Source organism: Passer montanus, unplaced genomic scaffold, assembly GCF_014805655.1.
Source record: "Passer montanus isolate IOZ18808 unplaced genomic scaffold, ASM1480565v1 scaffold5, whole genome shotgun sequence".
Lineage (NCBI taxonomy): Eukaryota > Metazoa > Chordata > Aves > Passeriformes > Passeridae > Passer > Passer montanus.
In genome coordinates this window covers 17,088,389-17,225,988 of record NW_024369929.1, presented here as the reverse complement: position 1 = coordinate 17,225,988, position 137,600 = coordinate 17,088,389, and the positions used below count along the sequence as shown (strand labels likewise).

At 53.3% G+C, this 137,600-nt stretch overlaps 7 protein-coding genes and 1 long non-coding RNA gene across 10 annotated transcripts in view; 2 read left to right on the top strand and 6 right to left on the bottom strand.

Annotated features, from left to right (window-relative positions):
* Positions 1–18,710: 18,710 nt before the first annotated feature.
* Positions 18,711–37,565, bottom strand: KIF23 (kinesin family member 23). Its single transcript, XM_039723032.1, has 22 exons — positions 37,254–37,565; positions 35,583–35,711; positions 34,517–34,622; positions 33,345–33,481; positions 32,488–32,597; positions 31,279–31,449; positions 30,040–30,081; positions 29,290–29,402; positions 28,914–29,035; positions 28,415–28,517; positions 28,044–28,123; positions 27,839–27,958; positions 27,038–27,197; positions 26,097–26,264; positions 25,709–25,866; positions 25,288–25,461; positions 24,462–24,638; positions 21,826–22,056; positions 20,899–20,981; positions 20,487–20,568; positions 20,172–20,242; positions 18,711–19,366 (listed from the first exon to the last, which is right to left on the bottom strand). The coding sequence occupies exons 1-22, from the start codon at positions 37,563–37,565 to the stop codon at positions 19,351–19,353; spliced, it is 2,865 nt and encodes a 954-aa protein (XP_039578966.1). The 3' UTR covers positions 18,711–19,350.
* A 1,382-nt stretch (positions 37,566–38,947) lies between these two features.
* On the bottom strand, positions 38,948–48,729 carry PAQR5 (progestin and adipoQ receptor family member 5). The gene is made up of 10 exons (XM_039723031.1): positions 48,472–48,729; positions 46,306–46,362; positions 45,968–45,999; positions 45,522–45,681; positions 44,528–44,655; positions 44,093–44,139; positions 42,686–43,043; positions 42,030–42,126; positions 41,021–41,162; positions 38,948–40,374 (listed from the first exon to the last, which is right to left on the bottom strand). The coding sequence occupies exons 4-10, from the start codon at positions 45,567–45,569 to the stop codon at positions 40,151–40,153; spliced, it is 1,044 nt and encodes a 347-aa protein (XP_039578965.1). The 5' UTR covers positions 45,570–45,681; positions 45,968–45,999; positions 46,306–46,362; positions 48,472–48,729; the 3' UTR covers positions 38,948–40,150.
* Positions 48,730–49,880: 1,151 nt separating this feature from the next.
* GLCE (glucuronic acid epimerase) lies at positions 49,881–58,734 on the bottom strand. The gene is made up of 6 exons (XM_039723030.1): positions 58,676–58,734; positions 58,071–58,184; positions 56,231–56,374; positions 54,470–54,794; positions 51,214–53,791; positions 49,881–51,035 (listed from the first exon to the last, which is right to left on the bottom strand). The coding sequence occupies exons 3-5, from the start codon at positions 56,360–56,362 to the stop codon at positions 52,767–52,769; spliced, it is 1,482 nt and encodes a 493-aa protein (XP_039578964.1). The 5' UTR covers positions 56,363–56,374; positions 58,071–58,184; positions 58,676–58,734; the 3' UTR covers positions 49,881–51,035; positions 51,214–52,766.
* A 269-nt stretch (positions 58,735–59,003) lies between these two features.
* On the bottom strand, positions 59,004–69,165 carry NOX5 (NADPH oxidase 5). The gene is made up of 17 exons (XM_039723025.1): positions 69,046–69,165; positions 68,506–68,656; positions 67,371–67,581; positions 67,063–67,088; positions 66,855–67,003; positions 66,111–66,264; positions 65,307–65,452; positions 64,678–64,860; positions 64,083–64,215; positions 63,527–63,669; positions 63,064–63,159; positions 62,703–62,882; positions 62,403–62,659; positions 61,685–61,769; positions 61,383–61,482; positions 61,139–61,305; positions 59,004–59,915 (listed from the first exon to the last, which is right to left on the bottom strand). Exons 1-17 carry the CDS (start codon positions 69,163–69,165, stop codon positions 59,784–59,786), a joined length of 2,433 nt encoding a protein of 810 aa, XP_039578959.1. The 3' UTR covers positions 59,004–59,783.
* A 1,674-nt stretch (positions 69,166–70,839) lies between these two features.
* LOC120509030 lies at positions 70,840–74,047 on the bottom strand. Its single transcript, XR_005629136.1, has 4 exons — positions 73,890–74,047; positions 72,915–73,004; positions 72,647–72,759; positions 70,840–72,450 (listed from the first exon to the last, which is right to left on the bottom strand). It is a non-coding gene; the product is annotated as an uncharacterized LOC120509030 (long non-coding RNA).
* Positions 74,048–74,226: 179 nt separating this feature from the next.
* Positions 74,227–87,333, top strand: ANP32A (acidic nuclear phosphoprotein 32 family member A). Of its 2 annotated transcripts, none has more exons than XM_039723233.1 (8): positions 74,227–74,435; positions 81,413–81,562; positions 81,677–81,799; positions 83,194–83,392; positions 84,150–84,236; positions 85,084–85,181; positions 85,860–85,920; positions 86,039–87,333. In XM_039723233.1, the coding sequence occupies exons 1-8, from the start codon at positions 74,382–74,384 to the stop codon at positions 86,098–86,100; spliced, it is 834 nt and encodes a 277-aa protein (XP_039579167.1). In that variant the 5' UTR covers positions 74,227–74,381; the 3' UTR covers positions 86,101–87,333. The 2 variants fall into 2 exon arrangements, with proteins under 2 accessions (XP_039579167.1, XP_039579166.1); XM_039723232.1 differs by having other exon boundaries at positions 84,138–84,236.
* Positions 87,334–87,854: 521 nt separating this feature from the next.
* On the bottom strand, positions 87,855–110,964 carry CORO2B (coronin 2B). 2 transcript variants are annotated; one of them, XM_039723550.1, is made up of 14 exons: positions 110,903–110,964; positions 105,196–105,283; positions 102,790–102,843; positions 100,021–100,221; positions 93,945–94,061; positions 93,095–93,244; positions 92,167–92,331; positions 91,544–91,660; positions 91,189–91,293; positions 90,708–90,804; positions 90,262–90,374; positions 89,712–89,802; positions 89,488–89,627; positions 87,855–89,060 (listed from the first exon to the last, which is right to left on the bottom strand). In XM_039723550.1, the coding sequence occupies exons 3-14, from the start codon at positions 102,835–102,837 to the stop codon at positions 88,929–88,931; spliced, it is 1,476 nt and encodes a 491-aa protein (XP_039579484.1). In that variant the 5' UTR covers positions 102,838–102,843; positions 105,196–105,283; positions 110,903–110,964; the 3' UTR covers positions 87,855–88,928. The 2 variants fall into 2 exon arrangements, with proteins under 2 accessions (XP_039579484.1, XP_039579486.1); XM_039723552.1 differs by lacking the exon at positions 102,790–102,843.
* Positions 110,965–119,002: 8,038 nt separating this feature from the next.
* The window catches only part of ITGA11 (integrin subunit alpha 11), a 36,966-nt gene continuing 18,368 nt past the window's right edge, over positions 119,003–137,600 (top strand). The window contains exons 1-11 of the mRNA XM_039723578.1: positions 119,003–119,190; positions 122,779–122,890; positions 129,027–129,136; positions 129,960–130,051; positions 130,336–130,450; positions 131,718–131,845; positions 132,576–132,724; positions 133,691–133,835; positions 135,202–135,367; positions 136,312–136,382; positions 136,833–136,977. Coding sequence (XP_039579512.1) covers positions 119,139–119,190; positions 122,779–122,890; positions 129,027–129,136; positions 129,960–130,051; positions 130,336–130,450; positions 131,718–131,845; positions 132,576–132,724; positions 133,691–133,835; positions 135,202–135,367; positions 136,312–136,382; positions 136,833–136,977 — 1,285 coding nt within the window. The 5' untranslated portion in view covers positions 119,003–119,138. The remainder of the gene's footprint in view (positions 119,191–122,778; positions 122,891–129,026; positions 129,137–129,959; positions 130,052–130,335; positions 130,451–131,717; positions 131,846–132,575; positions 132,725–133,690; positions 133,836–135,201; positions 135,368–136,311; positions 136,383–136,832; positions 136,978–137,600) is intronic.

Genomic DNA, 137,600 nt, shown 5'->3' with positions numbered 1-137,600 from the left:
TCCTGGATTTGTTGGCTTACCCCGGGATAATGTTAAGGGAATGTTCTTGGGAAGGTGCAGCCATGGAAAACTCAACCTCTGGCTCTGCCAGGTGCCCCAGGAGGGGAATGTGAGAGCCATCCATCCTGGGACATTCCAGGGATCCAGGACAGCCACAGATTCTCTGGGAATTCCATCCCAGCCCCTCCCCACCCTCCCAGCCAGGAATTCCTTCCCAAAATCCCACCCAAATCCCCCTTTTTCCAATGTGAACCATTCCCTGTGTCCTGTCCCTCCATCCCTCATCCCAAGTTCCTCCTCCAGCTCTCCTGGAGCCTCTTGGAAGCTGCTCCAAGGTCTCCCTGGATCCTTCCCTTCTCCAGGATGAACAATCCCAATTTTCACCAGAAATGCCCCCATTATCCCGTGTTTAATGAATCCTTGGGATTCTGGGCTACCCTGAGGGATCCTCACAGATCCAAAGGAAATCCAGGATATTCTGCAGCTCTGGAAGGGACATTTTAAAATACGGGATCAAGCAGGGGAGGGAAAATGAGGTTCCTTCCCAGGACTGACAAATTCCAGAGGGACCAAGTGCTCCCTGCCCAGGTGGGAATGGCTCCATTCCTGCCTGGAATCCTCCTGGAGCCTGCCTGTGAGCTCCTCGGTGTTTCCAGGCACGGAAAAAATTCCAGCCCCGAGCCCACCCTGCACTCGAATCTAATTATCCATCCAAGAGCGGAAAATCACAGATGGCCCTGCTGGATTCTCTGAAGGAGCGCTGCTCCAAAGGCATTATCCACGGAACTGCAACCAACACGGGCACTCCAAATGGCAGCAGCTGGAAAAACGGGAGCAAAGCGCCCTTCTGGGCTGAAAATCCTGGAGATGAGAGCTCCCGGAATCCCTCCTTGCGTGGGAAAGGGAGGGAGCAGAGGAGCTCAGGGAATCAGCCTCATCCAGTACATCCCGCTGCTGCCGAGAGCCCGATGAAAACCCCGAGGAGAAATCCAGGGGAAAATCCGGAGGAAAAATCCTGAGGAAGAAATCCGGAGGAAAAATCCTGAGGAAAAATCCCAAAGAAGAAATCCTGAGGAAGAATCCCGAGGAAGAAATCCCGAGGAAGAAATCCTCAGGAAGAAATCTGGAGGAAGAAATCCCAAGGAAAAATCCTGAGGAAAAATCCAGAGGGAAAAGTCCTCCAGCCTTGCACCAATTCCATGACTGGGATGCTGGAGGAGAATTTGGGAACACCTGGAGAAGAAGGAATGCTGGAGGATGCGGGATGGATGGAGGTAGATCTAAACTTATTCCTGTCCTAATATCCCTGGGATAGGAGGAGGAAAATCCTGGAATGGTTTAGGTTGGAAAAGCCCTTTGTGGTCATCATCTCAACCATTCCCCCAGCAGCAATTCCTGCTTCTATTTCCATGCCACATCCTGGTTTTTCCTAAAGCAATGAATTCCCAGAGGGTCTCACCTGGAAATCCACAGCAAGGGCCGGATCCAAACCCATTCCTGTGTTAATATCTCTGGGAAAAGCAGGGATCTCTGCCACTGAGCAGGAAGAGCTGATCCCATAAATACCAGATCCCTTTCCAAGGGAAAGGCTGCCCGGGGGTGCTCCCATCCCATTCCCACCACTCCTGTTCCCGTTATCCCGCTCCTCATGCCTGGAATAAGAGGAGTTTTGGCAGCTGGCTCCGGATCCGGGGCTGGCAGGGAATTTTGGAATTTTGGAGCTCTTTGCTTCCCAGGGTTCCTTCCCTGCTCGGGCAGCTGCCAGCCCGCCCGGGAATGGAGGAGAGGTGCTAATCCCGCTCCAGATTCCCACAGAAATCCACAAAATCCCATCGCTTCACACTGAGGTCATCTGTCCCCTTCCCAAGTTTCCTGGAGAAGGAAAACACCAACTCTTATTCCTGCTATAAATAACCCCCAGGCTGCTGGGGAAACTCGGAATTCCAGCTTTTGGGACAGCCACGGGATTGGGTGTTTATAAAGGGAATTCCTGGCACGTCCCAGGCTGGATTGGTGGATTGTCACGTGTTGCCATCCCTAAAAAATGGCTTTTTTCCCCTTTTTTCCCAGTCCAGCAGCTGGCAGAGGTCGATCTGTGGATCCCACACGTTGGAAGTGGCAGCTCCAGGGGCCTCAGGGTGCTAATCCTGCGGGAAAGTTTTTTCCAGCCGATCTTTCTGGTGCTGGAAAAGGAAGGCTCTTCGCTCTCCTCGTGCCTGTCACTGCTCCCGAGTGTCACCGGGACAAATTTAGCCCCGGCTCAAATCCCAGGCACAAATCCAACCCCGGAGCTGCTGCTCAGCCGTGGCCCCGCGGGATCAGTGCGGCTCCTCCAGCAGGGAGGGATTGGGATCCACTGGGATTGCGTGGGTTTGGGAGGTGAAGGTTTGGGTTTTGTGTCTCTTTTCACACTGCAGGGAGGCACAAGTTCCTTCCACTGAGGGTGGGGAGGCCCTGGCACAGCTTTTCCTGGGAAATCATGGATGTGCCATTTCTGGAAGGGTCCCAAGGGGAAAAATCGGGGGAAGGAAAAGGGGGGAAGGGAAGGGGAAGGGGAAGGGGAAGGAAACCATCCTGAGCCAGAAACCACTCAAAAAATGCCAAACCCCACCTGAGTGTGACCATCCCATCCTGAGAGGGATGTTTATCCCACAACCCATCCCCTTTCCCTACCTCCTCCCCAATCCAGGCCGTTCCCATCCTGTTTTACCCCACAATCCATCCCCTTTCCCTACCTCCTCCCCAATCCAGGCCATTCCCATTCTGTTTTACCCCACAACCCATCCCCTTTCCCTACCCGCTCCCCAATCCAATTTACCCCACAACCCATCCCCTTTCCCTACCTGCTCCCCAATCCAGGCCATTCCCATCATGTTTTACCCCACAGTCCATCCCCTTTCCCTACCTGCTCCCCAATCCAATTTACCCCACAATCCATCCCCTTTCCCTACGTGCTCCCCAGCCCAGGCCGTTCCCTCCGAGCGCCGCTCCGCGTTCCCGCTGCTCCATAAATTACCCGCTGACAGCTTTAATTTGTGCAAACGAGGCCTGGGCGCTGCTGGCAGCCGCTGCTCTAATAAGGTCAATATATATTCAGGGATGTGCCAGGGAACAGGGAAAAGCGGGAATGCGGCTCCAGAGCGGGAATGAGGGAAAGCTGCGGCTCCTCGGGGCTCTTGGCTCATCAGCGATGCATGGCAGCAGCGGGGCTGGGATTTCACTCGGCAGCAGCGCCCCGCAGCCCGGCGCTGGCAGGGAGCAGGGAATGCTTTCATTCCCTGCCAAGCCCGGGGAGCTGATGTTCCCGGGGCGCTGGAGGGGTTGGTTGGTTGCTTCCTGGTTTTTTATGGATTTTTTCGGGGTTTGCGGTTGACCATTGGGAGGTGAATTCCTGCTGAGAGATGCTCCAGGGAGGTCAGAGCCACTTCCAGAACATTCCAGGAGAGCTGGAAAGGGGCTTGGGATAAGGGGTGGAGGGACAGGACACAGGGAATGGCTTCCCTCTGCCAGAGGGCAGGGAGAGATGGATATTGGGAAATAACTCCTGGCTGGGAGGGCGGGGAGGGGCTGGGATGGAATTCCCAGAGCAGCTGAGGCTGCCCCTGGATCCCTGGAATGCCCAAGGCCGGGTGGAGCAGGAGGAGCAGCTTTTCCTTTGGAATCTGAGTGGCCAATCCATGGGATGCAGGACAGGGCTGGAGCTGCATCCTGAGATCCCAGGCAGCAGGAAGAGCAGGGGGAGCCACCCACGGGAACCAGGAGCTTTTCCAGTCTTGGGATCCCACAGGAATTCTGGGCTCCTGCCAACCCCTTCCCACCTTGGCAGCTGGCCCCGGGATTTTGGGAGCCTGAGCTTCCTTCTGGAGCCACGTGGATCTGCAGGGACATCCCACGGGCTTGTCCAGCATCCCTGATCCCTTCCCGAAAACCCTTTGGTTTTCCAGGAGCCGCTGAAGAGCCCGTGCCTCGCTCGGGATGCTCCCTGGAGCGCCAGCGCCGTGTCCCCTCCACGGTGACATCCCTGAGCAGGGCCACACCTCCATCCCGGCCTCCTTGGCTCGGGATCATCCCGAATTCCCTTGTGCCACCGCATTCCCAGCTCCCCGTCGCTGTTCCTGGGAGCGGATCTTTGGGAAAGGCCACGGGAGGAATGGGGGATGTTTGGTCAGGCCCGTGTTGACTTTGGGAGCCGCTGAGCAAACACCGAGCGTGGGGAAATCCAACAAACACCGCTCCAAAGTCGCCATAATCAGCTTAAAATCCAAGGATAATTACCCGAGCCCAAAGCTCCCTCATCCCAAAGATCCAGCACCTGCCAGGCATTGGAATTAGCAGGGGAAGACAACCTTGGGATCCACCCCCAGCTCCTGAAAATGGGAATGGAAACAGCCCGAGGAAAGGGAACCGAGCTCTGGTGCTGCCCCAATCCCGACCCAGATTCACTGAGGAAAAGCTCTTGGAGAGGCGAGATGGGATCGAATCCTGGGTCAGCCACAAGGAATGGATGCCCAATAATCCCTGGATTCCTGCAGGCGGTGGGAAAAGCCCTGGAATGATTTTCTCTTCCTACCAATGGTTCTGGGTCAAATCCGCGGCGTTCTCCTGGGAGCGCGGCCACTCCCAGGCACATCCCTGATTAACATAACGAGGGCAGGTGGATCCAGCCACATTCCCAGGTTTTTGGGATCGGATCGTGAGCCAGGGAAGGTGTCAGGAGCTGCCGGAATGTTCGCAAATTCAAAGTAATGAAACAGCTCCAGGCTGGTGAATTATTAAGGATTTTTCCAGGTTTCTGATCTTTTATTCCCTTTATTAAATGTGGAAGTCAGGGATCAGGGAGCTGCTTCCCTTCTTCCTGCTTTCCCAAAAGAGGCGGAGAGGAGGGAAAGGCAAATCCCGGGATGGGATGGGATGGGATGGGATGGGATGGGATGGGATGAGCCTGAGCATTCCCATGGAGCATTTCCCAGGATTTGGAGGTGCTGGAGTGACACTCAGCTGGATTTTCCTACTGAATTTATTTCTCCAAAGGAGGACAAATATTTTAATAATGAAATTATTTTGGGAAAGAACCTTAAAGCTCATCCCATTCCACCCTCTGAGGGACACCTTCATGGGAAAGGACCTCAAAGCTCATCCCATTCCACCCTCTGAGGGACACCTTCCACTAATCCAGGTTGCTCCAACCTGGCTTAGATCACTTCCAGGGGTTGGTAATATAATTCCAAGCTTAATTATCCTTTAAATAAAACAGGAATATGACATTCCCACCCTCTGAGCGGTGCCAATCTAGCACCACATTCCCAAAGCAAATCTTTCCCAACTTTAAAATCTTGGTGGAAAGCTGGATCCAATTGGAAGTTAAATTAATGGCAAATCCTTGGAACCACATGAAGAGTTCCTTGGAAAGCGGTTCAACATGGAAACAATTGGAAAAGCCTGGAATATAAACATTTGTCCTTCCTGGTGCCAGAGCAGCAGGAAAAATGAGAAGAGGTTGGCACGGGAGCTTTCCATAAACACCCGCTCCAAAGGCCGGCCTTGGATGCATGGAATTGTTGGTCAATTTTTCCATTTCCTTCATCCAAAGAGAATTAAACATGCAGGAGATGCCAGGAGCTGATGGGTTCTGAGGGAACATTGCACAACGGGATGGGTGGGAAGCGGGAAGTTGTAGGAATACGGCTGGGAAAGGGCAGAGCTCCAGCCTCTGCAGGGTTAAAAATCCAGCCTTGGGAATCCGGAATCAGCATCCCAGGAACAGGGGATGCTCCCAGGCTGGAGGCCTGGAGCAGGCAGGGGTTGGGATCACAATCCTGCTGCTCCCACAGCATTTCCCAGGCACCTTCCAAGGAAATTCCAGCATTTCCTTTAATTTCATCCATTTTTTCCTTCAGTTTGATCCCTTTTTTCCTGTCAGTTGAACTCTTTTCCTTCCCTTTCCTCCCTGAAATAATAGGAAAACAAGCAGGCAAATCCCTTCTCCTCAAGGCCTCCTTGTATTCCATTTTTTCTTTTCCTGTTTTTTTTTTCCCTGGATTTCTATTTTCCTCTTCCTGCTTTTTAAACTGAAGGGGAATGTCAGGACAAAAGAAGGAAAGATCCATCTTGGAATATTTATGGAAATTTATGGTTAAAAGTGGATTTTAATTTGGGATTTCTGCCCCAGTTTGGCAGCTGCTCACGGCATTCCAGGGGGGAATGGTGCCAGGGAATGCAAATGGAATCCAATGGGAATGCCACCCACGGCAGAAGAGCTTCCTCGGACATGGAGAATCCTGGAATGGCTTGGGTGGGAAGGGACCTTAAATCTCATCCCGTTCCATGGGCAGGGGCACCTCCTGCTATCCCAGGCTGCTCCAAGCCTTATCCAACTGGACTTTCCAGGGATCCATCACAGGAAGAAAAACACTCCGGAGCAACTCTGGCAATGCCAGGAGACTCTGGCTCCTCCAGAAGCTGCTTTCCATGGATAACTCCATGCCACCTCCTGCTTCAGCACTTGGCTCTGATGGATTCCCATTTTTTTTAATGGATTCAAGGTCAGGAACCCCACAGTGCAGCCGCCTCCCATTCCAACCCCGAGCGGAGCAACCGGGAACTTCCCTCGGAGCCGCCCGCTGTCCCCTCCATAAAAACCACTCCGTACCTTGGAAAACCCCCGGATTCCTCGGATTATTCTGATTTCCAAGTGGCAGCCGAGCCTCCGAATCCCGCGGCTCTGCAAACAGCGGCTCTTTCCCGGCGCTGTTTGCTCAGCCAATATTGACTCTGCTCCCAACACGGCTCCCATGGAGCCGGGCGTTCCCAGCGGGATCTGAGGAGCATCGGGACAACACGGAGATAACGGCGTGGGCAGCCCCCATCCCACCCATTCCCTGTGGGATAACGCTGGTGGGAAAATCCCGTGTGAGAGGGGGATGCAGTGCTGCTCCAGGCTCCTCCAAACATCCCAAGGTTATGGAATTGTGCGCTCCATAAATACTTCAGAACGGCGCCGCTGCTGCCTGTCACCTTGGGTGGCATTCCAAGGATTTTGTGTGGGATGGGGCCCCATTCCAAGGTTTCTGGTGCTTCCTAGCCATGGCCTCCACCTGGGTTTTCCCTGGACACAATTCCCCCGCATGGATCCCCTTTTCCAGGGAATGGTTCCAGCTCAGCCCTTTATGTCCCCACATTGGTGGGGTCCAGCCCTGACCTCCAGCATTCCCAGCCAATGGATTCTGGAGCATTTCCCCTTTCCAAGCTCAGTCCCTCACAGAGGAGCTCCTGTCGTTAACTTCCAGGGGTTTTCCAACATTGGCTGCCCTTGGCCAGGCAAGAGCTGATCCCTGTGGCAAAGCCCTGGGATGTCTGGAACACTGCAGCCTAAATAAACAGCAGATCTGCTTCCAGGGGCATGGAAAGGCTTGGAAATCTCACAGATTCCTGGGAAGTCTTGCAATCTAAGGACACAGCACCATGGACACACGTCACACCTCAGGTTCTGCTTCCTGCTCCTCCCTGGAATTCCAGAGTCAGCCAGGATCCACACAGAGCATCTCCTGAGCTTCCAAAGCATTCCCTGCATCCTCCACCCTCATGGATCCAGCCCAGCATTCCCACGGAGCCAATCCTGCACAAGGATGGCCACAGGATGGGCTCAGCCTCTGTGGAAGCGATTCCCATCTCCCAGCCGGAATTCTGACACCGTCACACGCAAACCCTTCCAGGTGACATTGAACAAAAAGCAGGGAGTTCATCTCAGGTCCCCAAATCCCAAATCTTCCAAGATTCCCCGGATTGAATTTGTTCCTCAGCTGCCAGGGTCGGCAGGGCACAGAGCCACCGCCATCTGCTACGGCTACGGCTGCTCCGGAGCCTCGGATCCGCCAAATTTTGGGAATGGTGTGTCCCTCCGTGGCCCTTCTGCTGGGCATGGCACCCGTGGCTGCTCCCCAGGGATGAGCTACTCCTGCCATCCAGCTCCCTCGGGATGTGCCCAGGGCTGTGACTGTGGGATCGGGAATGTTCAGGGCTCACGGGTGGCCATGGATGTGGCACAGGTGGAATCAAGGGATCCGCCTGAATCCATGGGATTTCTGCAGGGATGGGGTCAAAAATGGGGCTGGAGCAAGGCCACGGCAGCAGGGATGAGCTGGGGTGTGGTGCTGGAATTGTCACAGCTCCGCCGATGGGAATGGCATGGATCCACTTCAAAAGAAGTTTGGGAAGGTTTTCATGGAATCTTGGAGTGGTTTGGGTGGGAAAGGACCTTAAGGATCATCCCATCCCACCTCTGCCATGGGAGGGGCACCTCCCACTGTTCCAGGGTGCTCCAGCCTGGCCTTGGACACCGCCAGGGATCCAGGGGCAGCCCCAGCTGCTCTGGGAGTTCCAGCCCAGCCTCTCCCCACCCTCACAGCCAGGAATTCCTTCCCATCCCTGCCCTCTGGCAGTGGGGAGCCATTCCCTGTGTCCCATCGGGGAGGGACACCTCCCACTGTTCCAGGGTGCTCCAGCCTGGCCTTGGACACCGCCAGGGATCCAGGGGCAGCCCCAGCTGCTCTGGGAGTTCCAGCCCAGCCTCTCCCCACCCTCACAGCCAGGAATTCCTTCCCATCCCTGCCCTCTGGCAGTGGGGAGCCATTCCCTGTGTCCCATCCCTTCATCCCTTGTCCCACTCCCTCTCCAGCCTTCTCCAGCTTAGAAGGAAGCTGGAATTTTCCCATTTGCTCTCTGCCATTCCAGATCCCGCCAAAAGTTGCTGCCTGCAGGAGCCTCTCCTTTATTCTCCCTCTGTTTTCTCTCCCAAATTGTTCCCTAAGTGCCCTTATCCAATATTTATCCCCTCTGCCAGGAACAAAGCGTTGGAGACGGATAACGCGCCTCATCCATTGTTGCTCCTGAATTCCAAATGCTGTTATTCAGGGAAAACATCGCTCCCTGCATCTTTGAGGTGCTCTTTGCTCTTGATCAGAGCCCAGTTAAGCTCCTTTTCCTGGGAAAACGGCGGAGCTGGGGCGTCTCACCTGGAAAAAGGCTTCTGGAATGAGGATTGACGCTTGTCACGGGGATATGTTTGGGTATCCAAAGGAAAAATTGTGTGGATCATTCTCTGTCCCACTTTTCTCCTTCCATACACCAGGAATTAAAGACGAATGCTCTTCCTCCTTTTTTAATCTCCCAGTGCCTAGAAGGGAATTGCAAAAAAGAGGGAGAGTGAATCCTGACATGGACGGTGATAGGAAAAGGGGGAAGGGTTTGAAATGGAAAAAGGAGAGATTTAGATGGGATAGTGGGAGGGAATTCCTGTCCGGGAGGGTGGGGAGGGGCTGGGATGGAATTCCCAGAGAAGGTGTGGCTGCTCCTGGATTCCTGGAAGTGTCCAAGGCCAGGCTGGACAAGGCTTGAAGCAGCCTAGGATAGGGAAAGGCATCCCTGCCATTCCAACCCCAACCATGCTGTGATTCCATGGCTTTGGGAAGACATTTCCATCCCTTTTCCTCCTGGGCTCCCACCCATGGGCTGCATCCAGGCCCTGCCCGTGTTTGGGTGTCATTCCTGGCATCTCCTGCTCCTTTGGGCTGCAGATGAAAAACATCTCCCATTTTCACGATAGCTCCTTGGGCCAATTCCCAGCCGGCCATTCCCGCCTGGCAGTGTCTCCCGAAAAACATTTGGCATCTCCTGTTCCTCTTTGTTTCCAGCCCCAATCCAGCTCTGCCTGGAGTCCTCCCAGGAATTTTTTTCCCCTGTTTTTCTGTCTGGACTCAGGTGTTTTCCACGCCGATAACACCCCCAAGTCACCTGCCCAAACACGCTCCCATCCCGAGGGCCAAAGTCCGGGAATTGCACCCTGCCCTTGAGCGAGGCTCAGCCAAAGCCCTCTTAGGCCCCGCCTAATTAACCCCGGCCTTATTAGCAGATAATCGCTGGACATTTAAGCAAATTATCCGCAATAAAAGTGGGACAATAATTCCAGTGTTTAGTTTTGCTGTGCTCCTTGCTGGAATCGGCTCTGTTTGCCCGGAGTTACACATTATCCAGGACCTTTCGGCACCAACGGCTGCTCCGTGGCTTTGGATTGTTTAAAACCAGCCCGAGTCAGTAAAAGTTTGGATAAATATTGGATTTGGCCGAGTTTGCTGTTTGGATCAGGAACCCGATTGCTGCTATTGATTGACAGATGTGCCCAAATGTTTGGAAAGCCTGGCCTCGATTGGATTCGGGAAGGTGTTTGGGCAAACAGCCCTAATCCAAGGCAAACAGAATCCTTGGAAGCAGTTCCAGGCTGTGTTAGCAGAGCAAACGGAGGCTCTGCAAACAGCTTAGAAGAATCCGGCCACCTTCACGTAACCTTTGGAGGAGGGATTGATCCGGGGGGAGGCGGCCCGGCGTTTGCACAGGGAGCAGATTGAGTGGGATCAGCGGGATATCGACCCCGGCGCAGTGTAAATGTTAGCGCTGAGCCCCGCCGGCCGCTCCGGCACCGAGCGCTCCGTGGAATTTATCTTCTGCCGGAGCTCCAGAGCCGCGGCACCGCAATAAAAAGGGATAACGGCTCGGGATGGACCCGCTCCTCCCGGGAAGGCTCAGCCTCCCGCGGCCACGGCAGGGGCTGGAGGAGAGCGGGAGATGGAGGCTTGGGAATGCTGAGCCACGGGTGGGATGGCACAGGGATACATGGATGGGATGGAACATGGATAAAAGGATGGGATGGCACAGGAATAAAATAATGGGATGGAACATGGATAAAAGGATGGGATGGCACAGGAATAAAATAATGGGATGGAACATGGATAAAAGGGTGGGATGGAACAGGAATAAAATATTGGGATGGCACATGGATAAAAGGATGGGATGGAACATGGATGGGGTGGCAGAGGGATAAAGTAATGGGATGGAACACAGATGCATGATGGGATGGAACATGGATACATGGATGGGATGACACATGGATAAAAGGTTGGGATGGCACAGGGATAAAAGGATGGGATGGAATATGGATGGGATGGTACAGGGATAAAATAATGGGATGGAACGTGGATGCATGATGGGATGGAACATGGATACATAGATGGGATGACACATGGATAAAAGTTTGGGATGGCACAGGGATAAAAGGATGGGGTGGCATGTGGATAAAATAATAGGATGGAACATGGATGGGGTGGCACAGGGATAAAATAATGGGATGGAACATGGATGCATGATGGGATGGAACATGGATGGGATAACACATGGATAAAAGGTTGGGATGGCACGGGGATAAAATAATAGGAGGGAACATGCATGGGGTGGCACTGGGATAAAATAATGGGATGGAACATGGATGCATGATGGGATGGAACATGGATGGGATAACACATGGATAAAAGGTTGGGATGGCACGGGGATAAAATAATAGGAGGGAACATGCATGGGGTGGCACTGGGATAAAATAATGGGATGGAACATGGATGCATGATGGGATGGAACATGGATGGGATAACACATGGATAAAAGGTTGGGATGGCACGGGGATAAAATAATGGGATGACACGTGGATAAAAGGATGGGATGGCACATGGATACACCTCTGGAATGGCACTGGATTCGCTACAGGACAGAAAAGGCGTTTGAAGGCGGATTTATCCTGTGGGAATCACAGCTGGCAGCACCGCTCCAACACCCTCCTGCTTCCAGCTGCCCTTGGCATCCCCCAGATGGATTCGCTACAGGACAGCCTCAGAAAAGGCGTTTGAAGGCGGATTTATCCTGTGGGAATCACAGCTGGCAGCACCGCTCCAACACCCTCCTGCTTCCAGCTGCCCATGGCATCCCCCAGCTCACAGCCGGATCCTGATTACTTACGGATGCCCTCCAGGCTCCTGCCTCTCTCCAGGGCACTTCCCAAAATTCTCGGGGCTGTACTTGGATGATCCTTGTGGGTCCCATCCAACCGAGGATGTTCCATGTCCTGTGGAAATGCCTCAAACACCCACCCTGACCATGGCACTTCCTGCTCCAGGGAGATACACGGGATACACACAATATCCGGGACCCAAGGGATACATGGAATAGCTGGGATCCATGGAATACACGGAATATTCAGGATCCACCCTGGATTTGCACGTGCAATTCCCGTGGCGTGGCTCTCCGTGCACAAGTGGCCATCCATGCATCCCGACACCATCTGGGGCGCCAATTACCGGGAGCGCACACGGAATCGAGGTAATTACTCCCGCAAATTGGCCGTGTGATTGCATGGGCATCCCTGGGATATTCCAGGCTTTTTCCAAGCCAGGCTTCCAGAAACTCCAATAGATTCCAAGTTATGTTGGAAATTATCTGCCCATCTGGCTGGGCCTGCGAAGAACGGCTGTTTATGGGGAGAGAGATTAAACAGCCGCTCTTGATCGATGGTTTAATCATTGGAAGGGAGGGAAAGGCGTTGGATTTTCCCAAGGATTGACCCAGGATCCGGAGACTAATGACAGGCCTAATTAAACAGGGAATAACCAGCTTTTGCTCCTGAAGTATCCACTAAAAATGACCCTGGATACACGAGGAGAACATATCTGATGGATCATTGCTGCACGGAGCGGAGCCGTGGGTTTAAATAAGCCTGGATTAATTATTAAGCCTGACTTGCCTCCATTTCCAGTGGCACAAAACCTGGGAAAGGCTGGAAGAGTTCATGGCCTCACCTTTCCAGGGGGTTTCCATGCCCAGAGCGTCATCTCCTCCTCACTCCTGTGGGTCACATCCAGCTCCATAGAAGCACCAGGGGAATTCCAGTGATCCCAGAGGAATCCTTGGAGTCGGAAAATCTGTGGCATCTGTCAGCTCAGGTGAGGCCCCACCTGCAGAGCTGCTCCAGCCCTGGACCCAACATCAGCAGGACCTCGAGCTGCTGGAGCAATTCCAGAGGATGCCACATAGCTGCTCCAGGTCTGGGAGAGCTGGGAATGTTCCCCTGGAGAAGGGAAGGCTCCAGAGAGAGCTCAGGGCCTGGAGGGGCTCCAGAAGAGCTGGAGACTGGGATGGGAAGGGATGGGAAGGGATGGGAAGGGATGGGAAGGGATGGGATGGGATGGGATGGGATGGGATGGGATGGGATGGGGATCCCTGACATCAGCACCCCGATGATTCCATTCCCCAATGCTCATCCAGCTCCTGGATGGATCCATCCTAGCTCCAGAAGAGCTGGAGACTCTGATGGGATGGGATGGGGATCCCTGACATCAGCACCCCGATGATTCCATTCCCCAATGCTCATCCAGCTCCTGGATGGATCCATCCTGCACCTGGAGCAGAGCAGGATCCATCCCCTTCAGTACTGGGAGCAGCCAGGAGGAGCCTTTGGACCCAAAGGCTTTTGTTCCTTTTTTGTTTGATTCCATGTCAAAAATTCCAGCATTTATCGCACTTTTTGTGCTCCTTAACAGGAGCCTGGGTTTTTTCGGGGATTATATAAAAATCCATATTTATGAGACGAGCAAGGATCAAGAACATGGAGATTTAAAAGATCCAATTATCTTCCCAAAGTTTGCCTTTATGGTTCATCCTAATGAATCCAATGTTTTCCAGGCAGATAATTGCCTTTCCCAGCTCTTCAGAATTCCAGCATTCCCTGATTTTCAATTTAAAAGGAGCCTGTGCTTCCTGCTTGAACTCCTGGGTCTCCAAGGAATTCCTGAGGAGAACATTTTTGTCCTGTAAAATAAAAATAAAACTTTCTAAACATTCCTGGCATCCTCACTGGATGGAACATCCTTTTGTTGGGATGGAAAATCCAGAATGTGGGATTCAGAGGGAAAAGGGGGAAAGCAGGGGAAGGTTTGATAGGAGCTGCTGCCATGGGAGATATCAGGGAACAAGTCTAAATAAAGTTGGGAATTCAGCCAGGAACTGACAATTCCAAGGATAAATCCCACAGTTCTTGGAGCAGCAGCTCTGTGCCCTGGCTGGGCACCCCAAACCCCAAAGATCATTTTGGAATTGTTATCCTTTGGGATTCCCATCAGGATAAAGAACCCAAAGTCTCCCACACACTGAGGGGGTTTCCAAGCCCTTCCACACCCCTGATCCCACCAGAGCAGATGGGATTCTTGGGATGTGCCCCAAACCAAGATAAAAGGGACAAAAAGCAAAAAAGCACAGGAGATTTGTACATGGAAAGGCTGAGCTGCCCCATTCCCAAGGAAAACCAGGATTTCCCAAGGAAGCAGCTATTTTCCCCATATTTTTAAATCCAGGCTCTTCCATGGACATCCCACCCCGCTGACATTCCAACCTCTCCACCCGACCTATGGATCAGCATTCCTGGCAAAACAGTGCTTCCAAAAAACCCCAAAGCAAAACCCTTAAATTGCACTTTAATTGGATTTTCCAGAGGGTTATTAGGAAATGTTTCCAATCAAGGAGTAAATTGGGATTGTAATAAAATATTCCATAAATATTTACATTGGCCCTGGCTCCACTTGAAAAGCAGGGATATTTTTCCTCTTGAACACGCTGCCAAAGGAGCCAGTTGGAAAACCAAGGTCTCGGAGTCACTTTGTTCCCATCCAGGAATGATCAGAGGGGGTTTTCCCCCCAAATTCCACCTGAAAAGATTCCAGGTTCATTCCAGGTAAGTCTTGGGATCCAGACGGGATGAGCAGAGGGAGCAGAGGGAGCAGAGGAGGGAAGGATCTCCAAAGCTGCGGCACATCCCGAGGAATTTACGAGCTGTGTGGGGTGGGCAGGGCTCCAGCTCCGTCTAATCTGGATCCAGATCCCAAGGAACCGTCTGGTTCCACGGGATGAGGCTTTAATCAGGTGTGGATCAAGGAATTTCCCAGCAGTAATTCAGCCCAGGCTCTGTTTACTGCTCCCCCCGTGACCCCGGGCCCTCGTGCCATATTGAACCCGTTACCTGCTGATATTCCAGGACTCAGGAGGGATTAGGGGAAATTTCCCTGCGTTTCCAGATAAGCTGCTCAGGCTGTTGGAGCACAGAGGAAGGGGAAGTTCTTTCCAGCATGGAAAAAATGCGGCTGGATGAACGAGAAAGGTTAGGAAAACACTCCTAGGGCAGGGATGAGCAATCCATGAAATATTCCATGGATTAAATAGATCCCAGGGAAGCAGAACTGGAGACGGATGGGGATGCTCAGGGGTCAGGCAGGAGGATCCTCACCCAGGATATCCTTTGGAGGGGAACCTTGGAAAAATCAGGACAGGCTTCCCAGAGAAGCTGTGGATGAATCCTTGGAAGTGTCCAAGGTCAGGCTGGATGGGAATTGGAACAACCTGGGATGGGGGAAGGTGTTCCTGCCAATGGCAGGGGTGGAATTGGATGGGATTGAAGGTTTAGGAGCAAAAATCAGGAGCCCAGGATTTGGGAACAAAAATCTGGATCCCAGATTTAGGAAGAAAAATGAGAAAGTTCAAGGATTAGGAAGAAAAACTAGGAGCCCAGGGTGTAGGATAAAATATTAGGATTCTGGATCTAGGAACAAAATATAGGAGCCAAAGGTTTAGGAATAAAAGTCAGGAACAAAAATTAGGAGACCAAGCTCTGGGAGGAAAAATTTGGAGCCCAGATTTGGGAGGAAAAATTCCAAGCCCAAGATTTAGGAACAACACTTAGGAGAAAAAATCAGGAGCCAAAAGTTTAGGAGTTAAAATTGGGATTCCAGAGCAAAAGGCTGGAAAACCCAATGGAAGTGGCTGGGAAAACAAGGAGCAGGAAGGAATCCCGGGTGGAAAATTCGGAATTCCAGCGAGCCCTGGGAGCTGCCAGTGGCACCAGGAGTTTCTCGGCTCCAGCCGCATCCCGGCCTCCGTTCCCATGGAGCAGCCACATGGCAGCTCCCAACAGCTGAGGATTTTCCCATTTTCTCCGTCCTTTCCATAATTCCAAAGGACGGAGCCAATTGCCTCTGCCAGGGCTGACGGATGGGAGCCGACAGCGTCGCTTCCCATTAGGATTATTTCTGGGAATTCACACCGGGATGGCTCCGGCAGGCGCTCCCAGCTCCCGACTCCTTGGAACAACCCGAGAGCTCGGGGAATGCGGGAAAAGCCGGGATGGTGACATTGATTGGCACCCAGGAGGAATCCTACCGGGAATGAAGGCTTGGGATGGGATTTTAATGAAATCCCACTGGGAATGAAGGCTTGGGATGGGATTTTAATGAAATCCCACTGGGAATGAAGGCTTGGGATGGGATTTTAAAGAAATCCTACTGGGAATGAAGGATTGGGATGGGATTTTAGGAAAAGCGTGAAATTCCAGACAAGGGCAGCTTGGGAATGTGAAAATCATTCCCAGTGGCTCTGGGACATTTAGAGGTATTTTAAGGACATTGGGGAGAAGTCCATGGATGGGAATGTCATGGAATGCTGTGGGTGGGAAGAGATTAAATCCCATCCCATTCCATGGGCAGGAAAGCTCCCACTATCCCAGGGTGCTCCAATCCCCATCCAACCTGTCTGGAACATTCCAGGCATCCAGAGGCAGCCACATCTTCTCTGGGAATTCCAGCCCAGCCCCTCCCAGGGGACAATCCCTTCCCAGTATCCCCTTTCCCATCCCTGTGTCCTGTCCCTCCATCCCTTGTCCCAAGCCCCTTTCCAGGGAGCTCCTTTTTCCTGCTTGTTTTTCCCAGGATGAGGGAAAGAGCATTCCCAGGAATGCTGGGAGTGAGCAGAGCCCGGAGGAGTCGGTGGGGTGGGAATTTGGGACAAGGTGGGAAGAGCCAGACCGGGATTCACTCGGAGAGGAGCGATCCCTTCCCATGGAATGGGATCAAACCCTCGCTCCATCCATGGAATGCCGTGAGCTGGGAACGAGCTGGGATTCGCTGCTGATCCAAGGAGGCTTTTCCACGGTTTGCTGGAAAATAGGGATGGGAATCCCGGTGCCACACTGACACCTCATGGAAAAAGCGCTCGTTGCAATTCCAGCGCTCCAGGGCTGGATTTTTGGGATAAACGCTTGGATTTTGCTGCCTACTTTGTCCTGATAAATGTGATTGGGATAAAGGGATATTTCCCTGGAATCAAAGGGATTGGGACCAGGATCTGACGGGGAAAACCTGGAGATCTTGGAGCTGCAAATCCAACATTTCCCCTTCAACCTCCGCCCTTTGCTGAGGCTTTGGAGGAAAAGAAAATAAAAATAGAAATAAAATCAAAATTAAAAGTAAAATCATTAAAATAACAAGAAAAATTAAGAATGAAAATTAATTAAAAATAAGAAAATAAATAAATAAAATGACAAAAATAAAATTCTCAAATGCAAGGGAGCGGATTCAGAATTCCCAGTGCTTTTCAACCCTTTCCTGCATCCAAACCGTCTCCAATGAGCACCAGCTCCTCGTGTATCCCAGTTTTCCACAGGAATATCCCCGATGGGATTTATCTTGTCACGGGATAATGGAATCCAAATCCAAGAGATGGCTCCTCATTAACGATTAATGAACTCATTAAATCCCACAAATAAGAGCCCTTCCCAGACTTTTCCATCATTCCCAGTGGTTATCCCTATCCCAATCCCAATCCCCCCACGGGGGCAGGAAGAAGTTTGGGAGCGGGAAGCTGCCCAGGCTGGGATTTTCCAAGGAGTCATTCCCTGTCCCAGGGCAGAGCCTGACTCCCACTGGGAAAGGCTTGGGAAGCAGTGCTGGATAGATCCCTATCCCAGAGCAGGGATATTCCCAGGAGCCATTCCCTATCCCAGGGCAGGGAAGGCTCGGGAAGAGGCACCATTCCCGGTGGTTATCCCTATCCCAACCCTCCCGCAGCAGGAGGCAGGAGCAGGGATGGGAGCAGGGACATTCCCAGGGCAGGGAAGGCTCGGGAAGCAGCACCATTCCAGTGGTTATCCCTGTCCCAACCCCAATCCCAACCCTCCCGCAGCAAGAGGCAGGAGCGGCGATGGGAGCAGGGATGTTCCCAGGGCAGGGCAGGCTCGGGAAGCGCCGCCATTCCCATGGTTTTCCTGCCCCATCTAGCGGCGCTCCGGGAGAGCTGCTTCCCACGGATCCAGCCGGGAGCTCCCTCTGGAGCTCAGGGAATTCTGGAGGGGCTGGAAAAACTCTCCCTTTGTCCCCCCATGAGCAGAAGGACCTGGAGCTCCTGGAGAAATTCCAGAGGAGGCCACGGAGCTGCTCTGCTCTGGAGCCGGGCTGGCAGAGCTGGGAATGCTCCCCTGGAGAAGGGAAGGATCCAGGGAGAGCTCAGAGCCCCTGGAGGGCTCCAGGAGAGCTGGAGAGGGACTGGGACAAGGGATGGAGGGACAGGACACAGGGAATGGCTCCCACTGCCAGAGGGCAGGGACGGATGGGAGATTGGGAATTGGGAATTCCTGGCTGGGATGGAATTCCCAGAGCAGCTGGGGCTGCCCCTGCATCCCTGGAATATCCAAGGCCAGCTTGGGATAGTGAGAAGTGTCCCTGGCCTTGGGATGAGCTTTAAAATCCCTCTCAATCCCAATCCAAGCCATTCTGGGATTTGAGGATTCCAGACCTTGGGAAGAGAAACTTTTCCATGGGCTGGAACCCCTTGGATCAAGGCAATCCCTCAGAATGGCCCCAAATTCCCTTGGCAGACCCAAGGGTAAAACTGTCCCAACCCCACCCCAGGATCCAAGCAGATCCCAGGATTTACCATCCCAAAAACCACCTCAGATCCCGGCTTTCTGCAAAGCCAGGGAAGCTGCTCCCCTTGGAATTCCCTAAAAACCAGGAAGAGGGTTTGGAATAAAAGGATTTATTGAAATTATTTATTGCTGAAAGCCAATTCCCACCCTGTGAGGAAATCCCCCTTTCCCCCCATTCCCATACGGAAAACATTCCAGAATTCCCTCACACCCCAAAGCAGCCGGGATGTGAATTCCCACTGCTCCCAGGATTTTGGGTGACTCTGGAATGTTCTGACAGCTCAATGGCACACTTAAATATTCCAAACTTATCCTTGCCAGAAGAAATCCGTATTCCCAAGGTTTTCCTGCTTCCAGTAAAATCGGGAATGGCCAGAAACACCCTTAAAGTGCTGGACTGCAGCTCGGAATAGCAGCGGTTGGGTCTCCCAAAAGAGAAAGAATGGCTGGAAAAGCTGGATTTGGGATAAAAAAACTGGAAAAACACTGGAAAAATCTCCCGGGGAGAAGCCTGTAACGATCCAGCTCCATTTGGAATTCCAGAGGGACCTTTTGTATTTCCCTAAATCTACGGAAAAGGACAGATCCATCCAGAAGCTCTTTGGGATCACCAATGGAACCATCTCCCAGCTTCCCTAAAAACCTCCTGGAATGGGCATAAAGCACTTCCTGAGGAGCAGTGGCAGCAGAGCATTCCTCAGGCTGGGAAAATCCAGGATTCCAGCAGGAAAAATTCAGGGCTTCCTGCGCCTGCAACGGGAAAGATCCACAGAGAACTTTCAGGATTCATGCAGAGGAATTTTGGGAGCAGCCAACCCCCCATTCCCAGGTTTTGGCACTCCCAGTTCCCACACACCTCCTAAAAAATCCAACATATAATCCAAGGAAACTCCAAAAAATCTGGTGTTTTCCTTGGATTTTTAGGCAGCAGGAGCTGCAAACAAAGTTGGATTCCAATTCCTCAATTCCCTCTTCCCACGGGGAATTGGAATTTCCCAATGGATAATGTGAGCAAGAGGTTAAAGGGGCAGGAGAGGGAATCCAGGGCATTCCCGCTGCCATTCCCAGCCCTATTCCAGCCAGGAATGAAAACCCACAGTGGGAAGGGCAGCAAAGCTGGGGGGAAAACATTCCTGAATTTTGGAAGTTGTCAGGAAAGAATTCCAGGAGCACTTCCTTGGACTGGTCATGGAGCTGGAATTCCCAGGGATGCCTTATGAACAATTTGGGAAAGAGGGAATTTTCCAGGCTTCCTTATTGGTTCCATAATTATGCAGTAGGAATTTTAGCAGGAATTCCACTGCAATTCCCTCTTCCCACAGGGAATTGGAGTCCTGAGAAACTGGAACTTCCCAGTCCCAAGAAACTGGAATTTCCCAATGGATAACGTGAGCGAGAGGTTAAAGGGGCAGGAGAGGGAATCCAGGGCATTCCCGCTGCCATTCCTGATATTCCACTGGGGAATGCAAACCCGGTGTGGGGATGGCAGCAAAGCCAGGGGGGAAAGCATTCCCAAAGTTTGGAGCTGTGAGGACAGAATTCCAGGAGCACTCACTTGGGCTGGGCGTGGTGCTGGAATCCCGGTCCCAGCGCCGATCCCGCCCTCATCTCCACGGCCACGGAACACTGGGAACACACCAAAGTCAGGATCTGCTGCTTCCCACCACTCCCAGCTCCCAGCATTCCCAAATCCTCATCCAGAGGGGTTTGGGTCCCCAGCCCTGGGATGTCCAAGGCTGGGCTGGACGGAGCAGCCCGGGATAGCGGGAAGTGCCCATGGAATGGCTGCATTGGGATGAGCCGAGTTCCCTCCCAGCCCAACCCAGCCCAGGCCAGAATTCCAGGATCCAGGGTGACATTCCCGGCTCACCCTGGTTTCCACATCCGTCCATTCCGAGTCCACGGCGTCCCCAGCGGGGTCGGGATTGGGAGGTGACGAGCGGCGCTTCCGCCTGGAACGGGAAGTTGTGGAATTACAGCACAAACCTCACGGAATTAGCCACATTCCAACACTGGAAAACCCCTTTATTCTTCCTTAATAAATCTTGGATCCAGCAGCTCCAGCATCCATACATTTCTCCAAGTTTATGGGATTTTTTTATGGATGTTCCCATTGGATCACCCGGCCTGGAAGAAGTTCAATGCACGCACCTGGAATTCCACAATTCCAGAAGCTCAAATGAAAGGTTCCACCATTGGAACCTTGGGAATTCCAGGACTCCAGAAGCTCAAATGAAAGGTTCCACGATTGGAATTTTGGGGATTCCAGAGGCTCGACTCACCCGGTGGGAGATTCCTGCTTGAGGGTCTCGATGTCCGTGAACTGCACGGCCTGGCCCCCACCCCTGGTCTTGAACACGTCCCCCTGGAATGGGAAAAGGACAAGGAAAAGCAGGATTGAGACAGGAACAACACCGGGATTCATCCCAGAATTCCAGCCTAATGAGATATGGACACAAATAAGCTCCTCCCATTTCACTGCCAATGGATTGTTGCTTTTGTCCACAGGAAAATGCATAAATCACGGGATCCATGGATCAAGGGATTCCAAAAATCATGGGATCCACACAAATCATGGAATTCATGGACCACAGGATCCACAAATCATGGGGTCCATGAATCATGGGATCCCACAAATCACGGAACCCAACCGTGAAAACGCCAAACTAAATTTCAGCGATTCCAAAGCAGCATTCCCAAGATTCCCAAGATTCCCAAGGTCTTCAGTATGAGCCCACTCTGGATCTCAACCTTGCCCCCAACCTGGAGCTCCGAGTGCCACATCTAGGAATTCCTTGGGTAATTTTAACAGAATTTCAGTGATTCCAATGCAACATTCCCAAGGTCACTTTGATGAGCTCTGTGTGGATCTCAACCTTTCCCGGAGCACCGAGTGCCACATCCAGGAAATCACTGGGTAATTTTAACAAAATTTCAGCAATTCCAACGCAACATTCCCAAGGTCACTTTGATGAGCTCGGTCTGGATCTCAGCCTTGCCTGGAGCACTGAGTGCCATATCCAGGAATCCTTGGGTAATTTTAACGAAATTTCAGCAATTACAATAACATTCCCCAGGGCACCTTGATGAGCCCTGTGTGGATCTCAGCCTTGCCCGGAGCACCGAGTGCCACACCCAGAAATTCCTTGGGTAATTTTAACGAAATTTCGGCGATTCCAACGCAACATTCCCAAGGTTTCCGGGGTCACCTTGATGAGCTTGGTCTGGATCTCCCCGTCGGAGGCGAGCTCCTGGTGGGTCAGCAGGTAGCGGTCGCACCGGGCCAGGGCGCGCTCGCTGGGCGCGTCCACCGTGATGGCCCTGGGCACGCGCGGCTGCAGCAGCGTCTCCGTGGGCACGTGCGACGGCGGCCGGTGATCCACCCAGCGCTCGCCGGCACTGCGGGAGCGCCGCGGCCGCAGCGGCACCGCCGGGGCGCTCTGGGATGGGAACAGGGAGTGAGAACAGGGAATGGGCACGGGGAATGGGCACGGGGAATGGGCACGGGGAATGGGCACGGGGAATGCGGAATGAGAATGCGGAATGAGAATGCGGAATGAGAATGCGGAATGAGAATGCGGAATGGGAACGCGGAATGGGAACGCGGAATGGGAACAGGGATCCACCCAGCGCTCGCCGGCACTGCGGGAGCGCCGCAGCGGCACCGCCGGGGCGCTCTGGGATGGGAACAGGGAGTGAGAACAGGGAATGGGCACTGGGAATGGGAACGGGGAATGAAAATGGGAAATGAGAACAGGGAATGGGAACGGGGATCCACCCAGCACTCCCCAGTACTGCAGGAACGCCGCGGCCTCAGCAGCACCGCTGGAGCGCTCTGGGATGAGAACAGGGAATGGGCACTGGGAATGAATGGGATGGGTGTGTGGGAAAGACAAATGTTTGGTCCTTGGGTTGGATCCTGAGGGCACCACCAAGAGCTTGGCATCGAATTAGCGGTGGGACGTTCCAGCCAATTCCTGTTTAATGGAAATTTTATCCCAGTGTTGTCCAATCTGCCACATTCCATTAAGTTTCCTCACGTTTGAGAATGCTCCTCCCAAATTTCAAAATCCACAGGCAAGGGATTGTTCTGCTCTGTTTTCCTACAGTGCTCTTGGACTGAATCCTCAAGGAGCCAAATAATTCATGGAACCAGTGCTCCCAGTTTAATGGGAATTAGGGAAGGGAATTAAAGCTGAGGCACACAAAAGGTTTATCCAAGGAATGCTTCCAGGCAGGAAAAGCTCCCAGAAGCACCTTGGAAGCTGGAAATTGCAGGAGGGATTGGAGGAGACACGAGGGAGAGGGAAAAGGAGACACGGGGAAAGGAAAAGGGAAACACCAGGGAAAACACGAGGACACCTACAGCTAGAGCAGAGTGTGGCCACCTCAGAGCTCCCTAAAAGTGGGAATTCTCAACTTCCAAGGAAGCTCCAAACACCAAGAGGGCGGCGAGAGCAGCCAGGCTCCGTCTGGGACCAGCAGGACACATTAGGGACAGCTCTAGTCTACGTCAGGCGGGCTCAAGGACAGAGAACCTCTAAGCCGGGCTCAGGGTCAGAGAACCTTTAAGCCGGGCTCAGCCCCACTAGGCCAGGACTAACCCTGCAGCACGGATCCTCTTCCTGCTCTAGCTCCTCTCTATCCCTGGGCACCTCCAGCACTCGGCTCCAGCACATCCCTCTCCTCCTGGCAGGGCTGGGCCAGGCTGAGCCCGGCTCCGCTCCCGCTTTATTCCTGGCCTTGGGAATGCTGGCTGGCTCGCAGGAAGGGCCCCTCTGCTCCCACTCCAGCACGCAGGAGGCCACAGAGATGCTGCTGCAAGAGTTGGAGCGCCTGTGCAGCTGCGGGGCCCCGCGGCCGTCCCCGAGCTCAGCGGGGTCACCACAGCTCTGGGGAGAAGGGAGAGAGCAGTGAGACACAGGAGACGCCAAGCAAACAGGGACAGACAGATCCAGGGATTTCCCGTTCCTGTGGACATCAGGGGGTGGGAAATGGATGAAGAACAACAGGACACAGGGAATTCAAGGTGCTCCAACTCAGGGCTCAAACTTCAGCAGGGACATCACAGCTCTGGGAAGAAGGGAGAGAGCAGGGAGGCACAGGAAGCATCCAACAGGGACAGAAAAATCCAGGGATTTCCAATTCCTATGGATATAAGAGTGTGGGAGAACAGATGAAGAACAAACAGGACACAGGGAATTCAAGGTGCTCCAACTCTGTCCCCAAGCTCAGCGGGGTCACCACAGCTCTGGAGAGAAGGGAAACATCAGTGAGACACAGGAGGCGTCGTGCAGTCAAACAGGGATGCCATGCAGGGACAGACAGATCCAGGGATTTCCTGTTCCTGTGGACATCAGGAGGTGGGAGAATGGATAAACAATGAACAGAGACAAGACAAGGAATTCAAGGTGCTCCAACTCAGGGCTCAAACTTCAGCAGGGACACCACAGCTCTGGGAAGAAGGGAAAAGTCAGTGAGACACAGGGAGAGACAGATCCAGGGATTTCCCGTTCCTATGGATATCAGGAGGTGGGAAATGGGATGAAGAACAAACAGAGGAAAAGGAATTCAAGCTGCTCCAGCTCGGGGCTCAAACCTCAGCTCTGGGGAGAAGAGAGAGAGCAGTGAGACACAGGAGACTCCAAGCATACAGGGACAGAAAAATCCAGGGATTTCCCATTCCTAAGGATATCAGGACGTGGGACAATGGATGAAGAACAAACAGCAGACAAGGAACTCAAAGCAAGCTGCTCCAGCTCTGTGCTTGGAGGCTACTAAAATCCCTGCACTTCATCCCTAAAAACGCTGTTTCCTAAATCCAGCAGGTTTGGGAGTGACTCACGGGAGCAGGGGAAGGAGACACGGATCTCGGGAGCTTCTCCCGCTCCCTTTCCCGGGATGGCCTCTCTGGCCTCTCGGCCCTGGGCTCGGTGACGATGGCCTTGAGCTGCTTCAGCTTCTCGTCCTTCACCCACAGCTTGTTCTGCATCTCCAGCTGCTTGGCTGCCACCCGCCGCTCCTGCGGGCACAGGGAAAGCAGTGGAAAACAGGGAATTGCTGAGGCTGGAGAAGCTGGAAAACCCGCCAGGATCAGCGAGGCCAAGCTGGGACTGAGCCCAGCCTGGAGCCCTGAGTGCCACGAGTTCCTTGCAGGTATCCAGGTTCCTGCAGGTATCCAGGAGTTCCTTGGATACCTGCAGGGATGGGGATTCCAAACCTCCCCAGGCAGTTCCAATGTTTACAGCCCTTTCCATGAGGGAATTTTCCCAGTATCCAACCTGAGCCTGCCCTGGCCCAGCCTGAGGCCGTTCCCTCTCCTCCTGCCCTTGTTCCCTGGGAGCAGAGCCCAACCCCCTCCCCTTTCCTTTCCTTCCTTTCCATTCCCTTCAATTCCTTTCCTTTCCATTCCCTTCCATTTCCTTTACACTCCTTTCCTTCCTTTCCATTCCCTTCAATTCCTTTCCATTCCCTTCCCTTTCCCCTTTTCCCTTCCCCATCCACAGCAGAGCTACCCAAGAACCTCCACAAGGCCAAAGAGGAACTTCCAACCGGGAATTCCTACAAACACCAACCAGACCAACAAACCCCCTCCTTAAGAGCGCCCCACACCCCAAATCCCCACATCCCTGATAACCTGATCCTGCTTTTCCCGCCATTCCTGCACTCACACATTCCTTCTCCCACTTGAGGGAGGTCTCGGCCACCATTCCCTGCAGCCTGGCCTCCAGCCTCCTCTTGTCCGACGCCTGCCGCTGCAGCTTCTGGCTCTTGCTCTCCAGCTCCTGCTGCAGGTTCCTCTTGTCCTCCTCGTAAATCGTGGCTGTCTTCTCCAAAATCTCGATCTGCAGGAAGAGAGGAAAGACTTGGGTGGGAACACAACCTTTGAATCCAGGAATTCCTGCTTGTATTTCCCAGGAAATCTCAATTTTCAATTCTAAATTGCTCAGTTTTAAAAGCCTCACCTCGTAACAAAGCCAACAAATTTTCAGTAAAAATTTCCCCCACAATTTTTATTCCTGATGGCAAGGAATTTGCCAAATGATCCATTTAAAAAAAATGAGATTTGTGCTGCAAAATGACCCAACTGACCTTGTACTCCAAGGTTTTAATCTTCTTCTCCAGCCGTTCCAGCTCCGTCCTCTGCCCCGTTATGGTTTTCTCCTTGTCAGCCAGTTTTCCTTGGATATAATTTTCCTTGGATGCAACACTGGAGTCAAATTCTTGCAGCATTGTTTTAAAGGCAAGAACTGGAAGAGAATTCAGATATTTTATATTTTATCTTTAATCTTCTCCCTTATTCCCAGAATATCCAAACCTCTGTTTTCCCCAACAAATTTAAAGCCTAAAATTCCTCAAAAAAAAGGTGGAAACAATCAATCTAAACAAGAAAACTGAAGCAAGGAGGATCCTTTGAGGAATAATGAGGGCACCAAATCTGAGTTTTGCCCTGATGTTCCAATTTGGGGCAAATTCCTACCGTTTTTGGCAAATTCCTCTGCCAGCATCTGCCTCATTTTGTGGCGCTGCTCCAGGGCCTCGATCAGTTTTGGGAGCGTTTGGTCGTCGTTGATGTCCAAGAGCTCGCAGGAAGGCAGGGGAGGGAAGCTCTGGAAGAACAGCTCAGCAGCAGATGGCTCCTCTGGTCCTGCAGGATGGAAAATCCGTCAGAAGGATGGGAAAATTCCCATGGACAAAGGGCAGGATCGTGGAAAACTGGGAATGATTGATGGGAGCTAAGGGTTTCCAAAGAGGTGATGGATGGGAAAGGATTAAATGTGACATCCTTGATTCCTTGTTTTACTAAAAGCAGGTCCTGAACATCCAGGAACATCCCACAATTTCCTTGGCACAATTTCCTGTCAGGCCTTGCAATACTGGGACCATGGATTCATCCCAATCCCGTGGAATTCCTTGGAAATCTCCTCAGGGACACTGCAGAGGGAGGAGCAGCAGCTCCCCGGGCACTGAGGTTCAGCTTGCCACAGGCTCAGTGCAATTGGTTTAAAATTTAATTCCCAGCCTTTAATTCCTAACAGAAAACTCTGCTGGAATCATGGAATGCTTTGGGTTGGAAAGGACCTTGAAGCGATCCTGTTCCACGGGCAGGGACACCTCCCACTGTCCCACATTCCAACCTGGCCTTAGACGCATCCAGGGATCCAGGGGCAGCCACAGCTGCTCTGGGAATTCCAGCCCAGCCCCTCCCCACCCTCCCAGCCAGGAATTCCTTCCCAATACCCCACCCAAATTTCCCATTTTCCAATTTGAAGCCATTCCCTGTGTGCTGTTCCTCCATCCCTTATCCCAACCCCTTCCCCAGTCCTCCTGGAGCCCCTTAAGGCCCTCTAAATTCCCCCTGAATCCTTCCCTTTCCCAGGTGACCATTCCCAGAGCGGAATTCCCCACTGCAGCCCTCACCTGCTCCCACGGGGCCGCCCCTGAGCTCCAGCTTGCGGGACAGCTCCTCCCGGAATGCCTGGTTCCGGAGGCGCCGCCCCGGCGTCAGCCCGCACAGGGGCCTGTCCAGGGGCCTGGCCACCTCCACCTCCTGCGTCATCTCTGCAAAACGCATCACTTGCTGCAAGAAAACAGGGAAAATCCACCAGGAGCACCCGCAGCCGGGACTGGGAGCGGGGTGGGGTCACTGGAGGGGAAAGGAGGAATTATCCGGCTGGAGATGCCAGCCACGGTTTGGGGTCTTCCAGAAAGCTCCCCACAAGGTGCCACCAAAGCTGGGGCAGAGACAGCTGGAATTCTTGGAATAGGAGGGATTAAACACCCAAATATGGCTCCGTGGAATTCTGTGAGGAAGGAAAACCTTTCCCACTTTCCATGCAAGGAGCAAGTGCAATACGAGCAGGAAAAACAAGAGGAAAGCGCGAGGAGCTGCCAGCTACGGTTTGGGGTCTTCCAGAAAGCTCCCCACAAGGTGCCACCAAAGCTGGGGCAGAGACAGCTGGAATTCTTGGAATAGGAGGGATTAAACACCCAAATATGGCTCCGTGGAATTCTGTGAGGAAGGAAAACCTTTCCCACTTTCCATGCAAGGAGCAAGTGCAATACGAGCAGGAAAAACAAGACTTGGAGAGCAGATTTATCCCACAAAGTTATAACTGAAGGGCTCAAACAACAATTATAATTTGTTATATCTCTTGGAGTGCAAGAATCCAGGGAAAACAGGAAAAGAAGAGCAGGAGAGAATGGAAAAAGGGAATTTACCAGGCTTTCCTCATAGTCCTCAGCCTTGGGATTCACACACACAATCATCCGAACTTTCCCTTCTCCATCAAAATAGTTCTTGAAGAGATGAGTCAGTTTGGAATCTCTGTATGGAACCATCTGGGAATAAAGGCCAGGGAAAACCCCGTGAGTTTTCCTTATCCAGGTGATGAAATCCAAGGATAATCGGGGAAGGGCTGCCCACCTTGTTTGTTCCGTACAATTGGTTTTCCCGCAGAACCTCGATGCACGTCCTCAATGTCATCAGTGACTGGTTGATATTCCCTAAAAAAAGCAAACACAAGGCAAAATAACTCCATGAGCAGCCCTTGGATCACATTCCCAGATCAGTCAGAAGAATACATTGCCTAATTAATGATATTTGTTAATAATTGCTCTAATTAACTGAAGTGGCAGAAGTGCTGCTGCAAACTTGTGGGAGGATTTGAGGTCATCAAATCCTGACTGATCCTAACAGAGCACTTCAAGAATTCCTGGGATTCCTCCCTAGGAGCCAGGATTAGCAGGAGCTTAATTAGCAGGGTTAATTAGCAGGGTGCTGCCGGGGGTTCCTACCTGCCTCCCGCAGCCTGTTCCCCTCGGCTTTGGTCCTGTTGGTTCTCTCACTTCCTGCCAGATCCACCAGGGACAGCTGGCTCAGGGTGATCTGCTCCTTTTCCTGGGATACAGAAGAAATCCTGGATCCCTCCAGATTCCCCCTAAAGGGCTGGGGGATACCCCATGCCAAAACCCACTTCCAAAGAATGTGTTGGATGCGAGTTCAGAGGGTTTGGCACAGCCCAGACAGAAGCACAGCTTTTTTTGGGAAGTTTGGCAGATCCCTTCTGCCTTGGGTCATGGATTGAAAGCTGTTGGATTGTTCCACTTCCCAAAATTTTAGATTCCCAAACACAGAAAAAGGTGAAAAGCAAAGGAATCAGCAGCTTCACCCTCTGTTTTAACACCAAACTTTATGATTAACTCTGTCACCGCCAAACGTGAGGCACGGGAGCTGTTTCCAAGGTAAATTCCATAAAATCCTCCCGAAATTCTCCTGAAGTTCTGCAGAACTCACCTGGAGCACGTTGTCCCCATCAGCATCCAGAGGAGCCTGTGCCAGTTTGATGATGAACACGGAGTGGGAGCGGCTGGATTCCCGGTTCAGCTGCGTGTTGGCGATGCGCCGCTTCTTCTGCCCTGCTCAGACACCCCAAATTCCCAAAAATCCTGCTGCTCTCCCACAAATCCCACCCCCTCCAGCACCAGGGTGTGAGGGGTTTCGCAGCTGTGGGATATTGGGAAGGGCTGGGAATGGGGAGGCCCTAAATGCCCACAGAAGTTGTGGGTGCTCCATCCCAAGGACGGGGCTGATCCAGAGGGATTTTCCAGCCCATGGGTAATGTTTAAGGTGCTGGGATGTGGGATCAGCCCTGAATTCCAAGATTTTTTACCTCTCCAAAAGACTTCAAAAGCTTCCTCTGTGGATTTGACCTCCACTTCAGTGCAGCCTGTCACGTACATGTTGTGGTTCTGGTCTTCCCGAAGGATTTTGGACTGGGGAGGTCTTTGGGATAGTGGGAGAGAGGGAAAAATGCAAAAAAAAATCCCATTAGAGGGGAATTCTCTGTGCAGATTTGCACATTCTCTGTGCAGAACTGCCATGCAGATTTTCTTGGAAGGCAAAATTCAGCAGGAAACTGACAAAATTCAGCGAGAAAAAAATCAGAATTTGGAGGGAAAATGTCACAAAGCTCAGAGGAAAAGGTCAAAATTCAGGGGGAAAAGGCCAAAAATGCTGAGGGGAAATGGACAAAATTCAGAAGGAAAACTCAGAATTTGGAGAGAAAAATGTCACAAGTCTGAGGAGAAAAGGTCAAAACCCAGGGGGAAAAGGTCAAAATTTTGAGGGGAAAAGGTCAAAAATCTGGAGGGAAAAGGTCAAAAATCCACCAAAAAGATGGAAGAGGGAATACAGGACACGGACACACAGCCAGGATTAGTGACACTCCAGCTACTGCTCTAATTAGCAGCTATTTAATTGCAATTAATTGCTCTGGTGGAAGCTATTGCTTTTCTACAAGCACACAGAAGCAAGGAGAGATCCTAGATTTCCTAGGAAAGCAAAGAGAGGCAGGGGATTTTCTGCTTCTACTCAAGGAAAACAGCACTGGAATATTGGGAATAAGACATTGGACACATACACAAAGTCTCCATTTCTCACAGGAGTGTTGCAATTGTTCCACCTACCAAAAAAATGGGGAAAAATATTAAATCCTTGATTTCTGCCTCAAATCTTTCCAACGCTGCAGCTTCCAGAGGGAGAAATAATCCCAGATATATTTTTTAAGGAGGAGTTTTGGGAATAAACACCTTTAATTTTTTTTTTTAATTTTATTTTAATGCTTAAAATTTTAATTAAAATTTTAATGTTTAAAAAAACCATTTTATTTTAAAATGCTTTAAAACCATTCAGTGTTTAAACACTGAATGGTTTTAAAGCATTTTAAAATAAAATGGTTTTTTTAAACATTAAAATTTTAATTAAAATTTTAATGTTTAAAAAAACCATTTTATTTTAAAATGCTTTAAAACCATTCAGTGTTTAAACACTGAATGGTTTAAAAGCATTCCCAGAGATTCAAAACCTTCTGGAATGAAGACCCTGGAGACAGCTCCCCGTTTGCTTTGCCCTCATCAGTCTTTGTTAATCAACCAGTCCTTAATTAATACAGGACTGAGGGGCTCCTTTAATGGAGTTGGAATTTCAATCCATGGATTCCAAATGGAATTTGCAGACATTTCCTACTGATTTTAGACATCACAAACCCACACCTTTGGAAAAAACATCCCTAAAAAATATCCCTAATTTCTGATTTTATGGGAACTACCGATGTCAAAGTGGAATAATATGGAAATATGGAGCACCAAACCAGTGCTTTCCACTGTTTCCAGGGAAAAAAGCTATGGAATGGCTTGTTCCAAGTTGAAATCACCTGTTAGAATAGACTGGGAATTTAAGTGGGATACAATTGCCTAATTAATTAAATATTTGCTTGCTAATCACCCAGCCTAACGAGGAAGGGAGCACCTTGGCCATTAGTACTGAAGAAGGGAGCACCATCAGTACTGAAACATTCCTGGCTGGACCCCTTTCCATGTGTGTTTAACAGTGACTCCCAGGAATTCTGAGCCAAGCTCCCGAAGGTCAGAACCGACAAACCAGGGTGGAGATCCTACAAAAGCCCCCCAGGACTGGGAACACGGGAATTCCCAAACTGCCCTGGGTTTGGTGGGCTCACAGCACACGGCGGGTGTCGGAACAGGACACAGAGACCCTGCAGCCACTGCCCTCACCCCATTCCTCCCACCCCAAACCTCCTCCAGCGGCTTGGCGCTCATTCCAAGCCCAGCCTGGGCAAATCCCGGATTTCCCGACTCACTTGGGCTTGATGGAGTCGCAGGGAGCCTCCTCCAGCAGGTCGTAGATGTAGTTGTTGTAGATCTCGATGTAGGACACGAAGACGCCGTAGACGTTGTCCTCGTCCACCTCCTCCGCCCGGCACTGGTCCTGCACGCCGATCATGTCGGCAAACTCGGGATCCAGCTGCCTCCTGCGGGAAACTGGGATTTGGGATGGAACTCCTGGCAGCCGGAGCGCGCCGGGGCAGCTCAGAAGGGCTGGGTGGGGAAACGGGCAATATTCAGCAAAATTCCCGTTCCCGGGGGGGCTGTGCAGGGCCGGGAGTGGGAATTCCATGATCCAGCTGGGGGAATTCCATGATCCAACTGAGGGGAATTCCATGGCTGGAATTCCATGATCCATCTGAGGAATTGCCATGGCTGGAATTTCACGATCCAACTGAGGAACATCCATGGTGGAAATTCCACAATCCAGCTGAGGGAATGCCATGGGGGGAATTCCATGATCCAACTGAGGGAATTCCATGGTGGAAATTTCATTATACAACCAAGGAAATTCCATGGCTGGAATTTCATGATCCAGCTGAGGAATTGCCCTGGCTGGAATTCTATGATCCAACTGAGGGAATTCCATGTTGGAAATTCCACAATCCAACTGAGGGAATTCCATGGTTCAACGGAAATATCTCCAAACTGAACGTCACCGGATTTGGCTGGCGAGGCTTCATCCATGGTTCAATGGAAATATCTCCAAACTGAACGTCACCGGATTTGGCTGGCGAGGCTTCACAGAGCTGGATTCTTACTCGGCACCAGGGGTTTTAATCCTGGCTTAACAGGTACAAAAATAGGCTGGGTCTAAGTCTTCTCACCTACAGGGCTCTCAAACCACATGGAACACACTAATTTCCCATTAATATGTTACTAATTATTATTAATAATAACCCTGCACGTGGGACAATATTGACTTGAAGATCTCTTTGAAATTCTGGGGGGAAAAGGCCAAACACTCGGAAAAAAAGTATGGAATCACTTCCTCCAAGCTGAAATCTCTTGTTAGAACTGCAGGAATAGATTGGGAATTTCAGTGGGATACAATTACCTCATTAATTAAATATTTGCCTTTTTTTTCCCCATTTTTTGCCTTCATTTCTTCAAGGGAAGAGCCCAAGAGAAGTTAAACCCCATTTCTAGGGAATAAATTCCCTCTGCTATTCCCAGTCACTCACTTCCCAGCTGGAGTTTTTGGGGTGGGCAGGGCCTCCCTCCTCTGGCGTTCCAGCAGAGCCTCCACCTCAGTCTGCACATCCACCCCGTTCTTGTCATCCAGCTTGAAAACCTGAGGGAAAAACCAGGAATTTCAGCCAATTCCAACACCCAGGTAGTGGCCAACAAAGCATTATTTGATTAATTAATTAGTCTGACTAGGCTGGTATTAATATATTAATACCATGCCTCTCATTGGCACTTAACCCAGCAAGATCTAACAGAAATAATTTGCAAAATAATGATTTAGAAAAGCTCCCAAGGATGAGAATTCCAGGATTATTTCAGTATATTTTAGGCACCACCAGTGCATGCCTCTGGAAAAATATCCCTAGTTTCACGAGGAGACAATTTTTGGCTTTATGGGAATTAATGAAGTGAAATAATATGGACATATGGAGCACCAAACCAGTGTCTTCCACTGTTTCCAGGGAAAAAAAAAAGCCATGGAATGGCTTCCTCCATGATGAAATCACCTGTTAGAACAGCAGGAATACTTTGGGAATTTCAGTGGGATACAACCACCTAATTAATTAAAGATATGCTTATTAATTACCCATCCTAATGAGCAAGGGAACACCTTGGCCATCAGTACTGAAATATTCCTGTCTGGATTCCTTCCCATGTGTTTTTAACAGATTTTCCTAGGATGGGCTCGGGCAAGAAGCACCAAACCACGGAATGCTTTAAAAGCATTCCCAGAAATTCAAACCCTTTTGGAACGAGGACCCTGGCGTGGGGTTTTTCCCCTCTTCCAAGCCCTCCAGTGGCAGGTTTGGAGCAGAAATCCCTGGATCTGGGGCTGTGGGGAGGCACTCACGAATCTCTTGGCCTGGAAGGGGCCGATGCTGTTGAAGATCATGGCCAGGCAGCGGGGCAGGAGCCCCCCATCCCCAGGAGATCCTGTCATGGTGTGGGTCTTCCCGCTGCCCGTCACTCCATAGGTGAACAGCAGACCTGGGAATGCAGGGAGAAATCAATGGGATTGGGAATAAAAACCAACCCACCTCAAACATTGCACACCATCCAAGGTGCTGGGAGCTCTGGCTGATGGTCCCAGCTGGGAATATCCTTCATCCTCTCCAGAGCCACAGACCAGCCCTGGGATATTCCAGGCTGGAAGGGGCTTGGAGCACCCTGGGACACAGGAAGGTTTCCCTGCCCATGGAATGGGATGAGCTTTAATGCCCTTCCCATAGATTTGATGGTTTAGGAAGTGATGCTTTTTGCCATTTGTTGCTTTTTTGGGAGTTGAAAATGCGCTTTGCTGAAAGCCCAAAATGCTGATTTCACAACTTGCAGCTCCCACAAACCATGGGAAAACTTGGGAGAGCAGGGAGAAGGATCTGGATGCATCATTCATGGAATTCCAGAACGCTTTGGGTGGGAAGGGACCTTAAAGCCAATCCCTTTGCCAAAGACAGGGACACCCTGCTAAGCCAGGCTGCTCCAATGTCATTTCCATGGCATGGGATCACCCATTCCCACCCAAACCGCCCCAGGATTCCTACTCCAGAAAGAGCTGCCAGGGGTATGGTGTGAGGAGCCACAATTCCAAACAAACCTTGGGAGCACTGGATCACCCATTCCCACCCAAACCACCCCAGGATTCCTACTCCAGAAAGGGCTTCCAAGGGATTTCCAAACTGAAATCTCTTGTTAGAACAGCAGGAACAACTGGGGATTTCAGTGGGATACAATTACCTAATTAATTAAATATTTGCCTTTTTTTTTTCCCAATTTTTCCTTCATTTCTTCAAGGGAAGAGCCCAAGAGAATCCCATGAAGTCCCATTTAGTGTGAGGAGCTGAGCCACCATTCCAACCAAACCTCAGAGGCACGGGATCACCCATTCCCACCCAAACCACCCCAGGATTCCCATTCCAGAAAGAGCTTCCAGGGGTGTGGTGTGAGGAGCTGAGCCACCGTTCCAAGCAGACCTCAGGAGCACAAAATCCTGGGAATGGGGGCACAGAGAGGAGCTCTGCTCACCGTTCTTGCCCCGGATCAGATCCTCCACCAGAGGCTTGGCCACCACGTCAAAGAGCTGCTTCTGCACCACCAGCGTGCCAAAGACCTCCTTGAAGGAATACTGGGTCTGCCAAGAGAGGGAAAACCAGCCTGGAATTCCAGCCCCGCGGCCTGGAGTGGCCAGAGGGACCCCACGGAGCAGAGAATTCCCAAAGGACAGCAAAAAGCTGGAATTTCCTTTCAGCTCCCCCCAGAATCCAAGCAAAGGAACATCCTCCGTGGCCAAAGTGGAGCTGTTCCCTCATGGAATTTTGTTTATTTTGGGTCTTTTACCAGTCCAGCCTCAGTTTTCAGGTTTGAATTTCAAGCTGGTTTTAATTTTTTAATGAATTATTTTAATGAATTTTGAAATGAATTTTAATAGTCCTAAATTTCAAACTGGTTTTATTTTTTAATGATTTATTTTAATAAATTTTAAAAGAAATTTTAATTTTTGATGGTCATTTTTCCACCAAAACTCTTCCTTAGGGAAATACCTAAATTCCAAATTTCTGAACAAAACCTCATTGAATTAAATTAAAATTCCATTAATTAAGCTTTGCCTGTTTTATTTAAAGCTTTGAAAAACCCTTAATTCCCTTCCCATAGGAATCTTCCAGCTGAAACTGGAAATGAAATATTCCATATCCAAGCTACGATCCCCATACAGAGAAGCTGTGGAATGTCCAAGGCCAGGTTGGACCAGTCAGGGATGGTGGATTCCCTGATTCCCCATGGAATGGGATGAGCTTTGAGGTCCTTCCCATCTATTTGATGGATCAGGAAGTGATTTTTTGTGTCCTAGATGGGTTTTTGGGTGGCAAACCTTCAGATTTTGCACTCTGCAAGTGCCACATGCCATGGGAAAGCTTGGGGAGCAGGAGCTGGATGGAATTCATGGAATTCCAGAGCTTTGGGTGGGATGGGACCTTGAAGCCAACCCCACTGCCAAGGGCAGGGACAGCTCCTGCTGAGCCAGGCTGCTCCAGGGCCACTTCCCGGGATGGGGCAGGAATTCCAGGCGCATTCCAGGCGGGAATGGCGTTACCTCGCGGTACTCGCCGTTCCGGAACACGCGGTAGCCCTCGGGAGGGTGGATCTGCACCGTGGTGCCGTTGATGACCTCGATGCAGCATTCCTGGTCTGCCCGGCTGAGCGGCCGCACGCGGCAGTACACCTGGGAGAGGGGGAAATACCGGGAATGGAGCGGGAATAAACCGGGAACGGACCGGGAATGGAGCGGGAACGGGCCGGGAATGGAGCGGGAAGGGAGCGGGCAGTACACCTGGGAGAGGGGGAAATACCGGGAATGGACCGGGAATGGAGCGGGAATGGGCCGGGAACGGAGCGGGCAGTGCACCTGGGAGAGGGGGAAACCGGGAATTGACCGGGAATAAACCGGGAACGGACCGGGAATGGAGCGGGAACGGACCGGGCAGTACACCTGGGAGAGGGGGAAACCGGGAATGGACCGGGAACGGACCGGGCAGTACACCTGGGAGAGGGGGAAATACCGGGAATGGACCGGGAATGGAGCGGGAATGGGCCGGGAACGGAGCGGGCAGTGCACCTGGGAGAGGGGGAAATGGGAATGGACCGGGAATAAACCGGGAATGGAGCAGGAATGAACCGGGAAGGGAGCGGGCGGTACACCTGGGAGAGGGGGAAAACCGGGAATTGACGGGGAATAAACCGGGAATGGAGCGGGAACGGACCGGGCAGTACACCTGGGAGAGGGGGAAATGGGAATGGAGCGGGAATGGACCGGGAATAGACTGGGAATGGACCGGGCAGTACACCTGGGAGAGGGGGAAATGGGAATGGACCGGGAATAAACCAGGAACGGACCGGGAATTGAGCGGGCAGTACACCTGGGAGAGGGGGAAAACCGGGAATTGACGGGGAATAAACCGGGAATGGAGCGGGAACGGACCGGGCAGTACACCTACAAAAGGGGGAAAAACCGGGAATGGACCGGGAATGGACCGGGAATTGACCGGGAATAAACCGGGAATGGACCGGGAATAAACCAGGAACGGACCGGGAATTGAGCGGGCAGTACACCTGGGAAACCGGGAAAACCGGGAATGAATCTGGGAATGACGGAAACAGGGATAAACCGGGAATAAACCTGGGAATGAAGCCAGCAGTACAGCAGGAATGAGGGAAACAGGGATAAACCCGGGAATGAACCTGGGAGTGCGAAGAAAAGGGGGGAAAAACCGGGAATGAACGGGAATAAACCGGGAATGGAACGGGAAAGGACCGGGCAGTACACCTGGGAGAGAGGGAAAACCGGGAATTGACCGGGAATGGACCGGGAACGGACCGGGAACGGACCAGGAATTAATCGGTCAGTACACGCGGGATAGGGGAAAAACCGGGGAATGAACATGGAATGAGGGAAACGGGGATAAACCCGGGAATAAACCCGGGAATGAACCTGGGAGTGCGAAACCGGGATAAAGCAGGAATAAACCCGGAACGAGAGGTGGGAATGAACGGGAACCGGGATAAACCCGGGAATAAACCTGGGAATGAAACCGGCAACAAAACCGGGAATGCCGCGGGGCGGGATGCGGGGGGCTCGGGATGATCCCGGCCGTAACACCGGGAATGCCGCGGGGCGGGAATCGCGGGGCTCGGGCCGAGCCCGGCCGTAACACCGGGAATTCCGCGGGGTGGGAATCGCGGGGCTCGGGATGATCCCGGCACTCACCCCCACCGGGTCCTTCTGCGCGGGGTTCGTGCCTTTCCTCGGCCTGCGCGGCGTCCTGGCCCTGCCGGGGGGAGAGGGCGTGAGCGGAACCGGCACCGGCGGCACCGGGAACGGCACCGGGACCGGCACCGGGACCGGGAACGGCACCGGGAACGGCACCGAGAACGGCACCGGGAACGGCCGGGGGACCGCGAGAGGGGGGCAGACAGCCGGGGGGGGCGGGAGGAGCGGGCAGCGCCCGCCGCGATTCAAATCCGACCAATCGGCGCGCGCCGCCCCCGCCTGACGTCGCCGCGCACGGCGCGTCACCATGGCGACGCCGAAAGGGGCGCGGCCCCGCGGCGCGGGCGCCCCCTGCTGGTGGCGGCGGTGGTGGGTGGCGCGGGTTCGAATCCCGGCTCCGGCAGATCCCGGTTTTTCCCCCCCTTTTTATCCACCTAATTCCAATCTTTCAGGAAAACCATTGGAATGCAGACCGTTTGCAGGGCCAGGACCTCCCTGTGTGCCTGCCTGGAAGTGAATCAGTCACCCAGTTAATTCCCAACCCAATGGAAACAAGTGAATTCCCAACCTGTGGAAAATGAGCAAATTCCCAACGTGTGGAAAACGAGTGAATTCCCAACCTGCTGGAAATAATTCCCAAACTGCGGAAACAGGTTAATTCCCAACGTGTGGAAAATGAGTTAATTCCCAACCCGGTGGAAGTGAGTGAATTCCCAACCTGTTGGAAATGAGTTAATTCCCAACCCAGCGGAAACAGGTTAATTCCCAACGTGTGGAAAATGAGTTAATTCCCAACCCGGTGGAAGTGAGTGAATTCCCAACCTGTTGGAAATGAGTTAATTCCCAACCTGCTGGAAATAATTCCCAACCTGTAGGAAACGAGTTAATTCCCAACCCGATGGAAATGAGTTAATTCCCAACCTGTGGGAAATGATCCGTGGTGGAAAACAACAGTGGAAATGTGGTGTTGGGACACGTGGGAAAAATCCGGCAGAACAAGTCCAGGGAAAAGCAAACTTCCTTCCCAGGGAACGGATCCCAATGGGGAACTGGGGAGAGGGATTCAATTCCTTTCAAATCCTGGGAATTTCCATTTTTAGTCCAAATTCCTGAATGCTTCCACAAGGCGCTTCAAGGATATTTTTTTTAAAATGGATAAAATCACCTGGAGGAGCCTGAAATTTCTGCTTTTTTCCAGCTTTTCCAAATCCATGTGGCTTAGGAGGGATGAGAGAGGTTTGCTGGAATTTCATCCCAAATTCCTTTGGGATTTGGCATGGATCAACATTCCACAAATAAATATCCCAGTTTATATCCTTGGAACAACTGGACACAGAGTTTTCATTTCTCCTGGGAAGGGAATTGAGGAAAATCCAGAGATTTTTGGTAAAAAGGTGGAAAAATCCTCTCCCTGTGCCGCTCCAAGATCCAGCATCACCCATTCCACGGGTTCAGCCAGAGGATCCCGTGGAATCCTGGCATTCCATCCCCTTTGGAATGCAGTTTTCCTGAAATTCCGGCACTGGAGAGGACGGGAGGATTTCAGTTCCAAAGCTGATGGACCTGGAATAATTCTGGGATGACTCCCGATGTTTTTCCAGGCTCTCCAATCCCAGCCGGATTCCTCCCCGGTCACGGCAGCTCCCAAAGTAAATAAACTCTGGAATTATCAGCAATGATCTCCAAAAGAATTCATTTTCCCAGGAATATTTTTATTATTAAGCAGAATAAAATCAGTGATTTATATTAACTTAATAAAACCGTTGGAAAACCAATTCCAATGCTTATAAATATCCTGAAAATCCCGCTCAGCATTCCCAAGCATTGATTTATCCCGTATTTAACCCGTTCATCCCAGATTTTATTGGGATATCCCAAATTCCAGCAGCTCCCAAAGTGCAGCAGTCAGACCTCAGCAAAGGCAATTAAAGGAAATTAATGGAAGACCCGTGGGATTATCCAGGCAAATATTCCCAAAGAAAAAATGTCTGCTGTGTTCCCACAGGGAAATCCAAGAGGAATTCCTGGATCCTGGAAAAGCCTGGAGCTCCAGGCTCTTCCTGCAAAATCCAGGAGCAGCAGGGAAGGAAAACAAGGAACAGCAGAGGGAAAATTCTGGGAATTCTTTAAAATTCCAGGGCGCTTTTAACCCTTGAGCTGTCCCAAATCCTGCTTTTCTCCTGGCGTCTCCCCGCGGATCCCAATCCCAAAACATTCAAAACCTTTTCCTAAAGGATCCCAAATCCCACGAGGCTGGGGTGTGCTCTTCCTCCCCCACCCCCAGTCCCAGGATCCAGGATGCAATTCCTTAATTCCATCCCCCCCATGGAAACTCGGAATTCCCACAGCACTGAACTTCTCCGGATTTCCCGGAGTGAGGCCCTGGCAGAGCTTTCCTGCAGGAACATCCCACTGGGGCTCTCCTGGAATCCCTTTTCCCAGATAAAGAGTAAAACCAGTGGGAATTAAACTGGGAGGGAAACTCCAGTCGCTCCATCCCACCTCTCCAGGCACTTGGGCTGAGTGCAAGGCTCGGAATTCCAAAGGAATATCCAAGGGGAAAACGAGAATCAGGGAGTGCCTGGCTTCACCAGGAATCTCCCAGCTGGAGATGCAAACATTCCCTGGATTTCTCCCAAAGGCAGACCCAAGGGATCCCGGATCCTTTGGGAAGCAGGAGCCCTTCCCTCCCTTTTCAGGGATCAAATCCTGATTATTCGGCATTTTCCCTGTGGATAACAACAGGATGGGAAGCGTTTCCCAGCCATCCATGGATAAAACCGCTGCAGTTTTCCCTTGGAAAATTCCCAAAGAAATATTTCCAGGCGACCCAATTCCCCCATGGACACCTCTGGAACGGGACTGCTCCCGGCAAGCCAAGGCGATCCCTGATTCTAGTGGGATTTTTCCCGGGAAGGAGGCTCCGGGCGGAGGCTGCGGAAGCAGACCCCGAGGATGGCCAGGCTGGCGGCCGCCCCCATTCCCAGGGATCCGAAGGTTTCCAGGGAAGAGGGCAGCGGGAGGCGGCCCCGCCGCTCCGCCATGTCCATGGAGATGGCTTCCAGCTGGAAGAGCGTTCCCAGGATCCCGCAGATGTGGAAAACCTGGTGGCTGTGCCCTGTGACAGAAAATTCCGAGAATTCCATGGAAATTCCATGGAAATTCCAGGGGTGTTCAGCTGGGCCAGGTGGGTTCCACGTTCCCAGAATGCTCTGGGGGCTTGGAGCGCTCTGGGATAGTGGGAGGTGTCCCGGCCCATCCAAACATCCCAGAATTCCAGGATTCCAGGACTGAATTACACTCAGCCCGCTTCACCTGGCATCCATGGAATATTTATCCCACAAATTCCTGATCCCTCAGGTTTTATCCTCTTTGTAATTCCTATTCTCAATGTCTGCGGCTCCAAGGAATTTATTCCCGGGATTCTATGGGGTTTATTCCCAGCATTCCCTGGGTTCATTCCTGGGATCCCATGGGGTTATTCCTAGAATTCCCCTGGGGTCATTCCCTGGATTCCCTGGGGTTCACTCCCAGCATTCCTGGGGTTTATTCCCTGGATTCCCGGGGTTCGTTCCCCGGGTTTATTCCCTGGATTCCTGGCGTTTATTCCCAGCATTCCTAGGGTTCATTCCCAGCATTCCCAGTGTTCATTCCCAGCATTCCCGGGGTTTATTCCCAGCATTCCTGGGGTTTATTCCCAGCATTCCCAGTGTTCATTCCCAGCATTCCCGGGGTTTACTCCCAGCATTCCCGGCAACGCTCACCGATGAAGTCGAAGCTCCCCGGCGCCAGGCGCTCGGGCAGGTGGGAGGTGAAGCTCAGGAAGGTCAGGAGGGCGCAGAGGCTGTGCCGGGAATGCAGCGGGAGCGAGCCTTCGGAGCAGCTCCCGGCCGCGCTCCGGGACAGCTGCCGGCAGAAACGGGAGTGATCCATCCCTCCATCCATCCACGCATCCATGAATCCATCCATGGTTCCATCCATCCATCCATCCATCCATCCCTCCATTCATCCATGAATCCTTCAATCCATCCATCTATCTGTGAATCCATCCATCCATCCATCCATCCATCATCCATCCATCCATCCATGCATCCATCCCTCTTCTGGGGCATCCCTCCACCATATGTCATCCATCCAGTGGGGAATCACTCCAAATCATGGAGCATCACCCATCCATGGATCCATCCATCGGTCCATCCGTGGTTCCATCCTTCCCTCCCTCCATCCATCCATCCATGGTTCCATCCGTGAATCCATCCATCCATCCATCCATCCATCCATCATCCATCCATCCATCCATCCATGGTTCCATCCATTCATGATTCCATCCATGGGTCCATCTCTCATCCATCCATCATCCATCCATCCATCCATCCATCCATCCATCATCCATCCCAAAGGAGCCATTCCCAGTTCCCCACTCCCCTCAGCCCCACTCCAACCCTGCTTCCCAGGAAAAAAGCAGGATTGATCCATCAGTCCCAAGGAGCCATTCCCAGCTCCCCACACCCATCACCTCCACTCCTGCCGGCCCAAATTCCCACCCTGCTCCACTTTAATCCCTGGAAAAGGCCCCTCCCAGCTTCCCAAGGCAGGAATTTTCCATCCCTTTGAAGTGAGAGGAATCCGCCAGCAGTCGGAGCAGGAAAAAATATCCCAAGGCCTTTTCCTGCCGGAGTTTGTTTGCCTTTCAAACCCCAAGCTGGGCCCGTTTTCCCAAAGAATTCCAGGCTGAGGCAGCTGAAATTTCCCAGGATTCTGTGGGATACGCACCCTGTAGAAAACTGGGATGCTGTCGAAAATGTAGGGATACACGAAGGCCAAAGTTCGGAAGGCTTTGCTCAGGCGGGGCCGCTCCGCCTCCAGAAACCTGGGAAACACCGGGAATTCCACAGGGGATACACAGGGAAACACCGGGAATTCCACATGGGATATGCAGGGAAACACCGGGAATTCCACATGGGATACGTGGAGCAACACCGGGAATTCCACATGGGATACACAGGGAAACACCGGGAATTCCACATGGGAAACACCGGGAATTCCACAGGGGATACGCAGGGAATTCCACAGGGGATACACAGGGAAACACCGGGAATTCCACATGGGATATGCAGGGAATTCCACAGGGGATACACCGGGAATTCCACAGGGGATACACAGGGAATTCCACAGCTTCTCTGGGAACCTGGGATAGCAGACCTGAACCATCTCCAAGTTCCCTCCCAATCCAAACCATTCCAGGATTCCATAAATCCCCTTTGGAACTTCCCAAAAATCCAAGCTCCTCCCATTACTCCACATTTTCATCATCGAATTCTCCTCATTTCCCAACGGAAAAATTCCCTCTTTCCCCTTCCCCAGCTCCCGGCTGGGCCAGCCTGTGAGCAAAGCCCTGATCCCGAATTCCCGGTGCCGCTGGATCCCACCTGGAATAGCAGGACAGGCCAGTGCTGAGCACGGAGTTGAGCACGGCCACGGGGACGTAGAAATCATGGAATGTGCTCCCAACCCATTCCAGCGGGAAGACGTAGGCGGAATACGCCAGCGCCGAGCCTGGAAGCACAGCGGGGCCCTCAGCTCCCAATCCCGGAATTCCCTGGAATTCCCCTGGAATTCCTCCTCCTCCTGGGCTCAGCTCTGAGCTCCGGGTTGGGACATCGGGAAGGGCCGGGAATCTCTGGAGCAGGCAGCATTCCAGAGGGACTGGAGGGCTGTGGGAATATCCTGGAATTGCCGTGTGCTCCCAGTGAGGCTCCTCCGCTTGGGTAAAATCCGGGATTTTTCCTCATTCCCGCTATCCCAAATCCCACCCAGCCACATCTGTCCCGAATTATTTGTGGCCAGAGCTGCTCCAGGCCATTCCCGAGCTCTGGAGTGCAGGGATGAGGAAAAGGTAGAACAGGAATTCCCCCCAAACTTCCCCTCTGGATGTGGCATCCCACAAATCCAGGCTAAATTCCCAAAATCCTGTAAATCTGACCTAACCCAGCTTCTCCCGACCTACCAAATTCCTGAAATCTCATAAATCTGGGCTAAGTTCCTGAATTCCTGAAATCTGGGCTATCCCAGCTCCTACTGTGCTCCCAAATTTCCAAAATCCCATAAATCTTGGCTAAATGCCCAAAATTCCATAAAGCCAGGCTCATCCTGTGCCCAGATCCAGTCTAAATTCCGGAAATCCCATAAACCCAGGTTCTCCCACCTCCTCCTGAGCACCCAAATTCCCAAAATCCCATCAATTCCCCAAATCCCATAAACCCCCTGGAATTCCCAAATCCCAACCATTCCCCCAGTAATCCTCAAATCCCATCAATGTCCCCGGAACTCCCAAATCCCATCAATCCCCCCAGCATCCCTCAAATCCCACAAACCCCACAGCATTCCCCAAATCCCATAAACCCCCCTGCAACTCACAAATCCCACAAACCCCACAGCATTCCCCAAATCCCATAAACCCCCCGGAATTCCCCAAATCCAATCCATTCCCCAGTAATCCTCAAATCCCATCAATCCCCTTGGAACCCCCAAACCCCCAGGCATTCCCCAAATCCCATCAATCCCCCAGCACTCCCCAAATCCTGCAACCCCCCTGGCATTCCCCAAATACCATAAACCCCCCTGGAACTCCCAAATCCCACAAACCCCCTGGCATTCCCCAAGTCCCATAAACCCCCAGGCATTCCCGAAATCCCATCCCCCAGGTGTGCCCAGCTATGTCTTGAGGGCATCCCCAGGTGTGCCCGGGTGTGCCCAGGGGTGTCCAGGGGTGTCCAGGTGTGCCCAGGGGCTGAGGGTTACCCACCCGATGTGCCCCGATGTTGAGGGACACCCACCAGGTGTGTCCAGGTGTTGAGGGGACCCCCCCAGGCGTTCCCAAGGGCTGAGGACAACCCCAGGTGTGCCCAGGTGTGCCCAGATGTTAAGGGGAGCCCCCAGGTGTGCCCAGGTGCGCCCAGGCGTTAAGGGTTACCCACCAGGTGTGCCCAGGGGCTGAGGGGACCCCCCCAGGTGTGCCCAGATGTGCCTTGAGGGCATCCCCAGGTGTTCCCAAGGGCTGAACGCACCCCCAGGCGTGCCCAGGTGTTAAGGGGACACCCACCAGATGTGCCCAGATGTTGAGGGACACCCACAGGCATGCCCAGGTGTTAAGGGGTATCTCCAGCTGTGCCCAGCTGTGCCCAGGTGTGTCTTGAGGGTAACCCCAGATGTGCCCAGCTGTGCCCAGGTGTTAGGGGCCCCCCCAGGTGTGGCAGGGCCGTGGCGCTCACCCGGCGGGCACCAGGTGTGTCCAGATGTTGAGGGTCTCGTTGTTCATCCCGAAGAGGCTGAGCAGGCACTCGCAGGCCGAGCTGCGGGGCGGGCGGTACCCGGAGAGAATTCCCGGCTCCCGGTAACTCTGGGAACGGGGACGGGGATGGGAATAACGGGGATAACGGGAATAATGGGGATAATGGGAATGATGGGGAAAATGGGGATAATGGGGAAAGTGGGGATAATGGGGATGATGGGAATGATGGGAATAATGGGAAGAATGGGAATAATGGGAATGGTGATAATGGGAATAATGGGAATGATGGGAAGAATGGGAAGGATGGGAGTGATGGGAATAATGGGAAGAATGGGAAGAATGGGAATGGGGATAATGGGAATAATGGGAATGAAGATGGGGATGGGAATAATGAGAATGGGAATGGGAATAATGGGAAGAATGGGAATGGGGATAATGGAGATAATGGGAATAATGGGAATGGGAATAATGGGAATGGGGAAGGGAATGGGAATGGGAATGGGAATAGGGAATGGGAATGAGGATGAGAATAATGGAAATGGGGATGGGAATAATGGGAATGAGGATGGGAACAGGCACAGGGTCAGGAATGGGAGTAATGGGAATTGGAATTAGGGATGGGAATGGGGATGGGGATAGGGATGGGGATGGGAACAGGAACGGGAATGGGGAATGGGAAATGGGAATGGGAAACAGGAAATGGGAAAGGATAGGGGAATGGGAATGGGAACGGGAATGGGAACAGGAATGGGAACAGGAAATGGGAAATGGGAAAGGATAGGGGAATGGGAATGGGAACGGGAATGGGAACAGGAATGGGAACAGGAAATGGGAAATGGGAAAGGATAGGGGAGCACCCCCAATTCCGGAGCTGGGACACAGCTGTGCCCCCTTGGGGTGACCCTGCCGCTGTTCCCGTGTGTCACATCCCAAACCCTGCTGATTCCCGGATCAGGGATGGAATTCCCACTGACCTCGGGCACCTGGTGGGCGCGGAGCAGCCGGGCCGTGGGGCTCGGCATGGCCAGCTCCGGATCCCGGGATTTCCCAGCTCAGCTTCCACAGGACAGCTCCTCAAAGCCGCATCCCGCGGGAACGGCGCTGCTCCCGCGAGGATCCCGGGATCAGGACGGCCTGGAGGGAATGGGAATCCCTGGGATGAGGCACAGGGCCCAGTCCCAAATCCCAAATCCCACAGGGAATTGGATCCCAGCGGGATGGGGAGCATCCGTGCCCTGAGGGGTGCTGGGATCCCAAGGGAGCAGCGGGAGAAGGCTGATCCCGCTTCCCAGAGGGATGTGGGACCACCTCGGGATCACACCGAGATCCCGGGATGCAGGACGGTCCCTCGGGAAGCAGAGGGACACGGGATCCCAGCTGGATCCCCTCTCCCATGGAACATCCCGGCTCCGGCTCTTACCCGATCCTGGCGTCGGCAGCGCCGCCTCCGCTCTGGGAAACCAAGGGAGAAATCCATGATCCTTCCTTCCCTCCTTCCCGGAGCAGGAAAAGCGGGAAGGGAGCTCCTGCTCCGGGTGCTGCCTCAGCTCGATCCCAGCAGGATCCAGAGGGATCCAAGGTTCTGGGTTCCCAGAATCCCAGAGCTCCCGGAGCCTCTGCAGCATCCTGGGCTGCCATTCCAGCTGCTCCAGCCACCCCAACTTCCCAGCGGGACCCAGCCCTTGGCTGTGCCACGCAGCCATTCCCAAAAAACCCCTTTGCCAGCCCTGGAGTCCCTGGATTCCATCCCAGCCCTACCTCTGCCAGCTCCGGTGGGAGGCAGCTCCAGGAAAAGCCCTGGAACGCCAGGAACGGCTGGAGAGGGAGGGAAAAATTAATGAGGCAGGAGAGCAATGAACCAACAAAACCCCGCTGGGAACGCCCCCGGTTAACGATTAGACGGGAATGGGGGAATGGGGGAATGGGAATGGGAATCTGGGGCTTCCCAGGGCTCTGGAAGCACCGAGGTGCTGCCTCAAAGCTCCACAGAGTCTGCAGTCCCGGCTCCCACAGAATTCCTGCGGTTTTCCACGGTGGAAACAGCACCTGAATCCAGAGAAGGCTCCAGGGAAAGCTCAGACCCTTCCAGGGCCTGCAGGGGCTCCAGGAGAGCTGGAGAGGGACAGGATGCAGGGAATGGCTCCCACTGCCAGAGGGCAGGGATGGATGGGAGATTGGGATTAGGAATTCCTGCCTGGGAGGGTGGGAGGGGCAGGGATGGAATTCCCAGAGAAGCCATGGCTGCCCCTGGATCCCTGGAATGCCCAAGGCCAGGCTGGAATCTATTCATGGCCGGGGCTGGAATGAGATGAGTTTTGAGGGCCCTTCCAACCTGTAATTCTGGGATTCTGGGATTCTCGGAGGGCAAAGGAACGAGCCCTTCCAGAGGCACGAGCCATTCCAAAGGCTTGGGCTTTTCCAGAGGCTCCTCCCAGGTGCAGGATCCCGCTGTGCCCAGAGCCCCTGGATGGGATCCCCGAGCTGGGAGCACCTGGATCCATCCCAGCCCAGCCATTCCTGCGCAGGGATCCCTTCCCTGTTCCCTGTTCCCTGTTTCCAGTTCCCTGCCCCTATTCCCTGTCCTTGTTCCCCATTCCCTGTTCCCTGCCCCTATTCCCTGTTCCTATTCCCTGTTCCCTATTCCCATTCCCAATTCCTTGTTCCCTGTTCCTATTCCCGTTCCCTGTTCCCTATTCCCTGTTCCCGTTCCCTGTGGGAAGCAGGAGGAGGCTCCAGGCCCGGCCTCAGGCAGGAATTTGCGGTTTGGGAGGCAGTGCGGGCAGGGAGGGCAGTGAGTCACCGGGGCCGGGCCGGGCCGGGCCGGGGCTGCTTCCTCCTGCTCCTCCTCCTCCTCCCCCTGCTCCTGCTCGGGCTCTTCCCAGCCGGGAATGGGAATGGGAATGGGAATGGGAATGGGAATGGGAATGGGAATGGGATGGGATGGGGGCTGTGACCCCTGTGAGTCACCTCTGCCAGCGCTGCGGCTCCGCTCAGGCGGCTGCAACAGCTCCTCTTCCTCCTCCTCCTCCTCCTTCTCTTCTTCCTCTTTCTCCTTAATTTCCTCCTCCTCCTCCTTCTCTTCTTCCTCCTTCTCTTCTTCCTCCTCCTCCTTAATTTCCTCCTCCTCCTCCTTCTCTTCTTCCTCCTCCTCCTCCTCCTCTCCCTCCCCAGGCTGCCCTGGGGAATGTCCCCACCTGGCACCGATGTCCCCACCTGGCAGCACTGCCACCCGCCCGGCCGTGTCACCTTGTCACCGTCCTCTGCCCACGGCACAACCCCCATGGCTCCTTTCCTTTCCTTTCCTTTCCTTTCCTTTCCTTTCCTTTCCTTTCCTTCTCATCCCTCCCCACGGCACATCCTTCCCTATGGAATATCCTTCCCCATGGCACATCCCACCCCCTGGCACGGCTCTCCCTGGCACACCCTGGCTCATCCCGCGTTCCAGCGGCTTTTCCACGGGCCGGGAATATTCGGGAATTCCCGAGCAGCCCCGGCCGCGCTTCCCCGGGCGCTGGAAAACTCCGGGAGCGGCGCGGGCCGTGCCAGGACCGCTCCCGGCGGGACAACGCCGGCTTTGTGGCAGTTGTTGTTGTTGTTGTTGTTGTTGCCGCTGGAATTCGCCGGGATCCGCCGGGACCCGCAGCTTTCCCATCCCAAAAAGCCGCCGCTGCCCCCGTCCTTCCCGCGGGACCGGGGATCCCAGACCCCATCCCGCTCCCGAGAGAAACTTCCCGGGAATTCCGCGATCGCCGCGCCGGGAGGGCCGGGCATGCTCCCGCTGCCCCGGCACTTTCCCCATTCCCATCCCCATTCCCATCCCCATCCCATTCCCATTCCCATTCCCATCCCATTCCCTCGCTCCCCGGGAGCCGAGCCCCGGGATCAGCGGGATCAGCGGGAATGCCGGGGTTCCCAGGGACTCACGGCGCCGCTCGCAGCCCCGCTGGACGCGGCGTTTCCCAGCGCTGCCTCCAAATCCCGGGATTACTCAGCCGGGAGCAAACACTGCCCGCATGGAATTCCCGGCCGGGCGGGCGCGGCTCTTCCAGAGGCACGATCCGGCCGGGAACAGCCCCGGGGATGATCCCAGAGGCGGCAATTCCCGGGATCTGGGAGCGAATGAACCCCGGCTCGCCCAAGGGAAAAAGGTTCCCAGATAAACCCGGAAATCAGCGCGGCCAAACGCGGCCGGGATCGGATCCAGCGGCGAGGAAGTGGAAAAAAAGCAGGAAAAAAATAATTCCCAGGCCTGGCGAGCATCTCCCGCTCGCAGAGCAGCCTGGCCATCCCAGGCCGCCCGCGGCTGCTCATTCCCGGCTTATTCCCACCTGGATGGGGGTGAATCCCAGCCCGGCGGCTTTCCCGTTCTGCTTCCCAAAAATTCCCTGCTTTTCCTGCAGTGTTCCGCTGGGAATGGCTTTCCCAAAGTTCGGAGAGCGGGAGATTCCAGCGGGGTGGAGAGGGATGAGCGGTTCGTTAAGTGTTATTATTAATTATTATTAATTGTTATCCCTTAGTTACTCAGGAATTGGGAGAAGCGATCCTGGTGGATTCCCAGCTCCATCCCGAACTTCAATCCCACGGGAAAGTCCTGGGAACTCCTGGGATTAACCCCGACATGGCTTTTCCCTGGATTCCCGGGGCTCTGGAATTCCCTTCCCACCTTCAGGGATGCTCCAAGGCTCTTTCAATCCCAACGTGCCAAGGAATGGGAATCTCTCGGGAGAATCCCGGAATATTTTGGGTGGGATGGGCAGGGACACCTCCCACTATCCCAGGGTGCTCCTTGGACATTCCCAGGATTCAGGGGCAGCTGCAGCTTCTCTGGGAATTCCATCCCAGACAGGAATTCCTTCCCAAGATCCATCTAAATTTCCAATTTTTCCAGCCACTCCCTGTGAGCTGCCCCTCTGATCCCAATCCCTCTCTCCAGCTCTCCCTGGATTCCTGGAAGGGGCTCTGGGATTCCCTGGAGCTGCATTTTCCCATTCCCAACACTGGGATATCTTTAATGACCACTCCATTAAAATCCTCATTTAACAAATCCCAAAAAACTCCAAAGGAGCTGGATTTACCAGGAATAATTCCCAGCAGGAATCCACCACTTGTGCTCCTTCCCTCAATCACCAAGCCCTTCATTAATGGGAAAAATCCACATTTTCCCACTTTTCCAGAAGAAAACCTCCTTAAAACCACAACACCTCAAAGCCACCACAGGAAAAAAAAAAACCTGGAATACATTTGGAAAATAAAATACTTGGAAAATAAAATACTTGGAAAATAAAATACTTGGAAAGTCCCCAAATAAGGAAGACATCCCACTTTTTTTTTAAGATAAAAAAATTTATTTCCCAGTCTTAGAAAGCTTTCCAAGCATTCCCAATGTCCCATAGAAACGTAGGAGAACCTCTTCCCGCCAAAAATTCCGGAGGGGCGGAATACAAAACTATCCTGTGCACATTGTGCTTAAAGGAGCGCCCTGCCCGGAGCATCCTGTAAACAAATTATTGCATATTTTCCATCGGGATCCTCGGGAAAATCCCGGAAAATCCAACAAAATCCCAGCCAAGCCACGCCCGGGGAGGAGGAGGACGGGAATGAGCGGCTTCCAGGGAATGCCCAGATCCCAGGGAATTCCTGGATCCCAGGGAAATCCTGGATCCCAGGGAACGCCCAGATCCCAGGGAATTCCCAGATCCCAGGGAATGCCCGGATCCCAGGGAACGCCTGGATCCCAGGGAATGCCGGATCCCAGGGAACGCCCGGATCCCAGGGAATTCCTGGATCCAGGGAGGGTTGTGCTTGTGTTGTTGGGGTGGGGGAGCCACGGAGAGGGGATCCCATGGGAAGAGCCAACGGATCTCAGGGTGAAAATCTGGGATGGAAGCTGATCTGGGTCCCAAAGATCTCTGGGAGTTTGAAGATGGAAATGAAGGAAGAAATCCTAAACTGGAATGAACTCCAAGAAGTTTTGGGGATCGGCTCCACGGCCAAGGGTCCTCTTCCAATGCACAATGGAATTTAAGGAGTATCAGGAATTCCCCATGGATTCTCCATGGAACTGCAGCCTCTGGTGGAGATTCCTGGAAGCTGCACCCGTGCTAAGGCCACCAGAAGGTGATGGAAGGACAACCTTGGAATGCCCATCCCAAACTTCCAGCGGTGTCCAGGGAGAAAGGGTCCCACGGGAAGAGCCACGGATCTCCAGAGGAAAATCTGGGATCAAAGCTGATCTTGGCCCCAAAGATCTTTGGGAGTAGTTTAAAGGAGGAAAATGAACAAAAATATCCCAAACTGGAATCAATTCCATGAAGTTTTGGACACTGCCAGCAAGGTCAAGGATCCTCTTCCAATGCACAAGAGAATTTAAGGAATATTCCCATGGATTCTCCATGGACTTGCAGCCTCTAGGGGATTCCTGGAAGCTCCACCTGTCTAAGGCCACCAGAAGGTGATGGAAGGACAAGAGGTGGGACACGAGGGACAACCTTGGAATGCCCATCCCATGCTTCCAAGCGCTTCCAGAGCGGGAAAATCGGCTGCACTCCAACCCCACCATCGGCATCAATTCCCAAAAAACCCAGCCAAGAGGAATTCCGGCCTCTGTAAGGCACCAGCACCATCCTGGAGCAGCACCCAAGGAGGCTCTCCGGGTGGAGGGACAACCTTGGAATGCCCATCCCCCGCTTCCGGAGCGGGAAAATCGGCTGCACTCCAACCCCACCATCGGCATCAATTCCCAAAAAACCCAGCCAAGAGGAATTCCGGCCTCTGTAAGGCACCAGCACCATCCTGGAGCAGCACCCAAGGAGGCTCTCCGGGTTTTCCAGCTGGGAAAATGATGGAAGGAACACGCGGGGGGAGGATGGAGCGGATTTTTGGGAAGGAATCCCAGGTTTGGGGTGGGATTGTGTCCGTCAGGTTTCCATGGGCATGGAAAAAAATTCCCCTCTGCTACCTTTGGTATTGGAATTTCTCCTCTGCCATCCATCAGATGGACGGATCCGACCGCAGCGTGCGGATTAAAGCCGGGAAAAAACCCCTCCGAGATCGGTGAGGAATGAAGGAAAAGCCTCAAAAAATGAAAGCAATAAAAAGATGGAGATGGGTGTTGTTCTCGTGCCCGGGATTTTGGGATTGGGATCAGCTCCACCATGGAATGGGAGCAGTGGAATTCCTGAAGTCCATCCTCGAGTTCGGGACCAGGCAGCCGGTGGGATCATGGAATCATGGAATGGTTTGGAGGGAAGGACCTTAAAGCTCATCCCATTCCACAGGGACCCTTCCACTGTCCCAGGCTGCTCCAAGCTGGCCTTGGACATTCCAGGGATCCAGAGGCAGCCACAGCTTCTCTGGGAATTCCAGCCCAGGCAGAGCTGGAAAAACCTCTGGGATGGAATTGTTACAATGCTGGATGGGCTGGAGCAGGAGGAAAATGAAAATTCCCGAATTCTTGAATTTCCTGAGGAACTCCAGACGAGCTCCACGTCCCACTCAGCAATTCCCAAAAATGCCCCCAAAGCTGTGGGGAACCTCCCAGCTGGAATCCCAAAATCCCATAGAAAACGCAGAGCTCCAGGAAAAAGGATCCCAGCTCTGAGGGGACACCAGGATGAGGGATCCCAGCTCCGAGGGGACACCGGTGACCGGGATAAGGATCCCAGCTCCGAGGGGACACCAGGATGAGGGATCCCAGCTCCGAGGGGACACCAGGATGAGGGATCCCAGCTCCGAGGGGACACGGGTGCTGGTGGCCCGGGGCTGTGTGCTCCAGGCTCCCAGTTGTGCTTCCATGATGCCGGCACGTGTTTTCCATGAAGAAACCCTCCAGCTCCAGGATCTCCAGGCAGAGAACTGGCAAAAAATTCCAGCTGCGGATTTTTCATCCCAAAAAAGCGAATCCCTAGGAAACCCCCCCCCACTTCAAAGCCACACTTGGCACTCCCAGGCTCCGAGTGATTCCCATGGACGGCGCTCATCCCACGGGAGCTGCTCCAACACGGACACAAAATCCCGGTTGAAGAGGCCCTGGACGAGCTCTCCAGGCAGCGACCGCGCTTCCAAGACTTCTATGGCTTCTGCAAACGTTTTCCTCGGAAAAGGAAAAACCAATCCCAACCAACCCCAACCTCAACCTCAACGCGGGAGAGCGTCCCGATCCCAAACCCTCCCCGGAGCAGTTTTAAGGCCCCGCATTTTTGGGAAGGACGGGGAAGAGCTCAGTTGTGCTTGGCCCGCCCTCCCCGCAGGTAACTCTTCCACCTCTTGACGAACTCCCTGAAGACGGGCGCGTCGTCGATGGAGCCCAGCAGCTGCAGCTGGTTGATGTGCGTGGTGTGGTAGTCCCAGCGCGCCAGGTTGGGCGCCGTGCCCAGCATGAAGTGCCGCAGGTCGTAGATGGTGCCCGAGCCGGTGTCGAAGAGCGGCAGCATGGCCTTGAGCGACTCCATGCCGCGCTCGTAGAGCAGCCGCGCCTCCTTGCCCAGCTTCTCTCCGGCCGTCTCCTTCAGGTCGTAGAGGCCGATCAGGGAGTACATGAAGCCGTTGAGCACGAAGGAGCTGGGCGTGGTGGGGTACTCCTCGTACCAGTCGTGCCGGTTCATGAACACCGCCTTGACCCCGCGCTGCTCCGCCGGCAGCTTGAAGGGCGCCGTGGCCCTGAGCGCCGCGCCCAGGAACGCCGGCTCCTTGGTCAGCTGGTAGGCCCTGACCAGCGTGGACATGGCCTGGCCTTGCGCCATGGCCGAGTACCAGCCCGGGTCCAGGGATTTGAAGCCTTCTCCCAGCTTCCTGGTGACCATGATGGGCCAGCCGCCGCGCTCGTCCTGGTTGCGCAGCAGCCAGCGGCTGGCGGCGAAGAAGGCGGCCATGTGGGCGGTGGCCGAGATGGTGACGTTGTCCAGGAAGCCGCGGCCCTTGGCCACCAAGCGCAGCACCCTCTTGGGCATGATCTTGGTTTGCTTCACGGCCTTGGTGTTGGAGAGCCCCACGCCCTTGCGGAGATCCGTCAGCAGGTCCCGGGTGAGCGTGCTCCAGCTGCTGCGCGCCCCGATGCCGTAGAAGATGTCCCTGTCCCTGAGGGCGATGAGCTGCGTGCTGGACACGTAGTGCACGGTGAAGAGCTGGTTCCTCTCCGTGGTCTCCAGCACCACGGACACGCTGCCGTTGCTCAGCAGCTTCAGGTCGAAGGAGATGATGAAATCCCGGCCGTTGTTGAGCTCCAGGGAGACGCCCTCGGAGCTTTCTGCAAAAGCAACCCCGAGAAAGGCTCGCTCAGCATGGAAAGATTCCCGTTTCCAAAGGGTTGGAGCGGATTCCAGAGGCCGTCCCCGCTCCCGGGAGGGATTCCAAAGCTTTTAGAGCAGCCCTTCAATAATTCAACGTTTCTGGGCTGTTTCACCTGATTGGATTGGGAATGAAGGATAAGGAATGAAAAGGATGGGGAATGGAGGACGGGGAATGAAGGACTGGGAATGAAGGACTGGGAACAAAGGATTGGGAAGAAAAAGAATGGGGAATAAAAGGAATGGAGAATGAAAAGGATGAAGAGGACAGGAAATGAAGCACAAGGTATGAAAAGAATTGGGAATGAAGGACTAGGAATTAAAGGGGTAGGGAATGAAGGATTTGCAATGAAGGATTGGAAATGAAAAGGAAGGACTGGAACGAAGGATTGGGAACGAAGGATTGGGGATGGAAAGGACTGGGAATGAAGGATTGGGAATTAAAGGGGTAGGGAACTAAGGACTGGCAGTGAAGGATTGGAAATGAAAAGGAAGGACTGGAACGAAGGATTGGGAACGAAGGATTGGGGATGGAAAGGACTGGGAATGAAGGATTGGGAACAAAAGCCAAACAAAACACCAGCTTTTAACAATTCCCATTCCCTGCTCCACCACCCGCTGGAATTCCCACCACCCACCTGGGCAGGAGAACTGCTTGACTCCGGTGAGGCGGGACTTGTCCCAGACGGTGGTGAGGGAGCAGCCCTTGGGCACCGTCCACTCCCCGTTCCCGTTATTCCCGGTATTCCCGCTGTTCCCGTCCCCCGCCGTCTCGTACACCTCCACGTGGGGCGGCTTCTCCGTCAGGTTCTTGCTGTAGTGGCTCAGCCCGTACTGGGCGATCTGGATGGGGTAGAAGTAGCCCTGAGGGCCCCACTGTGTGGAGAGAGGAACTCCTGCCCGGGAAAAACACGGAAAAAGCGTTGGAATGAGGGGAAAATTCCTCCTCTGCACCCCGAAATTCTGCGAGTTCCATCAATGGGGTTGGAGGTTGGACAGAAGTCCTGGGGAAGGAGGGGGTTGAGCCCTTTCCCACTAAAATCCAGAAGTCTGTGGTTTTAGCTGGCAGAGGAATCCCTGGTGTCATCTTCCCGGCTTTTATGGAATTGTGGAATGGGCTGGCTGCAAGGGAACCTCAATCCCACCCCGTTCCAGCCCTTCCAAGGGCTGGGCCACTTCCACAATCCCAGGTGCTCCACGCCGGCATTGGACATTCCTGGGATCCAGGGGCAGGCACAGCTTCTCTGGGAATTCCAGCCCAGCCAGGAACTCCTTCCCAAAATCCCATCCACCCTTGCCCTCCAGCACTGGGAGCCATTCCCTGTGTCCCATCCCACTCAACTCATCCCTGGCGATCCCAAGGCTGGAGGTGCCACCACAAAACCCCATTCCCACATTCCCGGCACCAAATCCGGGTCACTTCCCACTTCCAAACCACTTTAAGGAGCACTTCCAGGAGATTTTCGGGATCACCCCAATCCCACAAAACCTTCTACTCTACTGATGCCCTTGACCCCCTCACAGACCTTGCCAGTGCCACCTCCATTCCCACCAGAACATCCAGGTCACTGCACTTCCAGCACATTTTAGGGATCATCCCAACCCCAAGGACTCCACATGGGGAATGCCCAGGCTCCCACCTTCCACACCACTGATGCACTTGACTGTGTCACCACTCCCATTCCCACATTTCCAACAGAACATCCAGCTCACTCTGCACTTCCAGGAGATTTTAAGGACCATCCCAACCCCAAACATTCCCCATGGGGAATGCCCTGCCCCCCACCCTCCATGCCACTGATGCACTTGGCCCCGCCACAGACTTTACTGGTGCCACCTCCGTTCCCACATCCCCACCGGAATGTCCAGCTCACTTTGCCACTTCCAACACAATTTAAGGACCATCCCAACCCCAAAGCTTCCCAGGAATGCCGTGCCTCGCACCTTCCACACTGCTGATGCGCTTGACCCTACCCACATTCCCACAGAACATCCAGCTCACTCTGCACTTCCAGGAGATTTTAAGGACCATCCCGACCCCAAAGCTTCCCATGGGGAATGCCGAGGCTCCCACCTTCCACACCATTGAAGCACTTGACCCTGTCACAGACTTTACCGGTGCCACCTCCATTCCCACATTCCCACCAGAACATCCAGCTCACTCTGCACTTCGAGCACATTTTAAGGACCATCCCAACCCCAAAGCTTCCCAGGAATGCCGAGGCTCCCACCTTCCACACCATTGAAGCACTTGACCCTGTCATGGACTTTACCAGTGCCACCGGAATGTCCAGCTCACTTCGCCACTTCCAACACATTTTAAGGACCACCCCAACCCCAAAGCTTCCCAGGAATGCCGTGCCTCGCACTTTCCATGCCGCTGATGCACTTGACCCTACCCACATTCCCCCAGAACATCCAGGCCACCCTGCACGCCGCGAGCAGCGCGCCCAGAGCAGCAGCGAGAGCAGCGCCAGCAGCGAGCACAGCACCAGCAGCGCCTTGGAGCTGAGGCGCGCCAGGCAGCGCATGGTGCTGCATTCCTGGCAAAAACAGGGAAAAACGGGGAAAAACGGGGTCAGGAGAGGGATTTGGGGTGGGAATGGTCAGGGTGACAGGGCCAGGCAGCGCATGGTGCTGCATTCCTGGCAAAAACAGGGAAAAATACAACAAAACGGGATCAGGAGAGGGATTTGGGGTGTTCTGGATGGGAATGGTCAGCGCATCAGGCAGCGCATGGTGCTGCATTCCTGGCAAAAACAGGGAAAAACACAACGACACAGGATCAGGAGAGGGATTTGGAGTGTTCTGGATGGGTATTATCAGCAAACAGTCCTGCATTCCTGGGAAAAACAACGGGGAAAAAAACGTGTATAAACGGGATCGGGAGAGGGATTTGGGGTGGGAATGATGGGAATTGTCAGCGCACAGTGCAGAATTCGGGATTTGGGGTGGGAATGGTCAGGGTGACAGGGCCAGGCAGCGCATGGTGCTGCATTCCTGGCAAAAACAGGGAAAAATACAACAAAACGGGATCAGGAGAGGGATTTGGGGTGTTCTGGATGGGAATGGTCAGCGCATGGTGTAGAATTCCTGGGAAAAACAGGGAAAAACGGGGATAAACGGGATCAGGACAGGGATTTGGGGTGTTCCTGGTGGGAATGGTCAGCAAACAGTCCTGCATTCCTGGGAAAAACAACAGGGAAAAACGGGATCAGGAGAGGGATTTGGGGTGTTCTGGATGGGAATGGCACCCAGGCCAGGCAGCGCATGGTGCTGCATTCCTGGCAAAAACAGGGAAAAACACAACGACACAGGATCAGGAGAGGGATTTGGAGTGTTCTGGATGGGTATTATCAGCAAACAGTCCTGCATTCCTGGGAAAAACAACGGGGAAAAAAACGTGTATAAACGGGATCGGGAGAGGGATTTGGGGTGGGAATGATGGGAATTGTCAGCGCACAGTGCAGAATTCCTGGGAAAACCAGGGAAAAACAGGGAAAAACGGGGTCAGGAGAGGGAATTGGGGTGTTCTGGATGGGAATGGTCAGTGCATGGTGCTGCATTCCTGGGAAAAACAATGGGGAAAAACGCGGAAAAACAGGATCAGGAGAGGGATTTGGGGTGTTCTGGATGGGAATTGTCAGCAAACAGTCCTGCATTCCTGGGAAAAACAACAGGGAAAAACGGGATCAGGAGAGGGATTTGGGATGTTCCTGATAGGAATGGTCAGCGCACGGTGCTGCATTCCTGGGAAAAATGGGGGAAAACACATAAAACTTGGATCACGACGGATTTGGGGTGGGAATGATCAGCATACAGTCCTGCATTCCTGGGAAAAACATGGATAGACGGGATCAGGAGAGGGATTTGGGGTGGTCCTGGTGGGAATGGTCAGGATGGGAGGGCCAGGCAGTGCATGGTGCTGCGTTCCTGGGAAAACAGAGAAAACCAGGGAAAACCAAGGAAAAACGTGGGAAAAAACCAGGATCAGGAGGGAGATTTGGGATGTTCCAGCTGGGAATGGCACTCATGGTGGAACAGTCCAGGAAAACCATGGAAAACGGGATCAGGACACGGATTTGGGATTTCCTGGATGGGAATGGTGCCCCTGTGCAGGGTCAGTGCCAACATTCCCAGGAATTAGGGAAAAGTGGGATCCAAGCTGGGATAGGAACTCCAGGGATCCCAGCAGAGCTGGGAATAAACGGGAATGGGGAAAAGCAGCTCCACTCTTACCTTAGGGAAAGGGAATTCTGGGAATTCTTGGAATTCTAACGCATCTCGAGCTTCCAGAGGCAAAAATGCCGGGATTCAGGGATTCCTCTTGGGATTCCTGCAGGGAAAATGGAGCTGGAGCAGCCCCAGATGGAGCTTTTTCTGAGAAATCCTGGTATTCCCAGGAAACTCCTCAGAGTTCCAGGGAAATCCTGACATTTCCAGGGAAATCCTGCTATTCCCAGGAAACTCCCCTGATTCCCAGGAAACGCTTCAGAATTCCAGGAAAATCCTCAGGGAATCCCAGGAATCCCAGCTCCCATATTGCCGAATCCCAGAGCCGCGATTCCCGCACTCCACGTCCCCCCAGCCCTTATCCCGTACTCCCGCACATTCCCAGCCCACATTCCCGCATTCCCAGCCCGGATTCCCGAATTCCCAAATTCCCATCGCTCCCATTCCCTCGTTCCAGGCTCTGGCAGCAACCCCGAGGCGGCCCGCGCACGCCCAGCCCGGGCAATCCCGCTGCCCTCCCTCCCTCCCGCTGCCGTGACCCCCGGCCCTCCCGCCATGCCCAGCATTCCCGTTATCCCGGGAATTCCCGGGAATCCCGGCCCGCTCCTCACCTGCGCCCGGGGCCTGGCGGGCGGCGGAACCCCCGCGCGGGGCAGCGGGGGGAGCACGGAGGGGCCGCGCCGGGGCCCCGCCCTCGCGCGCCGGGGGAGCGGCGGGAGCGGCCCCGCCCCGGCTTCCCGCGAGAGCGGCGGCCACCAATCAGAAGCGCGCCTTTAAGGGGCGGGGCTTCCGGGCGGAGCGTGCCGTTGATTGGCTGGTTGGGGCCCCGCCCACAGCGTGGTCACGTGGCGAGGCCGCGTGAGGCGGGAGCCGCCGGCTTTGATCGCGATAATTAACGGGGATTAATGAATAATTAATGAGTAATTAATGAATAACTGATGAGAGGAACCGGGAGAGCGGCGGGCTGGGCAGGGCGGCTCAGGGAGAGCGGGGGGGTGGGGCGGCTGCGCCAGGGGAGGTTTGGGAATGTTGGGAAAATTCCCACCTGGAAAATTCCCACCTGGAAAAGCTCCAGGCATGCAGGAGCTGCCAGGCAGGGCTGGAATCCCATCCCGGAGGGATTGAAACCCTTTGGATGTGGCACTTGGGACAGCGGCATGGTTGGAGGCCAGGATCTCCAAGGGCTTTTCCAAGAGGAGGAATTCCATGATTCCAAATTCCAGATCCTCCATCCCGAAAAACCACCCAGGTCGGGATAAACCCAACAGAGCCTGGATGAACGCGGTACAATCCCGACCCAACGTGAACCCCGGGAATTCTGCACCTTGCCCACCAGGAGCTGCTGCTTCGGAGGAGATCCCAGGCCTGGGAAAGGCTGGAAAATCAGGAATTCCAAGGGGAATTGTTACCCACAGCCTCGCCAGCTCCCGATTCCTGGGTTCCCTTGATTTACCAGGAAACCAATCTCAATCCAGCGCAGGTTCCACGTTGGAAGGAGTGGCGCCTCTCGGACACCGACTCCCATCCCAGTTTTTCCTTGGTTTTTCCAAGGAGCTGGAATGGCTTCCATGAACCCCAGCATTCCCATCGTTCCCTCAAGATCCAAAGGGAGCTTCCCCATCTTTTCCTGCTTTATTCCCCGGCTGCGAAGGAAGCGTTGCCCATCCCCCGCTGGCGCCCCAGCGGATCCCGGCTGGAATGCCGCGGGATGGGCTCCGCTCAGAAGTTTTCCTTGGAGAAGCGGAAGCCGAAGCTGCGGCAGTGCCGGCGGATGACCTTGGCCAGCCCCGCGGAGCCGCAGAAGAACACGCGCACCTTCCCGCGCCGCTCCGCCGCCACCTGCCCCAACACCTGCACGGAACGCGCCGGGATCGGGAACGCGCCGGGATCCGGGAATGCACCGGGATCGGGAACGCGCCGGGATCCGGGAACGCGCCGGGATCCGGGAAAACACCGGGATCGGGAACGCGCCGGGACCCGGAACGCGCCGGGATCGGGAACGCGCCGGGATCGGGAACACGCCGGGATCGGGAACACGCCGGGCCCTTCCATCCCTGCCCGCCCCATCCTCCCTTGGCCCCATTCCATCATCCCTGGGCTGGATGAGGCACTTGGAATGAGGTCATCTTTGGGGTCCTTCCAATCCAACCCTTTCCATGACTCCCTGATCCAATTCCTCAATTCCCTGATCCCTGAGCCAGATCAGAAGCTTGGAATGAGACCATCTTCCCATTCCCTGATTTTCTGATCGCATTCCATGATTCCCTGGTCCCATTCCATGACTCCACAATCTGACCCAGATCAGAGGCTTGGAGTGAGATCATCTTCCCATTCCCTCCCAACCCATTCCCTGATTCTCTGATCCCATTCCCCAATTCTCTGATCCCATTCCATTATTCCATTCCCCAATTCCCTGATCCCATTCCGTGACTCCATGATCCCTGACCGAGATCAGAAGCTTGGAATGAGGTCATCTTCCCATTCCCTTCCAACTCATTCCCTGATTCTCTGGTCCCATTCCATGATTCCATGATCCCATTCCATGATTCTCTGATTCCATGATTCTCTGATCCCATTCCCCGATCCCCTGATCCCATTCCCCAGTTCTCTGACCCTGTTCCACAATCCCATTCCCCAATTCCCTGATTCTCTGATCCCATTCCCAGGTTCTCTGATCCTGTTCCATGATCCCATTCCCCGATTCCCTGCTCCCTTCCTGATCCCATTCCGTGACTCCATGATCCCTGACCGAGATCAGAAGCTTGGAATGAGGTCATCTTCCCATTCCCTCCCAAGCCATTCCCTGATTCTCTGATCCTATTCCATGATTCCATGATCCCATTCCATGATTCCATTCCATGATTCTCTGATCCCATTCCCCGATCCCCTGATCCCATTCCCCAGTTCTCTGACCCTGTTCCACAATCCCATTCCCCAATTCCCTGATTCTCTGATCCCATTCCCAGGTTCTCTGATCCTGTTCCATGATCCCATTCCCCGATTCCCTGCTCCCTTGGCGCTGCTGACCCTCTCCACCCGCAGCATTCCCGTTCCCTGGATGCCGGCTCCCTGACCTTGGCCCAGTCGGGGCGGCCGGGCCGGGTGCGGCTGCGGAGCCCGGAGATGGAATCCCGCTGCTCCCGGGCCGCCAGCAGGTCCAGGGCCAGCTGCAGCCCCAGCGCCTTCACGTCGCCCGTGCCCAGCGCCGACGTCACGTACAGGTGCAGCTCCAGGAACTTCCCTGGAGATGCCAGGGATTCCAGCTGCCCGCCGGGATCCAGGGGTTTTCCCGGGAATGACCTGGGTGCTCCCGCTCACCTCCCGGCTCCAGCTCCGCCTGCTCCGTCTCCAGCTGGGCCAGGAGCCCCAGGAACCACTGCAGGTGCTGCTGGTCCTGCATGATCCAGATGAAATCCACCTGGCAGGGCGGGACAGCCTCGGCTTGGGATCTCCCTGGATCCCGGCACCAGATCCTGGTACCAGATCCCAGCACCAGATCCAGCCCCCATTCCCAAAGCTCCCGGAGCTGAGGGATGCTCCCGAGCTCCCCAGACCCTGCAGCCCCATCCCAGGCCAAGCCTGGATCCCACATCCCCTCCTGCTCCCGTTCCCTTTCCCACCTTCCGGAGCGTCATCTCCTCATCCCGCCGTTCCTCGCTCCAGGAGAAATGGCAGCTGGGGCAGCTCTGCTTCCGCCGCCGGTACCTGAGTGGGGCAGCGGCACTTCCTGCTCATTCCTGCTCATTCCTGCCCCTTCTTTCCCATTCCTGCTCCTTCGTGTCCATTCCTGCTCCCTCCTTCCCATTCCTGCTCATTCCTGTCCATTCCTGCTCCTTCTTTCCCATTCCTGCTCCTTCCTTCCCATTTCTTCCCATTCCTGCTCCTTCCTTCCCATTCCTGCCCATTCCTGCTCCCTCCTTCCCATTCCTGCCCATTTCTTCCCATTTCTTCCCATTCCTGCTCCCTCCTTCCCATTCCTGCTCATTCCTCCTCCCTCTTCCTTCTCCTTCCTGCCTTGTCCTGTTCCATCCTTCCCATTCCTGCTCCTTCCCATCCCTTTCTACCTTTTCCTGCTCCTTCCTTCCCCTTCTTGCCCATTCCTGCATTCTCCTTCCTTTTCCTGCTCCTTCCTGCCCATTCCCATCCCTCCCTTGGCATGGCAGGCTCCATGGCCAAGCTCCTCCAGCTCCCTTCCCGCAGCCCAAATTCCCAAGGGAAATCCTGGCCCCGAGGGAGGCCCCACCCGCGGCCATGGGAATGAATCCCCGGGATGGAGGACAGCTCCCCCCGGGCATCCATCCCGGCTCCCTGGGACATTCCCGGGCTCGGGGGACGCACCGGATCATGATGCTCTGCAGGATGGAGGCCAAGGGCGTGATCCCGATGCCGGCTCCGATGAGGACGGCGTGCTCCGAGCTGAAGATCCGCCGGCTCGGCGTTCCGTAGGGACCGTCCAGGAAGCACTGGGAGAGATCAGGCTCAGGGACGGATCCAGCCGTTCCAGGGGGAGGAGAAGGGCACAAAGGGGATCCTGGGATTTGGGATCTTCCCGGGGTTTTGTGGGAGCAAGGAATGGGTGGGAAGGACTGGAGTTTTTCAGCAGGGCAGGGTTTGGATCAGCCCCAGGTGGGATCGTCCATGCACAGGGATGGAGCAGCTGGGAATGGGGATGGGTGGTGGGAATGAGGATGGGATGGACAGGAACAGGGATGGGATGGTGGGAATGCTGCTCCCAGCGCATTTCCCGGGATCCAGGAAAGGCAGGAGCATCCTCACCTTGACGCTGCAGCTCCGCTGTGTCTCCCCGGGCCCAGCGCCCTGCAGGAGAGGGGAGCAGTGACCACCCCCATTCCCAAGCACTCCCGAAATTCCCTGGATTTGGACATTTTCCCACACGCAATTCCAGCTGCCAATGCCACCATAATATCCAAGGAATTTCTTTCCGAAGAGGAGCTTTTTAAGGAGCTTTATCCCATTTGGGATCCAGGCCCTGGCTCACCCCCTGCTCCGGGTCCTTTCCTGGGAAAGCAGCTCCAGAGGCTTGGAATGCCGTCAGCTCCACGGCTCCGTCCCCTCCAGATGCCACGGATCCTTCCTGGGAACAAAGGCTGGGATCAGCGCTCCAGGGATCTGCTGGGCCTCAGCAGGGTCACAGCAATTCCCATTCCACGGAGCACAAAATCCCACCAATCCCAAATCCCACCATCCCATCCATCCATCCCAAATCCCGTTCCATGGAGCACAAAATCCCACCAATCCCAAATCCCACCATCCCATCCATCCATCCCAAATCCCGTTCCATGGAGCACAAATTCCCATTCCATAGGACACAAGTCCTTCAAGGCTGGACAAGCAGGGAATGTTCATCCCAAGGAACCATCCAGCTGGGATGATCCCGTGGGATCCACTCCACATCCATGTGCGCCCATCCCCTTGCTCTGATCCCAATCCCACAATCCCACCTGTTCCCAGTGCCGGCTCCTCCGCTCCCTCCAGCTTTTCCTGGGCAGGTTTGGCTCCGGGCCGTGCAATTCCAGCTGCTGGAAGTACTCGTAGAGCTTGGTGGTCCATTGGCCCCGCGCCCGGATGTGCAGCCACAGGGTTTCTGTGGGATCAACCCCAAAATCCTGGAATTCTCTGGACTGGGAAGAACTTCAAACCCAACTCATCCCCTGGAACTGCCTCCCATAGCCCGGCTCGCTCCAAGCCCCATCCCAGCTGGAAAAACATCACCGTGGGCATGGAAAACAGGTCCTGGGGGTGGGAATGGATCCCAGGGATGGGAAATGATCCCAGGGGTGGGATAAGAGATCCTGGGGATGGAAAACAGATCTCAGGGATGGAAAACATTCCAGGGATGGGAAACAGATCTTAGGAGTGGCTCACAGATCTTGGGGATGAAAAACAGATCCCAAGGGTGGGAAACAGATCCTGGGGATGGAAAACCGATTCTGGGGTTGGGAACAGATCCTGGGGGTGGGAAACGTTCCAGGGGAATTTTCGGGGCGCACGAGGAACCTGGCTGCTCCGGAGCGCTGCTGATGGAGAAGGGGTGCCACTCGTAGGCGGCGATGGCCGGGATGTTCAGGTAGACGTAATCCCCCGGCTGGAAGCGGAAGGATTTCGGCCTCTGGATCACCAGGTGGGTCACCTGCAGGAGAACGGGAGCAGGAAAACTGGGAATCTCCAAAGGATGTCTCCTGCTGGTTTCCGTGGAGCTGGAATTCCGGGTTCTGCCTGCCATCGGGTTTGTTCCCCGTTCCCTGCCCAGTCTGGGTTGCACAAAATCCCAGTTCGGACTGGGCTCAAACTGCAGGATGTGGGGAAAAAACTCTGAGTTTCCAGGAGTTTTTGTTCTGCCCTGGTTGTTCCATGAATTTTCATTAAAAAAAAATAAGGAAAAAGGCTTGGAAATAAAGGAATTCTTTTGGCCTCCCACTGCCACCTCCAGCTTTTCCGTGTTATTTTGTTCCTTCATTCCCAGAGTGCCAGGAGGAGGTGGGATGGTGGGATTTGGGATGGATGGATGGATGGGTCGGATTTGGGATGTGGGATGTTTGGGATTTGGGGTGTTTGGGATGTGGGATATTTGAGATTTGGGGTTTATTCCCACCTTGGAGGGCAGCAGCTTGGCCTCCAGGATGTGCAGATCCCCCGCCCAGCGCCACGCCCAGCCCAGAACCTTCTCCAGCACAAACAGGGAGCCGGGAATCAGGAACCACTTCCAGAAGTGGGGAGCGTGCAGGAGCAGCAGGATCCACACGGGGATGTAGGAGAGGTGACTCCAGTAAAAAACCTGGCAATGGGAGTGGGGATGGGAATGGGAACGGGAGTGGGAAGTGCTGGACCCACATGGTGCTTCCGAGTGGGGCTGTCTGGGTATCCCAGTGGGAAAAGGCAGCCCAAGGGAATCCTGGAATCTCTGGGATTGGGGAGAAGGAAAGGACTTTAACCCCATCCAGTTCCAATCCCAACACCTCCCACTATCCCCGCCTGCTTCAGGGACACTCCCAGGGATCCAGGGGCACCCACAGCTTCCCTGGGAATTCCATCCCAATATCCCTGTGGGAAACCATTCCCTGGGTCCCGTGGAGAAGAAAATCCCAGAAACCCCAAACTGCGAGTGTGGCGTGCCCAGGGCTCCCGGGGTCCCACGGGCCAGCACCAGGATGGGCACCCGGGGGTGACCCCTTCCCACCACGGCACCCCCGCCATTCCAGCCGGGAATTCCCATGGGATCACCTCGAAGTGGCCGCCGCGCCGCACGCAGGGGCTGGAGCAGGCCAGCATGGCCAGGAGCAGCGCCAGCAGCGCCAGCCCGCTCTGCGGGGCAGTGCCACCAACGCCACCGGCGCCCGGCCGCGCCCGCTCGCCCAGCGCCGCCAGCCCTGGGGACACGGGCACAGCTCAGCACCGGGAGTGCCAGGGTGCGGGGCGCCGGGATTTGGGAATACCGGGGTTGGGATCCCGCTCAGGACCTCGGCTGTCCGGCGGGAGCCGCTAGAGGGGGATCACAGCCCGCAGCTGCCCTCCGTGCCCTGCCCGGCCCATGGCCCCTGCTCGGCCACTGTCCCTGTCCCCGCCCGTGCCCTCGCAGCACCCCCGGCACGGCCACCCCTCCTCCAGGGCATCCCCCCCTCCCTGGGACACGGACACCCCTCCCATGGGAGCCCGGGACATGATCCCCCATCCCTGGGCTCCCTGTCCCACTGGGCCGTCTGTGCCAGGTGTGTCCCCGTGTCCCCTGTCACTGACCCCCTGTGCCCGGTGTGTCCCCTGTCACTGACCCCCTGTGCCAGGTGTGTCCCCTGTCACTGACCCCCTGTGCCAGGTGTGTCCCCATGTCCCCTGTCACTGACCCCCTGTGCCAGGTGTGTCCCCATGTCCCCTGTCACTGACCCCCTGTGCCAGGTGTGGTCCCCTGTCACTGACCCCCTGTGCCAGGTGTGCCCCCGTGTCCCCTGTCACTGACCCGCGTGTGCCAGGTTTGTCCCCTGTCACTGACCCCACTGTGCCAGGTGTGCCCCCGTGTCCCCTGTCACTGACCCGCGTGTGCCAGGTGTGCCCCCGCGTGCGCGGTCCCCAGGGCCAGCACCAGGTGTCCCACGCGCTCGTGGCCCCGCACGTGCAGCTCCAGCGGGAACAGCTCCGCCAGCGGCGAGGAGCGCAGCCAGGTCAGAGAGCGCCGCAGCATCAGCGCCTGGCGACAGCGGCGACACCGGGGACAGGGGCAGGGGACAGGGCAAAGAGGGGACAGGGGCAGGAGACAGGGACGGAGGTGAGAGCAGGGACAGGGCAAAAAGGGGACAGGGGCAGGGGACAGGGACGGAGGTGAACAGGGCAGAGAGGGGACACCGGGGACAGGGGCAAAGAGGGGACAGGGCAAAGAGGGGACAGGGACAGGAGACAGGGACGGAGGTGAGAGCAGGGACAGGGCAAAGAGGGGACAGCGGCAGGGGACAGGGACGGAGGTGAGAGCAGGGGCGAGGGTCGGGGACAGCGATGGGGACAGGGGACAGGGACGAGCCGTGGGCGAGGGGAGGGGCACCCGGAGATCCCGGGGGGCAAATGGAAATGGGAGGCGCTGGGAAATTCCAGAGGGAATGGGAAATGCTGGGGACAATGGGAAATTCCAGAGGGAACGGGAGATGTTGGGGGACCATGGAAAACGCCGGGGACAACAGGAACCTTTGGGCCAGCGTCCCTCCTGGCTACCCCAGGACCCTCCCGGCCTTCCCGGCTCCCTCCCGTCCGTGTCCCCCCGGTGTCCCCGGTGTCCGGGGCACTCACGGCCAGCAGGGCGCAGTTGAGGTTGAGGCTCTGCCCGCAGCCCCGGGCCAGCGCCAGGGCGGGGCCGCGCTCCCGGTGCCACAGAGCGCCCAGGGCGAGCAGCAGCGCCGAGGTGGCGAGCCCCGGGAGCAGCAGCCCATCCCGGCCCGCTGGTCCCCGCGGGATTCCCGGGAGCAGCAGCACAGCCAGGGCTCAGCAGGACTGGCACTGGGGGGCTTCAGCCAGCTGGCAGCACTGGGAAAATGGGAATTGGGGTTTGGATGGGAATTTGGGGGTGTTTGGATGGGGAGCAGGGAGCTGGAGAAGTACCCAGCGCAGGGTGGCAGCATCCCTGCATCCATCCCAAAATCCAAACGCTGTCCCATCCCAAACCATCCCTGATCCTAACCCTGCACCCATCCCAAACCCATCCCAACCCATCCGTGATCCAATCCCAAACCTCTCCAGCTGCTCCCAGCCCCACTGCGGGCTCCCCATGGAATCCTGTCCCAGAAATCCCGGAGTTCCCCTCCCCACCTGATGCTCAGGTTCTCCAGGAGTTCCGGGAACGCCTCCAGCTGCTCCTGGAGCTCCGGGAAGGTGATGGAGCCGCTGTGATCCCGGTCCAGGGCCTGGAGCAGGGCCTGGCTCAGGGCCCCGAGGCGCTCCTCGGGAAGGGCCAGGGAGCTCTCCCGGAGACAGCCCCGGAGCACCACCCGCAGCTCCTCGGCGTCGATGGAGCCGCTCCCTGGAAACCGGGAGAATCCCGAAATTCCACAGCCCCATGGAGTCACCTCCATCCCAATATCCCACAGCCCCATAGAGTCGGCTCCATCCCGATATCCCACAGCCCTACGGAGTCACCTCCATCCTGCTATCCCACAGCCCTACGGAGTCACCTCCATCCTGCTATCCCACAGCCCTATATGGAGTCAGCTCCATCCCAATATCCCACAGCCCTACGGAGTCAGCTCCATCCCGATATTCTAGTTCTACGGAGTCACCTCCATCCTGCTATCCCACAGCCCTACGGAGTCACCTCCATCCCAAAATTCCACAGCCCCATGGAGTCACCTCCATCCCAATTTTCCAGTCCTAATCCAGGAATTTTCCTTGCAGGGAGGAAAATCCTGGCTGGGTCAGGATCTGCTCCCTGGAGAATCAGCTTGATCCCAACATCCCACAGTCCTATGGAGTCCATCCCGATATCCCACAGTGCTACAGATTTTCCAGTGCAAAATCCTGGATGGGTCAGGATCTGCTCCCAGGAACAAGCGATGGGATAATGGGAATGGCATCCAGGGGAGGCTGAGGTTGGATATTTGGGAATATTCCTTCATGGAAAGGGAGGCATCGGAAGGGGGTTGGGGATGGGAACAGTTGGATTCGATCTCTGAGGACTTTTCCGACCCTAACAATCCCACAATTTCAGGAAAGTGGGATGGGGAGCTGGGATTGGAGCTGAGCAGATCCCGCTCTCCCCGGCTGATGGGAAATCCTGGGAAATCCTCAGGTGTGACCGATGTGATCCTTGTCTTCCTGCTGGAATTTTCCCATTCCCACATGGAACGAGGGCAGCAGCCTCAGCCCAGCCAAAGCCGGATGCTCAGAGAAGACCAAATCCCAAATTTATCCCAAAAAACCCCGACGAATCCCGCTTTCCTCCTCTCACCATCCACATCGTACACCTGGAAGAGGAAGCGGAGCTTTTCCGTGGAATTCCCGCGGAGCAGCCGGCGCAGGGATCCCAGCAGCTCCTCCCGGCTCAGGGAGCCGCTCCCGTCGGAATCGAAGAGCGCGAAAAACCTCTCAGCAAAGAAGGACTGCGGGAAAAGCGGGAATGTGCCCCTGGAGCAGGGAATGTTCCCGTGGAGCAGGGAATGGGGAATGGATCAGGGAATGGGGAATGTTCCCGTGGAGCAGGGAATGTGCCCGTGGAGCAGGGAATGGGGAATGTTCCTGTGGAGCAGGGAATGTTCCAATGGATCAGGGAATGTTCCCACAGAGCAGGGAATGGGGAATGTTCCCGTGGAGCAGGGAATGTGCCCGTGGAGCAGGGAATGGGGAATGTTCCTGTGGAGCAGGGAATGTTCCAATGGATCAGAGAATGTTGCTGTGGAGCAGGGAATTCCCACTGATCTCCCCCCTCTTTCTCAGGGATCCCGTTCCCTCTTCCCACGGATCCCATTCCCTCTTCCCACGGATCCCTGACCTCCTTGACCTGCAGGGCGGATTTGAACTCTTCCAGGCTGATTTCCTTCTCCTTCCCAGCGACATTCCCGAATTTTTTGCTCACCCAGCGCAGCCACTCCGCGTCCGCCGCCGCTCCCATGGTTCCGGAGCGATCCCTAAATCCCAACAATCCCTTTTTGGGATCTCCCAGCCTCGTTCCAGAGAGCTCCCAGCCTGGAGCATCCCAAAGTTGGATCTGCAGGGATCAGCTGCATTCCATGGAATCCCAGATTTCCATGGAGCTACTGAGCCCAGTTCCTGGGATAATCATGGGGCCCATGGGAGCATCCCTGGGGATTCCGTTTTCCCAGAAAACCTGAGCAGGGATCATCTCCCATTCCCTCCTTCCCCAGCCCTCCAAAATTCCTCCAATCCCCCACGCTCCATGAAATCCATCAGCACTTCCCAGCATCCCAGATTTCCCCAGGATCCAAAGGAAATTCCATCTTCCAGGAGCCTTTTCCCATCTCCAGACTCCCCTGTTCACCTCCAACAATCTGGGGAGACTCCAAAGGGAAATCCCGGAAAAGCCGGCAGTGTTGCCGAGGAGAGGGATGGATCCCAAATCCCAAATCCCTGCTCCCGCCTCGTTCCCGTTATCCCTCCCTTCCCAAATCCCGCCCAGCTCCGCGGCCCGTCCCCATCCCGCTTTTCCCAGCTGTTGTTTATCCCTTTGCCAGTCCCTGCACTGGACATTCCCTGTCCCATCCATCCCTGGGGAATTGTGCTCCTGCCAAATCCATCTGGAGCCGCCATTGACGGGATCCTCTCGGGAATTCCGGCCCGTCAGGAGCACGCCGGGAATGTCTCCTGCAGCTCCATCCTTCCATCCCCTCCCGCCCGGGCTGCCATGGGGACGTCAGGAGCAGATCCAGGTGCAAACGTTCCCCATTCCCACATTCCAGAGGCAGCCGAGCCCCGGCTCCCACCTGGAATAACCGCCAGGAGCTGCTGGAGCACGGAACTGATCCCAAAAAATTCCCAACACCCCCAGGATCTCAGGAGAGGGCTGGATTTAATCCAGTTCATCCTATCCCAAATCCAGCCCTGTCCCATCCCAAATCCAGCTTTTCCCCCATCCCAAATCCAGCCTTTTCCCAGGATCTCCATGCCTTTCTCCCGGTATTTCTGGGATCCCAAAGGTTTTTCCCGGGATGGAGCTGTTCCCTCCTTTTCCCACTGAGTTTCCAGCTCTTTGTGCCATATCCAGGTGCATCCATAGGGAGAAACTGGGAATTCTCCTGCTCCATGTGGGATTTGGGGCTCCAAGGAATGGGAATTCCAGGTGGGAATGCTGGGAATGGACCTGCAGCAATGGGAGCTCCATTCCCAATTTTCCCTCGGATTCCATGGGATTTGCTCACCCTGAGGAATCCAATCCCTGTTTTTCCCACATTTTCCCTGGACTCCCTGATTCTCCAAGGAATTTAATCCCCTTCATTCCTGTTTTTTCCAGGAATCACACTCCATCCCCAAGTTTTCCTTGGATTCCAAAGGATTTGCTCATCCTGAGGACTTCAATCCCAGTTTTTCACAGGAAACTTCCCCCAATTCCCAACTTTTCCTTGGATTCTACTTCAAATTTATTCAATTTTTCCATGTTTTTCACCCATCCTCCCTAAATTCTGAAGGATTATCCCAGAATTCCTTGGACTTTTAACCCTGGATTTTTGGGGCATTTTACCAAATTCTCCCATTAATCCAGGCCAGTGAAGCAGGAAACTCCTGGGATATTCCATCAGAAAAATCAGGAACACTGCAATTATCCCACACATTTTTCAACAAAACAGAAAATAAATTTAATAATAATATTTCAAAAATGGGAATAACATTTTCCAACTAATTTTAGGGAATTCTGGAGCCATCCCAGAGTTTTCTTCCTCATTTTTCACCTTCAAATCAGCTTTTCATCATTTTTTGTCAGATTTCCCCACTTTTTTCCCTGGAATGCTGCAAAAATTCTGATTTTAAGGGGTTGAACCACAAATTGGAAATCCTTGGGGGATCCCATGGAATTCCTGGATCCCAGGGATTTGTTTGATCCCAAAGTTCCCCAGCTGGGAATGCTGAGGGTGGGTATTTGGGGAATTCTGGGAATTTTTCCATTCCCAGCTGTGCAGAGCTGGGAGTTGTTCCCGAGAAAAAGAAGGAATTCTTTGTGTGGGAAAACAAAGGGACATTCAAGGGATGAACAAACAATTCCCAGGGATTTTCCACGGGAATTCACCCCAGGAATGCGGGGCAGGAACTGGAGGATTCCTCTGGAATTTGGGAGGGAATCCTGGGAAAAGAAAGGGAAAAACTGCAATTTCCTGTGGGGAAAAAACAAGGGAAAATCCCACAAATTTCATTAAAAATTCCTGCTAAAAACCAACCCCAAAAATTCAAAGTTCCCAGGAAAATAAACAAGGAAAAATCCCAAAAATTCCTGGTAAAAATAAATCCCATCAATTCAAAGTTCCTGTTAAAATGGCCAAGGAAAAAACCTCAAATTCCTGCAAAAAAAAAATCCCAATCCCACACATTCAAAATTCCTCTTAAACAAGGAAAAATGCCCCAAACTGAAAATTCCTGGTTAAAAAGGAGGAGGAAAAATTCCACAAATTCAGAATTCCTGGTAAAAATGGACAGGACAAATTCCATTCAAAATTCCCCTTAAAAACATATCCAAATAATTTCAAAGTTCATGTCAAAATAAACAAGGAAAAATCCCAGGAATTCCATTAAAAATTCCTGGTAAAAAACAAATCCCACAAACTCAAAATCCCTCTTAAAAATAACCAGGAAAAATCCCACAAATTCCTGTTAAAAGCAAGGAAAAAAACTCAAATTCCTGCTAAAACCCAATCCCATAAATTCCAAATTCCTGATAAAAACAAACAAGGAAAAAATCCCAACAATTCCCATTAAAAACCAACCCCACGGATTCAAAATTCCTATAAAAACAAAGCAGGACAAAAACCACCAGGAATGAAAAAAAATCACAGAAGGAAAGTTAAATATGGAAAAATAACCCTTCAGATTTATTCCCAATATTACAATTCCCATTTTTTTTAAATTCCCAAACTCTCGGAATACAAACACTGACAGGAGCAGCTTTAAACATGGAATGTTGGCTTGGAACTGGGAATAAATTCCCTCAATAACGACAGAAAATGGAATTTTCTGCACCTTCAAACAATCAAAATCCGCATTTTTCCTTGGAAAAAAAAACAAAGGAAAAAGCAGCTCTGGACTCCCAGAAATTCCTTTGAAATCCCAGCTCGTCCCAGCAATCCTTTTTCCAGGAGAAAAGTCCTTTTCCAGAGGTTCTCAGCAGCAGCAGGAGCAGAAATTCCATGAGAAGTTCCCGAAGATTCAGCCCAGGAGCCACCTCTGGACACACCTGGAAAGGAGAAGTTTAAACAGAGCTCAAATCAAATTCTGCCTCATTCCCAAATCCCAAACATTCTGAAAAGTTTGGAATATTCATTCCAGTCAAAGACTTCTCAGCCAATCCCAAACTTCCATCCTAATCCCCTTAAACATCCCAAAAAAAGGAACATTTTGCAGTTTTCTTTTGCTGAAATTGGAATTTTTACCTGGAGCTGGATCCAGCTTTTCCCGTCCCCTTCCCAACATAATTCCTGCTGGTTTTATCCATATTCCTGGAATTTTTCCATGCTCACAGCTGAGACTTCATCTCCATCCTGACCTGTAAAATACATGGATAAAATCAAGTTTCCCAAGGATTTTCAGCATTCCCTTGATGCTTTCCAACAGCACTTTGGGATTTTCCAGCCCTGTGTTTTCCAGGAAAAGCAGGAAGGGATGAACAGGGATTTTAGAAGGAATCAAAGCACTTTTTACCTGAGTTCTGCTCCGGCTGATGGGAACAGTTTGGAAATCCCAAATCCTTGGAAAAGAGCAGCTCTGGGCCTGGATCTCATCCTGCAGCACCTGGAAAGGGATCCGGGAGCAGGGAATGGTTTGGGATGGGAAGGAGCTCCAAGCTCATCCCATTCCACAGGCTGGGATCATTCCCACCATCCCAGGCTGCTCCACAGCCACCCTGACATCCCAGGGATGGAGCCCTGGGAATTCCAGCCCCGCCAGGAATCCCTTCCCAACATCCCACCCCCATCTCCCCCTTCCCAGTCTGAAGCCATTCCCTGTGTCCTGTTCCTTGTCCCACTCCCTCTCCAGGAGCTCCTTTAGGCCCTGGGAAAGGCTCTGAGGATTCCTGGATCCTTCCCTTCTCCAGCATTCTCATTCTCGAGAAGCCCCATTCCGCTGTTCCTGGAATATCCCGTTTTCCTTCAAATTTCCTGGGATTTGGCTTGGAAAGGACCTGCAACCCATCCAGTTCCAACCCCAACAGCTTCCCCTGTCCCAGGCTGCCCCAGCCTGCCTTGGGACATTCCAGGGACGGAGCAGCCACAGCTTCTCTGGAAGCTCCATCCCAGACAGGAATTCTTTCCCAATATCCCACCTCGCTCTGCTCTCATCCAGCCTGAATCCATCCCCCTTATCCTGGCACTCCAAGGAAAAAAACTGGCACTCCAAGGAAAAAACCCCATCCCATCTTTCCTGGGAATCGAAGGATTCCCGTCCTTGGCCCTGCTCCACCTCAGCACAGCCGGGCCCCGCTGTCCCTCAGGGACCTTCCCGGGGGCTCCCCCTTCCCTCCCCTTCCCTTCCCTTCCCTTCCCTTCCCTTCCCTTCCCTTCCCTTCCCGTCCCTTCCCTTCCCCGCCCTCGCTCCGCCCGCCGCTCGCGCTCCGCCCGCCCCCCGCCGCCGGGGCCCGCGCCATTGCCCGCGCCATTCCCGTGCCTCGCTCCGCACCTTTCCCTCCCTCCTGGCTGCGCGCCCCTGGCCGGGCGGCTCCGGTTTGGCCGCCGCTCCCCGCCCCGGCGCCTCCCCCAGGCTCGGGCGGGCGCAGGGCGCAGCGCGCACCGTGCCCGGCGCGGCGGAGCCGCGGCCGCTCCGTCCCCATCAGGCGGCAGCGCGGAATGAGCCTGGGCTCGGCGCCGGGCTGTCCCCCTGCCCGGCACTGCCGCTCCCCCATTGGCTTCCGCCGCGCCTCGCGCCGCTGATTGGCCGAGACGCGGCAGCGGCGCGCTCCGATTGGCCGCTCGGGCCGTCCGTCCCGGCGGAGCCCCCGGAGCGCCCGCCCCCGCGGTTATCAGGTTAGTGCGCGCCGCGGTGCTGCGCTCGGGCTTCCGAGCGGCGCTGGGCGAGCCCGAGTCCCTCCGCGCCCCGCGATCGGGGGGCTCTGCACGGGGTCACTGCGCCAGCCGAGCCGCGCACCCTCCGCGCCTCCCGCCAGCCACGGACATGGACATGAAGAAAAGGATCCACTTAGAGCTGCGGAACAGGACGCCCTCAGATGTAAGCAATGCAATGCCAAAAAAAAAAAAAAAAAAAATTAATGCTAATAACGCTAATGATGAGAATAATAAAAAGGCATCCCACGGTTAATTTTTTTTTTTTTTTTTTTTTTTGGCGGGGTGGAGCGTGCCAGGTGTTGGCGGGGCCGCTGCTGCCCTTGAGGTGCCTACCTGTGTGTGTGGGGGGCTGTGCCCCCCGCTTTGGGGGGCGCGGGGCGCTCCGGGGACGCTCGGGGGCTCCCCGGGGCTGCTCCTGCCCGTGCCGGGCTGCGATGCCTCGGAGAGGGGCTGGCCGTGCATTAAATAAAAAATAAGTTGCTCGCTGCTCTCTCTCTCGGCGTGTTTAGTTGGCAAATATTTGTGCAGGGTGCTGGGCTAGGGAGAGGCAGGCAGGGACTGCGAGTGAGTTGCGAATGGTTTAGTTTAAAGTGCGTCTTCATTTCTTTGCAGTGATCAGGCAAGAGAGACTGGGGAGCCATATTTGTAACTTTGTAGTCCTCATGAACGCGCCCTTTCTCTCTCTCTCTCTCTCCCTCTCTCCAGATGCTGAGAAGATAAAAGGAAAGAATTTTGAAACCGACGCTTAGCGTTGGTTGGGTTTGCTTTGGGCTTTTTTTTTTCTCCTGTTGTTGTTTTTTTTTAATTATTATTATTATTATTTTGCGAGCAATGGGGCATCGCCGCCGGTAGCGCGAGCGTTGAATAATAATCCTAATAATCATAAGAATAATAAAAAATAATATTGGAAGAAATGAACGCACTCTCCACCCCCTCCATCCCCACACACGCACAAAAAGGCTGGATGTGTGTGCGTGTTTTTCCTTCTTCCCCCTTTTCCCCCCCTTCCTTCCCCCGGGGCCGGACTTCAGGTTGTTGTTCCGCGTCTGGCGGAATAAACGGGGGACGGCGAAAAACTTTGGCAGGACAAAAAAAAAAACAAAAAAAAAAAAACAAAAACCCAACCAAAAAACCAAAAACCCGACAAACCCCCAAAACAAGCAAGAAAATAACGGGGGGAGGGGGAAGGAAAGGAGAGGAAAAATAGGAAAACCACCCCAAAAAGAGTGGGCGGGAGGCGGCCGGGGGCAGGCGGGGCGCGAACCCGCGGCGGGGAAGCCCCTTCCCCTCATCCCCCCCGCCCCGCCGGGCCCTCGGCGCTGCCCGGGGAGGCTTCACCGAGCCCCGGCCCCGCCGCGTCCCCCGAGCCGCCGGAGGCTGCGGGAAGGGGAGAGCGGGGGGCGAACGTACCTCAGCGGGCAGCGCCCGGGGCAGCGCGGCGGGACGCGGCGGCCGAACCGAGCGCGGTGTGCTCCGGGGAGCGGGGGGGGACAAAGGCGGGCGCGGGGCGGCGGAAGCTGCGCTTTAAAGTTTAAAAACTCCTGGGCGAGCAGGAGGAGGAAGAGGAGGAGGACGGCGAGAGGAGCGGGAGGGGGTGGGGGACGACTCGACGGCAAACCCCGCGGTACAGCCGCCATGGCCGGGGGGCTCCGTGAGGCGACCGCAGCGCAACTAGGACGCGGCGCCATGTTCTGTGCTGCCCCCCCGCCTTCCCCTCACGGCCGCCGCCTCCTCCTCCTCCTCCCGCCGCCGCCGCCGCTGCCTCGGCCGCGGGCGGCCCCGCGGGGCCGTGAGGGAGCCCCGCTGGCGCCGGGGCTGAGGCGCTGCGGAGGCTGCGGCGGGGCCCTCCCGACATGACGGGCAGCGCTGCCATTTTGTCGCCGGCCGCGGGGCGGGAGGAGATTCGTGAGGGCCGCGTTGGGATTAAAAAAAAAAAAATTAAAAAAAAAAAAAAGCTTTAGAAAAATTGGTTTTTACTGACTATGTGGGACACCGGGAGGTCCGAATGAGGCCGGGGGAGCACCGGGAGGAGCCCCGCGGTTCCCCCCGGTGAGCAGCGCGGAGCGGGGAATCCGCCTCCTTCCTGGGCAGGGCCCTGTGGGGAGGCAGCGTTGGGTTTGGGAAGTGTTTTGCGCCTTTTCATCCTGTTTCTTCTTATTTCCCCCTGATTTTTTTCATTATTTCCCCCCCTATTTTTAAAATAGTTTTCTATTTTTTGCTCATTTTTGCCCCCATTTCGCCTCACCACCCTCATCGCTGGGAGTTTCTTCCCCATTTTAAACGATGTTTAGAACCAGCCTCCAAAGGGATAAACTCAATTTTCCCCTCTTTTCCGTGCTCGCATTTTGCGTTGTTTCCGCTCGCTTTCGTCTCACGCCAAAAAAAGTTGGGAAAACTCGGAGCTGGAGGGAGTTCCCCGCTCCTCGGGGCTGGGAATGGGCAGCAGGGAGCTGGAAAATCAGGATCATTTCACCTTTCACCGCTTGGTTTTCCTTGGAATTTTCAGGGAATTTGGTGCCTTGATCCCCCCAGAGTGTTCTAAATCCAGTTTTTTAGGCAGAGAGCTGAAAATTCCAGTTGGGAATGTTGTTGTGTTCTTAGCTGTGTACACGTGTTTTTCAGGGAATGAAGTTTGTGGGTTGAATTCTGTTCCCTTAAAATATTAAAGGAAAGTCCTGCTAATTCCACCCTCTGGAATTGGGATTTGGCAGGAATATGGATGGCCAAGTCATTTATTCCTGGATTTTAGGAAGTTTTGGGTAGGCAGGATGAGTTTGGGAGTTGTTTCCCTTAATTTTGAGAGTTTGTCATTATTATTTCCCAATTTTATGTGGAATATCAAGAAATCCTGGGAAAATCCCCCTGAGTTTTGGGAATCTCCTTGAATTCAGTGCTGCTTTTTGATTTAAATTATCCTGAAATCAGAATTAAATCTTTGCATGTGGATGGGGTTTTGTGCTTTTTCCTGAGCTTCTTTGGGATGTTTTCCACCTGGATCTCCTATTTTTCCATGGAGTTCTGGGCTTTTCCGTTGGATAATCCCAGAAAGTCACATCCTGATAATAAAACATCCTAAAAACATCCTCAGGTGGATTCTGTGGAGAAATTTCTTCTTCAATCTCATTTTTGTTGTTTAAGTTTTCAGTTTTCCCTTCATTTTTTATATTCAGTGTCAGGAAAAAAATGGATTTTACTGCCTGAACTGCCTGAAAATTGGGAATTTTTGGGTGTTCAGGCAGTTTTTTCCCCAGCTATTCCCACTTTTTATCCCGTTAAATTTACAAATCACAGCAAAATTGTGATTTTTCTTTTATTAATATAATTTTAATTATAATTAATTAATTGCTCTCAATTTCCTTCAGGAAGTGTTCACCTGGGCAGATTATAGCACTTTTGTGCTCATTCCCATCGGAAAATTCCAGGGGAAATCCAAATATTGGGAAGCAGGGGTGGCTGGGGGGGTTAAAAATAGCCTGAAAATTTGATTTAATGTGGGGAAAAAAATCCTTGGTTGGCCCCAAATTCCATCTAAACATTTGGCATTTTCCCAAAAAAAGGAATTCTCTGGAGGCAAAAACCAAATCCAACAGAATACCAGAAAAAAAGTGGGAAAAATGGGAAAAACAGAGGAATAAAAGTCAAAGTTTGATACCTGATGGAATCCCTGTGGATTGGAGGGAAGGAGAAACTTTGGCTTTTTTCCTGGATTTTCCCAGAAAAAAGCAAAGAACCTTCCCAAAATTCCTTCCTAAAGCCGGGGGAGGCTCAGGTGGGACATCAGCAGGAATTTTTTCATGGAAAAGGTGGAGAAGCATTGGAAAGGACAGCCCTTGTGGGATTCCCATCCCTGGAAGTGTCCAAGGAATTCCTGGATGTGACACTTTGGGATCAGGCTCAGCTGGGGCTCAGTCGTGGATGTCTTTTCCAACCTCAGGGATCCCGGAATGCTGGGAGTTGAGATTCTTGGGGGGGTTTTCCAAGGAATTTGCAGCAGAGCAGGAATTCCAATGGGAATTTTGGGAAAGCTGGGAAGAGTTTGAGGTCCAGTTGGAAGTTCCTGCGATGGGAATTTGGTGTTCCTGGGAAAAATTTAATCCTGGAAGGTTGGATTGATGGCAGCATCCCATGGATTCTTCCAAGTCTTTTCCAAGGATTCCCTGATTCTGGGTTGGAAATTCTGGTGTGAAGGAGGCGGGAATGGAGCATTCCCAAGGATCCCGGCTTTCCTCAGGAATCCTGGATTCCTCAGATCCACCTGGGAGCAGCTGAAGGGAACAGGGTTTCTTGGCTAGGGGGAATTCCCGTGGACTGGAGCTTGCAGAAATCCCAGAAAATCCCCGGGAAGCCCCGGCAGCCGCGGTGCCGCTTCCATCCGTAGAGGTGCCGATGGAATTCTGCTCCCGATCCCCGCATCCGTGTGAATCCCATCCAGTCCCTTCCCTGCCTCTGCTGTGGGATTCTCCAGGCTGGATGATTCCCGGGATTCCCATGGAATCGGGATGCTGGATTTCCCAGGAACTGGGTCGTGTTCCATGGCTGTTTTCCAGCGCTGTCTCTCCCTGCCCCAGGATTTTTGGGATTCTCTTCCCAGCACATTCCCAGCCAGGAGATGCTTATGGTTAACTGGTTGGAAATCAATGAATCCCATCTCAGATATTCCCAATGGGAATTTGGTATTCCCAGGAAAGGTTTAATCTGGAAAAGCGGTGGGGTTGGATTGGTGGCTGGATTCCATGGCTTAGTGGTGTTTTCCAAGGATTCTCTGATTCCAGGTTGGAATTCCCGTTGGGATGAGCTGGTGTGAAAGGGGCGGGAATGGAGCATTCCCAAGGATCCTGGCTTTCCTCAGGAATCAGTTTATCCCATCTGGGATATTCCCAAAAATGCCCTGCAGGGCTGTATCCATATCCCAAATCCTGTGGGGCTTGGGGAAGAATTCTGTTTGCCTTGGGGCAGGAAAAGGGTGAAAACCCTTGGGAATTCTCCCTTCCCTGTGGAATGGGATCCTGCTCCAGGTCAGCTCCTCATTCCTGAGCAGCAGCAGCAGCTGAGGCTCCCCCTGGAATGGGAATCCCATGGAATGGGAATCCCCGGTGGCCACGGGCCATGGCACCTGCTGCCCTCCCTGCCCTGGGCAGAATTCCAAGGGCTCTGGAAAACCTGGAAGAGCTCCGGAGCTGTGGCCAGGCAGACACAGAGCAGCTGCTGGGAGATATTCCGTGGAATCCTTCCCTGTTTCCCACCGGGAATGGGACCGCTCTGAGCGCCGTGGGGTTGGATCATGGAGAGCTTGGAATTGCAGCTGGAATTTCATTAATTAATGATTTTAATTGGGTTCTTGAGCTTGGGGGTTTGGGATGATCTTGGAGCAGGGATTGGCTCGCGGGAGCCTTCGGAGCAGCCCCGGTAATCCCGGGATTGAGTAGGAAGCTCATCCAAGCTTTTGTTGGTCTGGTTGCGTTCCAGGTGGGATTGGAATGGGAAATCTAGAGAATTTCTTGCCTTGGAATTTTGGGGGAGACAAATCCTTGGAAAACTTCCCTGTTAGAGATGCTGTGGAAATTGACGGCCTCTCCCATGGCTTCTCCTCCTTGAAATTCCAAGATTTTATGGAGAGGGAATGTGCCATGGAAGGTGGGGTGTTGGGAAAAATCCCACAAATCCAGTTCCTCCTCCTTTCCTTGGGGAATCCTCCTGGATTTCCTTGGGGATTCTTAGGGCATGGAGCCATCCTGGAGTTTTGTTTGGAGTGCTGTTGTTCCCAGGGATTCAGGGAGTTAACACCGACACTGTGTTGCTCTTGGGAAGGGTCGGGAATGTGCTCTGCTCTTCCCAAACTGTCTCTGAGCTCATCCAAGCTTTCCAAACGGGGCCTCTTGGATTCCAGGAGCTTTCTCCATGGATTTGTTGGATTTGTGCCTTTGCCCAGCGCTGGAAACAGGGAAGGAGGGAATGTGGCACTTGTGCACCAAACTTCCTGAAAAGTGGGAGGAAACAACTTTCTGTAAAAAATTCCTTTGAGAGGTGGGAATGGGATGATCCTTAAAGTCCCTTCCAAGCCAAGACATTCCAAGATTCCAAAACAATACAAATTAAAAGGGAAAAAAAGGCAGTTGGGTCATCACCCTTGGTGCTGAGGGATTTTCCTTTGTATCCAGGACTGTTTCCAGTTCTTCCTTGAGTCTCCGCTCTACACCTGAGGGAATTGTTGTCTAGTTCACTGGTTTTCCGTGCAATTCCCTGGTTTCCATGCCAAGGGAGGGTGGAGGGATGGATATCCCACCTCCTGGATCAGGGCTGGAGCTGTTTGTCCCTCAGTGAGAGCTCTGGGCTCCTTCCCTTCCCTCCATTCCTGCTCCCCTCAGCTCCCAAAATTCCTGTGAGGAATTCCCAAATTCCTCTGAGGTTAAACCCACCTGGGGCTCTCCTGGCTCCGTGTCTGGGGATGCTGGGATGAGATAACGGAGCAGGGACACAGATAAGGAAGATTTGCCTCCATTGCACTTTTCCCGCCTTTTTATTTTGGCAGGAACTCCAAGTGTGTGTGGGGAACATGAGGGTAGAAAGATCCCAAATGGATCTTCTGGAGGATCCTGATAATTAAACACCATTGAGTGAAAAGATCTGTGAATTTTCCACCTAAATTTCAACCCAATAAGTAATTTGGGAACTTATTTTGAGAATTTTGGGGGCTTTTTCCCTCACATGAGGGGAAAAACCTCTCTTATTTATCCCCACATGGATCCTCTGGAGAATCCTCATAATTAAACACTGTTGAGGGAAAAGATTCACTTATTTTCCTTATTTGCCTCACATGAGGGGAAAAACCTCTTTTATTTATCCCCACATGGATCCTCATAATTAAACACTGTTGAGGGAAAAGATTCACTTATTTTCCTTATTTTTGGGGGGTTTTCTATCTAAATTTCAACCCAATGAGTGATTTGGGAGTTTATTTTGGGAATTTTGGGATTTTTTTTACCCTCAGTTTCTGGGATCAGGAGCACTACCGGGATCAGCAGCACTACCTCGATCTTGCCTTTCTTCTCAACACAACTCCAACTCCTGCATTTCTCTGCTGAAAACCTCCTGAATTCCCTGAAATTCCTTCTGTTTTTCCATGATTTCTTCCCTTTGCAGGTGAAAGAGCTCGTTCTGGACAACTGCAGGTCGTACGAAGGGAAGATCGAGGGCCTCACGGATGAGTTTGAGGAGCTGGAATTCCTCAGCACAATCAACGTCGGCTTAACCTCAGTCGCAAACTTACCAAAGTTAAACAAACTTAAGAAGGTAAATCCCACCTCCCCGAGCCAAACCCCTCCTTTCCCCCTTCCCCACGTGTGGGAAAAGTGGCTGGAAATGGGATGAAGTGGGATTTTTGAGGATGTTTTTGGGCCTTTGCAGCTCGAGCTGAGCGACAACAGAATCTCAGGAGGCCTGGAAGTGTTGGCAGAGAAGTGTCCGAACCTCACGCACCTAAACCTAAGCGGCAACAAAATTAAAGATCTCGGGACAATAGAACCTCTGGTGAGTCGGGATTGCTCCTGTGGTGGGATTCATCCCGTTCCAAACCCTTGGAATTCCTTCCTCTATCCCAGGTTGCTCCAAGCCCGGCCTTGGGCGCTTCCAGGGAACAATGCTCCTGGAATCTGTGCCAGGGTCTTTCCCCCCTCATTCCTTCCCAAAATCCCAGTTATTCGTGCCCCCTGCATCCCAAGCCCTGGGGAGTTGGTTTTGCTCCAAGGAATGGGATTCATCCCATTCCAAACCCTTGGAATTCCTTCCTGTATCCCAGGTTGCTCCAAGCCTGTTCTTGGGCGCTCCCAGGGAATGTCGCTCCTGGAATCTGTGCCAGATCCTCCCCCCTCACTCCTTCCCAAAATGCCAGCGAATCCCGGGATCCAGGCCGCATCCCAAGTCCCTGTCCCCGTTCCCAGTGAGCCGCTGCTTCCCTCTAGTGGCTGCCGGGCCGGGCTCCCCCATTCCCGGCGGGAATGGCCGCAGCTTCCCAGGATTCCGCAGGCTCTGGATCCGTCTCCAGGCACGACGGTTCCCATGAAAATCCTTGCAGGAGCAGCTCCTTCCTGGATCTCCTTTCCTGCAGCACAGGGAAAAGGCAGAGCTGGTAAACTCGTGGAAAAGCCTGGAAGTGCTCCCAGCTCTCCCAGTTTTCCCATTTCCAGGCCTTTTCCCCAAGTGCTTTCCACATAAAGGGAAGGGAGATGTTCCTTTAGAGTTGGTATTTCTTATCCATGGATAAGCCTTGATACAAATACTCAATTCCTTTGGATTTTATTTTTAGGATTTCCAAATTTGTGAGCAGTGCAAACTTCTTCCCAAAGAAAAATTCCACAAAACCCCCAGGAATTGAATTCCTATTTCATTTCTTTCCATATGTTTTTTTCATTTTTCGTAGTCTAAGGAAAAATAATTCAATTTTTTTAAACCTCTCTTATCAAAATTCTTGTGTCCAGCTGCTCCATTCCTGCTTCCATCTGCAAGAATTCATTTGGGATAATTCCCTGGACATCAGCTATTCCTGGATCTGGCTCCTTTGGGATACTTCCCTGGATATCAATTATTCCTTTGGATTTGGGAACTGCAGGACTCCAGGGAGAGCCTTTCCCATCCCAAATCCCAAATGAAACTGTGGTTTTCCAAGTTTTTTTTTCCTGGAATGGGGCGGAAATTCCAGAGGGAGCTGATTGGGAAAGAGGGGAGGAGTTGGTTTATTCCAAGGTCAGGCAATTTTGGAATTTGGGGTATTTTTTGTAAAGATTCCCTTTTTTTTTTTCCATGCCTGCCATCTCAGGGAGCCCAAAACACCCGCGGGAATCCCTTGAGCACATTCCCCGTGGGATCCTTGCCTTTGGGGGGAATTCCTGCGCCAGCAAACCTTCCAGATGGCTTTGTTTTCCCAGAAAAAGTTGGAAAACCTGAAGAGCTTAGACCTGTTCAACTGCGAGGTGACCAACCTGAACGACTACAGAGAAAACGTGTTCAAGCTGCTGCCGCAGCTGACGTACCTGGACGGATACGACCGGGACGACAAGGAGGCGCCCGACTCCGACGCCGAGGGATACGTGGAGGGGCTGGACGACGAGGAGGAGGATGAGGATGGTACGGGAGTGGGAATGAGGGGAGGGATAGGGAATGAGGGGAGGAATGAGGGGAAGGAAGAAGGGAAGGAGTGAGGGAATGAGGGGAGGAATGAGGAGGAGTGAGGGAATGAGGGGAAGGAAGAAAGGAAGGAGTGAGGGAATGAGGGGAGGAATGAGGAGGAGTGAGGGAATGAGGGGAAGAATGAGGAGGAGTGAGGGAATGAGGGGAAGGAAGAAAGGAAGGAGTGAGGGAATGAGGGGAGGAATGAGGAGGAGTGAGGGAAATGACCTCATTGTCCTGAAGGAATGGTGGGAGAAAGAGCTGTGTGTCCTCAGGGAATGAGGGGAAGGAATGAGGGCATGGGGGGAAGGATCTCCATGTCCTGAGGGAATGAGGGAAGGACCTGAAGCAGTGAGGGAATGAGAGGAAGGATCTTGGTGTCCCAAAAAAAAAAATGGTGGGAGAAGGAGCTGGGTGTCCTGAGGGAATGAGAGGAAGAACCTCAGTGTCCCAAAAGAATGAGGGAAAGGACCTGAGTGTCCTGGGGGAATGAGGGGAAGGAATCTGGGAAAGGAACTGCATGTCCCAAAGGAATGAGGGAAAAAGTGAGGGAATGAGGGAGAGAATGAGGGGAAGGACCTCAGTGTCCCAAAGGAATGAGGAAATGAGGGAAAGGACCTGAAGGAATGAGGGGGAGGGGCTGGGTGTCCTGAGGGAATGGCGGGAAGGAGCCGGGCAGGGCCTGAAGCAGCAACTTCCTCAGCTTTATCCCTAGTGAAAGACCGGGACGACAAGGAAGCGCCGGATTCCGACGCCGAGGGATACGTGGAGGGGCTGGATGACGAGGAGGAGGATGAGGACGGTACGTGGGGTGTGCTCCATGGATCCTGCATCCCAAAGGAGTGAGGGGAGGAGGTGGCAGGGCCTGGAAAATCCCATTCCTCCATCTGGGAATAATGGAGGGGCGGGATCGGGAAGGAACCACGGGAAGGGACTGAAGGAATTACGGGAGCAGGGATGAGCGTGGATAAGAAGGAATGTCCTGGAACTGTGGAAATCCTCATAGGGAAAGGTTTCCATGGGCATGGAAAAATGCAGGAATTAGATTAGGGAGCTCCTCCATGTATGGAAAACACTGGGGAGCGCCAGTGAATCTGTGCCAGGAACTGAGGAAGGAACAGCCTGGAATTCCAGGAAATTCCAGGGAATCTCAGTGCTGTAGGCACCACTGTTCCCTGGCTGCCCCCGGAGCCATCGCAGGATGAGGATCCAGCTGATCCCAGGGAATTTGCTGGATTCTCCCATCCCAGCAGCACAGCAGAAAAGCTGGATGTGCACTTTTCCCGGGAATGCTGAGTGGGAACTCTGGGAAGGTTCCCAAACACATGGAAAGCGCTCCAGGGGCTCGGCACTTCCCAGTTTTCTGCTGGGAATTTTGGGAATTGCCTAAAAGGCTGGAATTCTGTGTCCACGGGAAGGCTCCTGATGCATGGTGGGAAAGTTCTGCTCCATCTGTTCCTGGAAATGCAGAGATTCCCCAGCTCCCAAATGCTTGGGAATAGTGGGAAGTGGAGCAGCTGGAGCGACTCCAGCCCTGCGTTCCCTGACAATCCTGTGCTACCCCTAAGGAATTCTCTGCTCGGATTCCCAGATTTTGGGTGGAATTACTCCAAAAACCTCAACTGTTTCCATGGATTTTGTTTTCCCAGAGGAGGAATACGACGACGACGCTCAGGTAGTGGAGGATGAGGAGGATGAGGAGGAGGAGGAGGAAGGGGAGGAGGAAGATGTGAGCGGAGAGGAGGAGGTGAGCCTTGGAATTCCACCTTGGGAATCCGCGGGATCCGGCTGGGAAGGGCTGGGCAGGAAATCTGGGATTTGAGAATTTTAGGATTCACTTTGTGCTGGGGTGGATGAAGGATGGGAGGAGGGATGGGATTGAGGGGGGGAAAATGGGATAGGAGGAAAAATGGGGTTTAAGGGGGGGAAATGGGGTTGGAGGAAGGAAAATGGGATTTTGGGAGGGAAAATGGAATTGAGGGAGAGAAAAAAGGGAAAGGGGGAAATGGGGTTGGAGGCAGGAAAATGGGATTGGGGGAGAGAAAGTGGGCTGGAAAAGGGGAAAACAGAATTCCAGGAATTTGTTTTCCCTCTCCTCCAGCCCTGAATCCCCTCCTGCCCCTCTGGAATGTTCCTGAGCCCCCTCAGTTCTGCTTGGAGGCTCTGGATCAATCCAGCTTTTCCCATTCCCATAATTCCCAGTTTTCCTAAACTTGGGAATAGCACATTCCCATGTTCCCAGCTCAAGGATCGATTCCCTGGGATTTCAGTGCCAGCTCCTGCTATTCCATAAAAAACAGGAATACTGGGAGGTGGCTTCTTGCTGAGGACATTCCAAGGACTTTCCCTCCTTGGAAAATGGGATATTGGGAAAGCTTCTGGGCTGATCCCAAGCTTTACATCCCGGTTTTTCCCGGAATTCCAGGAGGATGAGGAAGGCTACAACGACGGCGAGGTGGACGACGAGGAGGACGAGGAGGAGCCTGGTACGGAACCAATCCCACTTTTCCTGAGGAAAAACCACCTCAGTTCCATGGAAAATGGAATTCCCGGAAAAGCAGGAATGTGGCTCCTGGAATAATGGGAATTCTTTCTTTTTTCCAGAGGAAGAACGGGGCCAGAAGAGGAAACGAGAGCCTGAGGATGAGGGGGATGAGGACGACTGAGCAGCTTTTCCCTGGAAAAAATTCCCTCTTGTGATTTGACTGTTTTTATCCCGGAATTCCCCCTTTTCCCACTCCCGACCCTTTGGATTTCCTTTTCTTTTCCTGTTTTTTTTTTTGGTTTTTTTTTTTGGTTTTTTTTTTTTTTGGTTTTTTTTCCGGATTGTAACGTTGCTGTGGGAACCGAGCGGGAGCAGCGAGGGTGGGAAGGGAATAAAATCCTATTTTTACTGCCGCTCCTCCTCCGATTCTTTGGGAATTTTTTCCTTGGATCCTTTTCCTTGAATCCCTGGAACTGCGAGAGTTGAGTAGGACCCGAGCTGGGAATTCTTGGAGCGGAGCTTGGACACCTCGGAAGCAAAAGAAGGAGAGAACCGAGCTGAAATCCATGGATGAGCCGGGATTTTCCCACCTCTGCCATTCCCAAATCCACGTTTTTTCGGGAATGGCAGCCAGGCCTCCTCCCTGGGGTGGCAGTGGTGCCTTGCTCCGTGGGTTTTTTTGGTTTTTTTTGGGAATGCTGCCATTTCCAGCCCCTTTTCCCAACTTTGGGAATTCCCTCTTTGTAAATAGTGACCAAACGTTGTTTTTTTGGGAATGTTGGATTTTTTGGGATGGGTTCGGAGCTGGTGACTTTGCGATCCCTGTGTGTTGTGTGTTCCCAGTTTTCCTTTAATTTGGGAGGGAATTTTAGATTTTTTAGGGATTTTTTTTTATTTTTGGGGTTTTTAGGGGAATTTTTGGGGATTTTTGTGGCTCCAGTGCAGCCAAATCCCTGGAAATGGCAGGCATTAATTAAAAAAGGGGGATCTCTACAAAAAATATCCCAAATTCCCAAATTTCCCGACATTGGAATAAATCAGCTCCTCCCCACTTTCCCAATCAATTCCCTCTGGAATTTCTGCCCCTAATCCAGGAAAAACCGCTTGGAAAATGCAAATTTTTCCACCTGGAAAGCCAGGAATTCCAGGAGACATGCCTGAAATTCCATGGGCATTCCTTAAAATTGTATTTTCTTACCTTGTGGAAGGCAAAAAAAATGGAAAATCCTTGGGGAATGTACAGATCCCACGGGAAAAATCCCTTTGGAAGTGACTTGGATTTCCTAGGAAAGCTTCCATGTGTAGAAATCCAGCGGCTCCAGGTTTTTTTGGGAATTTGGGGGCCCGGCAGAGCCACCTTTGGAGTTTTTGTCTGTTTGGCTTTGAGGAATTTCAATAAAGCTTTTGATACAAATCCCGCCTCTGGAATTCTTTCTGGGAAAACAAGGAATGGCAGCCCTGGAAAAGCGGGGATTCCCAGATCTTTTTTAGCACCATAAGAAGAGAGTATTGCAGCTCTGGAAAAGTGGGAATGCTCGGTGTTTTTAGCACCTTTGGCTCCCTAAAATCCTTTGGATGAAGCCCAGGGAGAGGCTGGGGTTGAGTGAAGCTCCTGGAATGTTTTCCCTTGGGAATGGGGGGTTCTGGGGGGTTTTCCCAGGAAAACTGGAGCCTTTCTCCTGGAAAATCCTCTCTGGCCTTGCCAGGCTGGGAGCAAGGAGCTCCTGGATCCCAGGGAAGGGCCAGCGCTCCGTGTTTTCCTCCCTCTGGAATTGGATCCTGGAAATGTTGGGATGTTGGAATGAGGGTCCATGCTGGATTCCAGGATCCATCTTCGGCTTCTCCCGCTCCCTGGTCTGGGAGCGCATCCAAGAATTTTCCTTGGGATCTCCCCAGCCCCTGGATGGAGAAGGAAAGGCGGGAACACGGTTCTGGTATTCTGAAAAGATTTTATTCCATCACTATCCCGTGGGAGCATAAATAATCGGGAATGACAGCACATGGAACGCAGCAGGGACCGCGGGACACGGACGGGACAGACCCGCGCTGGGAACGCCGGGAGCTCCAGCAGCTCGGATTGAGTGGGAATTGGGATCTCCAGGAAAAACCAATGGGATTTGGTGTCATTCCCTGTGCTCCGGGCAAATCCCGTCAATCCTGGGATTGTCCAAAGTGCTGAGCCTGGCAAGCTCCAGGTGCATCCCTCGGGATCCATCCTCAGGATCCATTCCTTGGGCTCCATCCATGGGGCAGCACCCCCAGGAACATCCCCGGATCCCTCCACGGGAAGGATCCCAAATTTCCCCCATGGAATGATCCCAGTTCCCCACCACGGAATGATCCCAGATTCTCACCATGGGAAAGGGGACTGGGACAGATCCCAGGCTCCAGCTGCAGGAAGAATCCCAGGTTCCCACTACAGGAAGGATCCCAAGTTACAATAATGGGAATGATCCCAGTTTCCCACCACAGCAAGGATCCCAGGATCCCACTGTGGGAAGAGTCCTGGGCACCCAACATGGGAAAGGATCATGGGAAGGATCCCGGGATCCCACCGTGGAAATGACCCACTTTCCCACCACAGCAAGGATCCCGTCCTGCTCCCATGGGAATGATCCCAGCTTCCCAGCACGGGAAGGATCCCGGATTCCCACATGGAAACCCCCTTTGACGATCAAGCCCTTCCCACTTCCCGCCCCTTTTCCAGTTCCGCTCCCACTGTCACATTTTTGCATAGGAAAAAAAATTAATAGCAAGGAAGCTTCGCGCTTTGCCGGGAATCTGCCCCGGGCTGGCTCATCCCAACGGACAGGACACGGCTCCGACTTACTGGGAGCCTCCAGGCTTTCCCAGGAATCGGGTTAGAGCGGGATTAGTGCCGGACAAGACACGCAGGACGTGATTCCAGGCTCTCGGCAGCCGCGGACTCCGGAATTGTGTTCTGGGTGAGTGGATCCAAGGAACTCAGGAGTAGAAACAAAGGAATTTCTTTAGAAAACGTCGCTGGAGTCAATTGTTCTTGGGACTGTTCAGGAAGTTCTTTAACTCCAGCTGCAGCTGCCGGATCCGAATGTCCTTCTGCGAGAGCTCGTCCTTCAGCCGCCGGATCTCGTCCTGCTGCCGGAAGAACATCCGCAGCAGCTGGAAAACAAGGATGGAGATGAAGGGATGGAGCTGCTGGGATCACATCAGCTCATCCCAGGATTTTGCCAGATCCATGATGGGAATGGGCCATAACTTGGCTGATTTTGGGGACAAGGGATGGATTTGAACTGAAGGATGGGAGATTTTGATGGGATTTTGGGAAGGAATTCCCAGCAAAGCTGTGGCTGCCCTTGGATCCCTGGAAGTGTCCAAGGCCAGACTGGAGCAGCCTGGGATAGTGGATGGTGTCCCTGGGAAAGGTGTCCAGCATGGGAAAGGGTCGTGGGCTGGATCCCCGGCTCCCATCCCTGGAGGGATCCCACACTCCTGCCTCTGTTGGGATGGAGACTGGCAGCACGGTGCCTTTCCAGGTTCATCCCCAGATCCCATTCCCATTCCCATTCCCACTCCAGGGCCGCCCCACCTCGTTCTCCGTGCGGGGAGGGACGTTCTCCAGGAGGTCGATCCCGTTGACCACCACGCTTTTCTTCTCCCTCGCCGGCGCCTTGAAGACAATCTTGGAATTCCTCTTGTATCCTTCCTTCAGCGACACCAGGATGGGATCTGCAGAGAGCCGTCGGATCAGCGGGATGTGGTGGCCCTTTCCCACATCCCGGCTGTTTTTGGGATGCCCCCCGGTGGGTTTACCTCTGTTGACCCCACTGAGCCACTCGTCCGGGGTCAGGGCCGGCTCCGTCCCCGGAGTCATGGGATAAATGTCTTCCTGGTATGTTTCCGACTGGGAAAACAGGAAGAGAAGAGCAATGGGATCTGGAAATCCGCTCCCTGGGAATTGAGGAATAATTCCCTCCCCCACACAGGGAATAAACACCCGGATAGTTGGGAAACTCTGGACACAGGGAGGAAATTTGGGAAGTGCTGGCTGAGCAGAGAACCTGTGATCATGTCCTCCACCCAGCCCTGACCAGCAGCTGGATTTGCTTCCCAGAAAACCCCAATCCAAGAGATATTTTCCCCAAAATTTTCAAAACTCAAGTGAGACCAACCCATTGGAGAAACATTCCCTAAAAACATTCCTGTTTTGTGGTTGAAATTCCATCGGATGAGTAAGGATGGAGAGCTCCAGGGATGATGGGAACAGAGCCAGTCATGGGATTGGCCAAAGTTGGGCATATCCATGGCTCTAGAGCCACTCAGACATTCCAGATCCTGCTCATTCCCACATTCCAGGACTCACCCGCCTCGGGACGATCATGGAGATGGGCTCGATGAGCCCCTTGAGGGTGATGAGTTTGTAGAAACGGAAAACTTCGCAGGCGGAGACGTCCAGGCCATGCTTTGGCATCACCCCTGCGGAGAGCAGCGGGATCAGCCATCCACACAATTCCCACCATGGAAAATCCCAAACTGGTGAGGCTCCGGGATCACCCATCCACACAGTTCCAGCTTGGAAAATCCCAATCCAAACCCAACTCAAACCCATTCCAAATCCATTCCAAACCCAATCCAAATCCATCCCAAACTCATTCCAATCTAAACCCAATCCAAACCCCAGTCCAAACCCATTCCAAACCCAACCCAAACCCAATCCAAACCCTTTTCCTTGTGCCATTCAATCCAGCACCTTCCCCATCCCCCTTTTCCGTGCTCTGGGAAGCGGAGCAGCAGCACCTCCACCCTTACCCAGTCCTTTCTGCGGAGCTGGCGAGCGGAATTCCATGAGATAACTCAGGTAGGGCTTTTCCGAGCCAATCTCGTAGTACCGGATGTTGCCGTCACCCTGGAGCAGCAGGGAAGAGGGATGGGAATGGATTTGGAAATGAGAAGGTGGAAAAAAGTAGGATTAGGAGCATTTAGGAGGCGGGAATGGAGGGGATATTGGGGAGGAATTGTTCCCTGCAAGAGTGGGGAGGGGCTGGGATGGAATTCCCAGAGAAGCTGTGGCTGCCTTTGGATCACCGGAATATCCTGGGTTGGACAGGACTTGGAGCAGCCTGGGATGATCGAATGTGTCCCATAGCAGGGACATCCGTGGAACTGGATGAGTTGGAAGCTCCCTTTCCATACAAACCATTCCAGGATCCGAATTCCAGCCCCAATCCCTTGGGCAATGCTGGGAGATTTTTCTGGGAACGGCACATCCGGATGCTCCGTGCGTCCCTACCTTCCCAGCCAGGTACAGCATGTGGGTGTCAGCGTCGTAGAACGGGAAGAGGAGCCCCGAGAGCCCATCGATCTCCTCCTCGATCAAAGGCATGGATAAATCTTCCTGGAAAACAGGAAAATCCCCGTGTTAGCTGTGTCCTGATGGCAGTGCTGAACGGGATCCCAGCAGGCATGGAGAAGGAATTCCAGCAGGGATGGAGCAGGGATCTGGGCAGGGATGGAGAGGGATCCTGGTGGGCATGGAGCAGGAATTCCAGCATGGATGGAGCAGAATTCCAGTAGGAACAGAACAGGATCCTGGCAGGGATGGAGCTGGAATTCCAGCAGGGACAGAGGAGGATCCCGGCACCCACCTGGTCCCAGAGGGCGATCTGCCGGGTGTTCCAGCGGGACACGCCCGTGGTCAGAAGCCGTTTGGTGCTTCCCAGGAAAACCACGCGGTTGACGCGGTGGTTCTTGCAGCTGGCCTCCTGCAAGACAGGAGTGAGCTCTGGAATTCCCCTTGGATCCAGCTCTCATCCCAGGAAAGCCCTTTCCTTGCTCCCCTAGCCTCATCCTGTGGAAATTCCAGCTCTGTCCTTCGGCACCTGCCCTAGTGCAAGCAGAAATTCCCATTTTCCCGAGGATCAGGGAGAACCCACTGTCCTCCTCCAAACCTCCTGCACCTTCCCCTTTATTCCCAACATTTTCCACAAATCCTTAATTAAGAACAGAATCAAAGTCTCCAACTCTGGACCTTCCCCTGCATCTTCCCTTTAATTCCCAACATTTTTCACAAATCCTTAATTAACAATGGAATCGACCTCCTCTGCTTGGGATGAGTCCAAGCCCTCCCCACCATCTCCACAGCCAGGCTGGCACCCGCATTCCACCGCATGGAAAACGTCCCGCTGGGAGCGCCTACAGCGCTCGATGGGTATTTTCCGACATTCCATAGGACCCTTCCCTGAAATCCCATTCCAAGCGCCCATCCCACCTGCAGGACCCTCCCGGAGCGCGGCTCCACCACGCGCAGCTTCTTGTCCTTGCAGGTGGTGGCCAGGAGGCTGCCGTCGGTGTTGAAGGACATGCAGAGGATCACGTCCGTGTGGCAGTCGATCATCTTCACCGGCTCGCCGATGTCCAGGTTCCAGATCAGCACCTGCGGGAACAGCCTTTGGAGCAACCCGGGATGGTGCGAGGTGCTCCTGCTCTGTGGAAGCTGCTCCTGCTCCATGGAATGCCTCCCTGGCTTATGGAAGCTGTTCCTGGTCTATGGACTGTCTCCCTGGTCCATGGAATGTCTCCCCGGCCTGTGGAAGCTGTTCCTGGTCTATGGACTGTCTCCCTGGTCCATGGAATGTCTCCCCAATCACAGAATGTCTCCCTGGTCTGTGGAAGATGTTCCTGGCTTATGGAAGCTGTTCCTGTTTTTTTGGCAGCTGTTCCTGGTCTATGGAAGCTCTCCCTGATATACAGAAGTTGTTCCTGGTCTATGGAATGTCTCCCCAATCATGGAATGTCTCCCTGGTCTATGGAAGCTCTCCCTGATCTGTGGAAGCTCTCCCTTATCTACGGAATGTCTCCCTGATCCAAGGAATGTCTCCCTGGCCTATGGAAGCTGTTTCTGGTCTCTGGAATGTCTCCCTGGTCCATGGAATCTCTCCCTGGCCTATGGAAGCTCTCCCTCATCTGTGGAAACTGTTCTTGAACTGTGGAAGCTGTTCCTGGTTTTTGGAAGCTGTTCCTGGTCCATGGAATGTCTCCCTGGCCTATGGAAAGCATGGAACGAGACGAGCTTTGAGCTCCTTCCAACCCAAACCATTCCAGCTTTCCACGATCCCCCTCTGGCCACCCACAGGTGACTCCCAGCCGTGCCAAAATCCGGGAAAGCCCTTTGGGACGGCATTCCCAGGAAGCCCGACCTTGTAGTCGTAGCCGGCGCTGAAGAGGATGTTGTTGGTGGTCGGGTGCCACTCCACGAGCCCGACGCGGCGGCTGTGTCCGTACAGCTCCAGCACCGCCTCCGTCATGTTCCGCTTCAGCCCACCCTCCGGAATCTCCCAGATCCGCACCTGGAATGGGGTTTGGAGCACCTCAACTCCCGCCCCTGAATTCCTGTCCTGCCCAGGAATTCCAGGATCAGCCCTGATTGTTCCTCAAGGAGAAACAAGGAATCCTTGGGATCCCTTGGGAAAATTCCAGCCAGGGTAGATGGTGTTATCCAGGCAGGGCGTTGGAATCCTCATCCTGAATTCCCAGACTCCCAGTCCTTCCTTCAAGACCCCAAATCTGACCCTACAGACTCCACATTTGGGGATCCTTTGGGATAAAGACTCCCAGATTTTCCAGGTTAGTTGCTCTAACAAACACTGGGGTTTTCCCCAGGATTTAGCTCCTCTTTTCCATTGTCTCCCTGGAGATTTCTGATCTGAACCTTCCCTGGGACCTCCCTTGGCTGCCCCCTCCGGTCAGGGACTTGTGGAGAGCCTGGAATTCCCTCTGGATCATATTTTTCTCCAGGCTGAGCATTCCCAGCTCCCTCAGCTGCTCCTCGTGGGAATTACCCTCTGGATCCTCCAGATTTGTGTCCGGAAAATAAAGAACAGAGGGAATTCTGGCCCAGGAGTCAGGCTGGGCACGATTTGGGATTGGCTTTGATCTCCTGTCCCTCAGCATTCCCAAAACAAATGCCATGGAAATATCAAAATAGGGAATCAATGGGATGGGGAGGATGGATGGGTGTGGGAATTGCATCCCGGAATTCCGGCTCACCGAGGTGTCCTCGGAGCAGGAGGCGATGATGTTATCAATGAAGGGGTTCCACTTGATGTCCAGCACATTTCCCTGGTGACCACAAACTTTGGGATAGTTCGGCTCGATCCGGCCGGTCTGCAGTGGAAAAGCAAGGAAAACATCGGAAAAAAAAATCAAATTTCGGGAGAAATTGGTGTTTCCAGGGATGGGAAATTGTTGGAGAAGGGAGATTCGGCTCGGTCTGGGATTTGGTTTATCCAATATTCCCAGTATTAGAAGGGAGATTCGGCTCGGTCTGGGATGGGCCAAGCCAGGGATTTGGTTTATCCAATATTCCCAGTATTCCCAGCTGATCCATGGATGGGAAGGGGCTTCTCCAGACTCCATGGAGAAGGGAAAGGACAGCCAGGAGCTCAGTGGGAATTCATGGAATCATGGAATATTGGGGTTGGAAAAGTGCTCCAAGGTCGTGGAGTCCAACCATTCCCAGCACTGATCCTTGTCCCCAAGGGCCACACCCACAGGGAATTTCAGTCCCTCTGGGAAGGGGGGCAGGGCTGGAAAACCCTTTCTGTGAGGGAGATTTCCCAATATGCAAATGTCTCCTTTCAGGATCCAAATCCATGGGTGAAAGGACTGGAAGAGATTCCAGAGGCTCCAAATCCCTTCAGCCATTGGATCCTGTGTGAGTCCCAGAATCCCAGAACAATTTGGGTGGGAAGATCTTCCAAGAGATCCATTCCCAATCTCTGCCATGGCCCAGGATCACTTTCCCTCTCCCAGGTTGCTCCAAGCTCATCCAACTGAGCTTGGAGCAACCTGGGAGCTGGAGCATTTGGAATTTCCCTCCCAAATTTTGGATTTCCTTCCCAAACTTCGGAATCACCATTTTCCAAGATTCTCCTCCATAGAACAAGCCCCAGATTCTGGGATCACACAACTGCTAATCCTCAATCCGTGACCCCACAGGATGGAATCCTTCCATGCGGAATTTCCAAAGCTTTTACGGAGCCTCCTGGGAAGATTCCCACCGGGATGGGAACCTTTTCCATTCCCAAGGAAGCTCCGTGTCCGGATGCCACCCCAGTGTCCTTCCCTGCTCCGTGCTGGCTCCGTGCCGGAGCGGCGCTCGGAGCGTGCGGAATAACTGGGTCAGCTCGGCACAGCCGCTGAATATTTCATGGATTTTCCTTCCCGACTTTTCCCGTGCCGAGCTCCCGGCTCCGTTTATTGGGAACAAAGGAACGTGCTGGGAATTCTGCCCTCGGCAGCTCCAGGAAGTCGGATCAGGGCCAGGAACGGCTCCAGAGCTGTCGCTCCCAAGGTTTCTTGGGATTCATTTCCTCCCTCGAGCTGCAGGGAGGAGTCTGGGAAGGAAAATTCCCAAAGATGAGACAGAGAAGGAAGAGGAAACACGGGAATGTCAGTGATTCCTTAGTTCTGCCTCCCAGTGAATTCCTGGGATGCAATTCCCAGTTTCATCTTTGTTATATGAAAAATTCCAGCCCCCATCGATTATCCAAAGGCTCGGCTTATCCCACTTTTCCCAAATTTCCGATTTGCATTTCCAGGACTTTATTCACACCCTGTCCGCAGCAGAAATTCCCACAGAAACCACATAATTCCAGGTGAATGGAATTTTTAACAGCACAAACTCAAATTCCACCTCTTTTATTCTGAGGCATCAGCTGAGTAAATGCCTTTTCCAAAAAGATTTGACGGATTTGCCCAAAATTTATCAGGATTTTAAGAGGACAACATCGAGTTTGGTTTTTTGGGATCGCTTCTTCCCAAGAAATCCGGAATTTTGATTCAAACTGGTTGTGCACAGTGGGAAAAGGAGAAGGAATGTGCCATTCCCAGGGCACCTGGAAAAGGCAAAGGGAAAATAAAGGCAATAAAAGGGAAAAATCCCTAAAAAATCCAGGATTCCAGCTGCATTTATCCCATTTTTCAGCGGGACCTTGCCGGCAGCCGGAGTTAATCCAAGGTGAATCCTAATCCCTGGATCCCTGATCCCCGGCTGAGGGAAGCTCGGTGACCCAGATTCCGGCCCCGCAGGGACAGCCTGGAGCTCTCCCGGCTCCGGCAGCTCCGAGGTTTTCCACGGAAAAGGCTGGAAGGAGGAAATCTTCCAGCAGCTCCTGCCCCTCCCTTTGCTGCAGTGCAAGATTCTCCTCTCTCTGGAGGAGAATCTTGGAAAATGGTGATTCCGAAGTTTGGGAAGGAAATCCAAAAATTGGGAGGGAAATTCCAAATGCTCCAGCTCCAGGCTGGGTTGGATGAGCTTGCAGCAACCTGGGACAGGGAAAGGGATGTGGGCCATGGAAAAGGGAAAATCCTTTGGGTTATGTTGGGAAAAGGGAAAATTATTTGGAAAAATTGTGAATTTTGGGGACTGGGGGGTGGAGAGGGAATTCTTTCCCTGGGAATGGTTGGAATAGCAGCAGGGAGAGGGGTGGAAACCCTCTGGATTTTGGAATCAGGGAATGGGATTGAGGAATCTCCTGAGGATCTGTGCAGAGAATCCCAGGAATTCCAGTGGACTCGGAGCCATCCCTGGGATGAGAGGGGTGGAATTGCCCTCCCTGATGGAAATCCAGGATGAATTTTCCATCGGATCCATCAGCACCAAATCCAAGGGATGGGAAAAATCCCTAATTCCCATCCTTGGAGCAGCGCAGTTCTGCCCTGGCCACGGCTGAATTCCACTTTTCCCAGAAATCCATCCAGCAGGAAATCTTGGATAAATTATTTCAATATCTGAAATTCCCAAACCTGCTTTTCCCTTGGAAAATACAAACCAGGAGCACTTCTGAACCCTCTTATTCCCCGGAAAGCTCCACAAATGTGGAAAAATCCTTTCATTCCACTCCATCCTTCAATCCCACATGGAAAACCTCAGGGATGGGTGCAGCATTCATCCAGCAGCACCTCTTCATCCCATTCCCAGATGGAAGATCCAATTCCCAGAAGGAAAATCCCATTCCTGGATGGAAAATCCCAAGGGAGCATGAAAGGGAAGCTGGGGAGGTTTGGGAATTCCATGCCCTGTCCTACCCCAAATGCAGCCCCTTTCCCATCCCAATTCCAGCCTTTTCCCCATCCCAATTCCAGCCATTCCCACAATCCCGGCAGTGACGGGAGCAGGAGTTTGGATTTCAGCTTCCTCCGGATAAACAGAGGCTGCCCCTTCCCGCTGCCACTCCCGTCGGGAGAGAACATCGTGTGCCTCTGGAAAACAACTCCTCATTCCCAGCGGGATCAAAAATCCCTCAGTTTCCATGGAAGTGACTCCCCGCAAAGGGATCCACGGTGATCCCAACAAAATCCTGATCCCAAATCCCTCTCCAGCTTTCCCAGATCTCCTTTAGGCCTGCAAGGGGCTCTGAGGATTCCCTGGATCCTCCCCTTCTCCCGGGGAACATTCCCAGCCTGGCTCCAGGAGAACGGATGGGATGTGACAGCACCGAGCTGCTTCCTGGTGGAATTGCAGCATCCAAGGATTTTGTTCCCTGACTCAAAAGAAAGGAATATTTTCCAAGGGGTCTCCAGGATCAAATCCTCAAGGCCAGGTTGGAGAGAGCCTGGAGCATCCTGGGATGGTGGGAATTGTCCCTGTCCCATCCCAAATCCAGCCTCTCTCCTATCCCAAATCCAGCCTTTTTCCCATCCCAAATCCAGCCCTGTCCTGTCCATGGAATGGGACGAGCTTTAAGGTCCTTTCCAACCCAAACCATTCCAGGATTCCGGGATTCTCCCATTCCTGTGGAGCCAATCCTGCTCTTCCCGATCCTTCGCCCACTCCCTTGGGATATTTTTATCCTGGTGCTGGGGACAGGCTCATCCCCAATCCCGAGGCTCTGGAATCTGGGAGGAAGGAGGAGCAAAGCTCCCTCTTCCCAGCCCACACATCCCTCGGATCGCTCCATGAAAACCCCGAGATGTGGATTTGGGATGAGCAGATGGCCCGGCCCAGATTCCGGGAGCTTTGCTGAGGGCAAAATCCAGGGAAAAGATCCAAAAATACGGCAGCGAATCCACGGAGCGGCTCCGCGGTATCCGGGTTACCTTCATTAGCTTCTAATTATGGATCACAATTAATTAGGGAGCTGCTGATTTCCAAGGAAAATGAGTTTCTCCTTAATGAGCTAATCAGGCTCCGGATAAAAAAAAAAAATCAGGAATTTATTAACTCCTCCAGCATCCAGGGCCGCTCCAGGCGGGATTGACCAGCTGGATATCCCAAGATTTCAGAGGATCCCTTTGGAACACCATCCCTGCTTTTATCCCACTGGGATTTTGCTGGGAAAAAAAGTGGGAATCACTGGGAATTTGGGGCTGCTCCTCAGGATTTGGGATTGAGGGGGTGTGGATGGCGATTCCAGCTGGGATCTGTGAGGAAGGAGCCGGGATGAGGCCGGAGCTGGAGCGCTCCGGGTGCTCAGACAAAGCTCCCGTTTTTTTTTCCTGGGAATATTAATGAGGCTCAAGCTGTGCTCTGCAATTAAATCCTGATTAGAATTCCTTCCATCTGGAGCTGCCTCCGGAATGAACGAGGAATTCAGGAGAGGCGGGAATGTTGCACAGGGAAAGGGGTGAAGGAATGATGGAATGGAGAGAAAGAAAACCAGGGAGAGCTCCTCCCTCTCCCAGCTTCCCTTCCCAGCTGGAATTTGGGAATGCAGCTCAGCCATGGCAAAATTCCTCCTGGGAATGAGGCTGGGAGCATCCCAGAGCTGCAGGTGCCCAGGGGTGGGATGTGGATTCCCGCTTGGAATACAGGAATAGCCCAAGTGAGTGCCAGAATTTTGGGAGCAATCCGAGACTCCCAGAATCCAGGAATGGCTTGTATGGGAAGGGATTTTATCCCATTCCAATGTCCCAGGTTGCTCCAACCTGGCCTTGAACATTCCAGGGATAAGGAAGCAACAACGTCCCTGGGAATTGTGCCAGGGCCTCCCTCCTTGGAAAAATTCCTTTGATATCAATTTAACGGATTCTCTTCCCATCAAACCCCTCCCCTTTCCTTATCCAAGGTAAATTCCAGGCTCAAGGTCGCTGCCGCTGCCGCTTTTCCTGGGAGCCGTGGATCCCACGGGATCGGCTGGAGCAGCCATTGGATTGATGGGAATTTCAACTTCAGGTGGGCAGATCCCAGGGGAATTCCTGGGAAAAGCAGGGGGAATCTTGGATGGAGATGGAAAAGGGAGGAGGGGGAAGATCCCGCCTGGATCAGGGATGAGAGGGATAAATCCCTCTCAAAATTCCTGCTTTTCCCATGGAAAGGAACGGTTCTAGTGCCCAACCACCCTCTGGATGAGGAATATTTCCCAAAAGTTCAACCTTAAATCCCTGGCATACCTCCAGCTCTTCCCTGGAAAAAACAAAGAAAGGGAAGGAGCAGTAGGATGAGATTAGGAGAGGATTCCTTGGAATCCTGGGATCCGAGTGGCACCTGGCACTGGGATGGGACAGGCTGGAGACATTCCCAGGGTCCGAAATGATGGAAAAACCTCCTGGAGAGATTCCAAAAATGCTTTGATGGGATGTTTGAATTCTTCCCAATTTACCAATTCCACATGAAACCCCAGGAAAAGCAGCAGGGATTTGGATATTTTGGGATGGCTCCAAATGGGAATCCCATTCCCAGGAGCTACAAGGAAACCCCAGGAAAAGCAGCAGGGATTTGAACGCTTGGGGAATCCCATTGGGAATCTCACCTGCTCCAGCGGGATGATGAGGAAACCCCAGGAAAAGGAGATTTGGACACCATTTTGGGAATTCCCATCGGGAATCTCACCTGCTCCAGCAGGATGATGAGGAAACCCCAGGAAAAGCAGCAGGAATTGGGACACTTTGGGAATCCCATCCAGGAAAAGATCTGGACACTTTGGGATGGCTCCATGTGGGAATTTCTGTTGGGAATCTCACCTGCTCCAGCAGGATGATGAGGAAACCCCAGGAGAAGGAGATTTGGATGCTTTTTTGGGAATTCCCATTGGGAATCTCACCTGCTCCAGCGGGATGATGAGGAAACCCCAGGAAAAGGAGATTTGGGCACCATTTTGGGAATTCCCGTGGGGAATCTCACCTGCTCCAGCGGGATGACGAGGAAGGAGCCGCCGCCGGCGCTCTCGGTGACGATGGCGAGGAAGCGCGCGTTGACGGCGCAGAAATGGTTGTCGTGGACGTTCTTGGTGATGGGAATTCCGTCGAAGCAGTGCTCCCGGCTCGCCGCCTTCCCGTAAACATTCCGGAACTTGGAGCTGCGGTACTGCGGCCGCCATGACATCTGCGGGGAAACGCAGGGATCGGCATTCCCAAAAAAACCCCACCACGTTCCTGGCTGATCTCCTGGTGTTTTTACCATGGACATGGAAGCATTCGGATGGGCCCATTCCAACATGAGCGTTCCCAAAAAATTGAAAGCATCCCCTGGATAAGGAATTGTTCCTAACAGGCTCAAAAAGAAGGCTCAGCATTCCCAAAACAACCATTCCCAAAACACCATTCCTGGTTGCTCTCGTGTTCTTACCATGGACATGGAAGCATCAGGATGGGCCCATTCCAGCATGAACATTCCCAAAAAATTGAAAGCATTCTCCCAGTGCTGGAATAGCTCCCAAAAGGCATTAAAAGAAGGCTCAGCATTCCCAAAAAAAAAAAAATCATTCCCAAAAAACCATTCCTGGTTGCTCTTCTGTTTTTACCATGGACATGGAAGCACCAGGATGGGCCCATTCCAACACAAACATTCCCAAAAAACCTACAGCACCGGTGCTGCAAAGGCTCCCAAAGGCTCAGAAAGCCACAGAATTCCAGCTGCTCCCCTTTGGAGCGGGAATGCTCATCCAGGACACGCCTGGGTGCACATGACAAAGGAATTCCAGCTTGGAATGTGATGGCTTGGAAATGGATGGCGGGAGAGCGGGAATTGGGGCAGGAGGGGGACAGATGGAGCGTTCAGTATATTCCATTTTCCACGATTTTCCTGCATGGAGCAGCCCAGGATCCCAAGGATCCACGAGCTGATCCTGGAAGCTCCGGATGGATCCGAAGCATCCATCAGCTGATCCTGGTGGAAAAGGACCCAGGAGTAAATCCCCAGCTCTGCCCTCATTCCCTAGGAATAGCAATGCCTGGAAAACAGGGAACAGAACCCAGGAACAACCCCCCAGCCGTGCTTGGACGTTTTCCCACTTTCCTGGCAGCTCCGGCCTTTCCCAGAGCGGCAGCAGGAGCAGCTCTTGTCTCCATGTGTTTGGCTTTTCAAAGGATCCTTTCATCCCTCGGGAGTCTTGGAAACAGCGGGAGCGAGGGAAAAATCGGGAAAGGAGCTCTGGCCACAACAACAGGCAGAGCCCCGGCCCTAATCCCGAAAAAACCTGGATATCCTAAAAATAGCTCCCAGTAATCCGCCCCGGGTGTCAGAGCTCACGGAGAAATTAATTCCTGCCTTCACCTGGAATTTTTGGGAGGAAAAATTCCTCCCTTCCAGCCTTTCTTTCCTTGGAATTGTGCCCTTGCCCTTTTGTGCTGTCACCATGGCATTTCCAAGTCCTGAGGATTTTTAACGGGAATAAAGAGATCTTCCCTCGTTCTTCTGATGGATTTGGTTCAGTAGCAGGGGGAAAAAAAGGAGGAATTTGCTTGGAAAAATCATTAGGAAAAGGAAATCCAATGTGAAAAACTCCGGGATTTTCAGGAAGGGGATTCAGGAGGCGGAGCCTTTCCCAAATCCCGTTATTACCAGTTTTCTTGCCATTGTGACAAAGATTCCCAGTCTGGGATTTTCTGGATAAAAACAAGGCTGAGTTTTGTAGGAATCTGGGGATTTTGTAGAAATCCCAAATCCAAGCCGATCCCAGGCTCGGGCGTGGAGTTGTTTTTCCTCCCTCCGGATCCACCACATCCCTGGAAGTTTTTTTTTCCATGGGAAAGGTCAGGAATGCTGGAGTTTGACATTTCCAGTATCAATGGCTCATTAAGGCTGGGCACAAATAGGAGCTGCTTTTCCAGAGGAAAATCAAGGATCTGGAATCACCGGGAAGGAGGTGGAGCTGCCCAATCCCACCCCACGGACATCCCTCAATTCCTTCGTGCAGAAAACAGGGGAAAAAAATTAAAATTTGGAATTTTTTAGGGAAAAATCCCCTCTGGACTCACTGCTGTGCCACATTCCTGGGGGGATTCCTGGGATACACCCATGATCCCAAATTTCTGGTGGATTCCACAGGGAATCTACACCTGGGAGCATCAGAACTGGGGGATTTGGGAGCCTCAGGAATCACATCCCAAAGGATTTGGTCCATTTGGGAATGGATTTGGGGTGATCCCAGTTCCAGCCCAGCTTCAGCCAGGGGATATTTTGGGGTTGATATCCTAGAATTTTTTGGGATTGAAATCCAGGCTGGAAAACCTCAAAACACACCGGGAGAGCCTCTCCAAAGCCACCTCCCCATCCCAATCCAGGATTTTTTCCCATTGGGAGGGGAAAAATCAGGAGCAGGAGCTGGCTGGAATTCCCAATCCAACCCAGGCACGGCGCTGGAATTCCTGACCCAGCCTGGTCCTGAGTTTGGAATTCCCAATCCAATCCAGGCACGGGGCTGGAATTCCTGACCCAGCCTGGTCCTGAGTTTGGAATTCCCAATCCAACCTCGCCATGGGATCGACGCTCCAACCCAAGAGGGAAACTCCAAAGAAATGCGGGATGTGGGGTGGGAATGCCGTGAATTCCCTTCGTTCTGAGGGATCTCTGGAGCAGAGCCGGCCCCTGGGGGGCTCTGGGCTGGCTCGGGATGAGTTTTCCATGGATTCTGTCGCAGCCGGGTGGGAATTCCTGGCTCGGGACACTCACCAGGCCGCGCTTGCTCCCCAGCACCTCAGCCTTGTGCAGGTCCCTCATGGAGCTCTGTGCAGAGAGGGAAAGGAAGAAATTCCATTCATTTCCCAGGAATTCCAGGGAAAACACCCCAACCCTTCCTGCTGCTCCGGAGGGCCGGGATCCGACCCCCAGCAGGGAATTTTGGTGGTTCCAATCCCGTTTCCTCCTCCCGCTTTTGGAGAATTCCACAGGGCTGCCAAAGTCCTTCTAGAGGACGAAGGAATTCCATAAAAATCATGGATTTATAGTGCAAATAATGGGATTATGGGATTTGGGAAGGAGTTCTTCCCTAGGAAAGTGGGGAGGGGCTGGGCTGGAATTCCCAGAGAAGCCGAGGCTGTCCCTGGATCCTTGGAATGCTCAAGGTGAGGTTGGATGGGGCTTGGAGCAGCCTGGGACAGCGACAGAATCCATGGAATGGGGGAGGTGGGACAATTCCAGCTGGGAATCTCCCAGCTGAGGTTTTTTCCAGCCTGGGATTTCCCTGGAGTCCAACTTTTCAAGGATTTCAACTTCCTAGAAATCCTGGGAATGGCCTCTCCTCTTCCCAAATGCTGGGAAGAAGCTCCAAGTGAGGCCGGACGGAGCTGAGGTATTCCCAGGAATCCTCATCCCTCCTGGATCCTGGAGCTGCTTCCCAAGTTTCCATGGATCTCATGGAATTCTTGGAAAGATGCAAAAACCATCCCTGACACCCTCAGGGAGCTGAGTTTGGATCATTTTCCATCTGGGAAAGCTTCTGGAGGAGGAAAACCAAACTTTCCCAGGCCCCACGTGCCGAGAACAATCCCAAAATTCCTCCTCCAGCAAAAATTCCGGAAGCAAGCCCAGTTGTCCTCCCACTCTGTTTTCCAAGTCCTTCCCACCGCAGGAAGCTCCAGATGGAGAACAAAACATTCCCAGCCCCCGGAGCTGCCCTGGGGCACCACCCTGGGAATTTTCCCTCCTCCAGCTCCTTGGAATTCCGTTTTCTTGAGGGGAAAAAATATCCCAGGCTTTTCCCCAACATTTTGGGAAGTTGGAGAAGGGGAAAAGTTGCATTTTCCATTGGAATGAGCGTGAGCCAGGGGTTAATCCATCAGAATTGTTTCACATCCCATCACAAATCCTTGGATCCAACAGGATTTTCCAGCCAGGATCCAGCAGTTTGGATCTATCCCAAGAAAAGTCTCCAGTGGGAAGATCCCATCAATCCAGCCTTTCCCCAAGTCAGCTTTTTAATGGGAAAAGGGGAAAAAGCCACTTTAAAGTGGGAATTAAAGGGATGGAACTGTCAGGGAAAAGGGATCCCACAGGGAAAAAACTCCTTAGGGAGGTGCCAGGTGGGAGAGGATCAAAAACCTGCGGGAAAAAATCCACAGGGAGCAGAAACATTGGGATAGCCTGGAAAAAAATCCCTTTCCAAGCCCCAGCTTTGCACGGGACAGGCACATTTATTTATCCTGGGAAATTTCTTTTTCCTGGGATTTTTCCAAAGCTCTGGCAAGCACCTCTGACAGCTCTCCCTTCCCATGTAAAAAATTCCAAATATTCCTGGGAATGAGCACCCTGGGGTGGCTTCAAACCCAAAATCCCCGACATTTTTGGGAAGTTTCTCCCAAACGTTTCCAGCAGAAACCAAGGAACGGCCAAACCCGCCAATACAGGAGGAAGGAAAACAAGCAGGGTCCAGTCAGTATTCCAGGCTGCACATTCCCGTTTCCCGGGAAGCGCCGGAGGAGGCTGAAGGTCACGGCATGGCACCGACCCCCCTTCCCAACCCTCGGCAATCCTGGACAAGCCTTTCCTTGTGCTCGGGCTCCCGGCATGAGCGGAACCCTCCGGAGAAAGGCAAGGGAGCCTTGTTTTCCTTTTTTCCCTGTTTTCCTTGTTTTCCTCGTTATTCTGGGAGCCGGCGGAGCAGCGGCCGCGATGTCCCTCCCCTGCCCCAAAGGGATGTGCCTCAAATCCTGCTTTATCCCAGGTTTTCCTTGGATTTTTGGGGAATTGGGGCTCCCTGCTCTTCACCCGAGACTCCTTTTCCAGAGGTTGGGATAATCCCACTGGGAAGTGAGATCCCTCTGGGTGAGCTTGCATGGAATTCTCATCCCTGGCCAATCTTTCCATCCATTCTGCATCATTTCCTTAATTAATTTCCTTCATCCTCCTTCCCACAAAGACCGAACATTCCACGGGTTTGATCCACAGAGGTTTTTTGGGATAACGGGTCAAGTTCTGGGAGGAAATCCATGGAAGCTGAAACAATCCTACAGATAAAAAACCATGGAAGCGCATTCCCAGCTTCCAGCGGAGAGATGGGATGGGATGGGATGGGATGGGAGATTCCCACCCAATCCCAGCAATGTTCCCATCCCTCCCCAGGTCCCTCGGGATCCTCACCTGCCCTGCTCGGCCCCGGGCTGGTCGGGCCCCTCGGGATTGCCCGGGATGGACACGGAGCTCAGGGAATCAGGGCTGCTCCCGGAGCCTGGAAAAGAAGGAAACCCTTTGGATCCCAAGTTCCAGCTGGGATCGATCCTGAACCGCGGCATCGCCAAAACTGGGGAACAGGGATAAAAATCCGGAGGCTTTTGGGATTAACTCCAGCCCCTGGTGGCATTCCAAGGGTTGGGATCCACAGGGATCCGGATCCTGCATCACCAATGGGCCAGGCTTTGCCAAGCAGCGTCCCTGGAAATCCTGGAATCCTGGAATTCTGGAATGGGTGGGAATGAACCTTAAACCCCATCCCATTCCATGGGCAGGGACACTTCCCTATCCCAGATTGCTCCAAGTCCCATCCAAGCTCTCCTTGGACATTCCCGGAATGCGGCTCAGCCTTTTAGGACATTCCCATTCCCAAACCCAAGCAATCCCTGCTCCTGGCGCCGCCCTATCCCAAACATCCCAGCAGCTTCCCAGGATGCACCACAGGGAATTTTGCTGGAGCATGGCCCTTCCCAAGCTTTTGGCGCAGGAGGATATTTCCATAATTTTTCCATAATTTTCCCAACAGTTTTCCATCATTATTTTGCATAGTTTGTTGGGATTTGCACAGCAGGAGTTTCTGGGAGAAACCACCGCTTCCAGAGAGGAGAATTCCCAGTTGGAATCCCATCGGGATGGGGCTGAGCTCCGTGGAATTCTGTTTCCTTGAGGGAAAAAAACATTCCAGGAGTTTTCCTAACCCAAGGGGGTTTTTGGGAAGTCAGAGAGGGGGAAAAGTCACTTTTCCTGCTGGAATGAGTGGGAGTGAGCTGAGGGCTCATCCATGAGAATTCTGGATCCATAGAGAGGATGGACACACATCCTTGGATTTTGGATGAGCTTGGAAAAGATGAGGTTGGAAAAGCTTTGGATACAGGGACGTGGCTGCCACCATTCCCAGCATTCCCACATTTCCCATCAAACTGGATCTCCCACAGCTCAGCTCCCAGTTTATTTATCCCAATTTATCCCGACTTATCCCAATTTTTCCGCTCTCCAACACCACCTTGACCGCTCCAGCCTTTCCCTGGCATGGCCTTTCTGCTCCCGGAGCTTTTCCCAGCCCCATTCCAGCCGGAGATCCGTGGCTGGAGCCTTTGCCAGCGGCTTTGCCACGAACAAAGGAGCGCGGGATTTCTGGGAGCGGCCTTGGCACGGCTCCGGGAGCGCCGGAATCCGCGGATCTGGGGGGCACCGGAGCAGCTGCCTCCCTCCATCCGGAGATGGTTTTTCCCCCGAGCTGCCAGATTTAGGGAATGACTCGGGAGATAGGAATCCGGGATGAATGGAACTATTCATGGTTTGATAAAATTCCATGGAAAAGAGCGGGAAGGGGGTTGGGAATGAGCTGGTGGCCGGGTGTCAGTTACGGATCCTGGCGATCCCGCCAGGCCCCGTTAACAACCCCAATTAATTCCTTTGAATCCCAGTTAATTGCACGGAATCCCAATTAATTGCACAGAATCTCAATTAAAACTCATTAAAAAGCCGAGGGCTGGAGTTGCCTCGGATGAGGGGAATTTGTCTTGGAACAGGGATTTTCCTTTCCCAGATTCCAACGGCTCCTTATCCCTGTTCCCAACCACAGCGATCCCAAAGACCGGTGACCCCAGCCAGGCTTTTCCCAAGTTTTATGGAGAATTTGGGAATGAGGGAAAAAGAAAAAGGGGAAAGGAAAGGAAAGGAAAGGAAAGGAAACGAAAGGAAAGGAAAGGAAAGGAAAGGAAACGAAAGGAAAGGAAAGGAAAGGAAAGGAAACGAAAGGAAAGGAAAGGAAAGGAAAGGAAACGAAAGGAAAGGAAAGGAAAGGAAAGGAAACGAAAGGAAAGGAAAGGAAAGGAAAGGAAACGAAAGGAAAGGAAAGGAAAGGAAAGGAAACGAAAGGAAAGGAAAGGAAAGGAAAGGAAACGAAAGGAAAGGAAAGGAAAGGAAAGGAAACGAAAGGAAAGGAAAGGAAAGGAAAGGAAACGAAAGGAAAGGAAAGGAAAGGAAAGGAAACGAAAGGAAAGGAAAGGAAAGGAAAGGAAACGAAAGGAAAGGAAAGGAAAGGAAAGGAAAGGGGAAAGGGATTTTAAGACATAATGAGGCAGGAAATGTCCCACTTCCACATTCCATGGATTCTCTGTCACTATCCCAAGGTGCTCCAAGCCCTGGCCTTGGACACTTCCCGGGATCCAGGGGCAGCCACAGCTCTTCTGGGAATTCCGGCCCGGCCCCTCCCAGGCAGGAATTCCTTCCCAGTATCCCCACAATCCCTGTCCTCTGGCAGTGGGATCCATTCCCTGTGTCCTGTCCCTCCATCCCTTATCCCAAATCCCTCTCCAGCTCTCCTGGAGCCCCTTTGGAATATTTGGAATTCTCAAGGACAGGCTGCTCCATTTTTAGCAACCCCCCCGAGAAGCCTTCATCCCGTATTCCCGGGAAATCAATCCGTGTTCTCCAAATCCCAATTCCCTGCTAACACAGCCCAGCCACTCCATCGAGCTCCCCACGGATTGATCCGGTATCAGTTTTCCATGGATCAGCATTTGCTCCAGCCATGAAATCTGCCCTTCCAAGGCGGCAGAGGACACCAAGAATTCCCACTGGGAATATCCCAGCGTTCCAACCTCCCAGCCATGGAGAACTTCTGTAGGGCATCATTTATTTAATCCTGACAGGGAATAGTCGGAATTTCCTCTCTGGAATCTGGGTTTGGCTCCATTTCCTTTGGATATTCTCATTCCTTGGGATCCCAGCTCCATGATTTTGCCATGGGATCATCTCTGGACCATCCTCCTTTCGACAGTGTTTTTCAGGAAAAATTCCAATCATTTCAAATCCCTCTTCCCAAAATAACCACGCCCCCAGATCCCAGTAATTCGTTAATTTGGGATTTGGGAGCAGCCTCTGGAATGGGTGGGAGCTGGGAGCTCCGGATCCAAGGTTAAATTCTCCGGCCCCTCGCTGATCAGAATTCCCACCTGGATATTCCCACCTGGCTGTTCCCAAGGATTCCCATTCTCATGGCAAAGGAATCTCTTTCTGTCCCCATCCTGACTCACACCCCTTCTCCCTCAGATCCCGCTTCCCTCAGCTTCCTGGGACAGTTTCCAGGCTGAGGGATAACAATTCCCAACGTTTGGGATGCTTTTCCCTTGCCAAGGCACAGAGACCAAACTGGACTCCACAGCACAGAAGAATTATCCCGGATTCCTTCTGGAAACCGGGAAAAAAAGCTGGAGTGGCCATTCCATGGTATCCATGCCACGATTCCAGGGAATTTGGGCAGCTCCCGGAGCGAGGTGTGGGCTCTCCCAGCATTCCCATGGATCCAGCTCCATCCTATTTTTATCCCCTGGTCCCAAACTCCCCCAGGAGCTGCAGCTCCAGCTGCTCCTTCCCGTGGGAAGGGAGGGGGTGGCTCGGGACAGGGATGGATCCAGGAAATATTCCAGCCCCCTCCAAGCCTTTTCCCAGCCCTCCAAATCCCAGGAAAAGCTCTTGGTGCTGGCTTTAGGGCCTGCTCCCGATTTTCAGCTGGATTTTCCTCCCAGGACGAATTGCTTGGGAATATTTACAAACTTTGGAAAAGCTTATCCAGGGTTTCCAGCTCCGCTGGGAAGCGGCCCCGGAGTGGGAGGAGAATCCCAAATTCCTGTCCCGGATAAGGCCGGCAGCTGGGGCAGGATGCAGATCCAGAAATTCCCTGGGGCTCCCCCTTTTCCTGCCTTTCTGTGGGAACAATTCCCATCCCCAAATCCCACCGTTCCCTGCAGCTTTGGATCACCGGAGCTTTTCCCGGATCCACGCTGACGCCGGAGAGCCAAATCCCTCCCGGAAAAGCCTCTCACAGCTCCTTGTGCACTTCCCTTTTCCCTCTCCACATCCAGGGAATGTCCAGGGACTGACATTCCCCGGATCTGTGTCCCAGTTTTGCCTGGAAAAGGCCTGGAATCGGTGCAGGGCCAGGTGAGGAAGCTGCTCCTGGAATTTCTTAGGATTTCATCAATCCATGTTGCAGGAGATAAAATCCATAGGGAAAGCTTGGATGGAGCAGAGGGAATTTTTGGGACAGAAGACAGAAAACTTTTCCATTTGCTCATCCATTCCCTGAAAATCCACACAAAATTCCCCATCCCGCTGCAGGTGCTATCCCTGAGGGCTTTTTGTGGGATAAACCCGTTCCCATCCCAAAAAACCCCCGGGAATGAGTGCTCCAAATTCCCAGCCTGGCTTCCAACTGCACCCCTGGATATTTGGGAATTTGGGGATTTTTGATCCCAGTTGTGGATTGATATCCCAAATTCCAGCCTGCTCATCTGCTCATCGATCCCTCTCCGGAATTGCTGGGAACACACTTTTCCAGGGATTCTGGCATGGATTGGGAATGGCACCTGGGAATACCCAACCCCAAAGGCAGAGCTGGTGACATCCCACACGTTTTTCCTAAGTTAAAAAAAGGGAAGGAGGGATTTTCCCTGTTCTCACTGGGGTGATTTGGACATTCCCACATCCCAGTCCCGGATTTGGAGAGGGATCAGCTCCAGTCCCGCTGCCTCCCATTCCCAGTGCACCAGCCCCGTGTCATTCCCAGTATTCCAGCCTTTCCCAGACTGTGTCACAGCCCAGGGCTTTTACGGGATCATCAATCCCATTCCCAGAGCCCACTGAGGTCATTCCAGGCCCTTCCCACCCCATGACCTTTCCCAAGGCTGATTCCCTGGAATGTCTGGTGACCTCCCAAAGTCATGGCTGTGCCACACCCTCGGGCTGGGACAGGCTTGGAGCTCCCTGATCCCAAATCCCAGGGATCCCACGGTCTGGAATTGGCCCAGGCTTGATCCCAAATCCCACAGCTCCTCTGGAATTGGCCCCTTTGCTCCCTAATCCCAAATCCAGCAGGATCCAGGGGCTCGGGATGGCTCCAGGGCCACAACCTCAGCCAGGGGATGGGAGAGCGGGGTCAGGGATGGGAGAGCGGGGTCAGGGATGGGAGAGCGGGGTCCGTTCCCAGGGATCAGGGACGGGAAGCGACGGGACCAACCCCCAGGGAGCAAAACCTTCCCCGCAGGAATCCGGGAGCTGCTCCAGGAGGGATTTGCGCCCCCCCATCCGCCCCCTCCCCCGAGCTCCCGGAGCCATTCCCGAGGTTTTCCACGCCCTTCCAGCCACCTGTAGAGGTCCGGGAAGCAGCGGCCTAGGGAGGGCTCCGGGGGATGCGCGACCCCCGGGACGGGAGGGCCGGACCGCGGCCCGGGGGCTGCGCGGATCGGGGATGCTCGGCCCGGGGGATGCGCGGTTTGGGGGATGATCGATTTGGGGGATGCGCGGGTTGGGGGATGCGCGGTTTGGGGGATGCGCGGTGTGCGGGCGATGCTCGTTTTTGGGGGAGGACGCTGCGCTCGGACGATGCGCGGCGCCTTTGGGGTCGCAGCCCCGCTCCGGGGGCGGCTCCGGGGGTGCTCGTCCCTCCAAGGGTTAAAACTGCAGCAGAGCTGCGGGGCCGGAGCGGCCGCGGGAGGGGCTGGGCCGCGCTGGAGCCGCGGATGGCGGCGGGGGAGGAAGGCTCGGCCGGGCGGGGAGGCTGCGCGCCGGGCCGGCACCTTGCGGGAGCGCAGCGGCGGAGCGCGGTCCTTACCTCGGCACGGGCATGCGGCTGGCGCGGCCGGCGGAGCGGGGAGCAGCGGCGGAGACGGGCGGGGAGCCGGAGGAGGAGGAGGAGAAGCGAGGAGGAGGAGGAGGAGGAGGAGGCGCTTAACCCTTGCTCAGCCCGGTCCCATCGAACCCTTCGGGAGCCCCGGTTCGGGTCCGGCCCCGGTCCCGATTTAACCCTTCGGGAGCCCCGGTGCCACCCCCGCGGGGCCGCTTAACCCTTCCACAGACTGCCCCGGTTCCGATTTAACCCCTTGGGAGCCCCGGTTCGGGTCCGGCCCCGGTCCCGATTTAACCCCTTGGTAACCCCGGTGTCGCTCCGCGGCCGCCGCTTTAACCCTTCCACAGCCCCGCTGCCACCTCCGCTTTAACCCTTTGCGAGCTCCGGTTCAGTTTTAAGCCTTTGGCAGCCCCGGTCCAGCCCCGGTTCAGTTTTAACCCTTTGGCAGCCCCGGTTCGGGTCCGGTTCAGTTTTAACCCTTTGGCAGCCGCGGTTCCGCCCGGCGCCAGGAAATCCTGGTTCAATTTTAACCCTTTGGCAGCCGCGGTTCCGCCCGGCGCCAGGAAATCCTGGAATGCTGAGCGGGGAAGGAGCTGACAGCCCATCCCATCCCATCCCACCCCATCCCATCCCATCCCGTCCCAGGCCCGGCCTCGGCCGCTTCCAGCGGTGCAGGGGGGGGATGATCCATGGAAATGAAAGGATCCATGGATATTTCGGTATTCCGGGATATTCCAGGCTGCTGCAGCAGCCAGAAGGGTCCATCCGCACGGAAAAGGAGATTTTTCACCCTGTTTTTATTATCGACAGTGACACCAGCAGGGCTGGCAGCTCCCTTTTCCAGGCCCAGCTGGCAGCTCCATTTTTCAGAATAATTCAGGACATCGATGTGGCCAAATAACCCCAAAATCCAGGCCCCAAAGGGAACAAATCCTGGGGAATTTTATCCCAACTCCTGCTCTCCCCACCAAGGAAATCCAGCTCCCAACGGCATCGGTTCCAAAGAAACCTGGGGGAATTTCGGGAATTCTAATATGGAATAAAGGAATTGAGGAGCAGCCCTGCCACACGTGGCTCTGCCACCTCGCAGGCCCCAAATCCGGGAATTCCTCCCAAAAGTTAAAAATCTCCAGGATGACGGATAGATACTCGGGATAAATATTTAGGGGGGAAAAAAAAAACCACATTTTATCTCCTTGTTTCCAGGGTACAGCCCAGGCCTGGAATTCTCCAGGATTAATTTTTTTTTTGTTTTAATTTTTTTTAAATTTATTTTTTCCTCCAATTAATTTCATTTCTTTCAAACAGCTCCAGGCCAATTCCAAAGGCATTCCCAATCCTCCTGGAAGAAAAGCACAGCCCCAAAAACAAGGATTTCCCTTTATAAGGAGATTATTCCACCAAGAATACAAAGGAAGATGAGTTTTATTCCAAGCATCCCTGTAAAAAACTAATGGATCTGATAATAAAAGGAGGAAAAATCCCAAATATTCCTTGAAAATCAACTATTTTTAAGGATAAACCACGTGAGCTGGGCTGGAAAGTATGGGAAAGGTTAATGCAATTAACAGGGAATTAATGACATCAGCCACTGCTAAATCCCGACCCACCCAGCCGTGACCTTTTCCCAAAAATCCTCAGTTTTCCCGGGATCCAAAGGATCTGAGAGGATGCTTGGAATGAAGCAGAGCTCAGGACGGGGAATATCCAGGCCTGGAAAGGCTGGAGGAGGAGAATCCCGGTTTTCCAAAGGCTTGGAGCAGCTCCGTGTCCGGCTGCTTCATCCCAGAGGGGGAATTGATTATCCCAAAGAACTGCTTGGGAAAACTCAGAAAACGTGGAAAAAGCTGGGATCAGCTCCCTGATCAGCTGGGATAGCTGAGAAAGGTAGGATGGGAAGGGAAGGCTGGGAAGGCACCTGGAGCTGGGAGCATCCTGGGAATCTGGTGATGGATGGATCCCGATTTTCCATGCTGGGGGAAATCCCAGCCTCTCCCAAATCCCAAACGCAGCTTGGGAGGAGCCCAGGAATGTTGGGAAAGGGGCTGGGAGTTGGGAAAGCTGGGAAAGCCGGGGGAGACCCTCATCCGAGCTGGGAGGAGTGGGAATTTGGGAATTTGGGAATTTGGGAATTTGCAGCACTGCCAAGGATAGGACAATTCCCTTCCCAGAGGGAATTCCTCTGGCATGGTCAGGAAAACAGCTCAGGCTCACCAGGGCAGCCCTGCAATCCCAAATCCTGGCTTTGGGAATACTGGGGAGGGCAGGGAAACATCCCAGGGATTTTGTGCCTCAGGTCTGGCTTGGAATGTTTGGTGGGATCCCATTCCAGCTCCCAGCCAGATTTATTTTCCTGGGGAACATCCATGATCCTGCTGCGGATCCCGGGAAAGGAGGATGCTCAGCACCTGGAAGGAATTCCAAGGGTTCCAATCTCCTGCTGGCACCGAGCAGGATCCGGGTGCTGCGTCCCGGCCCCCTCCAGCTGGAGCAGGTTCTCCATCAGCACCAGAGATTCCGGCTTTTCCATCGGCATTCCTGAATTCCCACGGCCCCGGAGATCCCTGAATTCCCATGATTATCCCTGAATTCCCAGCAGGAGCAGAGACCCCCGAATTCCCATGATCATCCCTGAATTCCCAGCGGGAGCAGAGATCCGGGTTGGTGCCGGTGCCTCTGGAATGTTCTCCCGCAGCCCAGGAGGATTCCCACGGGAAGGCCCACGGGAATTGCTCCCGCGGGACTGGATCCAGGCACCCCATTCCCAGAGTTCGGGAGCAGAATCGCGGCTGGAATTCCCGACCCGCGGCGTGTGCCGGGAATGGGAAGAGCGGATCCCGCTGGATGCGGCCTCGCGGAGCGGAGAATTCCTGGAGCGGAGAATTCCTGGATCCGGGAGCGCCTCGGGCTCCCTCTCCTGGCGCAGCCGGGGGGGAAGCGCTGCGGAAATCTTGGGAATGGGAATCTCACCGGGAGCACGGGCGTGGCCACCGCGGGGACCCGGGACAGCCCTTGGGATGAGCGGAATTCCACAGAAACTCGGGATCAGGGATCTGAGCCGGGATAAGGAATGAAACCATTCCCAAACCTTCCCGTTTTCCTCCCTTGCAGCATCCACAGCCCACCATGGATAATTTTCCATTTTTCCTCACCCCACCCCTGGGGTTATCCCGGGATTTTGTTTCCTGGCGCTGCCGGGCTGGATGTGAGTGGCTCAAAAAAATCCTTGGGAAAAATTCCCACCTGGCTGGCTGGGAATGTGGGAAGAGCAGAGCGGGATTGGGGATCCCAGTCTTTCCATTGGATTGGTGATCCCAACCTTTCCATGGGACATGGTTGTCCCAGTTTTTCTATCGGACTGGTGATCCCCTTTCCATGGGATTGGTGATCCCAAACTTTCCATGGGATTAGTGATCCCAGTCTTTCCATGGGACATGGTGATCCCAATCTTTCCATAGGATGTTGTGTTCCCAATCTTTCCCCTGGATCATGGTGATCCCAGTCTTTCCATAGGACATGGTGATCCCAATCTTTCCATGGAATTGGTGATCCCAATCTTTCCATAGGATGTTGTGTTCCCAATCTTTCCCCTGGATTGCTGGTCCCAGCCTTTCATGGAGCTCCGTTATCCCCACAATCCCGACCCCCCCCAGGGACAGCTGGGACAATTCCAGCTTTTCCAGCTCTTCCTCAGCGCCACCATTCCCCCTGAAATGAAGGATGGATGATCCTCCTTGGCAAAACCTGATCCTCAGGGAAAAGCCCCCAGAGCCGCTGCCGCCGTGGCCCTTCCAGGGATTCCAGCTCCGGGACATTCCGGAGCCGCGTGGCCGAATCCCGGCACGTCCCTGGCTCTGCCCACAATTACAGAGGAACGGGAAAACCATGGATACAGCACCCGGAGAGTCCTGGAATATCCGCAGCCGCCAATTATCCGGAGGCTGATGTTTGGATTCCAGAGTGGATAATTTATGGAGAGGTCCAGGCCCGGGCGCTCGTCCCATTGGATGGAAGTTCCTCTGGAATAACAATACCTGGCGCTGGGAGCGCACGGATAACCCAAATCCCGGGATCTGAAAGGGAGATGATTCCATTTGTTCTGCCGGGAGCGGGAACAAACAGCTCCGTCTGCTCTGCCGCCGGCAGCTGGTTCCCATTATCCCTGGAAAAGATCCCGACTTTTCACTGGGAGGGGAATTCGGAGCCGCCTTGGCTCGTTCCAAGTATGAAGTGAATGTGGAGCACAAATGGAAATTCCAAGGGGTGAAGGGATCGGAGGCGAGGCAGCTCCTCCCAGTGGGAGCTGAAATTCCCAGTTCCAAGTGGTGCCCTCAGATTCCAGTCCCCTGGAGACCACCAGGATTGGGAATTCCTGGGAAGTGTGGGTTTGGGGAAGAAGCTCTTCCCAATGGAAAATCGCTTCCAAAGGAACAGGAGAGGGGAGTGGGAGATGAAATTCCCAAATCCAAGTGGTGCCCTCAGCTTCCAATCCTCTGGAGACCACCAGGACTGGGAATTCCTGGGGATGGCGTGTGGATTCCATAGGATGGGAAAAGCTTGGGAGAGGATGATGGAAGGGGAGCAAGGCAAGAGACCCAGGGAAGAGATTTTGGAGGAAAAGAGAGGAATTTGGGGAATTTGAGTGTCCAAGAACAGGTTGGATAAGGCTTGGAGCCAGCTGGGATAGTGGGAATTGTCCTTCCCATGGAATGGGATGGGTTTGAGGTTCATTCCCACCAAAACCATTCCAGGATTCCATAATTTTTGTGTACCTATATTTAGTGTCTATCCCAGCTTCCTTATTTTCCACCCGTCCGGATTTATTTGGAAGTGGAAAAAGCAGCGGGATGCAGGAAGAGGAAGCTGTGGGATCCCAGGAAACCCCGGCAGGAGAGGATTGAACAAGGGATTAATGGGAAAATCCAAGGAGGTTACAAAAATTCCATGGAATCCTGGACTGAGGTGGGAATCTCCCTGTGTGGGTGGTCCCCGTTCCTAAATCCAACATTTTCCCAACATCTGTCACAGACTGAGAATTGTGGTGACCCCTGGAATTACCTGGCAAAATTCCTCTCTTTTTCCATTGCCAATGGATAAAGCTCAAGGAATCAGAGGGGGAAAAGTGGGAAAAAATTTTGGGATAAATCCTGCACCAACATTCAGGTTTGTGTGGGATATTCCCAATCCAACAGCGTTTGGATCCCGTGGACTCCCTGAGCTGTGGCAGCTTCCAGGAAATTCCCAGAGTTTTCATATCCAGTCCACTGGAATAGGAATGAGGGCAGCACGGAGCCTCCCAGTAGGAATCCGACCTGAACCTCTGGAATTCCACTGGGGGCTCCTTTCCCACCCCTCCTCATCCTGGGGCTTCCCAGGCTCCTGCATGGATGCGGAATTCCATGAAAAGGGAATTTACGGCTGCCCCGTTCCCGTCTGCCGGGGAAAAGCTGGATTTGGAGACTGTGGGATCTGGTGGCAGCTCGGAAAAGAGCCGGAGGGGAGCATGGAAAAGGCTCCTGGCAGGAATCCTGTTGGCAGGCAGCCCGGGGAACTGAAGGAGCGTTTTCCATGCCTGGATCCGATGTCTGATGGATGAGTTCGGCACTTGGCTCCACCGGGAATTTTAAAGGCAAACCCGACACCTTTGGCTCGGCTCCTGGTTTTCCCCTCGCTCCAGGAGCATTCCCAAATTTCCTTGGGATGACAGGGAGGGGACCAGGGCCCCCCAGTGCCTCCCACTGAGCCAAGGATTCCCACAGTTCCCAGGAATGGGAGCAGGGCCTGGAAAGGGCCATGATGGGAGCTCCTCGTTCCCACCAGAATTCCCAAGATTTCCACCCCCCACCTGCCAGTCCTGCCCCATTTTCCGGGAGCCATCCCGGAATTCTGGGGGCTGATCCCAGAGATCACCACAGCATTTGGGGGCAAATCCCAGGATCCATCCCAGAATTTTGGGGACACTGAATCCAGGATCCACCCCACAATTTTTGGGAGGTTGATCCCAGGATCCATCCCAGAATTTGGGAGGCTGATCCCTGGATTCACCCCAGGATTCTGGGGGGGAAATCCCAGGATTCATCCCAATATTTTAGGGGAGCTACATCCAGAATCCTTCCCAGAACTTTGGGAGCAGATCCAAGGACCCTTCTCAGAATTTTGGGAGGATAATCCTAGGATCCATCCCAGTATTTGATGGGGGTGATCTCTGTTTTCCTGTGTGGAAGAGGCTGGAATTCTGCTTCCCTGTTTTCCTGGCTCTGGGAAGAGCTGATGCTGTGGGAGAGGCTGGAATTCTGCTTCCAACTTTTTTTTTGGAGCAGTTCTCCGGAGCTCTGAGCTCAGCAGAGCTGCTGGATCGGGAATGAGGGATCCACGTGCTCCGGCTTGGAGCTGCTCCCGGGTATCCAGAGGGACAAATCCCAATCCCAAATCCAGCTCTGCAGTGGGGTTTGCTGTTCCCGAGCATCCATCTTTCCCGAGGAAGTGGGAAAAGCCTCTGGAGTGGGATAAAATCCCTGCACGCCCCCCCTCCCCAGCTCCTCCTGCGCTGAAATCTGGGAATCTGGGGATTTGGGAATTTGTTGTCATTCCTGGCCTGTGTTTACATTCCTGGTTTCCAGCCTGGCTCTTCCCAAACTCCCGAGGCAGCCGCATCCAAGGCCGGACGCCTCCCACAGGTCGGGAACAGCTGGAGCCTGGAAAAATCCAGAAACCTGCTGGGATGATCCCAAAAAACAGGGAAGGGAGGTCGGGAGCGCGGTGAGATGGAAGCACAAAATCCCGTGGGATTTGGAGGAGCTGGGATTTGGATCCAGGGATTTGTGGGTGCCATTCCCACCCATGGAGAGGGGTTGGAATGGGATGAGCTCCCCATTCCATGACTCCATGAGGAATTCCTGCTGTCCAGAGGTTTTTCCAAACAAACAAAAGCTTTTCCTGGATCCGGGGGTCAGCTGGGAGCACACGGGCGGAGCAGCCTCCTCCTCCTCCAGGGTTTTTGAGGAGTCATCCAAGGATTTTAATCTGGGAAAAACACGGGATCTTCCCTTTGGGAATGGCTGATGTCATTCCTAGATCTGCATCCAGCTGAACTCGCTCCCTGGGATGAAACATTCCCTGTTTTCTCCTCCCCTCTCCCAGTTTTTCCCCTTTATTTCCCCCCAGTTTTCCCCCCTCTCTCCCTGGTTTTCCATCCCTTTCTTCTCAGTTTTTCCCTTATTTTCTCCCCAGCTTCCCCTCACTTTTCTTCCCAGGTTTTTATCCCCCTTTTTCCCAGCCTTCCCCCTTTTCGCCCAATTTTTCCCTCTCCTCTCTCTCCCAGTTTTCCCTGTTTTCCCGGAGGAGGTGACACCTGGACACGGGTGTCCCCTTGGAACCCTTCCCGTCCCTGTGGGATCCCACCAGGAGAGGCCCGGGATTCCAGGTGGGAATTCCCGGCTGGCACAGCCGATTCCAGGCTGGAATCCCCAGCTAGCACAGCTGATTCCAGGCTGGCATTCCAGGCTGGCACAGACCTGATTCCAGGTTGCAATTCCCGGCTGGCACAGCTGATTCCAGGCTGGAATTCCCACTTGGATCAGCCGATTACAGATGGGAATTCCCGGCTGGAATCCACTCCCTAAAGGGTGGCACGGCCTGGAGGCGTCTGTCCCCATTCCCATCCTTTCCTGCTGCACCTCATCCCAGGGTTCCAGGTGGGCATTCCCGGCTGGCACGGCTGATTCCACGCTGGAATTCCCGGCTGGCACGGCTGATTCCAGGCTGGAATTCCCGACTGGCACGGCTGATTCCAGGTGGTCATTCCCTACTGGCACAGCTGGTTCCAGGCTGGAATTCCCGGCTGGCACAGCCAGTTCCAGGTGGGCATTCCCGACTGGCACAGCTGATTCCAGGCTGGCATTCCCAGCTGGCACAGCCGATTCCAGGTGGGCATTCCCTACTGGCACAGCCGATTCCAGGTGGGTATTCCCGGCTGGCACAGCTGATTCCGGGCTGGAATTCCCACCTGGAATCCGCTCCCTAAAGGGTGTCCCGGCTGGAAAGGGCCGTCCCCATTCCCATCCTTTCCCTCCTCCCCGCTCCCTGGTCCCTCCCACTCCCTCCCAGCGCTCTCCCGCTGTCAGGGAGCCGGGAAAAGTTTGGGATAAGGGACGGGATCTGGGATCGGAGCTCCCAGTCCCGCCGATGCTCGGGAGCGGGGGTTGGGGCAGCCGGCGATTCCATGGATATTCCCAGCGGGATTCTCCTGGCCTGCTCCCTCTGCCTCCTGCCCGGTGAGTGCCCATCCCAATCCCCCCAAAAAACCGGGAATGGCTTGGAAAAAACGCTGGAGAAACCTTCACGCGGCTCTTGGAAAAGCTTTGCCGGGAGCTGGAGGCTGCTGGAAAGGGATGGAGATCCTGGAATTCCCGGGAAGCTCCGGTCCCTCCTCGGCCTTGGAGCGGGATTAGTCGGGATAATCCCAAAGGATCGGATACTGGGGGGGAAGGAACGCTCCCTTTTCCCGAAATCCAGCTTTTCTGAGGTTTGCCCCGTTGGAAAACCGGGAATGCTCGGGGTTAAATTTAGGAGAGGCTTTAGGCGGAGTTTAATTCCAGGAGCTGATCCTGCGGCTTCTCCCGTTCTGCTCCGGGGGGCTGGCAGGGATTTTTCTGCTTTTCCCCCCGGTTTTTCCTTGGGAAAAGCGGCTCCCCATTCCTGCTTTAATCCCATCTGGAATCCACCCGCTCCGGGAGCCGCCAAAGTGAGAGGGAAAATGGGGGGAAAAACGGGAAAAAATCGGGAAAAAAGCGCTTTTCCCCACTGCCAGGAGCTCGGCCACCGGCTCGCGCCTCCTCCAGCTGCAAACATTCCCAAACTTCCTGCTGGAAAACGCGCCAGGCTGCTCGGGGTTTTTATGGCATTGGCGCTTTTTTGGGATTTTTTTTTCCCTTTCTGCCGGGGGATCCTTTCAAGGGAGCCGCGGCCGAGCTGCTTTTCCTGGAATAATTGGATCCATGTGTGGACGGAGGGATGGATGTGGCTCTGGAATGGGATGTTGGAAAAATCCTGGGAGCTGCCCGATTCCCGGGAAATTCCCCCATGGACACAGTGCTGGTCATTAAAGGGGGGATCATGGAAAGGGGATTTGGGAATTCTGCCTTGGGATGTGTGGGAAATGATCCCTGAATTTGCTCCTTGGGATGAAACATTCCCTGCTTTTCCCTCCTCTCTCCCAGATTTTTTTTCTCTATCCATGAATTTTTCTGGCCATGAATTTTCCCACAGGGATTTCCATCCTGGGGAGTTCCTGTCCCTGGATGTTTCTGGATCCAGGGATTTTGTGGGAATTCTGCAAACACAAGGTCCTGCTGGAGCAAAGCCCCTCCGGAGCTTTGGGAAGCAATTTTGGGAGAGCAGGAATGGTTTTTTGGGAAACAATTTTGTGGGAAGGCAGGAATGTTCCAGGATGACTGAGCTTCTGTTCATCCCCAGCATTCCCGGCCCTCCCATCCAAATCCCGGGATTTTCCCTAAAGCCAATGACAAACTCTGGGAGCTGGCAGCATTCCCTTGGATTCCCAGGAATTCGAGCCCACCCTGCTGCTTCCCAGAGTTCTTTCCCAAAATTTCTTTATCCTTTAGAAAGTTTTCCTTGTTCAGCCCAATATTCTCTCTCTTCAGGAATTCCACCCTGAGCTCCGGCAGTGCTGGAAGCCAGGGAAAAAAAAGCTGGATTTTCCTGGCAGTCCAAGAAAAACCGGGATATTCTTCCGGAGAATCAGAAAACTCTGGGGCAAAGGCAGCAAAATCCAGCCCCAAATTTTCATGGAAGCAGAACCAGGGTTGGGAATCATGGGAAAGCTTCCAGGCACTTCCCAGAGTTCCTTTTCCAGCTGGGAATCCCAAGGGATTCAGGGCAATTTTCCCCTTTTCTCCCCAATTTTTCCAAATTTTCTCCCCAGTTTTTCCAGTTCCCCCTTCCCCTCTCCCCACCTTTCCCCCCTCTTTATTCCCATCGTTTCCCCCAGTTTTTCCAAATTTTTCCTCAGTTTTCCCCCATCTCCCCCCCCCATTTTCCCCCCTTTCCCCTCCCTTCTCTCTCCCATCTTTCCCCCATTCTCCTGGTGCCGGTGCCTTTGGAATCATCCCCATCCCAGAAATTTCCCTTCCAGGACTTCTTTCTATCCTGATTTTTACCCTGGAGGAAAGGTGGATTTTATTCCCATCCTTCTTTCCCAGATTTTCTCATTTCCCAATATTTTTCCTGACAAGAATCAAATGCAAAATCCAGGAAAATTAAGAGGAAAATCCATCCCATCCTGTCCGATCCTTCCTCTGCATCCAAGACTCTTCTGGACGTTGGAATTTCTTGCTGGGAATCCGAAGTTCCCAAAATTCCCTCTGATTCCAGGGTGCTCTGATGCCCTTCCCCCTTTCCCATCATTCCATGGCCAATCCCAGCTTCCCTCTCTCCCGAGGTTTTCATTTCTTTGGGATGTGAAATGAGGTCAACGCTCCACAAAATATCTTGGCTCTCATCCCTGTCTCCCGGGTTTTTTTATCCCAGGTTTTTTTATCCTGACTTTCTAGAATTTCTTTCTGGATCATTTGGAAGTTCTTTTCCTTGGAATCCATGGTCAGATTTCTCTATTCCCCGTTTCAGGAGCGGATTCGTTCCTAGGATTCCAAACATTCCCTTTTTCTCCGACATTCCTGCCTATCCAAACATTCCCATCCTGGATTTTTCCGCCTGGGAAGGAGCAGTGCCAAATTTTCCTGCCAACAGCTCCTTTACATCCCAAGAAATTCCAAAGTGAGCATCCCGTTCTTGTCCTGGAGGAGGATTCCAAGGTTTTACCTGGAATTCAGCGAATCCAGTCTGGGGTATCCAGGTTATCCGTGTCCATCCTGCTGCTCTATCCCAGGATTTGCTGTGTCCCTGTGTGCTTCCCATGGATAGCATCTCCAGCATTCCCAAAACTCCCACTCCTGGAGGAATTCCTGATTTCCCAATTTCCCACCTGGATCTGGCTCCAGGCACAGGGAGGAGCTGCCAGAGAATTCCCAAATTTTGCTCAAGGGAATTTCTCTGGAATTTGTCCCCTGTGAGCCCCGGAATCCCGGGATTGGGATGCCATGGATGCTGCTCCCGCTGTTCCATGGGAAGCAGCATTTTCCAGAGGGAAGGGACCAATCCCAAAAATCACCCTGTCCCAGCTGGAATTCCATCCTTAGGGATATCCCCCTCTGGAGCTGCCTCTCCTCACTCCTGCTCCCACAGGGAATGGGGATCCAGCTTTGGATCCTTGGGAAAACCCTTGGGAGTGGCTGGGATCCCTTTTCCATGGATCCCATCCTGTGATCCCCATGGAAGTGGCTGAATCCATGGATTCCAGAGGGAGGAGTTCCTTTCTCCTTCCCCTTCCCATCCTGGCTCCAGGGAATTCCCAGGATGAGGTGTTGAGGGCTGGGAATGGGCTGAATTCCAGGAATTCTGAATCCTAAATGAGCTCTGAGCTCCATCTCCAGGGCTGGATGTTCCCGGGACCTCCAGGATGGAGAGCGGAATTTTGGGAAGCTGCAGATGGGGTGGGGCTGGAATGCTTTGGAATTCCCATCCTGGCTGGGAAGGGAATGGATCAACCCATCCCTGTTCCTGCAGCATCTTCAAAAATTCAGGAGCAGCTTTCCTGGGATGGGCGAGGTTGGAAGCGCCTCTGGAATCATCAAATCCAGCCCCAAATGGAAGCACCCGGAGCGGGGCTGGGGTTGGAATAATCCCATGGCTGGATTCCGAGATTTTGGAATTCCACATTCATCCATGTGGAATTGGTGTTTTCCAGCTTTTTGGCTGACGGATCCTTCCCTTTTTCCCCCCAGGATTTGGGAATTCCTTCAACATCGACACCAAGAGGCCCCAGATCATCGCGGGATCCAGGGAAGCTTTTTTTGGATACACGGTGCAGCAGCACGACATCGGCGGGAAGAAATGGTGAGTGGGCTCCAGGAAACCGGCAATTCCAGAGGGAATTTCGGTGGGAATTACACCAAATCACCCCAAATCTCCTCCAGAATTCCCAGGATGTGGTTGCTCCTGGAGGTGCTGAATGAAGGAAAGGTTTTCCTTAAGAAAAGAGGAATTTTCGGTGGGATAAGGGAATATTGGGAATTTGGGAAGGGTGGGTGTGGAGGAGTGTCCTGGCTGGATCACGATTCCTTGGAGCTCCCCAGGGCTGGAATCCTGCCTGGAATTTGGGTCCAGGCCATCCTGGTTTTTGCAATTTGCATGGAGGAGTCAGGGCCTGGAGAATCGATCCGTCGGGAATGTGGGATGAGCCTGGGATTGGCTCGGGTTTGGGATTTGGGGTGGGTTTGGCTCATCCCAGGGATGAATCCAGGGCCAATCCCAGGGGATCCCACCCAGATGTTGGCAGAGACCTCTGGTGCATTCCAGGGGCGTATCCGGATGCTCCAAACCCCATGGAATTCCCTGGAATTCAGGATCTGCCCCCCAGGTGGATGAATCCAAGCTTAATCCCATAATCAATGCAACGGATACTCCTGGAATTCTGGAATCCAACCCTTGCCACCTTTGGAGAACCCTCCAGTACCCTGAACCTGAGATTCCCATTCCATGGAATTTGGGAAGTTGGGGTCTCTCTTTCCGTGGCTCCCAGCCCTGTTTTCCACCAGGACTGGGAGTTTTTCCCATTGGAATTGTTCACCCGATGGAAGGGCTGATGCCTTGGGATGAAAGTTGGGAATTCAGTGTTTCCCGGGATTCTGAGGGAAATTGCTGGAAAATCCCAATTTTGGGAATATTCTCATCCCAGCTGTATCCATAGGAGCTGTTTTAGCTCCATCCCAGCTGAGGGGCTGCAATTTCTGGGATATTTGGGATCTCTTATCCCATTTTTCCATGCTACCACCACTGATGGGGTGGCCAAGGGCTGAATTCCCTGGAAACCAGGAAGTTTTTCCTGCTTTTCCAAGCAGGACCAAAGACCATCCCTGGCTTCTTTTCCCAACTTTTCCTGCCAACATCCGCAGCATCCACCTCTAGTTTTTCCTCCTCTTGGTTCCTCTGCTTGGAAAAATGGAATTTTTTCCAGCGGGATCCTCTGGATGGACACGGACATAAAAACTCAGGACAGCGCTGCTGGAATCTGCAATTGAGTGGGAAAAAATTCCAAGGAAAAAAGTGGATGCAGCTGAAGAATGGAGAAATCTGGGAGCAACCAGAAAAACCTCTGGAATAAAAACCATGGATGTGCAGAGGGAGCTGGATAACAATTCCAGGAGCTGGACAATTCCAGGTGCAGGATAATTCCAGGAGCTGGCAGGACACGGAAGGAAAGGGAATGTCCTGAAACCCCAATTCCCACTGAGCACCTTCCAATCCCGTCCCAAAGAATTCCACAAAATCCACTGGAATACAGCAGATCCTCCGTGGTTCTCCCAGAATCCCGGCCATGGATGTGCCGGGGCCCAGCTGCCAAATTCCAAGCGCGGAATCCGAGGATTTTGGCACCTCTCCTTCAGTCTGAGCCTTTTAATGCTGCTTTTGGCTGCCGGGAATTGTTTGGGAACGGATTCCAAGAATTTTGTGTTTATGTTTTTTTTCTCCATATATTTCTAAAGGAATATTGGAGTGGCTCCAAGCAGATTGGATTTTCCAGGTATTTTTGGAAGTTGGGAATTTTCCCCTTTTCCAGACTTTTCAAGGAACCACCCAGACTCATGGAAGTGCATCCCAGAGAGCGGAAAATCCATGAGGAAAATCTGTGAGGAAAAAATTCGGGTTATTAAACTCTGGGGGGAAAAAATTCCACTTGGATATTTAAGGCTGGCAAAGCTCATCCGTGTGGGATTTGATTTTGCTCTGGCGTTTTCCAGAGCAGTGAGGGGTTTCCAGACCTCCTTTTCCACACTTTTTCCATCTTTTCCGTGGAGCTGGAGGTGCCTTCTCCGAGTGGGGATGGAAAAGATGACAACAGGTTCCTGGCATTCATCCCAAAAACCACTGGAGCTCCATGGAATGGCAGCTTCCCGCTCCTGGAGCGGGCAGGGAAAGGGGGAGCTGGAATTATGGGATCAGAGCATTCCCAGCGTCCAAACTGGGGATTTTTGGGAAAACTGGGAAAAATAGGAACTCCCTGTGCTGCTGGGACAATTTTGGGATAAGGAGAAGGAATTCCTGGGGGGATGGAGGGGTTTTGGAGGGTTTGAATCCCAAATCCTGGCAGGGTGGACACTGTGGATGGATTTCTTTGGGAATAATGAGCAGAATTCCCACAAACAGGATGTGTATCCCTTAAAACCTGAGAGCTCTCATGGGAATGGGAGTTCCTGGGTGTTTGGGGCAAACACAGCCTGGAATCTGATGGAATTTGGGAAGAATCTTCCTGGAGGTCCCAGAGTGGGGAAAAAAGGGAAAAAAATTCCCATCATCTTTCATCTCCCCCTTCCAAGTGTTTGTCCGGAGTGCTCCCCATCGTTCCAGGAGCTGTGGCTGGGAGCATCCTGGAGTTCCTGTTCCAAGGAGTCCTGGAGAGAGGGACAAGCAGTGGTGACAAATCCGTGTCTGGATCCCAAATCCCAGAAAACAGCGGATAATGGGAGCAAAGGCAGCCCGAGGAACTCTGGAATACCATGGGCAGCAGGAATGCCACATTCCCATTTTTCCTGGAGTTTTTCCCCCCATTTTTTGGGATGTTCAGGAGGTGTTTCCAGGCAAGACCTCTCCATGGTTCTTGGCTCAGCTGGGATTTTCCATGGAGCTGTTCTGGGATCTGTATCCACAGGGTCCTGTGGGATCTCCAGCTTCCCTCTGGAGATTCCCAATAAAAATTGGAATTTCCCAGGTGACTTTTCCCAATCGCCCACACCCACCCCAAACAAACCGTTTTCCTTCAGAACCACTGTTGATTCCCAGATTTTTTTGCCACCCCATCCCTGGAATGTTCAAATCCAGCTCGGAGCAACCTCTGGAAGTGGGGCTGGAATGACACAAACCATTCCAGGATTTTCTTAAAAACGAGGCCAAAAAGAGGGAAAATCCCCCAAAAAACTGGGAATAGGGTGGTTTGCCACAGATCCTGCATCCCAGGGTCGGGGGGAGAGCCAGGAGCAGACATTATGGAATTCTCTGCGCTTCCATCAAAATATTCCAAGCGCTCCGGCGGCAGCCAAGCCACGGGAGAATTCCAGCCAAGAAAACCTCTGGCAGGAGCTGGAAAACAGAAACCCCTGGAAGTGTTTTTCCAGATCAGCACAATTCTGGCTTTGAATCCAGCCAGAGGATTTTTCCCTCTTTTTTCTTTTCCCTCCTCCTTTTCCCTTCGGCCGGGCTCATATTGGGATTGTTCAGGATCAGGGCCTGGAGCTCAGGGGTGGAATGGGATGAGCTTTAAGGTTTTTCCCACCCAAACCATTCCAGAATTCCTGGATTTTGCTGGTTTGGAGCCTTTCCCAACCTGCAGGCGTGGACACATCCCATTCCCAGTCTGGCTGGAAAACTGGGAATCAGGACCCAGCACTGAGCAGTATCCTGGGATATTCCTGCTTTTCCTCTCCTTATGTTTTGGGGATGAAAGTTAAAAATCCATCCTCAGACAGCTCGGAGCAGTCAGAGCTTCTCCCACTTAATCCCTGTTGGGTTTTTTCCCTTTGTTTTCTCCGGGAGCAGGGAACGGAGAGGGAGGCGAGGCAGGAATTGTTTGGTTCTGGTTTTCTTTCAAAGCCTCAGTTTTTGGCCAAGTTGTGATGCAGGAACCACTTCCTTCTTGGGAATCCAGGGAAAAATCGGGAGATTTGGGATGATCCCAGTGTGTGTAGAGAGGGAAAGCTTGGAAAACTACAGGAATGTCTCCCTTCTGTAGTGGAATGCTCCAGTTTTCTTGGGATGAGCTGCTTTATTTGGATATTTTTGGAAATTTGGGATAACCCATCCTGATGTTTTATTTTGCTTTTGGAAGGAAAAATCCAGGATTTCTAGCTCGAGTTTCCAAGTAAAGGAAGAGTGGAGCAGCATCCCTAAAAACACCTTCCAAACAGCTGGAAAAGCCTTTTTCCCGGGCTGCCAAGTTTCCATGAGGATTTGACAGCTCCAGCTGATGAATCATTCCCATTTATCCAAAAAGGGAAAACAATTCCATTGTTTTTTTGGGAGACAAGAATTCCGGCTTCGGGAGCTCCGCAGCCGCTCCTCATTCATGGCAAAAGCTGGGAATGTTTGGGTTTCCTTTGGGTTTGCCTCGTCATCCCAAAGGGATGAGCCAACCCTACTGGTTTTTTGGGAATACTGATTAATGTGTGGTGTAATCATATTAATATGAGAATGTTAATTCATGGAAAAGTCTCCAAGAGGATTCCCTGCAGGATGGGGGGCACATCAAGCTGGAGCTGCTCCCAGAAGTTCATGGAATTCCATGTATCTGAAATTCTTTGGGAATTGGGAATTACACCAGGATATCCTCATTTTCCGAGGAGCCTCCACCTTTATTCCTCCTCATCCTCAAGGTTTTCCCATTCCCCTTCCCAATCTTCCACCTTTTCCCTCCTCTCCACAAACAAATGGATGTGGGAGTGTGGGAGAGCCTCAGGAAAACGAGCCAATTCCTGAAAAATCCCAGATTTTCCTGGATGCCGTTGCGGACAGCTCCAGCTGGAGATGATTTTCCCGTTGTGAATTCCCACATTAAGCCGTAATTCAGGAAGTACTTCCATGAGAATCAGATTCGGGAGCTTTTCCTTGGGTGAGCGATTCCGGTTTGGGATAAAAGAATGGGATGTTTGTCTTTGGAGCAGCAACATTTTTAAGGAATGACAGTTCCTGGTCTAACAGGGAACATCTGTGCCGGTGGCTTTTCCAGCTGCTGGGAAGGGCCCTGTGGAACAAAAGAGCTCCTGTTTATCTGGAGATCCAGACTGGGACGGTTGCATCCATAGGATTTTTGGGAAGCTAAAAAATAAAAATAAAAAAATCCCATTTATTTTGGGAGCGGGAGTTGCCAACAACTCGTGGTGCAGAGGATTTTTGGGATAGCCTGGAATGGAGGGATGGATTCCTTAGGTCCTGAGCTCTTCCTGCTTTTGGGTTGCTGGGTTGGAATGCTGTGGGCAAGAAAAAGTGGGAAAAATGTTTGGATGTCCCAAAAATATCTCAGCTGGAAGTTGGTGTCCTTGCTGGGGAATGGGATTTAGCAGCTCCCTTCTTTTGGAGAGCAGGAAAATTCCTGATGTCCACTGGAGATCCCAATGTTCAGTTCCTGATGTTCAGAATATCGAAGCAAATTCCCTCCTCCAGAGTTTTCCTGGGGAAAATTCCTTCCCTCCACTGGAGATCCCAGTGTTCATCTACCAGTGCTTGTAGCAACCCCACCTTGGAGAAAATTCCTTTTTCCAGGGTTTTCCCTGGGAAAATTCCTTCCCAATTTCCTCACCCACCCCTGGAGATCCCAATGTTCAGCTCAGGGCTGTTCGTAACAACTCCGGGTTGGAGCAAATTCCCTTTTCCAGGATTTTCCGGGGAAAAATTCCTTGTGGATCCCAGTGGGATTTGCTGGAGGCGCTCCACCAGCTCCTTGTTATTCCTTCTGCTTCTGCTGGAATCCTGAATCCGTATCCATGTCCTGGGAATGACGTGGGAGGTGTCTCCATATTCATGTCCTGGAGATGTTCTGGGAATGACGTGGGAGGTGTCCCTGCCCGTGGAGGGGGTTGGGATGAGAAGATCCTGAAGGTCCCTTCCATCCCAAGCCATTCCATGGCCCTACGGAAAGGCTCCTCCATAGGCAGGGGAGAGAAGGGACAATCCATAATGGTTCTGAGGGATTTGGTGCCATCCTGGAGCTGCTTCCTTGTTCCTGCGGGTGCTTCCAGATGGGTTTGGGTTTTTCCTCCCTGCCATGAATCCGTTCCTTGATGCTGACGGGAATGAATTCCACAATTCCAGGTGCCAGAGTCACATTCCCAACTTTTTCCTCTTTCCAGCAGGAAGAGAAGGAGAAGCTTTCCTTCTGCTGAAGTTGGGGCTCTCTGCTGCCACTCCCAAATCTGGGAATTGTGGCTGAGGAATCCTTTTTCCCGGGGGATTCCCGGTGCTGACGGCTCCGTGTTTTCCGCAGGCTGGTGGTGGGAGCTCCGTACGAATCCAACGGGCAGCAGAAGACCGGAGACGTCTACAAGTGTCCAGTGCTGAGTGAGAGCCACGGAAACTGCACCAAGCTCAACCTGGGTACGGCGTTCCAGTCCCACACATCCCAAATTATCCCTGGAAAACGGGATATTGGGAAGGGGTTCCTCCCTGGGAAGGTGGAATTCCCAGAGAAGCCCCTGGATCCCTGGAAGTGTCCAAGGCTGGGTTGGGTAGGGCTTGGAGTGCTCTGGGATGGTGGAAGGTGGCACTGGATGGGCTTTAAATTCCCAAATTATTCCATGATTCCCAGTTTGCTTCCCAAAGGGGGAGCTCTGGCTCATGAGGAGCTGCGTTTTCCAGAGGAACAGTTGGATCAGGATTTGGGACACAGCTCGTGACCAATCCCATTTAGGATTGACAGGGCTGCTCTGGGGCTGTTCCCGATTTCTGAGCTGTGCCATGGAAAGAACAGGGATTCCCTGGGAATCCAGGATGAGGAGCTGAGCCCTCCGAGGGGCTTCCTCCTTTCCAGCTCCCAGTCTCATTCCCAAAAAAAATTTCCTTCCTTGGCTGTTCATGCAGGAAAAACCCAAATTTTCTAAATTTTTTCTCACGTCCCAGAAATCCCCAAACCCTGGAGTTACACCGGCAGAGATTCCTCTCCGGCACACAATTCCCAGTTGCTAAAGAGATTCCCGGGGACATTCCGGATTTCCCGGGCATGTCCCTGATCCCAGCCTCTCTCCCAAGGGCGGGTGATGTTGGGTTTTCCAAGTCTTTTCTCATCTGCCAAAAATCCCCAAAACCCAGAATTAGGCCGGCAGAGATTCCTCTCTGGCACACAATTCCCGGATCCTCCGGAGATTCCAGGGGGCATTTCAGATTTCCCGGGAATGTCCCTGACGCCAGCCTCTCTCCCAAGGGCGGGTGACGCTGTCCAACGTGTCGGAGCGCAAGGACAACATGCGCCTGGGCCTGAGCCTGGCCACCAACCCCAGGGACAGCAGCTTCCTGGTGAGCAGCATTCCTGGGAATGTGGGCTGGGAATTTGGGAATGCGCACCGGGAACGTGGGGCAGGACAGGGAGGTGTTGGGAGGTTCCTCTTGGTGGGTTTTTGTTTATGGAACGTAAGGACATTTATAGGGATTTATTGATAAAATAAAATATAATGTAATAAAATAGAATTAAATTGAATTAAAATAAAATTAAGTGAAATGGGGAAAAAATGGAATTAAAATAAAGCACATTCATGGAAAAGGGATCCTTTCCACCAAATCCTGCTTTTTTACCCCGCCAGGCCTGCAGCCCGCTGTGGTCCCACGAGTGTGGCAGCTCCTACTACACCACGGGAATGTGTTCCCGCGTCAACTCCAACTTCCGCTTCTCCAGAACCGTGGCTCCGGCTCTGCAGAGTGAGGACTGAGATCCCTGCTCCCATCCCTGCTCCCATCCCTGCTCCCATCCCTGCTCCCATCCCTGCTCCCATCCCTGCTCCAACCCCATCTCAAATCCCATTTTGGCTGCACAAAACAAAGCCCTCATTGACCAGGAGTTAAACATGTTGGAATTTGGGAATTTGGAGCCAGCATTTTATTTTGGAGGGTTGAAGTGAAGCTTCCTGCCTTTCCTGGAGCTGGGAGGGATTCCCAGAAGGCTGTCCTGCTCCTGGGAGCTGCTCATCCCATGGGATGTGATTCCCCAGCCCCAGAACCCCTCTGGTGTTGGTTAATTCCCAGGGCAGATGGGCTGGTAAAAATGGGATTTGGGGGGGATCGAGGCAGGAAGCAGAACCCATCACCAAATTCCCAGGGCATAACGAGGGGCTTGGGAAAATGGGATTTTCGGGATCAAGGCAGTAGAGGCATCATCAAATTCCCGCTGTCACTTCCCTTGTTATGTTCCAGCCCTTGCTGCAAAGGATAACTGGGATTTTAGGGAGTTTGAGGAAGTGTTTATTTAATGGGATGCAGGGTCAGCTCCTCTCCCTGATTCCCGGGATGGGATGGAGATGGAGGCACGCAGAGGATCCCAGTGATCCATGAGTGACTCCAATCCATGGATTCTTTCATCCATTAAAACCTGTGTGGTGAAAGAGCAGCCGATAAATCTCTGAAATCCAGGATCATCCAGCACTTTTCCAAGGAATGCTGTAAAACTTCAGCAAGACTGAGATGATCCTGAGCAATTTTCCCCACTGGAAAAAATCCTTAAATCCCTCCTGCTCCGGCTGCAGAGCCGAGCCCTGGGGTCCCCTCCGGGGTTTTTGGCTGCCTCGGAGCTGAGGATTTCATGGGAAGGGAGGAAATGCCCGCCTTGCTTTCCATGGCAGGGCTGGGAATGACTCAGGGATCAGGAACGGCTCTGCGGGAGGAACGGAGCCGGATCCTGCTCCTCTTTGAAGTGTGGAATGATATTAAACGGGATCAAATTCCAAAGCTGAATCCCAAATGATGCCGCTGAGTGTTATTCCTAGGAAGTGATCCCATCTTTGCACAGCAGAGAGGATTCCTGTGGCTTCTCCCCACCTTGCTGGAGCCCAAAGTTCTTTCCCAAATTATTGAAATAAGATTTTTTTCTTTTTCCTCAAGAAATCCTAAGAGGAAGTACCTGGCTGGAAGTGCAGCCATAAATCTGTCCCTTTGCAAGAGCACTTTTAATAAATCCCTGGATTTTCCACAGGATGCCAGACCTACATGGACATCATCATCGTTCTGGATGGATCCAACAGCATTTATCCGTGGGTTGAAGTCCAGCACTTCCTGATAAATATCCTGAAAAAGTTTTACATCGGTCCTGGACAGATCCAGGTGAGGCCCTGAACCGTTTGCGTCATCCCAATGTCCCTTTTCTGCCAAGCTGCTGGAATTTGTCAAAATATTGGGATTTTTTTACTCCTCCCATGGGAAGAAAATGCTCCCATTAATGAACCTAAGTGAGCTGTGGAGGGATCCCCATCCCAATGGGAACAGGGAGGATGAAACCCCATGGAAAGGAGCTCTCCATGCTCTTGCTCCGAGTAATCATGGGTGATTCAGGCTGTTTGTGTCATCCCAGGGCCGTTCCCAATGTCCCTTTTCTGCCAAGCTGCTGGAATTTGTCAAAATATTGGGATTTTTTTACTCCTCCCATGGGAAGAAAATGCTCCCATTAATGAACCTAAGTGAGCTGTGGAGGGATCCCCATCCCAATGGGAACAGGGAGGATGAAACCCCATGGAAAGGAGCTCTCCATGCTCTTGCTCCGAGTAATCATGGGTGATTCAGGCAGGAATTTCAGCGGGAATATCCCAGATTGTCCCAAATAACCCAGTTTGGTCGCACAGCTGGAGATGTTGTGGTTCCAAACTGGCACAAAACCTGGGACCAGAGCAGTAGGGAAAGCCATAAAATTGGGAGTGAATAATGATCCCATGGAGGGAAAACCGGGAACGAGCATAGAGAATTTTACCTGCGGCTGGTGATTCCCGTGGCTGACAGCGCTCGTGGTGGACAGGACCTCATTTTTTGGCCTTTTTGGTGCCATTCCCATCATTCCCAGGTGGGAGTTGTCCAGTACGGAGAGGACGTGGTCCATGAGTTCCACCTGAACGACTACAGGTCCGTGCAGGACGTGGTGGCGGCCGCCAGCCACATCGAGCAGCGCGGGGGCACCGAGACCAGGACCGCCTACGGCATCGAGTTCGCTCGGTAAAACCCCTCCCACTCCCGCTCCTCTCCCCAGGAAAACCTTCAAATCCAAGTTTTGTTCCCTCCTTCCCTCTCCCTTTGTTTTCCTTGCTGCTCAAGAATGGGGAAATCGCCAGGTTTGTAGGAAAATGTGATTTGGGGGAAGCTTTGCAAGTGGCGCTTCCCAGAATTGCTCGTTTGTAGCTGGGGCAGGCCCTGGAATTGTGGCTTCTCCCTGGAAGCCCCCAGGGAGGAGTTCCCAGCCCCCAAATTCAGCCCCAGGACCTGGAGCTCTCCTGCAAATCCCTGGAGAGTCCCCAGGAACTCAGGACAGCTCCACCTCCTCCCTTTCCAGGGACAAATCCTTTCTCCTGCACTTTTTCCTTGCAGTATTCCTGCTGGGAGTCGCAAAATTTTAGGTTGGAAAAGAGGTCAAAGAGCAGGTCCAGCACTGCCAAGGCCACCACTGACCATGTCCCAAGTGCCACATGCATGTGGCTTGGAAATCCCTGCAGGAATGGTGATTCCAGCACTGGCCTGGGCAGCTTGGAAAAGTTTTAGATGGATCCTGGCCAGATCCGAGCAAGGTCCTGAACAATTTGTGTCACACAGAGTCCCCAGCCCTGGTCAGTGTCCCTTTTCCATAAATATGATGGAATTTGGGACCGTGCTTTGTCAAAATTGTGGGATTTTGGCAGGAGTGGATAATGGGATGAAGAAATTTTCCCTCACAGGGAAAGGCCCCAGAGGCCAAGGCCAGAAGTCTGCTGGCCAACTCAAGATCCATTCCTTCATCCAATTTTTCTGAATTATGGCCTCTTTCCTTCAAAAAGTGGGGAAATCCACATCCCAAAGCATTTCCCGAGGGTTCCTGCACCTCCCCAAGGGGCAGCACCCCAGAGACCCCTCGGGGCGGGCTCGGTGGGGCGGCGGAGCCACCACGGAGCTGGCGGGGCTGAGCAGCCCAGGGCATCTCTTCACTTGCAGCTCGGAAGCGTTTCGGAAAGGTGGCCGGAAAGGGGCAAAGAGAGTAATGATTGTCATCACAGATGGAGAGTCCCACGACAGCCCAGACCTGGAGAAGGTGATCGAGGACAGCGAGAGGGACAACGTCACCCGATACGCGGTGGCGGTGAGTGAGGGGCTTTTGGGTTGTGGAAGTCCTGCAGAGCGTGGCGGTGCTCCAGGAATCCCAAAGCAGCAGGACAGCCTATCCCCACTGCTCCTGGAGCATTCCAAGGGGTCCTGTCCATCCTGTCCAGGAGGTCCTATCAATTCTCCATTCTGGAACATTGTTCCAGAATGTTTCTTCTGGAGCATTCCGAGAGCTCCTGTCCATCCCCACTGCTCCTGGAGCTTTCCAAGGGATCCTGTCCATCTCCACTGCACCTGAAACATTCCAAGAGGTCTTCTCCATCCCCACTGCTCCTGGAGCATTCCAAGGGATCCTGTCCATCTCCACTGCACCTGAAACATTCCAAGAGGTCCTGTCCACTCCCACTGCACCTGGAGCATTCCAAGAGGTCCTATCCATCCCCACTGCACCTGGAACATTCCAAGAGCTCCTGTCCACTCCCACTGCTCCTGGAGCATTCCAAGAGGTCCTGTCCATCCTGTCCAAGAGGTCCTATCCTCCATTCTGGAACATTGTTCCAGAATGTTTCTTCTGGAGCATTCCGAGAGCTCCTGTCCACTCCCACTGCTCCTGGAGCATTCCAAGAGCTCCTGTCCATCCCCACTGCTCCTGGAGCATTCCAAGAGGTCCTGTCCATCCCCACTGCACCTGGAATATTCCAAGAAGTCCTGTCCATCTCCACTGCTCCTGGAGAGTGTCCAGGAGGTCCTATCAATTCTCCATTCTGGAACATCGTTCCAGAATGTTTCTTCTGGAGCACTCCGAGAGCTCCTGTCCATCCCCACTGCTCCTGGAGCTTTCCAAGGGATCCTGTCCATCTCCACTGCACCTGAAACATTCCAAGAGGTCTTCTCCATCCCCACTGCTCCTGGAGCATTCCAAGAGGTCCTGTCCACTCCCACTGCACCTGGAATATTCCAAGAAGTCCTGTCCATCTCCACTGCTCCTGGAGCATTCCGAGAGCTCCTTGTGGCTGGTGCTGGAGCTGGGATGCTCAGCTCTGGATTCGGCTGCTGGAGCCGGTTCCAGGACCAGGGACAGGCAGGACCCCAAATTCCATGAGGAATTGCAGCAGTTCCCTTGTTCGTTCCCACAAAGTGGTGTCAGATCCGAGGATGGGGCTTCTCCCACGTGGACACCCCAAAGGTTTTTGGGAAGGTTTGATCCATCCTGGGAAAACGGCCCAGAGGAGTTGTTGATCCCTCATCCCTGGAGGTGTCCAAGGTTGGACAGGGCTTGGAGCAGCCTGGGGTAGAGGAATGTGTCCCTGCCCATGGAATGGGATGAACTTTAAGATCCGTCCCAACCCAAACCACCTGGGAATTCTAATTCCATGAACGTCTCGCATTTTATTCCCAACCAGGTCTTGGGTTATTACAACAGGAGAGGGATCAACCCCGAGGCCTTTCTGAACGAGATCAAGTTCATCGCCAGCGACCCCGATGACAAACACTTCTTCAACGTCACCGACGAGGCGGCGCTCAAGGACATCGTGGATGCTCTGGGAGAAAGGATTTTCAGCCTGGAAGGTGAGGGGTGCTCCTCCCTGGCACGTCCCAGGGCTGGGAATGTGCTGCTCATCCTTTTTTTCCCCGAATTTGGACGTGGCTTCCGCAATATCTGAGCCTAAAATCCTGCTTGGAGTATCTTCAGATTTGAGGAAATGTCTTTATTTGGGGCGGTTGCGTCCCTCGGATATCAGGAGCAGAGATCCCTTTTCCAAAGGACACACCTCGTTCCGGCCAGCGGAATTCTGGTGGCTTTGATTTCTCCTTTTTATAGAAAACCTCGGAGATTTGGTATGGGGGGAATTTGGGCGTCAGTGTCTTCCTCATCCATCAAATTCCAGGGTTGTAAACAGGAAAACCCACACACAGGAGCTTCCTGGGGTGCCAGACATCGGGAGATTATGGGAATAATGTTGGGATTTTGGGTTTATTGGCTGAAACGAAATATCAGGAAATATTTCTGTCTTAAATGTCAGCTCTTGTGACAACTTTGTCGCTCTCCCAAACTAAATTTATCTGAATTTCAGAGGAAAAATGCAGCCTGGAATGAACAATTGGAACAGAAGATGGAGGGCTCACACTGGGAATGAAACATCTTGAATTTGGGGATTTTGGCTCAAACCAGCTCACACACTCCCCACAAGTTTCCCAGTTTTCTCTGCCCAGCCTGGTGCTTCCCTGTGGAAGTTGCCCTGGATGAGGAATTCCCCCTGTTGGAATTACAAAGCAAAAACCTCCAAATCCCGAATTTTGGGTGATCTTGCAGCTCTGCAGGGGAGAAGCTGCGCCCCAGCTGAGCTCCCAGACCTCCTAGCAGCACGAGGTTGTGGAACTGGGGGATTTAGGGAGAAATGGGATCATCAGGAGGATGTGGAGCTGCTGGAGCAATTCCAGAGGAGGCCACGGAGCTGTTCCAGGAAAGCAAAACTCTCCATTAAACTCAAATTCCTTTTTTTTTTTTTAAGGAACCAACAAGAACGAGATCTCCTTTGGACTGGAAATGTCCCAGACTGGATTTTCATCCCACATTGTGGAAGTAAGAGAGGAAATGTGGGAATTTTTTTGCTCCTGCCTTGTCCTGTTTATCACCCCCAGCTCCAGGTGGGAGATTGGGATTTGGGACAAATTATTAATTACGGAGTTAAATAATTAACATGAGGATAAGGAAATGCAGCTGGATTATCCCGTGGGAAAGGGAGGTGTTGGGAGACCCGAGTATCCCTTAGGATCTGCAGCAGATCCTCCCGATGCCACAAACTCTTGGGAAGGACGTGCTGGAACATCCATGGAAAAAAGCTCTTGGGAATTTCCTGGGGAGAAAAAACACACTGGAAAAACAGGAATAGGGTGGAAGTGTCATTCCAGCTGTTTTAAAACCCTCCAGCATTGCAGGTGTTTTTGGAAGAGCGGTCTGTGCGGGATCAGAGGGATGGAATCGCCTCCACTTGGGAAGAAATCCCATAAAATTGTTCCCGTTTTCCCACAGGACGGGATCCTGCTGGGAGCAGTGGGAGCCTACGACTGGAACGGAGCCGTGCTGAAGGAGACCAGCAGCGGGAAGGTCATTCCTCTGCGGGAATCCTACCTGCAGGAATTCCCGGAGGAGCTGAAAAACCACGGAGCCTATTTAGGTGGGAAAGCTGAACGAGGCCGTGCCGCCGCAGGGGGGAATTCGGGATTTTATCCTTAAAAAAGAGGAAGCACGGGGTGTTCCTCGTGGGAGAGCTGTGGGATGCAGCGCAGGAGCATCCTCACCTGGGAAGAGCCCGGCTCCAACCCTGGAGTGGGGCACAAATGGGATTTAAATTCAGGAGCGGCCGAGCCGGCGGGTTATCCGCAGCTTTTCTTGGAGGGGTTTCAAAGCACTGATGGAATTTCATGCCTAGGCAGGAAATACCTGCTGGGTTAATCCATTCCATGTGCAGCCACTGGAGCTCTGGAACAAAAATATCAGCCTGGATGGTGAAATGCAGCCTCTCCTCGGAGATGTGGCTGTCCCATGGTGGGGACAGAGGTGGGATTCTGTGGGATCAGCACCTCCAGGCTCTTCCCTGGGAATGGGGACACGTGGTTCGTCCGTGGGGTGACAGCAAAGTGCCCCCTGAGCTGGGATGGCTTTGGGTGTCCCATGGGAATCCCTGTGGGAGTTCAACTGGGCTCTCTTTTCCACTGCCTGAAGTGAGAAATCTGGGAATATTAAGGAATGCTGGTGTATCCTGCTGAGGAGCAGCCTGGGGAGCTCAGGGCTGATGCT

Bases quoted from the DNA above. Each gene is read 5' to 3' on its own strand.
- CORO2B (XM_039723550.1), bottom strand. From the start codon at position 102,837: ATGAGGGACCTGCACAAGGCTGAGGTGCTGGGGAGCAAGCGCGGCCTG. The intron at 91,661-92,166 runs GTGGGATGGGCG...CCTGTCTTGCAG, and splicing joins GCTCCGGGAGGGTCCTGCAG to GAGGCCAGCTGCAAGAACCA. The intron at 90,375-90,707 runs GTAAGGGTGGAG...TGCTCTCCGCAG, and splicing joins AGCTCCGCAGAAAGGACTGG to GGGTGATGCCAAAGCATGGC.
- PAQR5 (XM_039723031.1), bottom strand. From the start codon at position 45,569: ATGCCGAGCCCCACGGCCCGGCTGCTCCGCGCCCACCAGGTGCCCGAG. The intron at 44,140-44,527 runs GTGAGCGCCACG...GGTTGTCCTCAG, and splicing joins ACACACCTGGTGCCCGCCGG to CCCTTGGGAACGCCTGGGGG. The intron at 42,127-42,685 runs GTGGGATCCAGC...GGTGTTTCCCAG, and splicing joins GGCCTGTCCTGCTATTCCAG to GTTTCTGGAGGCGGAGCGGC.
- KIF23 (XM_039723032.1), bottom strand. From the start codon at position 37,565: ATGGTGACGCGCCGTGCGCGGCGACGTCAGGCGGGGGCGGCGCGCGCC. The intron at 34,623-35,582 runs GTAACGCCATTC...CTCTCTTGGCAG, and splicing joins GGAACGGCGAGTACCGCGAG to ACCCAGTATTCCTTCAAGGA. The intron at 33,482-34,516 runs GTGAGCAGAGCT...CTGCATTCCCAG, and splicing joins TCTGATCCGGGGCAAGAACG to GTCTGCTGTTCACCTATGGA.
- GLCE (XM_039723030.1), bottom strand. From the start codon at position 56,362: ATGCGCTGCCTGGCGCGCCTCAGCTCCAAGGCGCTGCTGGTGCTGTGC. The intron at 54,795-56,230 runs GTAGGGTCAAGT...TGGAACTCGCAG, and splicing joins GATGTTCTGGGGGAATGTGG to AATTTCGGGGTGCAGAGGAG. The intron at 53,792-54,469 runs GTGGGTGGTGGG...TTGCTTTTGCAG, and splicing joins CAAGCAGTTCTCCTGCCCAG to AAAGCTCCGAGGGCGTCTCC.
- ANP32A (XM_039723232.1), top strand. From the start codon at position 74,382: ATGGACATGAAGAAAAGGATCCACTTAGAGCTGCGGAACAGGACGCCC. The intron at 74,436-81,412 runs GTAAGCAATGCA...TTCCCTTTGCAG, and splicing joins GGAACAGGACGCCCTCAGAT to GTGAAAGAGCTCGTTCTGGA. The intron at 81,800-83,193 runs GTGAGTCGGGAT...TTGTTTTCCCAG, and splicing joins TCGGGACAATAGAACCTCTG to AAAAAGTTGGAAAACCTGAA.
- NOX5 (XM_039723025.1), bottom strand. From the start codon at position 69,165: ATGGGAGCGGCGGCGGACGCGGAGTGGCTGCGCTGGGTGAGCAAAAAA. The intron at 62,883-63,063 runs GTGAGCCAGGGC...CCTCTCCTGCAG, and splicing joins GAAAGGACCCGGAGCAGGGG to GGCGCTGGGCCCGGGGAGAC. The intron at 61,770-62,402 runs GTGCGTCCCCCG...TGCCCCACTCAG, and splicing joins CTGCAGAGCATCATGATCCG to GTACCGGCGGCGGAAGCAGA.